This window comes from Schistocerca americana, chromosome 8 (genome assembly GCF_021461395.2).
Source record: "Schistocerca americana isolate TAMUIC-IGC-003095 chromosome 8, iqSchAmer2.1, whole genome shotgun sequence".
NCBI classification, from domain to species: domain Eukaryota; kingdom Metazoa; phylum Arthropoda; class Insecta; order Orthoptera; family Acrididae; genus Schistocerca; species Schistocerca americana.
The window spans coordinates 456,741,908-456,886,086 of record NC_060126.1 but is presented as its reverse complement, the minus strand read 5'-3'; positions in this window follow the sequence as shown (position 1 = coordinate 456,886,086).

The window sequence follows — 144,179 nt, the reverse complement described above, 5'->3', positions numbered from 1 at the left end:
TTTTAAAAGCAATATTGAGAAAGTGGACAGTATTTTTTTTCCGGCCTATTCATGAAACAGGTTATCTAGTTCTCCTGTAAACAGCCATGACCACGCTCTTCAAAAGAAAATAACGTATTGGTTTTCCAAGCATGCAAGCTTATCAAAAACTGCGTAATATTTGTCACATTCAAGTACCACACTATTTTCCTAAACCAGTTTTTGACGCACTAGGAACACGAAAAAAATTTGCTGCAGTTTTGTTGTGCCGCGCAGTTGATATTACCATCCAACTTCCCCAAATCCAAACATTTTTAGCTACCAGAAATATTGAATTATGTTTTTTTATACATTTTTTAGCCTCGATTGGCCGGGAAAAGGAAACAAAAATGTTTCATCTGCAACATTTAACTACGGCTTCCAACTACATAGTCGACTCTCGGACTTGGACATTTGTCGTAGCCTGTTATTAACTTTCCAAGGTCCTCGTCAAAGAAGACAGCCGCCCGTACTTTCCGCTGATTCCCTAAGGTGGTATGCAGCTCACTGTACAAAAATTCTGTCCTCATTGCCAGTGGGTCATGTGAGAGAAGATGTGAAAATCAGAGGGAGCCAAGTCCGGGCTGTAAGGTGCGTGATGAAACAGTTCCCGTTGGAAAACGCTACAGGAGCGTCTTTGTTGCACGTGAAGGGTGCGCGACCCAGTATTGACATATTACCACGAAGAAGGAAGGCACCTTCGGTTTTTATATTGGTAACGCTACGTAGCGCTCTGTATGAAAATCACTGACTTTGCTGTGTGCAGTCTGTGGCTGGTTGGCACTGTAGTGTTGGGCATTTGGATGTTAACGGCGCGTAGCGTTGCGCAGTTGGAGGTGAGCCGCCAGCAGTGGTGGATGTGGGGAGAGAGATGGCGGAGTTTTGAAAGCGGACGATCTGGACGTTTGTCCATCAGAAAGAGTAAATTTGTAATACTGGATATCATGAACTGATATATATATATATATATATATATATATAGACTTTTGAACATTATTAAGGTAAACACATTGTTTGTTCTCTATCAAAATCTTTCATTTGCTAACTATGCCTATCATTAGTTAGTGCCTTCAGTAGTTATAATCTTTTATTTAGCTGGCAGTATTGGCGCTAGCTGTATTGCACTAGTTCGAGAAACGAAGATTTTTGTGAGGTAAGTGATTAATGAAAGGTATAGGTTATTGTTAGTCAGGGCCATTCTTTTGTATGGATTATTGAAAGTCAGACTGCGTTGCGCTAAAAATATTGTGTGTCAGTTTAGTGATGATCAGAATAAGTAAAGATAGAAATGTCAGAGTACGTTCAGTTTTGCTCAGCTGTTTGAAAATCAAATAACGTAAGGGGTTTACCAGCACAGTAATTCATAATTTTCCAAAGGGTACGTGTCACATGAAATCAGGCGGAACCCAACACCAGGTACTTCACACTCGGCTGGAGACGCTATTGCTTCAAGTATCTCTGTGTGCTCACTGTGCGTTCATTACTGAAAAATGAGACGTGACGCTATCGGTGGGCGTACTAGAGACTCCGCGCAAGGCATCTGCACAAAGCTTCATCGCATAAGCGACCGATCGAAGGTTTAAGAAAAATATCCTTTCTACTTTACAAAATCCCTCCAAGGTCGCCGTGACTGCCACACTTCACCCCTCAAAAACAAGAAAAACAAAAAGCAAGTTCAAATGGATCGAAGCACTATGGCACTTAACATCTGAGGTCATCAGTCCCCTAGACTTACAACTACCGGGTGATCAAAAAGGCAGTATAAATTTGAAAACTGAATAAATGACGGAATAAGGTAGGTAGAGAGGTACAAATTGACACAAATGATTGGAATGGCATTGGGTTTTATTCGAACAAAAAAAATACAAACATTCAAAAAATGTCCGACAGATAGCGCTTCATCTGATGAGAATAGCAATAATTAGCATAACAAAGTAAGACAAAGCAAATATGATGTTCTTTACGGGAAATGCTCAATATGTCCACCATCATTCCTCAGCAATAGCTGTAGTCGATGAATAATGTTGTGAACAGCATTGTAAAGCATGTTCGGAGTTATGGTGAGGCATTGGCGTCGGATGTTGTCTTCCGTCATCCCTAGAGATGTCGATCGATCACGATACACTTGCGACTTCAGGTAACCCCAAAGCCAATAATCGCACGGACTGAAGTCTGGGGACCTGGGAGGCCAAGCATGACGAAAGTGGCGGCTGAGCACTGTAAAGCTCATCACCAAAGGACGCGCGCAAGAGATCTTTCATGCGTCTAGCAACAGTTTTTTTTTTTTGTGATATAACATGTCATTCCAAGCATGCGTGTCAATTTTTACCTCTCTATCTACATTATTCCGTGGTTTATCAAGTTTTCAAATTTATACTGACTTTTTGATCACCCGGTTCAAAATGGTCCAAATGGCTCTGAGCACTGTGGGACTTAACTTCTGAGGTCATAAGTCACCTAGAACTTAGAACTACTTAAACCTAACTAACCTAAGGACATCACACACATCCATGCCCGAAGCAGGATTCGAACATGAGGCCGTAGCAGCAGCGTGGTTCCGGACTGAAGCGGCTGGAACCACTCGACCACAGCGGCCGCCTTCACTCCTCACAGAACATGCTGCCAACAGGTTTACTGTATCGTTTCGAGAACGGAAGCAGAGTGCCGACCAGTATGCCAGTTTATGACCTACAGTCTCCCTGCCAATCCTGTGAGAAACAAGCGATCTAACGCTTCGCGTTATTTTTAGTAGCAAACGGTCGAGTAGTTTTTCAGACTTGTGTATTGCAGTCGTTTGTCCTAAGCATTCAAGCTGCATTGCTTCTCCGAAGTACAATCTGGAATGGGAATGCCCTCCTATGCGAACACCTGACGCAGCTCGGCCCACTCGACTGGGTGGGCAGCAGCGGCCGGGCTCTGCTCGCAGAAGACTCCGGGAAGTGCCGACCTCCACAGGTAACGCGGCCTCTCGATAAAGCGGGCACCAGATTTATTGAGGCTGGCCGTTGGCGGACGAGACCAGCCCGCGGAATTAGCGCGGGGCGCGCGTCGCGCAGATAAAGCAGGTGCCGTGCGGGGCGCGTCCGGTCTGCAAGACGGACTGCGGCAGATAGCGGGACGCCCACGACTCCGCGCCAGCCGCCCAAGCCCGCCTCAGAGCTGTTGCTCTAGCCTGCCTGAGTCATCCCTCATGGCCAGAGGCACTGAGCGAACTTGCCATAAAGATAGACCTGCCAAACTTCTCCTTGGTGTAAGAAAGAATAAGGACTTTTCAGTGGATTGGATTGCTTTCTTGGAAAAGAGTTCAAATAAAAGAATGATCAAGCTCATTGATGTCAGAATCACCAGAGGTTGAAGCTTTTCTGTCCATTTTTCATTTCCTTACAAATAGAGTTCATTGCCATCAGTGGGCTGTTACACTACTTGCCATTAAAGTTGCTACACCAAGAAGAAATGCAGATGATAGACGAGTATTCACTGGACAAATATATTACACTAGAACTGACATGTTATTACGTTTTCACGCAATTTGGGTGCATAGATCCTGAGAAATCAGTACCCAGAACAACCACCTCTGACCGAAAAAATGGTTCAAATGGCTCTGAGCACTATGTGACTTAACAGCAATGGTCATCAGTCCCCTTGAACTTAGAACTACTTAAACCTAACTAACCTAAGGACATCACACAACACCCAGTCATCACGAGGCAGAGAAAATCCCTGACCCCGCCGGGAATCGAACCCGGGAACCCGGGCGCGGGAAGCGAGAACGCTACCGCACGACCACGAGCTGCGGACACCTCTGACCGAAATAACGGCCTTGCTACGCCTGGGCATTGAGTCAAACAGCCCTTGGATGGTGTGTACAGGTACAGCTGCCCATGGAGCTTCAACACGATACCATAGTTCATCAAGAGTAGTGACTGGCATCTTGTGACGAGCCAGTTGCTCGGCCACCATTGACCAGACGTTTTCAATTAGTGAGAGATCTCGAGAATGTGCTGGCCAGAGCGGCAGTCGAACATTTTCTGTATCCAGAAAGCCCTGTACAGGACCTGCAACATGCGGTCGTGCATTATCCTGCTGAAATGTAGGGTTTTGCAGGGATCGATTTAAGGGTAGAGCCACGATCTGAAATGTAACGTCCACTGTTCAATATGCCGTCAATGCGAACAAGAGGTGACCGAGACGTGTAACCAATGGCACCCCATACCATCAGGCCTGTTGATACGCCAGTATGGCGATGACGAATACACGCTTCCAATATGCGTTCACCGCGATGTCGCCAAACACGGATGCGACCATCATGACGCTGTAAACAAAACACTCATCCGAAAAAATGACGTTTTGCCATTCGCGCACTTAGGTTCGTCGTTGAGTACACCATCGCAGACGCTCCTGTCTGTGATGCAGCGTAAACGGTAACCGCAGCCATGGTCTCCGAGCTGATAGTCCATGCTGCGGCAAACGTCGTCGAACTGTTCGTGCAGATGGTTGTTGACTCAGGGATCGAGACGTGGCTGCGCGATCCGTTACAGCCATGCGGATAAGACGCTTGTCATCTCGACTGCTAGTGATACGAGGCCGTTGGGATCCAGCACGGCGTTCCATATTACCCTCCTGAACCCACCGATTCCATATTATGCTAACAGTCATTGGATCTCGACCAACGCGAGCAGCAATGTCGCGATAGGATAAAGCGCTATCGCGATAGGCTACAGTCCGACCTTTATCAAAGTCGGAAACGTGATGGTACGCATTTCTCCTCCTTACACGAGGCATCACAACAACGTTTCACCAGGCAAAGCCGGTCAACTGTTGTTTCTGTATGATTCGAGACTTTCCTCATGTCAGCACGTTGTAGGTGTCGCCACCGGCGCCAACCTTGCGTGAATGCTCTGAAAAGCTAATCGTTTGCATATCACAGCATCTTCTTCCTGTCGGCTAAATTTCGCGTCTGTAGCACGTCATCTTCGTGGTGTAGCAATTTTAATGGCCAGTAGTGTATTTCTTTACTGCGTAGGGCGTTTAATAAGTAATACGACTTTTTTTTTTCTAGCCCGGTTTGGGTTGAAAAAAATTGCAGAATTTGTTGGGGGGTATCGTGGAATATTGCTGCTTCAGCCTCTACAGTTCCATGAAGTTCTGATAGGTGGTGGCGCTATACGTAGCCTCCAAAATAGTGTCTGCAAATGAGGTGCGTTCCAAGCAGAGAGCTGTTGTTGAGTCTCTTTTGACGGATAACCAGAGCATAGTAGATATTTGTATGTGCTTTCAGAATGTCTAAGGAGATCTGCCACGGTGAGTCGTTGGACGTGGCGTCTGTCATCATCGCAACAAGTTCACTCAAACCCGGCCGCTTTCCAAGGCGCCGGCTGGCCACACAAAACCGTGACTCCTGCGACGCTGGAACGTGCGGACACTCTCATTCGAGATGATCGGCGCAACACAATCAGACACCTCCCTGCTCAACTGGACGTCTCTGTTGGTAGTGCTACACACACTTCCACCAGTTGGTGTACTCAAAGACAGGTGCCCGCTCGGTTACGTGCTGCCTAACGCAAGACCACAAATTACAACGAAGGACCATCTGTGTTGAATTGTTTGCCTATTAAGAGGCTGATCGTAACAACTTTTCGTCGAACATCGACACAGACGATGTAACATGGGTTCGTTACTTCGAAACAGAAACTCTACAGCCCGGATCTCTCACCTTACAACTTCCATCTGTTTGGCCTAATGAGGCATGAAGCAGTATGTGGGTGATGGGGGAGATTAGTCTTGTAGCAAGGCGTTGGCTCCGACGTCGACCGGTAGTCATGCGGGTACACAGACCCGCTCAGTAAGGTGGCGGAAGTCCGTTGCACTGAACGGAGTTCATCCTGAAAAATAGGATTTTGTAGCCAAAAAAATGGAGAATACCGTAGTGTATTCATATCGTGAATGAAACCAACCTGCTTTCAGAAAAGCATCCGTTGCATTACTTATTCATTGCTCGTCGTATTAAACAGAAAAAAATGTTCTTTACCAGTTCTACACATAAAAATTTGAGTTTTTAAGGCAGTGTTTACAAATTTGAAGAAAAGAATGAGTTTCGTATATATTTGAATTATTACGTGTGGTTTTCCTGTTTTTTATGTTTTTCATTACACTAGTTTTCTCTCACAGGTTGTCACCTGCAGCCACATAGGACTTAACGTAGATAACTTATTTACTTCGAAATTTTGCGACTGGTAATATTACTGTTAGGCTTAACAACTAATTGTACGTGGAAGATTATATATATATATATATATATATATATATATATATATATATATACTTTTGTTATGTGACAAAATGTCACAGGTGCACCGTACCGTTTTCCCTCTATGGATCGATGAAGATTTGACGCTATTGACGGTCAGAGACAGTGTTCAAACCACCCTGTGACTAGTATTGTGCTAGAGACGTTGCCGACCTATGAGTTTCATTCTGTGGGGAGGGGAGGGGGGAGGACGGGGATGAAACTTTTCACTCTCCAGGATAGCTGGCTGCCCGTTTGGCTGAAGCTGCAGTAGTCACTGGAGAAACACCTGGTTGTCTCGAGCGTGTCAGACAGCCGTTAACAATCAGATTCCAGCTATCGATTAATGTAAATGGACGACGTTTTGAGGAACATCTGTAATACAATATTCATCACACCGCAATTTGACCACTATCTCTGAATATCTGTAGTGTCAAAACTTTCATCGACCCCTAACGGCGAAAAGTGGCACCTGTGACTTATCTGCCACGAAGAACATCTACATCTACATCTACATTTATATTCCGCAAGCCACCCAACGGTGTGTGGCGGAGGGCACTTTACGTGCCACTGTCATTACCTCCCTTTCCTGTTCCAGTCGCGTATGGTTCGCGGGAAGAACGACTGTCTGAAAGCCTCCGTGCGCGCTCTAATCTCTCTAATTTTACATTCGTGATCTCCTCGGGAGGTGTAAGTAGGTGGAAGCAATATATTCGATACCTCATCCAGAAACGCACCCTCTCGAAACCTGGCGAGCAAGCTACACCGCGATGCAGAGCACCTCTCTTGCAGAGTCTGCCACTTGAGTTTATTAAACATCTCCGTAACGCTATCACGGTTACCAAATAACCCTGTGACGAAACGCGCCGCTCTTCTTTGGATCTTCTCTATCTCCTCCGTCAACACGATCTGGTACGGATCCCACACTGATGAGTAATACTCAAGTATAGGTCGAACGAGTGTTTTGTAAGCCACCTTCTTTCTATATGGACTACATTTTCTAAGGACTCTCCCAATGATCTCAACTTGGCACCCGCCTTACCAACAATTAATTTTATATGAGCATTCACTTCAAATCGTTCCGCGCGCATACTCCCAGATATTTTACAGAAGTAACTGCTACCAGTGTTTGTTCCGCTACCATATAATCATACAATAAAGGATCCTTCTTTCTATGTATTCGCAATACATTACATTTGTCTATGTTAATGGTCAGTTGCCACTCCCTGCACCAAGTGCCTATCCGCTGCAGATCTTCCTGCATTTCGCTACAATTTTCTAATGCTGCAACTTCTCTGTATACTACAGCATCATCCGCGAAAAGCCGCATGGAACTTCCGACACTATCTACCAGTGGTTTTCTTTATCTCCTCTATACATTCTAAAATTTTATACGTAGTTTTTTGTGTAGGAACTGATTAGCAGAAACCTTAGAATAGATGGGGAAATGACGGAGAGAAGAGTAAGAAAGGAAAAGGTTGAACGAGCGCGGAGGGAGTGCGGATCAACCTAGTACAATCGGGCAGTCGTACAGGAACCGCAAAGCTGTAAGCAGCTATTGGCAAAGTGAGGCATCACATGTGCTGAAAGATGTGGAAAATGCCTCAGATAACGAATGAATCCATGTCTTTGAAGATGGAAAAGGGAATAAAAACTCAATGGCAGTCTGGAACACTGAGAGGACTTGTGTATAAGCCGTTTAGATACTGGAACTATGCACACCGTGTGACCGACGACAACGAAGAACCTTGTCTTAGCATCATGGTCTCAGGTAAAGTATTGATTTAGTCCTGTAATGCATGGGCCTCTCTATGAAGACCTTTTTCGGATTCAATACAACGTGTAAACTTAATCAGGGTGTTAAGGGTATAAGTACAGATATTTCTACTAATGACTGAGGAAGTCTACTGAACAAAATTACTTAAGTATTTAATCCATTTTCAGGCTAGTAATTATAGCTATTATGAGTAGTAATTTTTTTTATTAGTTTGTACCTTCCAGTATGCGTGGCACAAACTAGCTATTAACGTTTCTTTTCCCCTGGTCAGCTGATCAGACATTCAAGTATCAATATGTATGTATTAAGTGATCAAAAGTCTCCGAACTCCCCCAAAAACATACGTTTTTCGTATGAGGTGCATTTTGGTGCCACCTTCTGCCAGGTACTCTACATTAGTCACCTCAGTAGTCATCAGATGTCGTGAGAGAGCAGAATGGGGCTCTCTGCGGAACTCACGGACTTCGAATGTGGTCAGGTGATTGGGTGTCACTTGTGTCATACGTCTGTACGCGACATTTCCACAAGCCTAAACATCCCTAGGTCCACTGTTTCCAATGTGATAGTGAACTGGAAACGAGAAAGGACACGTACAGCACAAAAGCATACAGGCCGACTTCGTCTGTTAACTGACAGAGACCTTCGACAGTTGAAGAAGATCGTTATGCGTAAGAGCCAGACATCTATTCAGACCATCACACAAGAATTCCCAATTGCATCAGGATCAAGTGCAAGTACTATGACAGTTAGGCGAGAGGTGAGAAAACTTGGATTTCATGGTCGAGCGGCTGCTGATAAGCCACGCATCACGCCAGCAAATGCCAAACCACGCCTCGCTTGGTGTAACGAGCGTAAACATTGGACGATTGAACAGTGAAAAAACATTGGGTGGAGTGACGAATCATGGTAAGCAATTTGGCGATCCGATGGTAAGGTGTGGGTATGACGAATGCCCGGTGAACGTCATCTGCCAGCGTGTGTAGTGCAAACACTAAAATTCGTAGGCGGTGGTGTTATTGTGTGGTCGTGTTTTTCATGGAGGTGGCTTGCGCCCCTTGTTGTTTTGCCTGGCACTATCACAGTACAGGCCTACATTGATGTTTTAAGCACCTTCTTGCTTCCCACTGTTGAAGAGCAATTTCTGGATGGCGATTGCATCTTTCAACACGCTCGAGCACCTGTTCATAATGCACGGCCTGTGGCGGAGTGCTTACAGGACAATAACATCCCTGTAATGGACTGGCCTGCACAGAGTCCTGGCGTGAATCCTAACAGAACGCCTTTGGATGTTTAGGAACGCCGACTATCTTGCCAGGCCTCACCTCTCCCAAGCGCAGCTCTCCGTGAAGAATGGGATGCCATTCAACAGGAAACCTTCCAGCACCTGATTGAACGTATGCCTGCGAGAGTGGAAGCTGTCATCAATGCTAAGAGTGAGCCTACACCATACTGAATTCCAGTATTACCAATGGAGGGCTCCACGAACTTGTAAGTCATTTTCAGCAAGGTGTCCGGATACTTTTGATCACAAAGTGTATGTATATTTATGAAGTGTAGATACGTGAACGCAAAACGGTTAGTCTATACTGAAAGGCAGAGCTACGGCCATGCAGGACACACGTGTTGTGTTTACGGGAAGACTGTTAGACACACAGAGAAAAACAACTAACACACTGAAATGGGTACATATTAAGATACTAATTAATTCTAAATTTTGCTCGCATAATTACAGTAATTATTCCATAATTTATCTTTGATTCGGGCAGTATCTGTTATTATGAGATGGTCAGAATTAAGTTTCTTTTCGTTGCTAAAACAGTGAAGTTCTAAGTCAGTATAACAAGGATTTTGTAACTGAAAATCTGCTGGAAGATTATATTAGGATTTGAACAACAGTTCGTTGATTCAAAGTTTGGGTTTTATGCAGTAATTATATTTTTAAAATAGTATATACGTATATTGGACTGCAACCGTAATTTTACTGACCATAGCTTGTTGCGCTGCTTCACATAAACATTGCAGACTCGTTGTCGTCGGTTATAATGTGTGCGTAGTTCCAGTAGCTATACGTTATTCTGTGCTTCGAACTGCAGTTCAAAACTGCTTCCCTGATGTCCACTTGCTTTAAACATCCAGTGTTATACTATCACGGCCAGATTCGTGTTTTCTGTGACAGTTATTTCATGAAAGTCACAACATTTAAGAAAGAGTAAATTTTGCAGTTATTTCCTCATATTAGCTTTTCTGCTCCATTGACGATGGCCTGTGGAAAGAATGATTGTTGGTAAACTTTCTGATTTTCTTGCTGTGGGAGAGAGTCATGGCCGAGTCTTCCCGTAACGTACTTTCTCTAAATTTCAGTAAGATATCTCTCCGTGGTGCAGAATTCTCCTCTTGTTTATTTATTTATTTATCTGTTTACGTGGGGCCATTGGAAGCAAAGCTAATATGGAACGAGTCAGTACACAGTTCATAGAATGTGGATTAGAAAATTCATAAACAAACATTTGAAGAATTAAGAAAAAACAAAAGAAAATAGTACAAGAACATGATATTACAGAGAACAGTTCTGAACTGCTGCGAGGTACTACTGTGTAGAGCAGCGGGAGTGTGCCACAAGGAAACCTATCGACTTTGATTTTAGTACTTGAGGTTTATCACTCATTAATTCAGTTCTGCTGAAAGCCTATTGGAAATGAAAACTGCTGAGTATTGCAAACCTTTCTCTATATAATTAAGGATGTGTTAGCAAAATATATATCGTTTCTCCGTCTATTGTTCACCCAATGAATGTTGGAGTTTCTTATGAATGAGTCAATATTACAACAACAAAAAAATCCATATTGGAATAAATGCGTGCAAACACAAATGTAGAATTTCCTGACATCTGAACAACGGCCTTCAAGAAGTTCGCCAACTGACAGAGCAGATCAGTCTGGCGGTCCGTTTCTGATCTAAGAATATTCTTGATGAATGGACACAGTTTCCCCACTGGACTTTGTTGAGTATATCCGTACTGTGGAACCGACTAAAGCAACTCGTGACGAAACGCGCCCCCTTTCGCCAGGTCTTGTCTATTCTGCTATTAATCCAACTTGTTAGAGGCCCATACCGATGAGCAGTATTGAAGAATAGCTTGAACAAGTGTTTTGCCTGCCAGTTCTTTCGTATGTGAATTGTTGTTGTTATTGTTGTGGTCTTCTGTCCAAAGACTGGTTCCATGCAGCCCTCCACCCGACTGTGTCCTGTGCAAGCCCCTTCGTCTCCGAGTAACTACTGCAACCTACATCCTTCTGAATCTGCTTAGTGTATTCATCTCTTGGTTTCCCTCCACAATTTTTACAATCCACGCTTTCCTCACATTTCCTTAACATTATTCCAACGAATTTCAGTCTGGCATTTGCTTTTAGCACAATTTTCTTTAAGTGGTCATTGCACCTGATGTCGCTCCAGATAGCTACACCTAAGAACCAGGCGGTTATAATTAAAGTGCATCTACCCACAGAGATCCAGTGTCAGCCATAATTATCATGTTTTTGTTGTTGTGGTCTTCAATTCTGAGACTGGTTTGATGCAGCTCTCCATGCTATTCTATCCTGTGCAAGCTGCTTCATCTCCCAGTATGTACTGCAGCCTACATCCTTCCGAATCTGCTTAGTGTATTCATCTCTTGGTCTGCCTCTACGATTTTTACCCTCCACGCTGCCCTCAAATACTAAATTGGCGATCCCTTGACGCCTCAGAATAGTTTGGGCAAGAAGAGAATAGAAACTTTCGAAATGTGGTGCTACAGAAGAATGCTGAAGATTAGATGGGTATATCACATAACTAATGAGAAGGTATTGAATGGAATTGGGGAGAAGAGGAGTTTGTGGCACAACTTTTAATTATCATTTGGTAGTGAAACTTGGTAGATGTTCTAATGCGTTAATGCGAAACGGATTTACGCTGGAAAAAATTAGTTTCAACTTCGGCCACCTGGTGCAAATTTGGCACTGTGAATGCAAGAATGACGTATAGAAATGTTTCCATAAGTGATGGATAAAGAACAGGAGGTGGGCAGAAAAGGTCAAACAAGTGAGAGAGGCATATTGGTAATTTTATAATTAACCACCGTGTACACAGTTCGTTCAATACAAGGAGCGGAGTCGTCGACGAGGTGCTGTACAGCCCGAGATTTGCACCTGATGGGCAAAATAGTAACTAACTTTTTCCAGTGTAATTCAGTTCCGTATTAACGCATTAGCATATCTAGCAAGTTTCTCAGCCCTACATGAGTAGCTGGACTTTAATTATAGCCATCCGGTATGTTATGGTGCTTTGTGTTTCCAGTGATTTGTCACCAAGAGTATAAGTGTACAGTGGTGGATGTCTTCATCCATGTATGCGCTGTTTCATGGCCACGAATCAGGCAGCATATGACAAGTAGTTCCTTAATAATGGGTGCAGTTTGGTTGCTGTCATCGTTTTAAAACTCCATACATTCCTGTAGGTTTTAGATTACTTAGTATTAGAGGCTGAACGAACGGAACATCTCTCCTCAATGTTGCCCAACAAAATTCCTTAAAACACTGTCCTGAGTTATTAAACTAGATCAGGGGTGCCCAAGAACGCGCTGTGTCATGGCACAAGCGTCATAGCGCTGTTTTTCTGCACATTTCTCCCCCCCCCCCTCTTCCCACCTTTCCGCTCACCCTTTCAACGGCTCGCTGTCTGAGCGTGAAGAGAGGGAAAGGGAGAAACGGCGAACGCTTCGAACTTAAATGGCAATGAAGTCGCACTGCTTACGACTTGGCTTTATATTTCACGTTTCCCTAAAACAGAGATCACAAACAAATCGAATTTTCAATATTATTGAATTACTTTTGGCACGATCAGGATGTAGACAATTTCACCGATTTTCGCAATCAGGATGTCACGTAATGGTGAGTTATGTTCTTTTATATGCGCAAAAATGTCTCCTACACACATATATTGTGCACAAATTTTGCAGCTTCATTATGGAGACGTGGAATTCTTAACTGTGGAAAACCATGTCGATCCTCTGGACAGTTTCCAGGTAAATAGATTTGTCTTCAAAATGAGAATTACACTGCAAATCACAGGGTTACATCTGCACATGCACAAGGGCGCTTTCAATTAAAACGGCAAACGGTCTCGAAATCAGTTGGAAGACTGTCAGTGACTTTAAAAACTTTAGAAGACTATTCTCCTAATTCTTTCAAAGCCATAATGAATTCTTCAAACGCCGGCCGGAGTGGCCGAGCGGTTCTAGGCGCTACAGTATGGAAACGCGCGACTGCTACGGTCGCAGGTTCGAATGTTGCCTCGGGCTTGGATGTGTGTGATGTCCTTAGGTTAGTTAGGTTTAATTAGTTCTAAGTTCTAGGGGACTGATGACCAAAGTACGAGGGCAGTTCAATAAGTAATGCATCACTTTTTTTTCTCGGCCAATTTTGGTTGAAAAAACCGGAAATTTCTTGTGGAATATTTGCAAACATTCCCGCTTCGTCTCGTATAGTTTCATTGACTTCCGACAGGTGGCAGCGCTGTACGGAGCTGTTAAAATGGCGTCTGTAACGGATGTGCGTTGCAAACAACGGGCAGTGATCGAGTTTCTTTTGGCGGAAAACCAGGGCATCTCAGATTTTCATAGGCGCTTGCAGAATGTCTACGGTGATCTGGCAGTGGACAAAAGCACGGTGAGTCGTTGGGCAAAGCGTGTGTCATCATCGCCACAAGGTCAAGCAAGACTGTCTGATCTCCCGCGTGCGGGCCGGCCGTGCACAGCTGTGACTCCTGCAATGGAGGAGCGTGCGAACACACTCGTTCGAGATGATCGACGGATCACCATCAAACAACTCAGTGCTCAACTTGACATCTCTGTTGGTAGTGCTGTCACAATTGTTCACCAGTTGGGATATTCAAAGGTTTGTTCCCGCTGGGTCCCTCGTTGTCTAACCGAACACCATAAAGAGCAAAGGAGAACCATCTGTGCGGAATTGCTTGCTCGTCATGTGGCTGAGGGTGACAATTTCTTGTCAAAGATTGTTACAGGCGATAAAACATGGGTTCATCACTTCGAACCTGAAACAAAACGGCAATCAATGGAGTGGCGCCACACCCACTCCCCTACCAAGAAAAAGTTTAAAGCCATACCCTCAGCCGGTAAAGTCATGGTTACAGTCTTCTGGGACGCTGAAGGGGTTATTCTGTTCGATGTCCTTCCCCATGGTCAAACGATCAACTCTGAAGTGTATTGTGCTACTCTTCAGAAATTGAAGAAACGACTTCAGCGTATTCGTAGGCACAAAAATCTGAACGAACTTCTCCTTCTTCATGACAACGCAAGACCTCACACAAGTCTTCGCACCCGAGAGGAGCTCACAAAACTTCAGTGGACTGTTCTTCCTCATGCACCCTACAGCCCCGATCTCGCACCGTCGGATTTCCATATGTTTGGCCCAATGAAGGACGCAATTCGTGGGAGGCACTACGCGGATTATGAAGAAGTTATTGATGCAGTACGACGTTGGCTCCGACATCGTCCAGTGGAATGGTACCGTGCATGCATACAGTCCCTCATTTCAAGGTGGCGTAAGGCCGTAGCATTGAATGGAGATTACGTTGAAAAATAGTGCTGTGTAGCTAAAAGATTGGGGAATAACCTGGTGTATTTCAATGCTGAATAAAACAACCCCTGTTTCAGAAAAAAAATGTGTTGCATTACCTATTGAACTGCCCTCGTAGTTAAGTCCCATAGTGCTCAGAGCCATTTGAACCATTTGAGCCAATTCTTCATACTCTGCGTTTATTTTGTACGTAACGCCAGTGAGTTTAGGGAAGTAGACTGTGTTTGTCAGAATTTGTCCCTTCTACAGTGCGAATTTCTTTTTGAATGTATCCCATCAGATCAGAAACAGATGTTTCTCACCTTTCAGTGTCTTACTTGGGAGAGTGTGCAATCAAGCCCACTTAAAATGCGAGGTCTACAATCCATTCCGGATGATCTTACTTTCAATACTGATCTCCTCTTTTCTTTAAGAATTAAACAATACAGGGTTTTAAATAAAAAAATTGCTTCTGACATGCACCTTGATTTAACCAAAGTACTTTGCAATAACATATAAAGTCTCACACTCTTCGTTCATTTCCATCGAAAACGGTTGCAACTGCCAGAATTAAGAAATTTTTCTATTCCTACCACCAGTTTATTCACGCGCTCCATGACTGAAAATTTAGCACTAAGTGCTTCCTCATGCAAAGAAAAATGAATTCTGTGTGTTAATCGTTGTAACTGTTTGCTCTTTAATTGTCAACTAGATCTTTTAATCCTTTCTCCATGGTTCTGTAATGTCAGTACCGGTCACTTATATGACTGCGTCATAGATGTTGAGCATTCTGATATCTCTCCTCGGTCATTCCCATTCACTTTTAAAGAACTGTGACGACAGATCGCTGTACTGCCTTTTCTTGTGCAAATAGTCGGTGGACCTGCTTTACGTCCTTCATTCGATGAAGAAATATCGAAGTGCAAACAGCGCTGACAGCACGATTTTACCAAATTCAAGAGAGTTATAGCGACCGAAAAATGCCACAGCGCGATAGTAAATCACATACGTTATTTCCTGAGTCAACGTACCTTTTTCTCAACATGTACTAATCGTACAGGTATGGATGCGGTATCATTAGAAAGGGTTTTTAATTGGCTTCTGACATTGTATACCATTTTTCGATAAAACTTACTATTTCTGGAAAATTTTAACGTAAATTAGTTTCAGCTATAATTGGCAAAAAAGAGCATCATGGATGCCCAGTCTCATACTTAAATTTTAAGAAGCTAATTTACTAATCGCAAATGAGATACTCCCTTTTCATATTATTTTATTACAAATAGCATTTTGTTTGAATCTGCCTGGTAGATTAAAACTGCGTGCCGGACCGAGACTCGAACTCGGGACTTTTGCATTGCGCGGGCAAGTACTCTCCCAGCTGAGCTACTTAAGTACAGCCTCATACTTAAATTTTAAGAAGCTAATTTATTAATCGGAAATAAGATACTCCCTTTTCATATTATTTTATTACAAATAGCATTTTGTTTGAATCTGCCTGGTAGATTAAAACTGCGTGCCGGACCGAGACTCGAATTCGGGACCTTTGCCTTGCGCGGGCAAGTGATCTCCCAGCTGAGCTATCCAAGTACGACTCAGGATCCGTCCTCACAGCTTTAATTTCACCAGTACCTCGTCTCCTACTTTCCAAACTTCACAGAAGCTCTCCTGCGAACCCCTGAAAGAAAGGATATTGCGGAGACATGGCTCAGCCACAGCCTGGGGGATTCTTCCAGAATGAAATTTTCGCTCTGTAACGGAGTGTGCACTGAAATCATATCAGCGAAGTTGACTTTTCTTACATTTTATACTTCCCGAAACGATAAACATGTTTGTCATGGTCGCCTTGAATTATGGTCTACCTATTGCTAATACGGCCTAACGAGCTTACTGTAATTGAATATTGATCTAAGTTATAAGAATGGAAATGTATATACAAGAATCTATCGTAACTACATGGTTATTGTTTCTAGTAGTTCGATTCATTTTTAAAGATGTTGTCTCTTAATTCCCATAACTGCGTTTAACCCAGAGACTACACTTGTTCAAAACACTATCATTATTTACTACTACAAAAGTATTTTACAGGTCCCGGGTGAAATTATACAGGGTGCTCGGAAATTCCCTTTACAATCTTCTACGACTTGTAGACAGGAGTGTGTACAGAATATGTTGAATGGGATATCATGTCCGGAAATGTACCGTTTCTATACTACAACCACTTGAAAACATGTTGATAAAGCGACCATTTTTCCTAGTATTTTAGTAAGTGTAACACCGTACATCACTTGTTTTACAATTTCACTTACTAATAACCAAACAAATTCCTCATGTACCCGTTGTCTGGTCCTCTTCAACGTGATGTAGTACTGCATCTTCCATTTCGGGTGTTCGGCGTCTCCTTGGAGCACAATAATCATGCCTGCTGCCAGTGAATGTATCCCTTTCTCCGAGCCGTGCGTAATTATGCTGAAAAGGGTGTGCAATGGAGTCATACGTTGTGATTAACGATATTGATAAAGGCGACGAGCAGCTATTCCATTACTGTGAGCTTCGCCATTCAGAAGAATCATGTCGATGTATTCTGCAAATTTGTACTCAGTTACGTTGCTCTAGCACTCACAGACATGTGAATGAAGCTCGAACCAGGTCACAGACGTCAAATGACATCAGCCAATCCGAGGTGAGCACCACCGTCCACGACTACTCAGTTGCAAACATACCTAGCAAATTTGTGTTCAAACGACTGTAGCACGAAAAAGGTACATTTTCGGACGTGGGCTCAAATTCGGTGTATTGTCTGTTGAGTTCCCTATACAAGTCCTATAAGTTTGTAACGGTAATTTGCGAACATCCTGTATTACGAGAAATCAGAACTTCAGCCGCCTACAAGCACTGAGATAAGTCAGTGGCAAAGGTTGAAAAGTCGTGCCAAAGATACTGAGCTTTTCTGGGAAAGATACCTTAACCGTCTCAGCCGTCTCGACACGCACCACGGCCAGTCCAAATTCCCGACCTCTCACTCACAAGTAGGTAAGCCCCGCAGCGAATCGGAAGATGTGGAGCATCGCAACGAACGTGCCTAGGACTGTCTTCGCTCTCTCTCTCTCTCTCTCTCTCTCTTTCTCATATCGATTATTCCCTTTTGACAGAGCGATTGAACTTGAGTAGTCATGATCTTCTTTGTTCGTTCTTCCCAAATTCTCTTCATACGTTCACTGTGTTCTCTCTTGCGTTCTTCTGACCATCTTTTTCCCGATCTGTTCTCCGTATGTTCTTGTTTAAGTGTGTATTTCTTTATGATGTTTCTAAACTGTTCTCTGTTGTTGTCTTGCGTGATCCCCAGTTCTTTATTGTTTTCTTCTGCTTTGTCATGTACTGCCTGATCTATTGGCTGATGTCATTTGACGTCTATGACCTGGTTCGAACGCTTCATTCCCGTGTCTGTGAGTGTTAGAGCAACGTAACTGAGTATATATATATATATATATATATATATATATAAAATTGAGTATATATATATATATATATATATATACTCAGCTACGGCCGGCCGGCGTGGCCGAGCGGTTCTAGGCGCTTGAGTCTGGAAACGCGCGACCGCTACGGTCGCAGGTTCGAATACTGCCTCGGGCACAGATGTGTGTGATGTCCTTAGGTTAGTTGGGTTTAAGTAGTTCTAAGTTCTAGGGGACTAATGACCTCAGATGTTAAGTCCCATAGTGTTCAGAGCCATTTTTGAGCTCAGCTACGTTGCTCAGTTACGTTGCTCTAACACTCACAGACACGTGAATGAAGCGTTCGAACCAGGTCATAGACTTCAAGTGACATAAGCCAACATATATATATATATATATATATATATATGTCAACAGATCAGGTAGTACTGTCCAGTCCAAAAAAATAAATAATAATGATTTTATTAAACAATACTTGTCAGATTAAATGAGCGGAGAACAATTGTCACTTCTTGAAGTTAGAAGCCTCCGAGTTTAAGCACTGAGAAACCCTAGTGGAGATATTTGTGAAGGGGAGAGAGATAAGTTGCATACGATCAAAACAAGCACTTTATGACATTAGTTGAACCGCAGTTGGACGACAACCGAAGTTTTCCGTATGTTACGTAAAGTAGAGATATCCAGTAACCCGTCAGATCATGGACTAAACTCGTGATGGAACTGTTTGAGACTGCGCCAAGGGATACAAGCCCTGACGTCAACAGAAACTTTCCAGTGTACGTAAATGGGAATATCGAGCGGAAACCTCTAGGAGAAATCAAATCGAGGGTCAGCCGCGACTTAAACGGTATACAAGCAAGAGATAAAATGACAAGAGTCAGTTCAAATGGTTCAAATGGCTCTGAGCAGTATGGGACTTAACTTCTGAGGTCATCAGTCCCCTAGAACTTAGAACTACTTAAACCTACTAACCTGCCCGAGGCAGGATTCGAACCTGTGACCGTAGCGGTCGCGCGGTTCCAGACTGTAGCGTCTAGAACCGCTCGGCCACAGAAGAATCAGTCTGATGGAGAATTCTGGTGGAGTAATCTGATGGAGGAGTCCGAAAGCAGTAGTACGCCAGTCCGCCGCGCAACATGAGTATGCAGAAGTAATGTTCGCAGCGAGAAGTCGGTGATCAGATCTGGAGACACACACAGCAACTGCAAGGTCAGTAATCATTATCCATTCTGGGGAATAGCTCTGAACAGAGACGATTTGTCTTTGTGTCAAGGAAGAGCTAGCATTTGTATTTTCATAATTAACAAGAACAATTTATGGAGTAGTAATTGTCTCTTGTAAGCTTAGGTGACCGGCCTGCTGATGAGAGTAAATTGAGTCTGACAAGTAGTACAGAAGGGGTTAGGAACTGGCACCTCTTTTATAAGTTATCAAAGAGAATAAAGATATTACTTAAATGAATACTGAATTATTCAGCATACCCAGCCTGCCAATAATCCTAAAAGATTACTGCTGTAACTAATAACCACCCAGTCTACCTCGGAGAGCTCTCTCCCTCTCATCTCTGACAATAAAGGTGGACACTGTAGCGACACTTTCTTCATCCCGACTTCCGTATCTTGCAATAAAGTAGGAATGTTAATTTATCTATACATTGACTGGTACTGAGGGGTTATGTTTTATCCCGGCTAGTTCTTAAATTAACCCCAGTGAGTCACTACACTTATTGTCTTCCCAGTTCTGAAGGAAAAAATCATAGGTAAATTAATACTAGTGTTTTCAATAGATTCTCGTTCACTTGTTTCAGTTACTAGTCTGCACCTCCCCCCATGAACCATTGACCTTGCCGTTGGTGGGGAGGCTTGCGTGCCTCAGCGATACAGATGGCCGTACCGTAGGTGCAACCACAACGGAGGGGTATCTGTTGAGAGGCCAGACAAACATGTGGTTCCTGAAGAGGGGCAGCAGCCTTTTCAGTAGTTGCAGGGGCAACAGTCTGGATGATTGACTGATCTGGCCTTGTAACATTAACCAAAACGGCCTTGCTGTGCTGGTACTGCGAACGGCTGAAAGCAAGGGGAAACTACAGCCGTAATTTTTCCCGAGGACATGCAGCTTTACTGTATGATTAAATGATGATGGCATCCTCTTGGGTAAAATATTCCGGAGGTAAAATAGTCCCCCATTCGGATCTCCGGGCGGGGACTACTCAAGAGGACGTCGTTATCAGGAGAAAGAAAACTGGCTTTCTACGGATCGGAGCGTGGAATGTCAGATCCTTTAATCGGGCAGGTAGGTTAGAAAATTTAAAAAGGGAAATGGATAGGTTAAAGTTAGATATAGTGGGAATTAGTGAAGTTCGGTGGCAGGAGGAACAAGACTTTTGGTCAGGTGATTACAGGGTTATAAATACAAAATCAAATAGGGGTAATGCAGGAGTAGGTTTAATAATAAATAAAAAAATAGGAGTGCGGGTTAGCTACTACAAACAGCATAGTGAACGCATTATTGTGGCCAAGATAGACACAAAGCCTATGCCTACTACAGTAGTACAAGTTTATATGCCAACTAGCTCTGCAGATGATGAAGAAATTGATGAAATGTATGACGAGATAAAAGAAATTATTCAAGTAGTGAAGGGAGACGAAAATTTAATAGTCATGGGTGACTGGAATTCGTCAGTAGGAAAAGAGAGAGAAGGAAACATAGTAGGTGAATATGGATTGGGGGGAAGAAATGAAAGCGGAAGCCGCCTTGTAGAATTTTGCACAGAGCATAACATAATCATAGCTAACACTTGGTTCAAGAATCATAAAAGAAGGTTGTATACCTGGAAGAATCCTGGAGATACTAAAAGGTATCAGATAGATTACATAATGGTAAGACAGAGATTTAGGAACCAGGTTTTAAATTGTAAGACATTTCCAGGGGCAGATGTGTATTCTGACCACAATCTATTGGTTATGAACTGCAAATTGAAACTGAAGAAACTGAAAAAAGGCGGGAATTTAAGGAGATAGGACCTGGATAAACTGAAAGAACCAGAAGTTGTAGAGAGTTTCAGGGAGAGCATAAGGGAACAATTGACAGGAATGGGGGAAAGAAATACAGTAGAAGAAGAATGGGTAGCTCTGAGGGATGAAGTAGTGAAGGCAGCAGAGGATCAAGTAGGTAAAAAGACGAGGGCTAATAGAAATCCTTGGGTAACAGAAGAAATATTGAATTTAATTGATGAAAGGAGAAAATATAAAAATGCAGTAAATGAAGCAGGCAAAAAGGAATACAAACGTCTCAAAAATGAGATCGACAGGAAGTGCAAAATGGCTAAGCAGGGATGGCTAGAGGACAAATGTAAGGATGTAGAGGCTTGTCTCACTAGGGGTAAGATAGATACTGCCTACAGGAAAATTAAAGAGACCTTTGGAGAGAAGAGAACCACTTGTATGAATATCAAGAGCTCAGATGGCAACCCAGTTCTACGCAAAGAAGGGAAGGCAGGAAGGTGGAAGGAGTATATAGAGGGTTTATACAAGGGCGATGTACTTGAGGACAATATTATGGAAATGGAAGAGGATGTAGATGAAGATGAAATGGGAGATAAGATACTGCGTGAAGAGTTTGACAGAGCGCTGAAAGACCTGAGTCGAAACAAGGCCCCGGGAGTAGACAACATTCCATTAGAACTACTGATGGCCTTGGGAGAGCCAGTCACGACAAAACTCTACCATCTGGTGAGCAAGATGTATGAGACAAGCGAAATACCCACAGACTTCAAGAAGAATATAATAATTCCAATCCCAAAGAAAGCAGGTGTTGACAGATGTGAAAATTACTGAACTATCAGTTTAATAAGTCACAGCTGCAAAATACTAACGCGAATTCTTTACAGACGAATGGAAAAACTGGTAGAAGCGGACCTCGGGGAAGATCAGTTTGGATTCCGTAGAAATGTTAGAACACGTGAGGCAGTACTAACCTTATGACTTATCTTAGAAGAAATATTAAGAAAAGGCAAACCTACGTTTCTAGCATTTGTAGACTTAGAGAAAGCTTTTGACAACGTTAACTGGAATTCTCTCTTTCAAATTCTGAAGGTTGCAGGGGTAAAATACAGGGAGCGAAAGGCTATTTACAATTTGTACAGAAACCAGATGGCAGTTACAAGAGTCGAGGGGCATGAAAGGGAAGCAGTGGTTGGGAAAGGAGTGAGACAGGGTTGTAGCCTCTCCCCGATGTTATTCAATCTGTATGTTGAGCAAGCAGTAAAGGAAACAAAAGAAAAATTCGGAGTAGGTATTAAAATTCATGGAGAAGAGGTAAAAACTTTGAGGTTCGCCGATGACATTGTAATTCTGCCAGAGACAGCAAAGGACTTGGAAGAGCAGTTGAACGGAATGGACAGTGTCTTGAAAGGATGATATAAGATGAACATCAACAAAAGCAAAACGAGGATAATGGAATGTAGTCAAATTAAATCGGGTGATGCTGAGGGGATTAGATTAGGAAATGAGACACTTAAAGTAGTAAAGGAGTTTTGCTGTTTGGGGAGCAAAATAAGTGATGATGGTCGAAGTAGAGAGGATATAAAATGTAGACTGTCAATGGCAAGGAAATCGTTTCTGAAGAAGAGAAATTTGATAACATCGAGTATAGATTTAAGTGTCAGGAAGTCGTTTCTGAAAGTATTTTTATGGAATGTAGCCATGTATGGAAGTGAAACATGGACGATAACCATTTTGGACAAGAAGAGAATAGAAGCTTTTGAAATGTGGTGTTAGAGAAGAATGCTGAATACTGGATGGGTAGGTCACATAACTAATGAGGAAGTGTTGAATAGGATTGGGGAGAAGAGAAGTTTGTGGCACAGCTTGACTAGAAGAAGGGATCGGTTGGTAGGACATGTTCTGAGGCATCAAGGGATCACCAATTTAGTATTGGAGGGCAGCGTGGAGGGTAAAAATCGTAGGGGGAGACCAAGAGATGAATACACTAAGCAGATTCAGAAGGATGTAGGTTGCAGTAGGTACTGGGAGATGAAGAGGCTTGCACAGGATAGAGTAGCATGGAGAGCTGCATGAAACATGTCTCTGGACTGAAGACCACAACAACAACAATTTGTGGAGGGGCTTGGGACATTTTCTGAATTTATATTTCGAGGGCATGAGAGCTAATTTGGGAACTATTTTGGTTTATTAACACTACAAAACTGTGCTGGGACGAGACAGTACATATCAAAATATCAAAACTAGATGAAATGTACTGTAGCGGGTTCTTCCAAGACGAACCGAGCAAAGGCGAGACAAGCCCATCTCGGCCCTCGAACCTGTCTCGCGTAGTTTTGTTCGACACGCCGTGATCGGTCCTGCACTGGATGTTAGCCGTAATACGAGAACGACACAATAAGTCGGACGATTCTCGATACGACGATGACCACGATATCCGTTCGGCGTATCCAAGCGGTTCGTTCCAGCGCGGAGCTAGGCAGCCGCCTGGGGAATCGCGTTATGCGCGTTCGGAGCACGTGGCGAGGAATGCGAGAGCGACGGCCGGTGCCGCGGGCTGCTGCGGCCGGTCCGGTCCGGAGGTGGGCAGCCGCGGCGTCTCCAGTGTCCGCGGCGCGCGCCCACCTATCACCGGAACGACGCGGCATTTGTCGGCCGTCACGCGCTGTTCCGGCCTAATGGGTCTGGCCGCCCGCCTCGGGTTCCTTCCTCACCTCCACACGCTTATTCAGCCAGATAGCCGCCCGGGACCGCACACAGAGCGCTCCGCTGACCTCCAGACGCCGGGGCCGTCGCCGCCGCCTCACCGTGCTCTACCGACCCGGACGGCCTACATCCCCTTATCTAGGCCTCACCCTCACTCTGCAGTACAAAACTGTGAAACACTGCTCAACCCGGTGTGGCCGTGCGGTTCTAGGCGCTACAGTCTGGAATCGCGTGACCGCTACACCGGAACAAACACTGGTAGCAGTTACTTCTGTAAAATATCTGGGAGTATGCGTGCGGAACGATTTGAAGTGGAATGATCATATAAAATTAATTGTCGGTAAGGCGGGTACCAGGTTGAGATTCATTGGGAGAGTCCTTAGAAAATGTAGTCCATCAACAAAGGAGGTGGCTTACAAAACACCCGTTCGACGTATACTTGATTACTGCTCATCAGTGTGGGATCCGTACCAGGTCGGGTTGACGGAGGAGATAGAGAAGATCCAAAGAAGAGCGGCGCGTTTCGTCACAGGGTTATTTGGTAAGCGTGATAGCGTTACGGAGATGTCTAGCAAACTCAAGTGGCAGACTGTGCAAGAAAGGCGCTCTGTATCGTGGTGTAGCTTGCTGTCCAGGTTTTGAGAAGGTGCGTTTCTGGATGAGGTATCGAATATGTTGCTTCCCCCTACTTATACCTCCCGAGGAGATCACGAATGTAAAATCAGAGAGATTCGAGCGCGCACGGAGGTTTTCCGGCACTCGTTCTTCCCGCGAACCATACGCGACTGGAACAGGAAAGGAAGGTAATGACAGTGGCACGTAAAGTGCCCTCCGCCACACACCGTTGAGTGGCTTGCGGAGTATAAATGTAGACGTAGATGTAGATGTATGGTCGCAGGTTCGAATCCTGCCTCGGGCATGGATGTGTGTGATGTCCTTAGGTTCGTTAGGTTTAAGTAGTTTTAAGCTCTAGGGGACTGATGACCAGAGATGTTAAGTCCCATAGTGCTCAGAGCCATTTGAACCATTTTGAACCATTTTCTAATAACTGTCATTCACACCTGTTAAACGACTTCTTATTACTTCCTGTCATGCATACTTTGCAGAAGGTGTCCTGTCACGGTCGCCACGTTCATGAGAGGTCATCATAAAGTATAATTCAGACATCCAACCAATCGATGTGGTCGCCGTCACCTGACCAAGCTCTACCTAATGGGACAGCCTACATCCTTTTTGCCTAGACCACACTCTCAGACTCCCTGCGTCATTTGCTAATAGGCTGTTTGCTAATAACCTTAACTGACATCAGTTCCACCAATTTTACTGCTTCCTATCTAGTATACTTTGTACAAGATGCCCTGTCACAGTTGCAACATTTATAAGGAGGTAATCATAAAATTATAATTGACAACTCTAAAAAATTTGTCTGTGTCCACGAATGTTCCACTCTTTCTCAGCCAGATAGCCGCACGGGACCGCACACAGAGCACTCTGCTAACCTCCAGACATTCGGGCGTTCACTGCCACCTGACTCCACTCTTACAACCTGGACGATCTCCAACGCCTTATCTGAGGCTTACCCTCACTCTGCAGTACCAAACTGTGTTGCACTGTTGACATCAATTCTACCACATCTTATTGCTCTCCAGCAAGTATACTTTGTAAAAGATGTCCTGTCACGAGTGCCACATTTATGCACGGTCGCCATGAGGTTTTAATTAATACCTCGAGTAAATAGATCTGGGATCATGTAACCTCCACACTTATTCAATCAGACAGCTCCCTTGTACATCACACAGAGCGCTCTGCCCATCTCCAGTGTCGGGACTATTGCTGCCAGCTTACCCTATCTTGCCTACCTAGACTGCCTACACACGTTATCTGGGCCACACCCCTATTCTGCAGTACCAAACTGTGTTATACTGCACACGCCATTTGCTAATAACTTTAACTGATTTCACTTCCACCATTCCATGTTGCTTCCTAAGAAGTATACTCCATACAAGATGTCCTGTCACGGTTGTCACATTTATGAGAGACTTCCATAAAGTTTTAATTAACACTTCGAAATAATATAACTGTGATCATGAAACCTGGTGACAGTGTAAGTCGTCATCTACAAATCCAGCCTGTAAAGTGACGCATGTTACAAATGGACGGAAGACTGTGCAGAGACCACGGTTGAAGAATTCTGTCCTTCGGATGATCAGGAAACACTCCACAATGAAAATCGTTCATTATGAAAATGGTTCCCATGTAATGGTATATTCATCACTGGGTGTCATGTCACAATACGGCATGACCCCCGGTGAATGAGCCGGGGCGTTGTCTTCGAGGAAAAATGACCACTTTGACAGCTTATTGCTACGTTTCGTCTTGACCGTCTCTTGTACCCTCGCCATTAAATTTCTGTAGTACTCTTCTATGCCCGTTTGCGTTATATGTTAGCATGACACTGTAGCAGTGCCAAAAACACTGAGCGTCTCCATGTCGTAGAGTATTCCCCACAACGACGCCGATTCACCAAGCCTAATATAACTTTGTATCCTGTGCATTCTCTCCAACGTCCGCATTTATATGATTTTCAGACACTACTTAAATTTAACACACAAGACTTATAAATAATACATCTCAAAATATGCCTATTTTTCAGCTCACCTTCTGACTTTTCAAATGTACATAATAATACACGATATTTGGACGAGCAAGAAAAATCTAAATTTCGCGACCACAATACAAACATCGAATCAAATAAAGTTTTTGCAACTTTCATGGCCAATTGGACCTGTGCGTCATGTCATCACATTTCTTCTGAGTGGCGCCAGATTTGAACTATAACGCAATTTCATTATTGACCAAATAACATTGTTAGTTTACAGCAACAATTTGTATATTAGGAGCAGGTCGTTATATATTTGTTTCCATAATATGTTTCCACCTCTCTGTATCTGTCTTGGTCAATTGATTCCGTATTAAATATAATGGCCTTCAGTCCGAAACTAGACATGGTACAAATTCCCGAACTCTACGAAGCTGCAATGAATTCGCGTTACTAACACTAAGATTTTATGGTCTTATTTTTAATGTAGGTCGTAGGGAACGTGTAAATCAGTTCTATAGCCAACATTCTGCAGCTGACACAGGCAGTTAGCGGGGGTCGAAGTAACCAGTAGCTAACCGCACCGCCTTCCAACCGACTGAACCTCGCGAGGGCGTTGCAATATCGATGTAACCATAGCTTTCATCTCTTCGTAATTACTCACAGTTACATCCTTTACAGTCAAGCCTTAGTCTATGTTTCCGTCTACTAATTCTTGCTCCACACAGCTCCCTTCATTACCAAACTGACGATTCTTTAGTTCTTCAAAATCCGCCCTATTAGATGAAGTCTTCTTCAGTAAAGTTATTCCAAAAACTTCTTTGCTCCACAGTGCTGTTCAGTTTCTCCTCATTAGTTACATGACTTACCCATCTAGTTCTTCTGTAGCATTACATTTTAAAATATTATATTATTTCTTATCTCAGCTTTTTTATCATCTGTGTTTCACTTCTGTATAGGCATTCGTAACTTATTGGCATCGTAAGTTTCCCTGAGGAAGGCCTTCCAGGATAATATTACTGACGCTATAATTGAAAGTATAAGTGTTTGTAAAGGTATCTTTTTCAGGTCAAAAGGGAATAGCTTTTTATATTTTTGCAGGGTATGGAGAGATAATGACGCCTTCTTGCACACAATAGTTGATTGCTGAGTCAGACTTAGATTTTCTTCTATTATTTCTTCTACACTCATAGCTGAAGAAGAGAAGCTGATACTTGTCCCATTTATAGTTAAAGACGGTAGGGAGTCCCCATACTTCGGGCTAATGAGCCTGGAATGACAAATCAGTACCGCATGGGTTTTGGATGACTACCAGAACACGAAACGTATTTATAGAGACCATACAGGTTGAAAGGAGGCTGTTTTATTCGCCATGACGATTTTCAGGAAGTTTTGCTTGTAAATGTAAGTGGAGTTGTGAATTTAATAAATGTACTCGACCTCTGCAGTATCAATGCAACCATAGTCTTTGTGAGTCTGTTCTTGAGACCACAGATGTTAGCCAGAGAGGTTACTTATTTGAAGAGAGCAGCAGTGAGTTAGTGTGTGTTGGACAGTCTGGCAATGTACTTGCTCTGAGAAGGGTGGACGCTGGCCTGACGTGTAGTGAAGGCAACATTATTTAAAAAGAATTTTGTAATAAAGTGTTGTGAAGAAATATTTTGTGGAAATGAGATTATATGAATGCAGGACCGTCAAAAGGTAAATTTTTGAGGCAATTAAGTTTTTTATATTTTTTAAGTGTATAGCCCCTTATTGTCAGAACATTGCGTATGGCTGAAGTTTGTAGTAGAAATTTTATAATGCCACCTATGGTTGTGTTTCACAGTTGAAAGCAGTGTCAAGGAAAGTAAATGTACACAGCAAAATTATTAAGAAATATTTTGCTAACTCGTCTACGTGTGTGAGCTTTAAGAAAATGTGTATTGTTGCCATGGGTTAATGAAGCATAATTATACTTGGATTCTTTGTTCTCATTTATCGGTCGTGGAATTTAGTTCCTCGTTTTTAATTCTTTCCTTTCATGACAGTGTTTGTATGCTCGCAATGCACATTGCGAGTTGTGTACTGAGAAGAAATTTTACGAAAATTGGCAGTCTACCGTCTTACATTGAACATCGCAAGTATGACAAATGAAATTTGGTGTTTGAGGTTCAAATTAATATTCTTAATAATGATCGGTTGTAGAGCATACGAGCATTCCATGTCCACAGGTATGCCAATAAATTTAATTACCATCAAAGTTCATGTCCATTGTAAGGCACAGTAAGCGTCAGGGAGTGTTAACTGTGAAAATAATGTACCGGTTGAGAGGTTTAATACCAGTAGAAGAGCGCAACAAAGTGCTATCTTGTGAGCTGTCAGTCAGTTTTACCAGAGAGTAAGATGCGTTAATTTTTATCTTCATTTGTAGCGTAATTACAAAACGGCTCTGAGCTCTATGCGACTTAACTTCTGAGGTCATCAGTCGCCTAGAACTTAGAACTATTTAAACGTAACTAACCTAAGGACATCACACACATCCATGCCCAAGGCAGGATTCGAACCTGGGACCGTAGCAGTCGCGCTGTTCCGGACTGAAGCCTAGAACCGCTCGGCCACTCCGGCCGGCTATGCATTAGACAGCGATGTTTTGAACGAGGTCTTAAGAGATGGGAAAGACCCACCGTGGCTCAATAGCGGTGTTAGAAAATTGATAAGCAAACGAAGAGAGAATCATCACAGATTCAAGAGAAGTAAAAACCTAATTGACAAACGAAAACTAAACAAGGAAAATGAGCGCAAGGACAGAAATGTGAGAAGCGTTCAATGACTCTGAAAGTAAAACTCGGTCAACTGATCTGCGAGAAACCCTAAGAGGTTTCGTTCATACGTAAAATCAGTAAGTGTTTCGAAATCCTCTGTTCACTCGCTCACTGACCATACCGACACCGAAACGGAAGACAACAGAGAGAAGGCCGAAATACTGAATTCGATCTTCCGAAATTGTTTCAGCGCGGTAGATCGTAACGCGGTCTTTCCTTTCAATCATCGTAGAATCGCTCGGTCACCCCGGCCGGCTACGTGTTTCTATATCAAAATAAGTTTTGCAGATTTTTCTGATGTGAACTTGACAGTTACAAACACGAGTTTAAGTATCAATAAGGAACTTTCAAGGTCTAAGTTTGTTTGCCTCCTTGATGTCTTCCTGAAACCTTACCTAGCGCAGGACTTACTACCTTACTTTTTGAGCCACCCTCACACCAGTTAGTGGAACGCTTCCTGTCGCTGTGTTCTGCACACGTGGCACCCACGTTCTGGACAAAGCCAGCGGCCTCTACCGCCGTGCGCTGCCTGCTTCCTGCCGAGCAGACACAAATCTCCTCCACTTATCTCGCTCCGGGACTGATTTGGCATTCGCGACGTTTCGCCGATATTCCATCTCCGACCGGGCCGGCATTCTGACGTGTGTTTGCCCGCGCGTCTCCCGTAAGCGAACAGGCTCGTGTTTGTGCGCGTGCGCAAGCGTGTTCGTGCGTGAGCGAGCGCCGTTTCGTCTCCGGCGGCCACTCCGTCAGGGGTCGCCCGGCGCGCCGTCGAAGGCCTCGGGGAATCCCCGTCCCGCCGCCGGCCGCCCCTTCGGATTACGCATTGACGCACTGCGGCCCGCGGTGGCGCGCGCGCGGCAAGATAAAGTATCGGGAGAAGAAAGTGACAAAAGAAATAAAATACAGGTTTATACGGGCGGCGGGGGCATAATCTTTCGACCGCTATTATTTATCAGTATTTTGACTGCCGAGCAGTCGCGGAGGCCGCTTCTGCTACGGCCGTGGGAGGGACGGAGGGAGGCGGAGCGAGAGGAATGCACAAGGGAAAAGTGCTCCTCCGCGAGCCGAAAGGAACAAGATGAGGGGGAATGGCGGAGAGCGAAAGGCACTGGAGAAGACGTGGGCGCTGCGAGACACACACACACACACGCAGAGAGAGAAAGAGAACTGTCTGAAAAGCTGGTCATGTTCGCACATAAATTCCGAGATTTCGTGCGAAGAGGTACTGTGGGGAGTGGAAGGGAATTGGAGGTTGGTTGGGTGATGCCCAGAGGCAGAGATGGTCGGAAAGATGGGCGGAGGGGGGTGGGGGGTGGGGGGGGGAGGAATGCCTTAGCAGCTCACCTCAGTTCGATGTATCCCTGTTACACAATCCAGATAAATTGGTGCCATCACCTATGCAGTCCGTTACTGAGGACAGTCCCTTAGATTCGAAGGCTTATACACCCCCACTCGCTCACTTATAGTAACAACGCCCCCCGCCTCCCCCCCCCCCCCCCGTGCACCCACCACCCCTCCACACACACACACGGCGTAAACCACATCCGTTTCCTGGATTACTCACGAGTTGTATAAGCGCATAGATGTGCAGGGTAGAATTGGTCATTATGGTAGGGGCAGCCGATTTTAAATAAAAATGCGCACTTAATTTTACTGTGTATAGTTTTTTTGGGATAATACATTTATTCCAACAATTTTCCAAGTCTGACATGCACTTCTGCAAGGTCTCTCCGATACCATCTATGGCTCCCATAAACTCTACATTGAAGAGTAAAGGTTTTACGGACTCCGATTCGTTTGTACCTGGGAACAGGTGAAATTCAAAGCGGCATTGTCGGTAGATGCAGTGTCCTGATTACTTTGTGATTTTTTTTTCATTTGATTCTCATCTCATTTAAATTGGTCCAAGAGGCGTGCATACTATTCTTCAGTTAGTCTGTACGCTGCAGGTATCCCATCTGAACACCTACAGAGTAAAAATGGCTCAGATGGCTCTGAGCACTATGGGAATTAACATCTGAGGTCATCAGTCCCCTAGAACTTAGAACTACTTAAACCTAACTAACCTAAGGACATCACATACATCCATGCCCGAGGCAGGATTCGAACCTGCGACTGTAGCAGTCGCGCGGTTCCAGACTGAAGGGCGTAGAACCGCTCGGCCACAACGGCCAGCCTACAGAGTAAGGATACCTTTTTGTTCTTTTGATGTTCATCAGTTGTGACGCGTCAGTATTAATAATATTTCCGTATTTACATGACATGAAATGAGATGTAAATAATATACGAACTCTAACACTTTCATAAAGGTGCCGAAACCGGTACCAATAATAAAGGGTATACGTCGCAGGTGTTGGCAATCGCATGCAAAAATGGTTATAAATGTCTGGTTATTTTTCTTCACTCTGTCTTCTATGCTAAAATCTGTTGTTACGCTGTAGCCGCGACCTTTGAAATTGATGATATAATGGATATACTTTGCCGGTGTTGGCAGTCGCCTACAAAAATATTTATGGACTTTTGTACCTTCTTTCACTCAATTTATAAGTGAAGAGATGCTGTTACTATGCAGCCACTATTTTTTAAACTGGTGGTTCTTTAATATTCACTCCTGCCTTCCTTTCGGATTGGGATTACTACATTCCTTTTCAAATCTCAGGGCATTGTACCAAAATTTTCTCTTTGTCCCCGTATCTAGGTAGGCTACAGTCAGTTCCGTAGGCTATAGTCGGTTCGTAGTAACGGAAGAACTATTGGTATAAGCAGTAATGTAGTCGTTCATTAATGTTAGAACTCACCTCGAGCATGCATACTTCACGTTTCTTTGTGGTTTTCCAATGAAGTCCATTCTGCATTTGGTGTACATTATCTATAATCACTGACAAAAATGTGTAGTATTTTCTGGTTTATTTTTCTGTACTACAGTCATACGTTTTACTTATACAAGCGAGGCTTCAACTCCTGTCTACAGCCATCTTCAGATTCAATGTTGTAGCAAAAGAAACCTCGTAAGATGGACGCAATTTCATTATCAAATTGAAACACATGTACGTCATTATACGAACTTGAGACTTCTCGTGTTCAATACTTGATCTAAAGATGGCTATTTCTATAACTGAAACCTATGACTATCGTCCGATTAAACAAAATCAGACTAATACTATTTATTGACTCCACTATTCCACACATAAACTCGCGTTAGGCCCAGTCAGATGAATCGTCCAAAAAGAAAATGAAAATAGCTGCAATAACTCACCTCAGACGAAGGTTTACGGGATATTTTCTTTGATTCTAAGGTAAATACTGCATCTGGAAGCTCTCTATCGCATATCCCCACTTCCAGTTCCCTGAGACCAGGTTGAAAAGATCGGGGATTTCCAACAGCCCGCTTTGTCCGTTAGGATAGGGGAATGAAGACGAGCATAAAAATACTTCTAGCATAGAAACAGTTGGTAATAATTACATTGGCTTTAGTTCCAAATCATTAACATTTTCGTAGATTTACATTAAGGTGACACAAGATAGCGAAATGCACATACAGATGGCAGTAGTGTGGCGTACACAAGATATGAAATCGGATATGCGTAGCTGTTATTTATATTCAGGTGATTCATTGAAACCTTTTACGACGTGAATATGACCCCACGACGGCAATTAACAGACTTTCAGCGCGGAATGGTATTGACGCTAGATTGGTGGGACACTCCATTTCGGAAATCGTTAGGTATTTCAGTATTCCGAGATCCACAGTGTCAAGTGTGTGCCGAGAATACCGGATTTCAGGAATCACCTCTCACCACGCACAACGCTATGGTCGATGGCCTTCGCTTAACCACCGAGAGCAGCAACGTTTGCGTAGAGTTACCAGTGCTAACACACAAGCAACAATAAGTGAAATAACCGCATAAATCGATGTGGAACATACAAAGAAAGTATCCGTTACGACCGTGCGGCGAAATTCGGCGTTAATGGGCTATGGTAGTCGACGACCAAGGCGAGTGCCTTTGCTAACAGCACGACATCGCCTGTGGCGCCTCTTCTGCAGTCGTGGCTACATCGGTTGCATCCTAGACGACTGGCATACCGTGCCCATGGACTGGGTCCTCTGGTCCTACTGAACCGATCATTAACTGAAGTGGTTATTTTAGGCAACTTGGAGACCATATGGAGCCATTCATACAGGGTGTTTCAAAAATGACCGGTATATTTGAAACGGCAATAAAAACTAAACGAGCAGCGATAGAAATACACCGTTTGTTGCAATATGCTTGGGACAACAGTACATTTTCAGGCGGACAAACTTTCGAAATGACAGTAGTTACAATTTTCAACAACAGATGGTGCTGCAAGTGATGTGAAAGATATAGAAGACAACGCAGTCTGTGGGTGCGCCATTCTGTACGTCGTCTTTCTGCTGTAAGCGTGTGCTGTTCACAACGTGCAAGTGTGCTGTAGACAACATGGTTTATTCCTTAGAACAGGATTTTTCTGGTGTTGGAATTCCACCGCCTAGGACACAGTGTTGTTGCAACAAGACGAAGTTTTCAACGGAGGTTTAATGTAACCAAAGGACCGAAAAGCGATACAATAAAGGATCTGTTTGAAAAATTTCAACGGACTGGGAACGTGACGGATGAACGTGCTGGAAAGGTAGGGCGATCGCGTACGGCAACCACAGAGGGCAACGCGCAGCTAGTGCAGCAGGTGATCCAACAGCGGCCTCGGGTTTCCGTTCGCCGTGTTGCAGCTGGGGTCCAAATGACGCCAACGTCCACGTATCGTCTCATGCGCCAGAGTTTACACCTCTATCCATACAAAATTCAAACGCGGCAACCCCTCAGCGCCGCTACCATTGCTGCACGAGAGACATTCGCTAACGATATAGTGCACAGGATTGATGAAGGCGATATGCATGTGGGCAGCATTTGGTTTACTGACGAAGCTTATTTTTACCTGGACGGCTTCGTCAATAAACAGAACTGGCGCATATGGGGAACCGAAAAGCCCCATGTTGCAGTCCCATCGTCCCTGCATCCTCAAAAAGTACTGGTCTGGGCCGCCATTTCTTCCAAAGGAATCATTGGCCCATTTTTCAGATCCGAAACGATTACTGCATCACGCTATCTGGACCTTCTTCGTGAATTTGTGGCGGTACAAACTGCCTTAGACGACACTGCGAACACCTCGTGGTTTATGCAAGATGGTGCCCGGCCACATCGCACGGCCGACGTCTTTAATTTCCTGAATGAATATTTCGATGATCGTGTGATTGCTTTGGGCTATCCGAAACATACAGGAGGCGGCATGGATTGGCCTCCCTATTCGCCAGACATGAACCCCTGTGACTTCTTTCTGTGGGGACACTTGAAAGACCAGGTGTACCGCCAGAATCCAGAATCAATTGAACAGCTGAAGCAGTACATCTCATCTGCATGTGAAGCCATTCCGCCAGACACGTTGTCAAAGGTTTCGGGTAATTTCATTCAGAGACTACGCCATATTATTGCTACGCATGGTGGATATGTGGAAAATATCGTACTATAGAGTTTCCCAGACCGCAGCGCCATCTGTTGTTGAAAATTGTAACTACTGTAATTTCGAAAGTTTGTCTGCCTGAAAATGTACTGTTGTCCCAAGCATATTGCAACAAACGGTGTATTTCTATCGCTGCTCGTTTAGTTTTTATTGCCGTTTCAAATATACCGGTCATTTTTGAAACACCCTATAAATGGAGTTCTTATGGATGGCAATGCGCCATGTCACAGGACCACTGCTGTTATCGACTGGTTTGTGGAACATTCTGGACAATTCTATAGAATGAAATAGCCACCCAGATCACCCAACATGAATTCCATCGAAAGTTTAATGGACGTGATCGAGAGGTCACTTCACGCACAAAATCCTGCACATTTTCTTAATTATGGACGGCTACAGAGGCAGCCTGACTCTGTATTTCTGCAGGGGAAATCGAACGACTTGTTGAGTTCATGCCACTTAGGGTTACTGCAGTACGTTGGGCAAAGGGAGGTCTCCTATGACTTTTGTGTGAAAGTTTAGTATCACACTGATGTTGATCAATGTTGCTGTGAAGCGTATGTGATTTTTGGGAGAGTTTACATTCTACCAAAACGTATTATGTTCAGTGAAACGAGTTGCTTTTCACTACGAATCGTTGGTGTGGAATCTGGTTTATAATTTTCCGACCATGGGTCGTCCCATCACAACCAAAACTTCACCTGGTACAATTTCACTGTATGTCGTTAATTACATGAATGTTTGCAGGTTCTCCCCATTTGGAGAGGAATATGATAAAGAAAGGAAAATTCCTTTTTATACACACACTTTCAGTAATTGTAATATTTAGTTATTCACTCACTTTCTCAATCGCCCTATCAGCGATGCTTTCTAAACAGGCCCTCAACAAAATCTGTTAATCTTGGGTTTCTGTATTAGCAGTTGTACTTAAAATTATTATTTTCCAACATTAACAGACCACAGCATTATTCATCACATAATCAGTCTGTGTGCTTTTTATCAATACACAGTTGGAAAGATCTTTACGCTCCTTGAAATATCAAATATTCTTTTGTAAATATACGCCATCGAAGTATTATATAACCAGCGATAGACTTCTGGCTCTTAGTATTTCTGAAGATCCGATAACTTTTTTATATGCATCCAGCCAGTTGATTAAACTTTTCATAGTGGACACAACTAAAGTTATCTTCTTATTGCACACACACACACACACACACACACACACACACACACACACATATATATATATATATATATATATATATATATATATATATATATATATATATATTGCAATGCTGGCCCACATTTAATTTTGATTCTTGGAGGGAATGCATAGGAAATATTATTTAACTTGTAATGAACCTTTTCTTTAAAAAGGTTACTTTGTAGAAAAATTATTATTGGGGCAATTCTTGAACAAATTAATTACAATTAACATATGTTATTAGCTGAGCGCAATGCTGCTTCATTACCTTCGATAACAATATACCTCGTCCAGAACTGTGACCAGAGACCCATGTCGACGCCCGCTCAGTACAACCGTCCATTCGATACTGCTACTGCAGACTCCTCACACACAACTACTGTTCCTGCCGACTCGCTACACGCAACTGAACTCTTGCGTAGTCAACCGCAGACTAGCAACGATAAATAACTCTCTGGTCAGAGATTCTGTCATGCCTCGCCATCGCTGGTACTGTTTCAATATATATACATATATATATATATATACACTCCTGGAAATGGAAAAAAGAACACATTGACACCGGTGTGTCAGACCCACCATACTTGCTCCGGACACTGCGAGAGGGCTGTACAAGCAATGATCACACGCACGGCACAGCGGACACACCAGGAACCGCGGTGTTGGCCGTCGAATGGCGCTAGCTGCGCAGCATTTGTGCACCGCCGCCGTCAGTGTCAGCCAGTTTGCCGTGGCATACGGAGCTCCATCGCAGTCTTTAACACTGGTAGCACGCCGCGACAGCGTGGACGTGAACCGTATGTGCAGTTGACGGACTTTGAGCGAGGGCGTATAGTGGGCATGCGGGAGGCCGGGTGGACGTACCGCCGAATTGCTCAACACGTGGGGCGTGAGGTCTCCACAGTACTTCGATGTTGTCGCCAGTGGTCGGCGGAAGGTGCACGTGCCCGTCGACCTGGGACCGGACCGCAGCGACGCACGGATGCACGCCAAGACCGTAGGATCCTACGCAGTGCCGTAGGGGACCGCACCGCCACTTCCCAGCAAATTAGGGACACTGTTGCTCCTGGGGTATCGGCGAGGACCATTCGCAACCGTCTCTATGAAGCTGGGCTACGGTCCCGCACACCGTTAGGCCGTCTTCCGCTCACGCCCCAACATCGTGCAGCCCGCCTCCAGTGGTGTCGCGACAGGCGTGAATGGAGGGACGAATGGAGACGTGTCGTCTTCAGCGATGAGAGTCGCTTCTGCCTTGGTGCCAATGATGGTCGTATGCGTGTTTGGCGCCGTGCAGGTGAGCGCCTCAGTCAGGACTGCATACGACCGAGGCACACAGGGCCAACACCCGGCATCATGGTGTGGGGAGCGATCTCCTACACTGGCCATACACCACTGGTGATCGTCGAGGGGACACTGAATAGTGCACGGTACATCCAAATCGTCAACTACCCTGGCCAGCAAGATCTCCGGATCTGTCCCACATTGAGCATGTTTGGGACTGGATGAAGCGTCGTCTCACGCGGTCTGCACGTCCAGCACGAACGCTGGTCCAACTGAGGCGCCAGGTGGAAATGGCATGGCAAGCCGTTCCACAGGACTACATCCAGCATCTGTACGATCGTCTCCATGGGAGAATAGCAGCGTGCATTGCTGCGAAAGGTGGATATACACTGTACTAGTGCCGACATTGTGCATGCTCTGTTGCCTGTGTCTATGTGCCTGTGGTTCTGTCAGTGTGATCATGTGATGTATCTGACCCCAGGAATGTGTCAATAAAGTTTCCCCTTCCTGGGACAATGAATTCACGGTGTTCTTATTTCAATTTCCAGGAGTATATATATATATATATATATATATATATATATATATAATGGTATGGTCATTCACTGAATATTAGTTACTTTTCATAAATCATTTTTACGTGGTCTGTTTTCGCCAATGACATGGAAAGGTAAGCCATGTAATAATAGGGGTTCACTGATTCCATAAAAATGAGCTTGATCATAGAATGACCAAGAGCGGAGTGAATACATTTCTACAGACATACATTATTTTGAACATACATTCTTTCATTTCACTATTAGACCATAAACCATAATCACTCCAGGAGATTTGGTACAGCTTCATGGTTGCTGTTGCTGTGAACGAGCGTGGACCACATTGGTGTTGTGTACAGAACGTGACAGATGAGCACTGGCCAAATCTCCGCGAAGTAAATGTAACAACTACAAACAAACAAAACAGTTTGTAGTGTATACTATACAAAAATTATAATATTATACAGTGTGATTCATCTGCCTCCATCTATAGGTTTTATGTTACCTACAACGCCTTCAGAAACCACACTTAAGATTTTCATTTTCCCTCGGTCGCTAAGTGCAAACTGTTAAGTCAGAAACCAACTAATATGACCTCTCTGCAGGAAAATTCAGGTAGTTAAATTTTGTACGCGGATACGCTTTCGAATTATTCAACAAAATTGTTTGAAGGTCCCTTTTGTAAGCTTTTCCTGAATAATTCGAGAAATTTTGCCTCTAGTGAGAATGTGTCCTAATACAAATTTTTACTACATTATATTTCTTACCAAAAGGTACTGTTTATTTTTTCTATGGGGCTAATAGTTCCCGTGTAGCGAGCTAGAGAATACGAAAACATTGTGTGTGGTATTTGAACGCAGCACAGGATGCATGAAACCCATACGTAGGGAGGGTCACATCGTGTAAGCAGCAAACTCGTCTCTGCGATACTGGACAACTTCCGTCTCTCTACGTCTGTAGCATACATCTGTGTTACTCCGAATATTACACGTATAGCCGGAGGAGCACTCTTTCAGGATTCCCGCTAAGATTCGAGACATTCACACACAGTATGGCATCGGAAACTATACAGCACTGACCATTTCAGCTCATCACTCAAATACTGACGACAAAAGTTTCTTACTCAGCCTGAACTTTGCGTGTCGCGATCGAGTGAAAAAGACTGGCATTCTCTATCAGCACAAAGAGGAGACAGGGGAAAGAAAGTGAGTTTTAAGTGAAGGATGGGCCGGTGAGGAGGGTGAGGGAGGGAGGAATGTGGCCGGGGGAAAGTCTTCCAATACGAGCACGCATTCATGCATGCAGATACGAATAGCCTCTTGGTCCCAAGTATGTACACACACACACACACACACACAAACAGAGGAAGAATCATGTGTGCTAGTATATCGTATGCGGGCAGCGGAACATGCATCAGCCTTAGTGCTTATTTATTACGCGCTCTTTGTCACTTTCGATTGGTTGTATAGGATAAGGAATTAACTGTCACTTTGCAGATAAACATTCCTCCCGTTTCTCCAGACGTCGCTCTGTCCTGCCCACTCCAAGCGCCCCCTCCCCTCCCCCCTCAATACACACACACACACACACACACACACACACACACACACACACACACATATGCACGCACACGCAAATACCGCAGCAATCCTCAGCGATCTCCAGTCTCTTTCTCTTTCTTTTTGTTTCTCTCTTCGCCGGCAGCGCAATGTAAAGAATCGTTCGGGACGCGAGAGACAGCGGAAACGAATTACTTGTCTCCAGTTGGAGGAATAAAGGCGTGGCATGGCGGATGCCGAACGCGTTTTGCTTTCGAGCTGTCGCTCTGCGTCCCTTTGTTTGTATGCTGATTGTGAAACGTGTGTGTGAGTGTGTGTCCACCAACACGCGCTACTCGGAAGCGGTAATCCTTATTTATCGACCATTTATTCCGACCGGAACGAGCGCCAACAGAACACGATTCTAAATGTTAGGAAACATTGAGACAAGGGGCATTTACCAACCGAACATCTGTCTTCGACGTCCTGTCAAAGGAGCTGACAGTTTACGGAGTGTCTTTAGCGTAATAAGATTAGTGCCCTCAGTGAGGAATAACTCCGTGTAATTATATTAAAAGGCAGTACAGAAATATCGGGTGCTTTAACGGCCGACGACTCTCTTCTTTTGTTAATAAATTTGTAATTTTCGAGCACTAGCATTGTGCTCTTTCTTTCAGAAATATCTAACGACACTTTCTAAAATGAGGTACTACTGCACACACAAGTACAAAATTAATCTGAAACGCCTCGGTGCCTTTAGCAATCACCGCAGCCTAAGCATATTTTCATTGGTAATACATAAATAACTTATTTCACTGAACTAGGGTGAGTGAGCCATATAAATTCTATATCGTGAACGATACACTCATAGAAAAACAAAAATAACTGCTTGAAATGTTGAGCAAAAGTGGAAAATTTACACTGCAGATGCACGACACAGAGAATTCTAGAGCAACAGGTGTGTAAGTACGTCGCTAAAAATTAATGCTGACGTGCTGACACCGTACGTCAATGCGACGTGCAGTTGGTCATTTGCTTGTGCACATGTACTGCGTGTAGTTGAATCACTTCAGCTATGCTTTTCGTTATTGTTTTACTATGGTATTTGGTGGTTTTGTGTATCATGACGTTAGGCGTAGAGCTAAATACTGCTGAAAAATTTTGTAACGTGTGCCGAAGAAATCCACAAATTCGCAGGCATTTTTCATCTGACAGCGTTAGAAGAACGCAGCCGGTAGCGAAAATCATAGCATTTCTCAACAACAGGTGAGTTGGAGACTTACTTACGCCTTAAAGTATTTTACTGATACCTGTCTGTTAATCTGTTTTGTTATATTGAATAACTTAAGAGACAAGTACGCCAAATGTTGCAACTGGAAACAAGTGACGTCACTTTCTTGCCCAAGGGATCACTTGCGGATTCAGTAGAGAGAAACTTTCTGTGCATTCTTTAGCTAATTCGAAGAAGAATAATTTAACGTCCACACACTTTTTTTTCTAACAACATGGTGACCGAAAGACCTGCTGCAACTTAATATATACAAATTCACTGTTGTGACACTGGCAGAGACATGTTCCAGAAAGGCGATTATGTACGAAAATCATCGAGGAAAACCATAATATCCTATTCATAAAGGTAGACTTAGCTAGGATACATAGAAAACGCTTTTTTTTAAATCCTTAACAGCGTTTCTTGAAAAATCGAGATTATGATATATTGGAAAGTTAAAGTTTTCTCATTCCAGCTGATAGTGCTTTCTTCTGTAGTGTCTGCGTTCATCTGAGCATATGTGTAAATGATTTTTTGTCGTACAGCTGTGGCAAGTGGCGATAATAGGTCCTTTCTTGTTGTTTTAAATACTGTGTCAGCATCGTACCTCCCCTTCATCCGGTTCTAGGCGCGCAGTCCGGAACCGCGCGACTGCTACGGTCGCAGGTTCGAATCCTGCCTCGGGCATGGATGTGTGTGCTGTCCTTAGGTTAGTTAGGTTTAAGTAGTTCTAAGTTATAGGGGACTGATGACCACAGTAGTTAAGTCCCATAGTGCTCAGAGCCATTTGAACCATCCCCTTTGTAACGCCGGAAATGCATATCCTCCTATTTCCATCTATTGTACTATTCTTTTTTTCCTTGTTTTGTTACCTCAAGATATGACATTTCTGTCTCTTTATATATTGTAATTGTTTTACTGTTTGTATATATATATTTATGCACTTATGTCGATGTATAATTGGTTTGTTGTGTAAAGATTATTTGTATTTTTACGCTGGGTCTTGCCTAGAGAAAACTGCTATCGAACGATTACGTCGATAGGTCGTGTGACGAATCAAAGTGTGTAGGATCTTTGGTAGTGTTAACTCTGCCGCGTGGAGCGCGGGCAGAACAGTGGGGGTCTGGCGGGAGTAGCGAGTGGAGCAAGTGTTGTGTGACGCTCCCGCGAGTTGCCGCGCTTTCGGGGTTTGGCAGCATGTAATTGCGCTCGACTCGCGATGATAGTTTCTGACATGGTGTCGCGGACGGGAAGCATTAGCTGGCGCACATCAAGAGCCCGTTTCGCCTGGTGACCGTGTCGAGAAGAAGGCGCGCCAACGTCCAGCTTCTGCAACAGCGACGGCCGACAATGAGTGACTGTCGCCACCTCCTCGATCGACGGCTTCAAACCTTCAATCAACCAACAAGGAAGACTAAAAGCACGTAAAGTTTCAGAACTGTATGGCAGACCTCAGCTTTTCAAATTGTTCCATTTGCCTCGCAAAATTACAGCAACTTAGCATGAACCTTTGTTGCTCATTGTCCCAATTGCATTGCCAAGCAGGGTCCCTTCCTTTTCCGAAATGAACCCGAGTGTCGTTGAAATTCAAACGCCAGCATTAAAATAATATAATTAGATTTCACTGCTTTAATTTCAAAGTTCAGTAGCTGGCTACAATATTTAGGTTACACGAGCACAAATTTAGAGTGCGAGTTTTGTTAGCATATTTTAGCTTACCTGTGACTGCAGCTCAGCTTGGTACGTACTAAATTTTACTATTGTTAATAGTTCAGAATCATTTAATTCAAGTTCAAAGTTAAATCTCTTGTTTCTAAATTGCGTAGAGTCAAGTTGCTTTTGAAATGATTGTTGAGGTAGTCCAAGACTAACCGTATTTTACTGGATTTCGATGTGCTTCAGAAAGAAAGCTCACTATTAACTTCAGTCACTAAATTAACTTTCGATTTTCCGGTTTTATTAATTCTTTTGCTAAATTAAGTCAGAGTGTAGCGAAATTTATTACTTCTGACAAACTTTCAGTTTTCACACTACACGTGTCAACCTTCAGTTGCCACGCTTCTAGTGTTAATTATATGTGTAATAACCTTTCTTTTTCAGTTACTATAGTAATTGTCCTTAGGACTGGCGACCGTGATTTCCCCCAAATCTCAAATATCTAATTACCGCTAGTTAATTGTTAACGTAACGGCCGCACATTTACTTTCTTTATTATCTTTACCCCTTTTCAAAATTAATTTCCACCAGTTTCATTTGCATTTTTCCTTTCATTTAGATGTAACCCTTTCCTCCCTCTTTACCGATAGATTAACTTCGGTGACGATTGCTTTTCCCAAATTTCCATTAGGTACACGCGGTTTAATTTTTCACTGTCTTTAAGATGTTGAAGTGAGGGGGGAGGTTACACGTGGCGACCTGGTGACAGGACAATCTTCAAATTTGAGGTTGTTCTGGACACGAATTTTGCATTGTGCAAATCTCGTAACAAAGTACTGGTTACGAAACAGGTCGTTACGTCAGCGAGATTAAGTAGTGGGAGGAATCCTAATTAGAGTTGAGATTTTGCATTTATATTGAAAATTATTAAAATGAGTGAAGGCAACAATTACCAAAATTTGGTAGACTTAGATACGGAACAATCGGTTGAACAGTGGGAAACGCGCACCGCGGTACCCATTGTTCAGGGACAGGCGGCTAGCATGAAAGACGCGACCGCCGAAACGCAACAAAGAGCAGAAATGGAATTCCAAACTTTAGAAAATGTTTCGGAATCAGAAGTGAAAATCAAATCTGAATCCCTTGATGACGAATACGGGGGGACAATTAAAGAGGAAGCCGCTACGGAAGTAAAACCGGTAGTTTCCGGGAATTTAACTGATTTATTGAACGTTTTGATTAACGAAATCAAGAGTCAATCGGTCAAGCAAGAAGCTCAGTCTGAAAAATTTGAACGGATGCTAGACAATCAGAACAAAGCTATTAACGTTGTTAACAACAATGTTGGAGTTGTTAACACAAAAGTTGATAAAATCAAAGAAGATATTGTTGTAATTAATACCGAAATCGGTAATCTTAAACAGGAAATGATAGGCGTTCAGGCGGAAATTGCGAGCATAAATACTCGTTTTAATTCTGAAATTAGCAGAATCGAGAAAAGTGTAGGAGAATCAGTTGCTCCGATCATCGAGAATAAGGTGACGGAACAAATTCAATTAGTGAAAAAAGAGGATCAAAAGAAGGTGGAAACTTTAAAGGCTTTAGTATCCGAAGTAGATACCAAAGTGACGAAGCAGGCTAATACCTGCGAAGAGAAAAAGAGGGAAGTGGAAACGCTTGCGACAACCACTTGCCAAGTGATTACGAGGGTGTCGGAATTAGAAAGGAAACTTGACGAAAAACAGAGCTATGTGCCAATCTGTGCACATAGTTCGGAGTTGTTGACGAAAGAGGAGCGGTTCGACCCCTTGAAAAAAGGCGGTATACACCCGACGGATTTCATTAAAAATTGTGAAAGAGTTTTACCCAGATCATGGACTAATGAGAGAAAAATTAATGCGGTAATTGATGTGTTGGCTGGTGATGCCAAGCGTTGGGGCCTAAACCTCAACATTACGAACCTGACTTTTGACGAATTTAAAAATTTGTTTCTGGCTGAATACTGGTCAGAGCAAAAACAGCAAAGTGTCTGGCGCGAATTTATCGTATCGAGGCCTTTCGATGCGAATTCGCGCGGTTCGATGAAGGAGTTTTGTGAGGGCTGGATCCGCAAGTTGGAATATTTGCGTGACCGCCGCTCGGAATCCGAAATAGTCTGGGAACTCTACAAGAAGCTTCCAGATGATACAAAACGATACGTAGGAAGCAATTACAGGACAATCAATGATTTCCTGGAAAGAGTGGAGGACGAGGACAATTGGCGCAATAATCGCGACAGTGGCAGAGGCCGTGGTAACAACAACGGGTACCACAGCAACCACAACAACGATAACCATGGGAATAATGCATACCGCAACCATGGCAGCAATAACAATAATGGTTCGGACAGTAATAACAATCGGTACAATGCAAATAATAACAGAAATGACGGAAACCAGTATCATACTAACGGGATACGGGCTTCACAGAATAGTAATAACGCCAGAGGGTGTAATCAGCCGCCTCAGCAGCATCCGGGGAGCGTATCTGCTGTGACGAGACAGGGAAACCATTAGCCGCGCCGGTGAGGGGCCGACCAGGCGTGGAGAAATTTTGGCGGCCCAATAACAGGAGAAAACCCAGGTGTCGTCGTTATGAAAATGCCGTATGGAATAATCAACGGCGGGAGAGTGTGCCAGTATTAGGAGAAAGGAGTGCGCCCACAAGTAGTAGATCAGCTGTAGACACGGCAGTAGAAAATACATTCACTGTCAGGGAGAACAATTTAAGTAGTGTTCCGGAAATCGATTATAAAGGGGCAGCAGTAATACCCACAGCGGAACTGGAGATTGAGTTTAAGAATGATTCGCAAGTGTTGAAAGAAGATCAGATGTCGGATAAAACGTCCGTCATCGAGCGAGGGGATGCAGAGAGGGATGAGGTCTGGTTAAGACAGTTCGGTCGCTTATACGATGAACTAAGAGATTATAGGGGCCTGTACGGGAGAAGTGTTTATGGGGAGCGCGGGCAGGATTTGCCGCGTCTCGTCCCGCAGGAAGATAGTGATTGTGAAGTGATGGAAAGTTCTGGCCCTAACCGGCAGACTTTACTAGAAATAGTTGATGTTAAGGGGGAGCACGAGCAAGATGCGTCGTGTTTCGTCCCGCAGGAGTTGAATGTTGAAGTAGTAACGGAAAGTTCTGGCCCTAACCGGCAGACTTTACCGAAAGTTGTAGTGGGAGAAGTAGCCGACCCATCCGACGCGAACATCCAGTTTAAACAATGCGAGAGTATTAAGGAGAAAGATTATGAAAATTTTAGTGATAGCCGGACACGATTGGTACAAAAGCACGCAGATTACAGAGTGTATGAGGTTAGAGCTGACGTTATACGGTCAGACGATAACAGTGTGGGTTGCGCAGATCTAGAGGAAGTAATTGCAGATACTACTGGGCACATTCCTCCAGGTAGATTGGCAGATGAGATCAATCTGACTAAAGAGGAATCAACGAAGGTGACAATTAGTGAATTGATAGCAAAGCAACACTCACTAGTTGACGAGTTACAGGAAAAGGTTTCGGTATTGGAGGCGACGCTACAGACTAAGCCTCAGGACAAACGTGTTGAAATTAAAACTGTATGTGAAAAGAGGCTGAAAAAGCCGCCAGATAAACCGGATTTAGGATCTAAGCCGGATGGTTTTTTGTGGAATGACCTGGATATAGACGAGGATTTACTGTGGGAAAATAAAGAAACAGTCGAGGGCAAGTGTAGACAGGTAGTAGTGTCTGTTAATATGCACGACCTACAACTAAACGTGTTGATTGACACCGGTGCAGAATTGAGTGCTGTATCTGGGAAAATATTTGAGTTACTGAAAGACAGACCTGGCATCGTAGTTATGCCAGTAACAGGAGTGAAAATTATCGGTGCTACTGGGAATGCCAGTAAACCGGTCACAAAACAGATTTTTGTCAACTTCGAGATATGTGGGGCACGATTTGAACAAGAGTTTGTCGTCGTGCCAGACTTAACTACGGAAGTAATTATCGGGTTAGATTGGCTGTTAAAGTACCGTGCAGTGATTAACTGCGAAAGGAAAACTTTGACATGTATGTCACTAGATAAAACAATGGTAGTTGGTTTTGACGAGGCAGGAGACGGTGTGCATAGGCAATACCAGCCTATGCACATTGTTAACTGGCCGGATGACATTGACGTAGGAATGAGTTTGAACTGCCGTAACATGAGGAATTTCGGCATTGACAAAAGTGTAGAAAGTGAATTGGAAGAGATAATCAAATTCCCTCCACGGATTAACATTAGTATTGGTGTGAAAAAGGATCGTTTGCGAGAAGTAATGAAGCTAAAAGCCGATGCTCGCATACGTCGTCATGACGCTAAAGCGCGTTTTGCTAAGTTTGCAATCGGAGACTTACTACTTGTAAAAGCTCATGAGAAATCGAGCGAGATAGACCATGAAATCTCTAAATTTAAGTTTGTTTATAATGGACCATATAAAGTCATTGGTATACCTCACACAAATGCTTACGGAATATTGTAGACTTGAAATTGTACCAACCTAGGATCGATTAATACCACACAATGGGTAATTTATACAGTATGTAAAATAGAGTGTAAGATTTAACGATTTGCTAGATTGCCATGCTTTTGGCTGACCAAGGTCATTAAAGCAGTTGTAATTAATAAGTAATTAATTTTGATTAATCAATTTAATTTTAATCAATTTAATCATGATCTAATCAACTGAAAAATCCAAGCTGCTAGTTTAAGTTTTCAGCTGAGTCACAGTAGATTAAGGAATGTAAATATGATTTTGTAAATAGCTGTAAGATTTCATGAATATGTGTTTTACTAGTCATTGCCGATGTACTTAGACGCTGTTTTAAGTTTCAGGCTAGTACATGCGTGTGATGATGGACAGTGTTGAGTTATCCACTGTGATAGTATTAAGGGACTCCTTGAGATTACTCGGGAGTGAGTTTTTCCTAAAGAATTCAGTGAAACGGACGTTCTGGAAACGCCGTCACAAGGGCGAGTGAGATCAAGCGTGCCGCACACGCGGGCGCAACAATACTGGCGAGGCGAGCCGCTGTCGGCTCTTGTGCCGCAGTTGGCTCTTGTGCCGCTGTCGGCATTCTTTGTACTTGCGAGTACGAAAGGCGGAATAGTTTTTCTTCCCGGACAGCTGATGTGAAAGAATTCTGCTGTCAATATTTATGTTTTTTTCGATCTACTGAATATTATTTTCTTGTTTAGCGTTAAGTGGAATCTCATGACGAGATATTAATTATGAAAAGGTTATGTAAAAATGTGTATTCTATGTAATTAATTATTAATTTGCGTATTTTGATCTACCTGTTTTTATGACCATGTACTCTGATTAATTTTGCAAATAGTATTCCATTTCTCATAGTGTTACGAATTTTAATGATTTTGGAATAGCTAAACCATTTTCTATATTTTCTATGAATTTTAATATGTTGTCAACCTGTTTTATTTTGATCAAGATGACAGAGTGGAATAAGATTAGGAGTGTCTCCACTCAATTATTATGGTCTAAAAAATTGATTTATGGTTAATTAGACGAATGCTAAATTTTGTTGATGTTTTGAGCATATGCATTTCCGCTGTTTCTTTTTTGGGACATTTTCTGAGTCTGTTTACGTTACACGAACATCCTCAGACAATGTGGGGCACGTGTAACGCCGGAAATGCATATCCTCCTATTTCCATCAATTGTACTATTCTTTTTTTCCTTGTTTTGTTACCTCAAGATATGACATTTCTGTCTCTTTATATATTGTAATTGTTTTACTGTTTGTATATATATATTTATGCACTTATGTCGATGTATAATTGGTTTGTTGTGTAAAGATTATTTGTATTTTTACGCTGGGTCTTGCCTAGGGAAAACTGCTATCGAACGATTACGTCGATAGGTCGTGTGACGAATCAAAGTGTGTAGGATCTTTGGTAGTGTTAACTCTGCCGCGTGGAGCGCGGGCAGAACAGTGGGGGTCTGGCGGGAGTAGCGAGTGGAGCAAGTGTTGTGTGACGCTCCCGCGAGTTGCCGCGCTTTCGGGGTTTGGCAGCATGTAATTGCGCTCGACTCGCGATGATAGTTTCTGACATGGTGTCGCGGACGGGAAGCATTAGCTGGCGCACATCAAGAGCCCGTTTCGCCTGGTGACCGTGTCGAGAAGAAGGCGCGCCAACGTCCAGCTTCTGCAACAGCGACGGCCGACAATGAGTGACTGTCGCCACCTCCTCGATCGACGGCTTCAAACCTTCAATCAACCAACAAGGAAGACTAAAAGCACGTAAAGTTTCAGAACTGTATGGCAGACCTCAGCTTTTCAAATTGTTCCATTTGCCTCGCAAAATTACAGCAACTTAGCATGAACCTTTGTTGCTCATTGTCCCAATTGCATTGCCAAGCAGGGTCCCTTCCTTTTCCGAAATGAACCCGAGTGTCGTTGAAATTCAAACGCCAGCATTAAAATAATATAATTAGATTTCACTGCTTTAATTTCAAAGTTCAGTAGCTGGCTACAATATTTAGGTTACACGAGCACAAATTTAGAGTGCGAGTTTTGTTAGCATATTTTAGCTTACCTGTGACTGCAGCTCAGCTTGGTACGTACTAAATTTTACTATTGTTAATAGTTCAGAATCATTTAATTCAAGTTCAAAGTTAAATCTCTTGTTTCTAAATTGCGTAGAGTCAAGTTGCTTTTGAAATGATTGTTGAGGTAGTCCAAGACTAACCGTATTTTACTGGATTTCGATGTGCTTCAGAAAGAAAGCTCACTATTAACTTCAGTCACTAAATTAACTTTCGATTTTCCGGTTTTATTAATTCTTTTGCTAAATTAAGTCAGAGTGTAGCGAAATTTATTACTTCTGACAAACTTTCAGTTTTCACACTACACGTGTCAACCTTCAGTTGCCACGCTTCTAGTGTTAATTATATGTGTAATAACCTTTCTTTTTCAGTTACTATAGTAATTGTCCTTAGGACTGGCGACCGTGATTTCCCCCAAATCTCAAATATCTAATTACCGCTAGTTAATTGTTAACGTAACGGCCGCACATTTACTTTCTTTATTATCTTTACCCCTTTTCAAAATTAATTTCCACCAGTTTCATTTGCATTTTTCCTTTCATTTAGATGTAACCCTTTCCTCCCTCTTTACCGATAGATTAACTTCGGTGACGATTGCTTTTCCCAAATTTCCATTAGGTACACGCGGTTTAATTTTTCACTGTCTTTAAGATGTTGAAGTGAGGGGGGAGGTTACACCTTCATCGCACATAGTGAACTGCACACTTGCAGCAGTGGAATTGTTTCTCAATCAGCTGCAAATGGCGGTTCTCCAAATTTTCTCGACAGTGTTTCGCGAAAAGAACGTTGCCTTCCCAACAGGGATTCACATTTAATTCCACAGAGCATTTACGTAATATTTGCTTGCTGCGCGACCCTAGCTGTAACAAGTCTAGAAGCGCGCCTCAGAATACCTTCGATGTTTTCCTTGAATGTAACCTCGTGGGGATCCCAGACACTCGAGTAGTATTGAAGAATGGGTTGCACAAATAATACCTACACTATCTCCTTTTTGCAGATGAGCTACACTTCCCCAGAATGCTCCCAGTAAACTGAAGTCGACTATCCGACCTTACATACGCGTTCCATTTCAGATCGCTTTGCAACATTACGTCTAGTATTTAACTGACTTGACGGGTGTGAAGTATCACATGACAATACAGCATTCGAATATTAGATAGCTAGTTTTCCTAATCATCTCCACTAAACTATTTTTTGACACTTACATCACGCTGGCATTCACCACAGGAAATAAAAGGTATCGTGTCTACGTTATCCTGTACCCTCTGACAGTCACTGAACGGCGCACCGCGCGGGATTAGCCGAGCGGTCTCAGGCTCTGCAGTCATGGACTGTGCGGCTGGTCACAGCGGAGTTTCGAGTCCTCCCTCGCGCATGGGTGTGTGTGTGTTTATCCTTAGGATAGTTTAGATTAAGTAGTGTGTAAGTTTAGGGACTCATGGCCTTAGCAGTGAAGTCCCATAAGATTTCACACACATTTGAACATTTTTGAAGAAACTCCACTTACAGAGTAAAAATGGCTCAAATGGCTCTAAGCACTATGGGACTTAACATCTGAGGTCATCAGTACCCTAGAACTTAGAACTACTTAAACCTAACTAACCTAAGGACATCACACACATCCATGCCCGAGGCAGGATACGAACCTGCGACCATAGAAGTCGCGCGGTTCCGGACTGAAGCGCCTAGAACCGCTCGGCCACAGCGGCCTGCCTACAGAGTAAGGATACTTTTTTGTTCTTTTGATGTTCATCAGTTGTGATGCGTCAGTATTAATAATATTTCCGTATTGATATGACATGAAATGAGATGTAAATAATATACCAACACTCTCATAGCGGTAGCTAACCGAAACCGGTACCAAAAATAAAGGGTATACATCGCAGGCGTTGGCAATCGCATGCGAAAATGTTTATAAATGTTTATTTTTCTTCACTCTGCCTTCTAAGTTAAGATCTGTTGTTACACTGTAGCCGCGACCTTTGAAATTGATGATATAAAGGATATACTGTAACTAACCTGTTTCTACGGGTTGTTACGTTATTATTGAGAATGGAAATACTTACTGCTTGTGGAATTAACATGAGAAGATTAGGGTCGCCACCGAACAAACCACACAACTAATCAAAGGTTTGGCCGAGTCGGAAAATAAATTAATTTGATCACAGACCAAAAACTCATAAAAATGCATACGTTGTGATGTCACTCATATGGGATGCAATGAATTAATAGTATTGCCCGTGCACTGTTCACGAGAATCAAACATTTAAAGTAAAATAGAAAATGCATGAACGCTGCATAAGATCAGCTCCCAGCAACGCACCTGAAAATAAGACTTAATCTTCTCACTTACATTGGTCCAAGAGGCATGCGTACTATGCTTCAGTTAGTCTGTACGCTGCAGGTATCCCTTCTGAAACTCCACCTGCCGCGCCGGATTAGCCGAGCGGTCTCAGCGCTGCAGTCATGGACTGTGTGGCTGGTCCCGGCGGAGGTTCGAGTCCTCCCTCGGGCATGGGTGTGTGTGTTTGTCCTTAGGATAATTTAGGTTAAGTAGTGTGTAAGCTTAGGGACTGACGACCTTAGCAGTTAAGTCCCATAAGATTTCACACACATTTAACATTTTTGAACTAAACGGCGACTCTTTGCCGTACACTACACCGTCTTCAGCAAACAGCCGCAGACAGCGACTCACGCTATCCGTAAGATTGTTTACGTATAGAGAGAACAAGATTCCCTGTGGCACTCCTGATGACACCCTGTGTTTGATGCACACCTCCATCGAGGACAACATACTGGTTTGTATTACGTTAGAAGCCTTTGAGCCACTTACACATCCGGAAACCTGTTTGGCACGCTCGGGCCTCCGCTAACAGTCTTCAGGGGACACCATGTGAAACGCTTTCTGGAAATCAAGCAGTATGAAACCTCTCTGTGCACTTTGGCATTGGTTCGCAGGGTATAGTGTCAGAAAAAAGCAAGCAGAGTTTCGCAAAGGCTGGTGTCTAAATTCTTGCTGATTTGTGGGCGCAAATTTATGTGTGTCTAGCAAATTTATTACATTCTAACTTAGAATGTGCTCAAGAATTCTGAAGCGAACCGATGTTAAGGATATTGGCCAGTAAATTTTCGGATCCCTTCTTTTTTTCCTTTTTACAGACCGGAGTCAGCTGCACTTTTTTCCAGTCGCTCACGGTTTTGGTCTTGGCGAGAGATTCACGGTAAAAGAAATCCAGATAACGGACCAATATCGAACAGCCGTCTCTGTAAAACCGGATTGGAATTACATTCGAAGGTCGCTAGTTAATTGTTTTCAAGTCTTTCAAAAATGGCACTGAGCACTATGGGACTTAACATCTATGGTCATCAGTCCCCTAGAACTTAGAACTACTTAAACCTAACTAACCTAAGGACGTCACACAACACCCAGTCATCACGAGGCAGAGAAAATCCCAGACTCCGCCGGGAATCGAACCCGGGTACCCGGGCGCCGGAAGCGAGAACGCTACCGCACGACCACGAGCTGCGGACTTCAAGTTTTTCAGTTACTTCTCGACGCCAGGGGTGCCTATTTCTCTTTTCCTGCATATGTGAGTCTTTCTGACGTTCAAACGATGATATGCCTTTACGACCCTCCTGTGTGAATGACTTTCTAATGTCGAAATTTAAAACGTCATCGTTCTCTTTGCTGTCTTCTATTTCCACACCAGACTGGTCGACGAGGAAATGAATAGAATCCTATCACCCCCATAGTTATTTTAGATAGGACCAGGATATTCTCGGGTTCTTGGAAAGGTCTTTCGCTAACGTATGACAGCCACAGTAGTACATTTCGCGCTTTCATCTTTTTGTAGGCGCAAAGATTCCTACGAACTTTTGCTGTCGTTCTTTTTTGAACCGTAGTTCTACTATCTCTGTTTCCTCAGCATTTTTCTGGATTTTGTTATTAAATCATGGTATTTAGGACCATGGCATAATGTCTATGAAACAAATACATGCGACAGTGTAACTACGTTTGTCTCTTCTTGCAGTTTTTGTTTCTATGATAATAAAGAGTTAAAAGACTCAAATTCTTTCTGATGTACTAATCAGATTTAAAATAACGTTAGGATGTTGTAGGTGCAACCAATTTAAGTAACCTACTGCTACTACAGACGGTTCAGTTTTAATAAACAAAGCTTATTGTTAATAAAACAAAAGAAAATCTGTATGCTGGTGGTGAACTCCGCTACGTAAGTACGTGAAATGAAAACATCTCGAGCCCCATATATATAAAAATACGAGGACTTGCTAAAAAGTAATGCATCCGAATTTTTTGTTCTGTTCTCAATATCGGTTGAAATATCACATGTCATCCATATTACTCTGTCGACCTTTTCGCTTTGCTCACTCAAGTTGCAACCACTTGCCGCTAGAGAGCTCCGAATCGCACTGTGTAACTTGACGAGGTGAAACGTAACTACGTCGGTGCGTGAGAAACAGCGTGCTGCAATTGAGTTTACAACCACAGAAAACGTTCCTATAATTGAAATACATACAGGAATGAAACCTGTGTACTCTGATGTTTGTATTGACACCAATATAGCGCGATGTTCGATTGTTCATACTCATAATGAAGGAAACGCTAATCCCAAAGGCATCAATAGAGTTTCGCCACAAAAGATCACCAACGGCAAAACAGTACAAGACCATGCCTTTAGCAGGCAAAGTCATGCACGCGGTGCTCTGAGATGTACAAGGTGTTGTGCATTTGTAATTCATGCCTATAGATCTAAAGATACCATCACAAACTCTGCAAGGTGGTGCAAGTCCCTCAGAAAACTGTAAGCACGAATTCGAAAAGTTCGTGACACACATGGAGCACACGATCCTTCAGAGTGACAGTACTGGACCACACATGAGCGCTGTGATACCTGCAACAATCCGACGCCTTGGATTCACTGTCATTCAGCGTCCTTCGTACAGTCCCAATTTGGTACAATCCAAATTTCATCTGTTTTCAGAGCTTAAAGAACATCTCCGAAGACTTTGCTTTCATAGTTATGAGTACTGATGCAAGCAGAAGTGAGGCTGTGGCCCCGTCAACAAAGTCAGATACTTACAGTGACAGTGTCAACAAACTGGTCTCTCGTTGGGAGGAATGTGTTCGTCGGAACGGTGACAGTATCGAGAAATACATATGTAGACATGAACAATAAGGATGTAGAATGTTAATAACATTTTATCTAAAAAACTTTAAGGCTTTTTGCATAAAAAACTCTGAGGCATTACTTTTGAGAGCGTCATCGTAAACTAGCCCACATCTAAGTTGTTGGAAGTTAATTCCGCTCTAACACAAAAAATTGAAGTCTGGTCGACATTCGATTAGTAATCATAAGTGCCAATCAGTGATGAACGTAAATCAAAGTCATAACTAACAAACTCAGTTGAAGTCAGATTCACTGCAGACTGCAGTCCCCACTGCCTACTCGCGAAACATTTTAATGACCAGCGTCACTGAAAACCATCTACATACTAAACTGCACAGCTAAACCCCAACTCATACTGACATAGGTCTTGACTCTCCAGCTCCGTCCAGAACGGTGCAGACGAGCAATATGGCCACCGTCCTTTTATCCCCCGGAGGCGCCAATACCTGGAATATCCATGCCTGTACGTCACGTAATGACTTCAAGCTTTATTTAAAATGCAAAATATGAATGCATCGTTAGATTCACACTAAACTTCTAAGCAAATCTGATACGTCTTGCATGATTTTACATCCAGTACGTTTCCCCAAACTGATGGTAAAAAACATATAAATGTTCGTTCCAGTGTTCAAAATTAGCTCATGACATCTGTACATCTGTACCTTCCATTTGAGACTTTATAGACAGGTGTGGCATCTCTGTCTTGTAGGAATTGTCCTTCTCTTTCCACAGCTGTAATCAGAATTAATATAGCTTATATGATTCTTGAATTACAGTAAAACTAAGCAAATTAATAAAAAAAATTACAGGGTTACCGACGTCAGCTGCTAATGGGCGCTGAAATGATTCCGTGGCGACAGTTAAAAATAGTGCCACGCAGGGCCTCGAACACGGATTTCCTGCTTTAAGTGAGTGGTCACCTTAACCACTCCGTCTACCTGAGAACACTTTCTGTCCGAACCAAATTCTCAGCTCATTGCACACTGCGAAGTAGTGTCCCTGCCCATGTACCTGATTTTTCGCGCAGTGTTTCCCGTATTCCCGCAAGAGGGATGGACCCTGTTGTGCAACCACTCTGAGAACATAATATCATTCAAGCTTACACATATACGAGTACTACATACGTGTAGTGTCTGCTGCGTCGGACAAGTACAAAAATTACTTTTTTGTTCACATTGGAAGCCATTAGTTAGAAACCTCAAACTGAACACAGGAGGAGACGGGCGGGGCAGTAGAACAGACACCACACATATATACACTAGTGGCCATTAAAACTGCTACACCAAGAAGAAATGCAGATGATAAACGGGTATTTATTGGACAAACATATTATACTAGAACTGACACGTGATCAAATTTTCACGCAATTTGGGTGCAGAGATCCTGAGAAATCAGTACCCAGAACAACGACCTCTGGCCGCAATAACGGCCTTGATACACCTGGGCATTGAGTGAAACAGAGCTTGGATGGCGTGTACAGGTACAGCTGCCCATGCAGCTTCAACAAGATACCACAGTTTATCAAGAGTAGTGACTGGCGTATTGTGGCGAATCAGTTGCTCGGCCACCATTGACCAGACATTTTCAGCTGGTGAGAGATCTGGAGAATATGCTGGCCTGGGCAGCAGTCGAACTTTTTCTGTATCCAGAAAGGCCCGTACAGGACCTGCAACATGCGGTCGTGCATTATCCTGCTCAAATGTAGAGTTTTGCAGGGATAGAATGAAGGGTAGAGCCACGGGTCGTAAAACATCTGAAATGTAACGTCCACTGTTCAAAGTGCCGTCAATGCGAACAAGAGGTGACCGAGACGTGTAACCAATTGCACCCCATACCATCACGCCGGGTGATACGCCAGTATGGCGATGACGAATACACGCTTCCAATGTGCGTTCACCGCGATGTCGCCAAACACGGATGCGACCATCATGACGCTGTAAACAAAACACTCATCCGAAAAAATGACGTTTTGCCATTCGCGCACTTAGGTTCGTCGTTGAGTACACCATCGCAGACGCTCCTGTCTGTGAAGCAGCGTAAAGGGTAACCGCAGCCATGGTCTCCGAGCTGATAGTCAATGCTGCTGCAAACGTCATCGATCTGTTCGTGCAGATGGTTGTTCTCTTGCAAACGTCCCCATCTGTTGACTCAGGTATCGAGAAGTGGCTGCACGATCCGTTACAGCCATACGGATAAAATACCTGTCATTAGACTGCTAGTGATACGAGGCCGTTGGAATCCAGCACGGCGTTCCGTATTACCCTTCTCAACTCACCGATTCCATATTCTGCTAACAGTCATTCGATCTCGACCAACGCGAGCAGCAATGTCGCGATACGATAAACCGCAATCGCGATAGGCTACAATCCGACCTTTATCAAAGTCGTAAACGTGATGGTACGCATTTCTCTTCCTTACACGAGGCATCACAACAACGTTTCACCAGGCAACGCCGGTCAACTGTTGTTTTTGTATGAGAAATCGGTTGGAAACTTTCCTCATGTCACCACGTTGTAGGTGTCGCCACCGGTGCCAACCTTGTGTGAATGCTCTGTAAAGCTAATCATTTGCATATCACAGCATCTTGTTCCAGTCGGTTAAATTTCGCGTATGTAGCACGTCATCTTCGTGGTGTATTATATCTCCATACAGCTTACAGGAATACAGGAAACGCTGTGAGAAAAATGAGGTAATTGTGTAGTATCACAAATCGATACTGTGCTACTGGTGTTCCACAGTTGGTAACATTTGGTAGCCACACCTCCAGTGGCTCTGTACCAGGAGCTTTCTCTGCCGCCGCAATACAGGGCGACCGGTGGAGCGACACAGACTACTCGCGCTTAGAGACACTTCACAATGACATCATAATTCGTCATTTTTTTCAGAGAGTCTCGTCTTGGTTGACAGTGTGCGAATTGGACTCTGTTTCTTGCTGCATTATTTGTATTGGGTCTATATTTTCTTGGAGTAATGTAAGTGATGTAAATCTTCTGCTTGCTGCGTTACTGTGTTCACTTACCATTTCTGCTCCTGACCAACTTTTCTAGACGATAGTTGGTGCACAAATTCATAGCCCACCACTCCTTACCATTGTGTAAAAGGTCGTACACAACAAGGTGCAAAGGGACGCTACTCTTAAGTGAGAGATATGGTGAGAATTCGGGTAGAACAGGAAGTGTGATCGGACAGCCAAAACAGTTAAGCTGACGGCTCATGTAAACAAGGATAACTGAGTTGGAGTCTCGGTGTGGCACAAATTTTCACCTTGTGCCACTCAATCATTTCAGTGCCAAATTACGGCTGACATCGGTACCTTCCTCGAAATATTGATATTTATGGTCACTGTATCAGGAATAGTGGTTTCTCTGCCGTTGTACATGTCCGAAGAACAGAACACCACATACCTAAAGCAGAAAAAAGAAATAATTGAAAAATAATGAAAAAATAAATTTAATGAACTAAATGTTGTAAGTGGTGCGTACTCGTATCAGCCAATCACAGAACATGCCGATTTTAGTCAAAGTTCAATTAAAATGTCTGTCACAGGCTAATTAATGAAGTAGTGAAACCTGTGGATAGCTCAGTCGATGAATGTCACCCAGCGCTACAGACTGATAGGGTGATTTCTGTTGTGGAATGAAAACTGTACTGCTTATAAGTTATTTTGCATTTGTACACAAAAGTGGATATAAGATGAACATCAACAAAAGCAAAACGAGCATAATGGACTGTAGTCGAATTAAATCGTGTGATTCTGCAGGAATTAGATTAGGAAATGAGACACTTGAAGTAGTAAATGAGTTTTGCTATTTGGGGAGCTAAATAACTGATGATGGTCGAAGTAGAGAGGATATAAAATGTAGACTGGCAATGACAAGGAAAGCGTTTCTGAAGAAGAGAAATTTGTTAACATCGAGTGTCAGGAAGTCGTTTCTGAAAGTGTTTGTATGGAGTGTAGCCATGTATGGATCTGAAAGGTGGACGATAAATAGTTTAGACAAGAAGAGAATAGAAGCTTTCGAAATGTGGTGCTACAGAAGAATGCTGAAGATTAGATGGGTGTATCACATAACTAATGAGGAGGTATTGAATAGAATTGGAGAGAAGCGAAATTTGTGGCGCATCTTAGCTAGAAGAAGGGATCGGTTGGTAGGGCATATTCTGAGGCATCAAGGGATTACCAATTTAGTATTGGAGGGCAGCATGGAGGGTAAAAATCGTAGAGGGAGACCAAGAGATGAATACACTAAACAGATTCAGAAGGATGTAGGTTGCAGTAGGTACTGGGAGATGAAGAAGCTTGCACAGAATAGAGTGGAATGGAGAGCTACATCAAACCAATCTCTGGACTGAAGACCACAACAACAACAACACTAAATAAATGTACTCGGTGCTGTAATTAGCTACAGTCATCATCTCCAAAGCGTATCCACATATCCACAGATTCGTTTTCTACTCCTCCTCAAAACGACATATCGATGTGGCATTGCACATGCACAAATGAGTGAAGTACAGTCTATCCCTTTGTGCTGACCGCTGGATAGATCTGATGTCAAGTGTGGATAGCTACCATATAAAGTCACGTGTAAGGCAGACGCCAGACTGAGATTCATTTGCAGAATCCTCAGCAAATGTAGTCCACCAATAAAGGAAGTAGCTTACAAAAGCCCGCATCTCGTGGTCGTGCGGTAGCGTTCTCGCTTCCTACGCCCGGGTTCCCGGGTTCGATTCCCGGCGGGGTCAGGGAATTTCTCTGCCTCGTGATGGCTGGGTGTTGTGTTATGTCCTTAGGTTAGTTAGGTTTAAGGAGTTCTAAGTTCTAGGGGACTGATGACCATAGATGTTCAGTCCCATAGCGCTCAGAGCCATTTGAACCATTTGAGCTTACAAAACACTCATCCTACCAACACTGGAATATTGCTCGTTACGATTCCAGATAGCAATGATAGAGTTAGTAGATGAGATCCAAAGAAGAGCAGCACGTTTCGTCACAGGTTGATTTAGTAAACTTGAAAGCGTCACAGAGATGGTCAGCCAACCCGAGTGGCAGACGCTGAAAGAGATACATTCTGCATCACGTTATGAACCACTCTTAGTGTGGCGGTTTTTGCGTAACATCAACATGGACAAATGCAATGAATATGATGAATATGGATGATACGATACTCTATGGTATTTTGCGATTTGAATTCATTCTGTTTTTTTTTTTTTTTTTTTTTTTTTAGCAGTTCCATTGATTTGATTTTGTAAATGACACTGACAATATTATACACATGTATAATACATTATTCATACTACAACTTCTCCCGGATAATTATTTTGTTCAAATTGCACAAGAATTCCATCTGACGTAGTGTAATGCCGGCCGCTGTGGCTAAGCGGTTCTAGGCGCTTCAGTCCGGAACCGCGCGACTGCTACGGTCGCAGGTTCGAATCCTGCCTCGGGCATGGATGTGTGTGCTGTCCACAGGTTAGTTAGGTTTAAGTAGTTCTAACTTCTAGGGGACTGATGACCTCAGATGTTAAGTCCCATAGTGCACAGAGCCATTTGAACCATTTTTTTGATTTTCGTAGTGTAATAATGTTGACTGTAAGCTGTGTTCATATCACTAAAATTACAGATCGTACATCAGACCTTTTATAAATTTTGTCTTCGATGGATTTAATTATTCTTAGCAAATTGATCATGAAAAGAAACCACAGAGTACCACCCGCACACAACACTGACGTGTGCCACCAGATATATTTTTCTCCGTGATTCGTGCGTAGTTTCTAATTTTGGCCTCATACATCAGCAATGAGATCTTGTTCAACAATAAATACCATCAGCACTGTTCTTGGAAAATGCATTCTGATTCGATTAATTTTTTCTTTTAGAAATAGAGTTCAGTACGACCGGTGCACATTTATTTCTTACACATCGGAATATTGTTTGCAGTTTCAAGTAATTTAAATTTGCCGCTATGATAAAAGTTAAGATGGCGGACAGCAAAAGATAGAGGATTTCTTTTTAATTACAATTTTCCTTTGCTCAATAAATAATTAATCATTTAAATTGATGCTACCAACAAAAATTATTAAATTGATTTGCAAATTAGTTTAACAAAAACCCATTCTATTTTCAACTAGAAGTACAGACCAAGTTGCTATATAATCGCGACTAACAATGGCTGCGCTTCTTGCAGCTATGATAAAACAATTAACACAAAATTATAATTAAAAGAGAAAGTGAATTGTCAATAATTAATCATAAATAGTTTTAACGCATTTGGCTCTATTTGTTTTTACCAGCAAATGAACATAAAAGTACAATAATTTTACATTAAATGTTTTTCATTCAACAGACCTCAAATCGATTCGCGTCTTGGGTCGGCGACGTACATCAGAAGAAGACGACAAAAGGGTACAAAACATAAGAAAAGAATGACATAGATTAACAAAGAATGTGAGACAAATATTCTCTCTGTTTTACATAATTATCATCTGTTTAAGAAATAATTACATAATTGAATGAATATTATCCACACGTTCATATTCCACTCGTAATATATATATATATATATATATATATATATATATATATATATATATATTGCTTACTCCTACGCATATCTCGTGAAAAGACCATGAAGATTAAGTTAGAAGGATTCAAGACCACATTGAGGCTTACCAGCAATCGTAAGCGATTGGAACAGCAAGAGGAGGAGATGCGAAAGTACTCTCTGCCACACACCGTAAGGTAGCTTCCGGGGTATAAATGTGAGCTGCCACGCCTACCATACACCCTTCAGAAGCACGGTCATTTGGCCTGCTTGCCAGTTTGCCAGGGTGAACGCAAATCAAACGCCACGTCCGACCATAATCTAACATAAATATTCTGATATTTAGCACGTCGTGTCAAAATCACTACGTATGAAAATGGCAGACGTGGAAACCTGCTTTGTACGATTCTGTCTAGAGTATTCGAGTTTATAATGGTTGGAGCTCAAATGGATGGAGTGCGGAGGAAAGAGGTTACAGGGAGTAGTGACGAGTAGCGAGACAAGTGCAAAGTAAATTTTCCGACAGGAGAATGAGGAAGTGAAGTAGCGGCGCCCCAGCCAGCTGGGTCCGCCCACATGGCAGCCGGTCGATGCAACTCAATTGCTTATTAACCTGTCATGGCCCCGTTCCTATTATAACATTTTCCTTCCTCCCCACCCTCACACAGTTGCTGCGCTTCTGCGGCGGGCGCACGGCGCGCTCTTTTATTGATTTATGCGTCTATTTGTCATGTTACATCGATAAGCTGTCGGAATAAACTGTTTAGAATCGTCCCAACTGATACAAATTGCCCCCAGTAAATCAAATCAGTCCGGGGAATTGCGCCTAATGCGCGCTCGGCGCCCGATTAAGGAGCTCCGACATGCCGCCTGTTTGTTCGGCCGGCCGGCCCAGTAAATATCGGCCACAAAAGACCGCTCCGTGACGGCTCGCCGCCTGTCACAGATAAATCAGCGAGGGACCTCCTCGTCCGTTTCTATAAATCCGATTCACGTTGCGGGACGAGGGCCCCCTATCGATCACCGCATCGGGATAAACGTATTCCCTGCCTCTCAAAAGCCAGCGGCACGGGGGAGTCGGAGAGAAAAAAGGAGGGGAAAACCGGAATCCGTTCACTTTGCTTATTTATTTACATGTCGACCGAAATAAGCCGGACGTCGAGGTAAACTGCCCGTCCCTGAACAGGGAACGCTCCGCCTGTCGTTCGCTTTGACGTATTGCCAATATTATTCAGATGCCTGCGCCTTCATCATTCGCTCCAGCGGATTGCAGAAATTTATCTCCGCACATTTTTATTCGACTAACGGAGCTTCGGTTACCTTGCAGACTTTCGAGGGAAATTTCATTTTTTTTGTAATTTCTCTCCACTAAAAAGTGAGGATCTCATTACACGAAGATCGGCAATATTATACCCTTCCAAAAAGATATCGCTAAAACTTCTTTAACGAATAGTAACCTGCGGAAACAATGCTCCTATCGGTGCTCAAAAAATGGAAATTCGTTCTTGTTTATTTAAAAGAGTCTGAAAACTGGGAACCAGCTGCCTCATTCTACATTGCTCGGAACCTTCAAAACATTTTTCAAACTTTTTGAGATGCAAACATACTCGCGCTTTCTTTAAAATACAGCTCCCCCCAAACTCCCACAAGTTCCTCTAACTGTAACTCACTCACACCCATTAGCCTTTCGATGTAACTCTCTCTACCCGTCCACTCACGCAGCCTAACTAACTGACATTATCTCTTTGTCTCTATCTGTCTCCTGTGTCACAGTCACAGTCCCCTTCGTTCTGTCCTACTACTACTGTCTTCTCTCACTGTCACTGTTTCCTTCTTGCTCTCTCTTACTCCTAAACTTTATTCATTCCTTCCTACAGCTGCTGTCTCTTCTCAGTGTTACTATTTGCCTCTTCCTCGTTGTTATTGTCATGTACTCTGTCTCTCATGATCAATGGCTCTCAACGACTTCAACTTTCTTCTTCACTTCATTCCTCTTTCACTATAACTGTCTCCTTCACTTTTTTCGTAGCACTATTCTGTCACTGTCATTTATGTTCCACTGCACTGTGTCCTCTTTCTCGCACACTGTCATTATATCCTTCGCTCTTTCTGTAACACAACCACTATCTACTGTAGTCCAATATTTATTACATTTCCGTCTCTTTGTCACTGCCACTGTCTTTTTCTCTCTCACAATAAAAAACTGCGAATGTGTTCGTATGCCAAAATTGTTGACAAAATTTTGAAGGTGCTGTGGGAGGTAAAATGAGGCAGCTTGTGCCCCACTTTGCAGTCAGTCTTTTAAGCAAACAGGAATATATTTGTATTTTTAATGCTCCGGTAGGAGCATTATTCGCTGACTCCATTCTTTTCCATGCTGCACACACACACACACACACACACACACACACGAGAGTTGTCGAGAAAGTAAATTCCGATCGGTCGCTAAATGGAAACCACAGTGAAAATCAGAAACATTTTATTTGCAAGAGTTAGCTACACTTTCCAGACATTTCTCTACATAGTCGCCGCTCCGACTTAGACATTTGTCGAAGTGTTATATCAAATTTCCATCGTCATAGAAGGCAGCCCCCTGGGTTTTCCGATAATTCTCTACCCTGGTCTATAGCGCGTAGTCTGTGCCCAAGTGTTGTCTTCGTATCCAGCGTTTCATGTGAACAGAGATGATACTCAGGACGAACCAATTAGGACTGTGTTGTGGGTGATCAAACACTTCCCATCGAAAAGACTGCAGGAGCGTTTTCAATGTCCCAGCAGACTGCGACTGAGAATTGCCATGGAGAAGGAAGTGCGTGCCAGTTGTGTTAGGTGGGCTGCATTCATTAAGGCGATGCCTCTCAGAAGGCCCTCCCACTTGGCGGAAGACATCGTTGTTCTAGGCAGCTTTACTAGCTCACAGTGCGCTCACAACTGAAAAGAGCGTCTTGATGCGATCGACGGTCGTACTAGAGACACTGCCCGACACATCTGTGCAAAGCTTCATCGGATTTTACTGTGGTGTCCATTTAGTGTCCGATCGAAACTTACTTTCTGGACAACCCTCGTATATATATATATATATATATATATATATATATATATATATATATATATGAGTGTGTGTGTGTGTGTGTGTGTGTGTGTGTGTGTGTGTGTGTGTGTGTGCGTGTGTGTGTGGGTGGGTGGGTGGGCGTGGGTGGGTGGGCGTGTGTGGGTGTCCACTGTCCACGTTAAAATGAAGTTAGTCTTTCCCCAGCAGCACTATTCAAGTGGAGTGGGGACTTCCAAGTTGCTGACATGGCGTCCAAATGCGAGACCTACACCAGGCTATTGAGTAATACATAATAAATGCTTTTCTTATACTGGAAACGTAATTTTTTTTACTTCAGTACATTCTGTTACATTCAAGATATTTATTACTCAAGGATTTAGGAATTTACTACAATTTTACATCTGACGATTTTCATGTTTCTGGAGTTGCAATCGTGAGAATGTTAACATATTCGTTCCTTGACACTTGAGCAACTTCCCTGGAGTGAAGCACCGTGAAAGGGAAATAGCTGCAAATTAAGAACCATGTAAGTTATCGATTTCAGCAAGAAAACCTGAAACATCACAATGTTACGTTTCGTTGGATTTTGCAGCGACTAATAGCTCCCCATTACCTACGGAAACTTTTGGGTGGACGGAGTATCTCACATTCTCTTCACGACACTTTAAAGAGGGATTATAGGCGTGGGTGAGGGGATCCTCAGTTGGGAGGGATTGGAGCCCATCTAGAGAAGGAAGCAGCTGACAAAAAAATCGAGTGTCTGTTAGATAATAAGTGCTCAACGTAACTGGGGAGAAACTAACATACGTGACTTGCAGGAGCAGATCTGAGGCTCGGATCTTGGAGGGGGGGGGGGGGTTACTGTTTGTTACTAGCTCCCCACCGCAATTTTAACTTCCAGTATCCCCCAGTTTTAACATGTCACAGATGTCTATGGCTTTAATTATAAGAACAATAAATTATATAGAATGTTTTAATACAACAATTTGTCGAGATCAGTACCGAGTAATTTGTTTAGCAAAACATGTACGGAACTGCAACTCAAAGGAGTACGTAGTTATAAAAGCGTCGGTCCGAGAAATATAAGTTTAAGTACGCTATTTGATCAAAAATCATGCTTACAGTTTTGAATGGACATTAATGTGGGATGTGTTCACATCTCACGTTTATGGCAGCTTCAACCCTGTTGGAGACCCTTTCAGTGAGATGTGTGAATGTATGTCGAGGAATGGCAGCTCACTATTATTCAAGTCCAGAAACCAGAGAAGATAGTGATGCTGAAAGCTGGGATCTGAAGCGAAGTAGACGTTCTAACTCATCACAAAGTGTTCCACTGGATGTAGGTGAGGGTTCTGTTCGGGCAAGTGCATTTCAGGAATCATATTGTCCACAAACCATCGTCTCACAGATGCTACATTATCACAGGGCGCATTGCGGTGCTGTTACAACCATCGTCCCCGAACTGTTCCTCTGCTGTGCACAGAAAGCAATGTTGTGAAATGTGTTCGTATCCTCCCGCATTTGGCGTTTGCTTAAACGTAATGCGGGAAGTACAACATAATCACGAAAAAATCCCCCCTATCGTGAAACCATCTCCTCTGAAATTCACAGTTGGCACGACACCTGATGGTAATGAGCATTGTCCAGTCATTCGTCCAGAGGGTTGTGTAGCGCAATTCATCAGTCTATATCACTCGTTTCCAGTCATCCACTGGCCAGTGGCGTCTCTCTTTACACAACCGAATGCGTCGCTCAGGAGTGAATACTGAAATGTGTGGCTTATGTGGAACACCTCCACCATTATAGTCCACTCTATTTAACTCCCTATGCACGGAAACTGTGCAAGCTGGACTGCTGGTAGCACTTTGGAACCCACGAGTGATTCTTTGATTTCACGGATTGCATGCGGTTTCTAGAACCACCCTCTGCACTGTTCGACGGTCCGTGTCCGTCATTACACGAGGTCTGCCTTATCTAGGTTGGGCTGTCGATTGGGCGCTCTATAAGGGTCGAAATGTCCGTCATGGATCCATAACTCAGGTGAAATCCCGTGACTCGCCCACGTTCGAAATCCCTGAGCTGTCCTGATCGACCCATTCTCTTGCTACTTCTTCTAAGTGACAAAAAACAATATCCGCTGCAGTTCGCATGAAGATACTGTGAGAGGAAGCGGCCATTTGGATGCACTTTAATAACTTCCCTTATGTCTTGACCACACTTTTTTTATTTTCAAAGACACCTTACCCGTTTCGGCTTTCCGTCATTTTCAAAGACCGTGTTACGATCAAATTAAACTGTTCTCTGGATACTTTGCATCACGTCGACATTCTCAAACACGAGACAAGTGCAGCATCCCCCACTTCCTCTTGCACAACTTAAAATCAAATTTACTTTGGGGGTGGGTCATGAACCCCCAAGGCGCTGCATCCTTTGGCTCCGGGCCTGGTCACTTCTGAATAACAGCACTCTGAGCGAACTACTTTGCTTCCAACCAACCAACCTAGTACTGTGACGCAGACCAAAGGAGCGTCTGCTCAGAAGATGTCCAAATATACGATGGGAACAGAACCTGCGAGGTGATAGAGTGGCACACTTGTATGCGGAACTTTGTGACAGAAATAAAAATAAAATCCGAAGAGTGGGAGAAACATGTAACAACTGTTACCAGTACACTTTCGATGTGGATGCTGCAGATACCGATACGTGCCCAACATAATGTGGAGGGAGAAACGTTTACCTCCCGAAAACAAAACGCCTGACAGGATCCGGGACGGCGCGCCAGTCACTCGCTGCCGTCTCGGCCACTGCCTTGTGGACGCGCCGCACGTCTGCATGTGTATACCTGAGCCGGTCGGCGGCGCCGCGCGCGCCCAGAATGTTGAAGCGGCCAACAGTCCGACCGCCGGCGCGTCCCACTGCGACCGGGGCAGCCTGCGGTTCACCGCTGTGGTTCGCCCTTCGTCCAAACTAAAGCGGATACTAACTCCGTAGCTCCGAGAAAACGGTGCCCTGTACATTGCGCCCACTGAAACTTCAAAAATGCTCAAATGTGTGTGAATACCTAAGGGACCAAACTGCCGAGGTCATCGGTCCGTTTAGGGACAATAAACAGACTTACACACTACTTAAACTAACTTATGCTAGCACCAACACACACACTCATGTCCCAGGGAGGACTGGAACCTCCAGCGGGAGGGGCCGGGCAATCCGTGACATGGCACCTCAAACCGCACGGCCACTCCGCACGGTCATTGAAATTTGCGTCTCGAAAAATTCGAGGGTAGGTCCACCAACCCTCCAGCAAATCCGCGACTTGCGCGGTAGGTAGAAGAGTCGAGGACTCGTACGTCAAGTTTTACATTATAACAACTGCTTACAAAGAGATGCTCGAACAAGAACTGCAGTGCCAAAATTTTTACAGTCGTAACTGGTACGTAATGTCTTGTGCACTCTTCTTCGCCTGATTCAAAGCCTCATGTACTACTGAGTGAGTGCCAGATAAAGCTCCTTGTTGATGACTGTTTGATCTAAGCATTTCCAATCTTCGGTCTTAAGCATTCCTCGGCTGTATGATGTCTTCGATTCTCTTCGTGACATAGTGGCCACTTGGACTACCTCAAATGGTCACTGACGTTTCCATATGGAACCTAAAAGCGCATAAACCACAAAGGAGCATGAACTGAACACTACCAAGTTTACAGTCGTAGCATCGTAGTGAAGGTGAGTCTGCAAGTGACGATTTGGTCGGGTGAACGAGGACATTCGGAGTGCACGAGACCAGTCACTCAATGGGACCGTCCCCAGTAAATGGTTCAAATGGCTCTGAGCACTATGGGACTTAACATCTTAGGTCATCAGTCCCCTAGAACTTAGAACTACTTAAACCTAACTAACCTAAGGACATCACACACATCCATGCCCGAGGTAGGATTCGAACCTGCGGCCGTAGTAGCAGCGCGGTTCCGGATTGAAGCGCCTAGAACCGCTCGGTCACAACGGCCGGCCGTCCCCAGCAGATGATGGCCCTCAGGGTTCAGTTAGCCCTGCGACGTCGCGTTTATTTTTTGTTCACCCCACAGGAAACAGTTCCACTCACCTTTCAGTGATTTCTTCTTCTGAAGTCCTGTCCACACTCCTTTCTCGTTGGAAAAATGTTCGTCGGCTAGAAAGAGCTGTATCGGAAACTAGCCACACTACACATGTCTACAGGACGCATCAAAATGTTTTTCAGTATCAGGGTAGCTGAGCAATTAACTGATACGTCGTTTGCAGCTACAAACTTCAATTGTATTGTGACATGTTTGATACAAAACACCACCTAACCTGTGCTAATCTTAAGTCACAGTTTCGTCATTCACACGCTGTCACACTCACTCCTAATAGCTCATGGTAATTAACGAAACCCGTTACCAGAAGGATTAACAAACGCATTGTCTATGACAGAATGCTCGCTCAACTAGTATACAATTTGACTACTACGAATTTTCAGTACGCAGTCGCGCCTCGTGTAACACGCCACACAAATTTTGTTTATTCAAAAGTCGCTGTTTGCATACCAAATTCGGAATTTCACGTTCGCATCCACTTTGTGTCACTCCAAGGTCAGATTTCAGTCATTATTCCGTAAAATTTTCACATCTGTTCGGAGCTCCTTGTATCCACGTTCGAACATGATAACGTCTGCGATCAAGACTAACTTAGGCTTCACAAAGCAATTCCCTTAGCCCACAAAATACGCTCGGACGTACTATTCTCTGATTGGCAGGTATACAACGTAACCAGTCCAATGTTAGTATTAGGTCTACAACTTTGCTTCCACCGTTTTGCAATAGACGGCAGTAGCGGCAAGTAGGGTTCGGGTAGTAGGTCATAAGTGTAACACGATATGCCTAGGTATCTGTAAACATAGTGCCATAAAAATATTAGTCGATTGGTGATTGCGTCATAAAGTTATTCTCGCTTAAGTACGTTAACTTACGTACCCATTCCTAGTGGTTTGCAGAAAGTTTTAATTTTCTGCTTTAACATGAAGAAATCTGTGGCTGTGGCTCTTCAAATGCTGGGTAATACTAATGGTGAGGGAACTATTAGTGGAAGAAAGTGCAGAAAATGCTTTCAACGCTTTAGGAACGGTGATTTTGATGTCGAAGACCGGCATAGCGGTAGCTACTGAAACAGACGAAGACAGTCATAGTACAACCAATTGATGCGTTCGAGCCCAGCACTGAAACACAGACGGCCACAATAAAGCGATAGACACGTAAAGGTAATTTTGCAGCAGGTCAGTGCTCGACCCTGTCTCAAAACCCGTCAAAATATACATGGAAACGTTGAAATGAGAAGTCCAATCCCTCCCGCCGTATTCTCCATACGTTGCTCTCTCTGACTACCACCTTTTTCGATCAGTGGAATACAGTCAGGCTGACCAGCACTTCTGATCATATGAACAAGTGCAAAATTGAATCGATTCATGGATCCCCACAAAAGACGCCCAGTTCTTCCGCCATAGGATTCGTATCCTATCCGAAATATGGGAGAATGTAGTGGCCAGCGATGGGAAATACTATGAATCATAATTTTTTTGTAACTTTTTCACTATAAAGCCCCGAACTTCGAGAAAAAACGGCAGAACCAAAGTCGTAGACCTAGTATTAAACTGAGCAATCCTGCGTCTTTTACTTTTGATCAGTCACAATTTATGAGCTTTTATGAACAATTTATCGAAAAAACAAGTTTATAAAATCCACAAATATGGTAATAATACCCTCTTCAAATAACAAAATTATCTCATCCTCATAAACTGGCTATTTGCACTTTACAATATCCCCTGAATATGAATCACTCTCTCAGCATGCAGTTCGCACGTATCCGTATACTCAGTTAACAATCCTAACAATATTCATTTATTAAATACTTCGCATTCACATCATCATTCACACTACTAATTTAACAAATCAGTAATAATTTGTGTAAGTTGTAATAAAAATATAGAGTTTTAAATGCTTGATAATTTTACAATCCGTAAGATGCTGACACCTTTCGGCCACAACCGGAACTATGTACAGCTAGCTACAGGCTTCGAGCGCATCTGTCATGCTGTAACCATCACTCACCGTATCCTCCTACTTACATGGGTGTGATACAATGCGGTACGCCTCAGGCTGTGACTTAGTGATGAGAAATATCAGGCGCAAATTTTTGTAAGGGCACACATTACGCATATCTCATATATACCGAGAAAACATCACATTTTCAAACAATAAAAATTAGTCATTAGCTGAACATTCCTTTTAATTTTTAATTTTACCTTTGCGGTTTCATCAAATTAATCCGTCATGCCCCAAACTTTGTTGCAGATTGAAATCATAGGTAAGCCGACGTAAAATACGGATCAAAAGATAAATACAACCATCGTTAAAGAAGAATAAACTGTGTGACATCTCAAAAAGTAAGTAACATGTGCGATGAACAGCAACTAAGAGGCTTTTTGCGATGTGACACAGTTTATTGTTCTTTAGAAAAAGACGACTTTATTGTTTGGTACATATTTGACGACAAAATAATTATGATTTCTGCACAAAACTATGAAGATGAAAGATTAATCTGCTGAAATATTAAAAAATATTCAGTTGACGACTCATTTATATTTTGGTGAAAAGAATACACACCGCAGCTGCTGAACAGCAGCTACGAAGAAAATCAGTCATCGGATTCACAAGGCAATGAAGCCTCAGTTAATTCCTCTGATCTTGTGTACCCGGAGTGCAATGTTACTACAAGTCCAAAAGCTTTCAGGCAACCATCCCCCCCCCCCCCCCCCCCCTTGAACGCGTAAAGCTTGACGTCGACTCTGACCCAACACTATCACAGTACGAATGCAAACCCGCATCATGCAGGAGATATAGTGGTTAACCATTTCTAACAAATTCATCTGTGCAGATAGATTAATTTTCTTTTAACATAATAACAAATGGCCTCCCACTGTATCGTGTGTAGTTGTATAAATTTTTATTTTAGTAGTCATACATATTTCGTCAATTTCAAAAGCAAATACAAAAGTGTCATTTTGTGCCAGTACCGGGGAAAGATTTCAACTAAGAGGCAAGATGATAATATTAATACAAGTTATGTTATTGGTAAGCGTATGTTACTTAATTAAACATTGCTGTGTATTTGTTATCGAACAGTATTTCATTAAAAGTTTACTGTGTTAAAACTAATATAGCTTTAGATTAGTGTTTTTCAACAACCAAAAAAAAACCAGGCACGCGTTTTTTCCTTCAAAGTTCGAGCTATCTGCAGCTGTAGCCTGAACTGGAGCATTTTCAGTTTCGTCACAACCCGTGACAAGAACACGATCTGCGGTTTTCATCGCAGCCGTATGACGCTCATTAAACAGAAGGGGACAATTAAGGCAGATCTCACAGTCATTGGCCATTAACTGCATTACCGTCTGTAGCAGCTTTGAAATAAGCTTTGCTCGATAGTTACTGAGGTCATCAACTTGCTCCAGTCAGTTTGCTCCAATCGATATTAAAAGCGTTTGATTTTTGGAGTAGGATTATCAACAAAAATGGCGGTTGAGAAACACATTTTGTCATTTTATTCAATTACAACAAAGAAAAAGCAAATGTCTCATCAGATACCCCATAAGAGGTTACGTTGAATGTCTTGAAGAAGTCATCTTTATCACACTGATCTGGCAGCAGCGTTTAAGCTGTTCGAGGTTTGTGTCTCACCTTTTGAAACGACGGCGGTGTCCATATGATAATGTTACCTCGAAGTAGCTTTAGCAAGGATAACGGCACCAGAGTACGTTTACGGTTTCATCGGGTTTCTTCAACGCCAGTTTAAGCTGACTGTTAAAACTGCGAGAAATAACCAGTTTCTGAAGTAATATGTTTTCTGTTTTTATTCTTATGTCTTCCTGTAATAAACCTAGAAATCGAAAGAAGATTGGAAAATTTTTGATTCTCTCAGTTTCATAGAACATAGAATCAAATAGGCAAATAAAATAAAACTTAGTCTGTCCATCATTCGCTGCTTTGCTCAAAGACTGATAAATGGTAGAATTCCACAAAAAAAATCACCATTATTCTCCTACTGAATCTAATTTTTTGAAATTCTACTCAGAAATCATGTTGTAATCGGGGATCAAACCACTATTTCGGCGTTACGAACAGTCAATTCTTAAGAGTGAAAACTGAGCTTAAGGAACTGTTTATCGTATTAATTTGTTCGTTTTCAAGAGCTACAGTCAGGAAAAGGCAGATCTTGTAAATACAGGCAGCAGATCAGCTCCTTCCTATTTTTATGGTATACTGCGAATGAATTGTTGTTAAGTTTTTAATTTATTACTGTTACCACAATTTCCTTTCTCTCCCACTGTTTAACGGAAACAGCAGACACATATTTAATAATATAAAGCAAATGAAGCACTGTACTTCGTTGCTAGGTCACTTTGTAAAAACATTTCCTGACTAGAGTTGGTACTATTCTATAATATATCAGACGTACAACGACGACAGCGAGACACTACTGTATAGACCAGGTGAGCAAGTCTTGTACACTGCACATACTCGTGTACCATAAGCCACCACACGCAGCGGCAGGTACATTATTGTCTCAGCAGCGTTACACCAATTCTTACGCCGTGTGTTTGTTGCTCGTTTTTGACGTCATTGTTATTAAAATAACACTGATCACTTTTCCCATTCACTGTAACAACGCAATATTTCAAACAAATACACATTCTTTGAACACAGATTATACTTTTTTTAAAAAAAGATTTATTTAAAAACGAAAAATTTTGGCACTGCTGCTATGCCTAATTATTTTGGTTTTTTATTCGGTTACCAGGAAAAAATAAAAAATGCTTGTTATAAATGAGACCAAAAAATTATTTATTTTTTTCCAGAACTAAAATACCGGTGTAAGTTTTAACTCGTCGGTTTTTCCCACCCCTACACCATACAGGCAGTTCTCACTTTTCGCTTGATAATAGAAGTAAAGCTGAAGAAAAATGAAAATGAGCTCATAAGATTTGTCGACCTATAAAATGAGTTAGACAACGTACAACCGTGCAAGATGTTCGAAAATCTGAGAAAAATAGGAATAAGCTATAGGGAAAGATTATCATACTCAATACGTACAGGAAGGATAGGGAAAAATACGACTGGCATACATGGAACGACGTGTTCGGGTTAGAAAGGGTATACGACAGGAGTGCAGTCTACCTTACAATCTATACATCAAAGAAGCAGTGACGGAAGTAATCGAAAGGCTCAAGAGTGGAATTAAAATTCATGCTGAAAGGATATACACTCCTGGAAATTGAAATAAGAACACCGTGAATTCATTGTCCCAGGAAGGGGAAACTTTATTGACACATTCCTGGGGTCAGATACATCACATGATCACACTGACAGAACCACAGGCACATTGACACAGGCAAGAGAGCATGCACAATGTCGGCACTAGTACAGTGTATATCCACCTTTCGCAGCAATGCAGGCTGCTATTCTTCCATGGAGACGATCGTAGAGATGCTGGATGTAGTCCTGTGGAACGGCTTGCCATGCCATTTCCACCTGGCGCCTCAGTTGGACTAGCGTTCGTGCTGGACGTGCAGACCGCGTGAGACGACGCTTCATCCAGTCCCAAACATGCTCAACGGGAGACAGATCCGGAGATCTTGCTGGCCAGGGTAGTTGACTTACACCTTCTAGAGCACGTTGGGTGGCACGGGATACATGCGGACGTGCATTGTCCTGTTGGAACAGCAAGTCCCCTTGTCGGTCTACGAATGGTAGAACGATGGGTTCGATGACGGTTTGGATGTACCGTGCACTATTCAGTGTCCCCTCGACGATCACCAGTGGTGTACGGCCAGTGTAGGAGATCGCTCCCCACACCATGATGCCGGGTGTTGGCCCTGTGTGCCTCGGTCGTATGCAGTCCTGATTGTGGCGCTCACCTGCACGGCGCCAAACACGCATACGACCATCATTGGAACCAAGGCAGAAGCGACACTCATCGCTGAAGACGACACGTCTCCATTCGTCCTTCCATTCACGCCTGTCGCGACACCACTGGAGGCGGGCTGCACGATGTTGGGGCGTGAGCGGAAGACGGCCTAACGGTGTGCGGGACCGTAGCCCAGCTTCATGGAGACGGTTGCGAATGGTCCTCGCCGATACCCCAGGAGCAACAGTGTCCCTAATTTGCTGGGAAGTGGCGGTGCGGTCCCCTACGGCACTGCGTAGGATCCTACGGTCTTGGCGTGCATCCGTGCGTCGCTGCGGTCCGGTCCCAGGTCGACGGGCACGTGCACCTTCCGCCGACCACTGGCGACAACATCGATGTACTGTGGAGACCTCACGCCCCACGTGTTGAGCAATTCGGCGGTACGTCCACCCGGCCTCCCGCATGCCCACTATACGCCCTCGCTCAAAGTCCGTCAACTGCGCATACGGTTCACGTCTACGCTGTCGCGGCATGCTACCAGTGTTAAAGACTGCGATGGAGCTCCGTATGCCACGGCAAACTGGCTGACACTGACGGCGGCGGCGCACAAATGCTGTGCAGCTAGCGCCATTCGACGGCCAACACCGCGGTTCCTGGTGTGTCCGCTGTGCCGTGCGTGTGATCATTGCTTGTACAGCCCTCTCGCAGTGTCCGGAGCAAGTATGGTGGGTCTGACACACCGGTGTCAATGTGTTCTTTTTTCCATTTCCAGGAGTGTAAATGGTAAGATTCGCTGATGTTGTTGATATCCTCAGCGAAAATGATAAACAATTACAGGGTCTGTTGGAGAGTACGAAGTATAATAAGTCCAGAATGTGGACGGTTAGTAAACAGAAAAAAGTCTAAGGTAATGGAATATAGCTGAAAGAAGAAGAATGGAAAACTTAACACCAAAATTGGTGATCATGAAGTACACAAGGTTAAAGTGTTGTGATACCTTGGAAGCGAAATAACCCACAACGGACGAAACAAGGACATAAAAACAGGACTTGCGAAGAGGGCATTCCTTGCGATGAGAATCCTACTAGTATCAACCATAGGAATTAATTTCAGGAAGAATTTTCTGAGAGGGTACATTTGGAGTACAAAATTGTATGACAGTGAGACGTCGATTGTGACCAAACCAGAACAGAAGCGCTTGAGATGTGGTGCTGCAGAAGAATGTTGAAAATCGGGTGGACTGATAAGATAAAGAATGAGAAAGCTCTCTTCAGAATCGGTGAAGAAAGGAACATATGAAAAATAGTCAACGGCGACTATGATGTCTGTTAAGAAATATGAAACATACTGACTAAAAGAAGCAGCAGTAGGATAGGGCAGAGATTATAATACATCCAAGAAATAACTGATGTCATAGGGTCCAAATGGTACTCTGATATGAAGGGGTTTTCCGACGCAAGGAGCAAACTAGTGACGTATAACAGGAACGCAATTATTGAAGCTCAAATATTTGGGCATTTAGTCACTTTCTTTTCAGTAGACTAATTTTTCTAATATTTTAATTGTCAATATTTGCTGTTACTTTGTATAGGTAACTGTCTACAGGTGTCAAATATTCGAAGAAAAGCATTTTTATTGCCACCAGCTGTACAACTACAGCTTTATTCTTTTTGAAAATATTTGTCACACATGCTGAATTAATTTATAAGTCGTTATACCAAATAAGACTCCTTTTAATACGAAAGACTAAATAAAGCCTTACCAACATACAAAAACACTTTTCTATTACTACAATTCATAGATAATGTGGTAATATTGTAAAATCTGTTAATTTGTTATCGGCTTTCATGGAAACTGGGGAAAGGTGTGAATGTGCGATTTGATATGAGATTTGAATATAGTCTTTCATAAATTGCTCAAATGGACGAAAGCAAAATACTTGTAAAATCTAAGTAATTTGAACACTTTTCCTTAAATTGTTTATATTAAAAATAATAACTTTTGGAAAGTATTCTCTTAGTAGGGATCGATGATTGATAAGAGCGTTCTTTAAATTATTGACACATACAGACTATTCATGTGAATTAGAGGACGACATTGCAATATTGGTTATCTTTCTATTTCTGGCGTACTTTATATTAGATTCTGTGTTCATTTTGTCTGTTTTTCAAAATCTTGATAAGTTTGTATTAATTTTTAGGATTTATCGTTTTCTTCCAAAAAATCGTTGTTTCTACTGGATTTTGGGAACAATTTGTAGCGGGTTATAAGGATACAGATATCGATTGTACACATACAGATTCTGTACCTGACATGTCGAATCGAACGTAACATATCTTTGCTGTGGTAGAATCGATATCAACTGACATGTTGGTACCCCGCACTACAAGAAGCGCGCGGTTTCGCGCCTGCCTATCTTAGGCACGAATTTGTTATTCAGTCGAGTTCAGCAAACTTCTTTCGGGGATGCTTCCACCGTTAACAAGAAAGCCAGTGATCATGCCCTTCTGGCGTCAGATAAATCGCTCCATTTTTGCATTACGACAACGACAGCAGCGGGGAAGGGTGCGTGTGTGTGTGTGTGTGTGTGTGTGTGTGCTGTCCTTAGCTTAAATAGTGTGTAAGCCTAGGGACCGATGACCTCAGCAGTTTGGTCTCTTAGAAACTTGCCACAATGACGCACTGATTTCCCCTCACCCCTCCCCATCCGCCCTCCCCCCTCCGCACCAACCCGGACACGCTTTTTATGCCTTCCACCGCTACTGCTGCCACCTGCCGTCACTGAGTGATTATTGTACGTTGACGTTGAACATAGGCGGACAGTGTATAAATTTACTTCATCTATGACCAGAAAGCAAGTACGTTCGGAGCTACTCACCATTAACGCGAACGTCAATCTAACAAATATAGGAAACTAAAGAAAGGGTTCGAGTCTCGGCGTGGCACACAGTTTTAATCTGCCAGGAAGTTTCATATCAGCGCACACTCCGCTGCAGAGTGAAAATCTCATTCTGGAAACATCCCTCCAGGCTGTGGCTAACCCATGTCTCCACACTATCCTTTCTTTCAGGAGTGGTAGTTCTGCAAGGTTCGCAGGAGAGCTTCTGTAACGTTTGGAAGTTAGGAGACGAGGTACTGGCAGAAGTAAAGCTGTGAGGACGGGGCGTGAGTCGTGCTTGGGTAGCTCAGTTGGTAGAGCACTTGCCGGGAAAGGCAAAGGTCCCGAGTTCGAGTCTCAGCCCGGCACCCAGTTTTAATCTGCCTGGAAGTTTCAGGAATTATACTGTTGAATATTTTCTCGGGGGGGAAGCGACGCCACGGGCAAACCCGAGCGCTCGCATCTCTGCACAGAGATCGCCCTGCCCGCGGGACTTCCCCGGACGACCGAGTGTGTGTCCCGTGGCTGCCTCTGCCTTAGTCCCGTAGCCACAGAGGCGGCATTTATGCTGGCCGGTGGTCGGTGGCGGTCGGTGCCTCCTCTCTTGTGTATTCCGCCGCCGATGTCTGCCGGAGCACATGCCCTGCATTTGGAGCCCCCCCCCACTCCCCCCGTCCCCCTCTCCCCACCACCCAACAGCCACCCGTTTTTCCACGCCCAGAGGCCGCCGTTCTGGAATTTGCCCCTTTACTTCCAACTCTCTCACCTGCCAGGCCTGACTGAATATCAGTACCATCGTATTGGTCAGTTTTCCGACAGTGAGAATCGTTTTTAGTTAGGTCATCCCGCAGTGTTAATACCGTAGTTACGGCCGGTATTACACTATCAAATTTCTTTGTCAAATATCTTTGTCCAATATCTTTGTCAAACATATTTGATGGTATAATAGGGAACTTTGTCAAATGTCGTCCAATATTTGATCAAATCTAGGGTCTCACTGTAGATTTGATCAAAGAAGTCGCTTGTCTTCTGTTCACTGCAATGTGACATGTTACCACATGGAGCGCTAGCATCGCTGCATTCTGTCGTCTGTAGTGTTTTTATAAACATTGCGGGTAAATGCAATTGGTGCCGATGACTACAAAATTAATAGAGATGTATGAACCTGATGATGCTCTTTACAACATGAGGCACGCTGAATACGAAAATAGATTACGAAGGTTGGAGACCTGACCTAACCTAACCTCTCCTGTAGCAAGGAATCGGAGTGTTACAGTGAGCCTGTCTTCTGCAGAGGTAGCAGTTCTTAAGTGAATATTGTGCTTTGTGATATGAGGATACACTTCACTGAACACATACAGAAACATATGCTCATCCATTCTCAAGTAATTGATGTACGACTTGACGTCCTCCACTATAAGCTCACGTAACAAGTTTTGTTGAATGCTTTTATCGTGTCGTCGTCACAACCACGGCTTCACCCACGTTTGTTAATTTTTTTTCCCCCGCTTCTCTTCCTCATATGTACACAGTGCAATTGTGGTACATGCAACTGCTGCGGTTAATTATAAGTTGTTGTTGTCAGCCATCTTGAACTTGACGAAAAATATGATGACAGTGTAATACCCCTTCTAGCGCTACGTCAAAGATCTTTGTCAAATATATTTGACGGAATATTTGATCACATCTTTGATCAAATCTTTGACAAAGAAATTTGGTAGTGTAATACCGGCCTAAGCGCTATCGGGGTTGGCTTGCACTCGGATGGGTGACCATCCGGGTCTTCCGTGCTCTGTCGACAAGTGAGATGCATTGAGTCCTTGTGAGGTCAATTTACGAGCTATTTGACTGAGAAGTAGCGGCTCCGTCCACGGAAAGTGACAAGGGCGCTATGATGACCGTATGCCACCCCCCCCCCCCCCTACCCTCGACCCCCTATCTGCATTCAGCGACGCCAACGGGCTGAGGATGACATGGGGGTCACTCGGAACCGTTGAGTCTTCTGAGGCCTGTTCGGACGGAGTTTAGCTACTACTTTAGATTACAAAATACAAGCCGCCATTAGCAAATTCTCAAACACAATTTCTGTTAAACTTTCAAAACGTTGTAGGAATAACACCACTGGTCAGAGTGACGTCAAATTGAAACGGAATATTATCGGAGAAGGGAGAAAACATGGCAAAAGAAAAAAAATTAGTGAAAATTGACCAATAGATGGCCCTGTATGTGTCAGAATACGTAAATGTAAACACCTGTCACAGTCACGACCCATTGAAGTTGGTATGAAAACTCCGGTTTGCACCGGTTTTCCTCCTTTCGCGTCTGCGACGTTCGCCATGACTGTCTCAATGCAGGATCGCGCTCTGCTTATAAAGCTGTATTACAGGCATGATGACTGTGCACAAGGCGCTCTGCGGAAGTTCCGGACACTGAAGGTTTTGAAAAAAGGCGTTGGTCCGATGACTGCCGAGGGTCTGGAGAAAATGATTCGGTAATTCGAAAAGACGGGTTCTCTTAGTGTGCAACCTGGTAGAGGGAGGAAAAATATTGATTCGACGTCAGTGGAAGCAGTGGCCACGGCAGTGCAGGAGGAGAGGAGTGGTGGTGTGCAAACGTGTAGTGCACGGAGAGTTGCTAGGACATTTTACATACACGTGAGCGCGGTGCGTAAAATCCTACGAAATAGTCTTCTTTGCTATCCATTCAAAATTACCCCTGCGCACGAGTTGTTTCCTGTTGACCTGCCAGCAAGAGAGACCTTTGCTTTAGAATTTATTGCTCGCATGGAAGTGGACAATGATTTGCCTTGGAAGATTTTGTGGACAGACGAAGCCGACTTCCATCTGACAGGATATGTCAGTACACAGAATTGTCGAATATGGGCAACGGAAAATCCACACGCAAATCAACCAGTACTACATCATCCTGAAAAGGTCACTGTGTGGTGCGGGTTTATGACATCATTTATCATAGAGCCATATATTTTAGAAGAGACAGGTGCTTCCGCTCCTGTTACCTGTATCGTCACTGGTAAGCGTGTAACCTCCCCACAAAATTTATAAATTGAAATTAAAAATAATTATTATGGATAGCGATTCTCATTTTTGTGTGACCTCAGAACAAAATTGGTTCCCATTTATAATCTCCGTGCACAAATGCATTTACATTTAATGTACCCACAAGATTCTTTTCTCATTTAATGTAAGCTCGAAACAGAAAAATTCCTAAACCTCATAATAAAAATAAATTCAGTAACCTGGTAAAATTTGGACGACAGCAGTGCTGCGTCGTGGCCCTGTAAGATCATTCTGAATAAAAAGCAAAAATTCTTACCTCAATAAAAACGGCGAATATATCTGCTCTTACTTAACATTTTTCCGGTACAGGTCCGTGCAATGCTGGCCTATACATTTGTGATTTGTGAAAGGAAGCAACTGATTTTCTTTTGAAATGAATGATTTTTTTAAAAAAATTACTTTATATTGCCAAAATTATTATTAGGACATTTTTTAAAACATTTGGATGACAGTTCAGATACATTACTAGATATGCGCGACGCTGCTTCCTTACCTTATACAAAAATACTCCATCTCCAGATTCCCGACCAGAGCAGACTGCAGACAAGCGCAGACAACCTCAGACAAGCGACTAGCAACAACTAACTGCTACAGTTACACAGTTCGCACTGCAGTCATCATTTTCTCTGGTCAGCGGTTCTCATATCGCAGACAGCGCATACCTCTTACAAGCGCTATGAGTGTCTTTTGCGCAACCACGTTATTCCAGCTCTCCAGCAGCGTGGAAGTGTGGATGGGATAATTTTTATGAAACATGGCGCATTTCCGCACATTCCAAATCCAGTTAAGCAGCTGCTGAAGCGCCATTTAGGAAATGGTAGAATTATCAGGCGCCATATGATCACCTGATCATAATGTGTGACTTCTGGCTGTGGGGCTGTCTGAAAGATGTTGGGTTCAGTGTTCCGACTGCCAACTTAGCAGCATTGAAGACACGCATTGCGCAACACATTCTGAATGTGACCCGGAAACACTTCAATCATTTGCGGGGCATGCTGTTTCTCTATTTCAACTTGTTACATAAACGGTGAACAGTATATTGAATATGTTTTGCGCCAGTCACACGGAAACTAATAATCCGATTTGATTTTGATTGATGCTTTTTATGCGATTTTTGGATTCAGAATAATTAAAAACCTATTTTTCCCATCCGATGTGATATGACCTTGGCTTGGCGGATGGATAGGCTTGGGTAACTATCACACCTGTACACCCATGCACGCTGAGTAATACAGTTTGTTTAGCGTTAGGCGTTTTTGTATGTCTCATTTGTCATTTGTAGTCGACCAGTATTAATTAATGATGCTTACAGCGCTATCTATTGCTGCATTTTGTAGCTATTTGTCTTTCTTCTGCTATACGTTTTCCTCTTTCTCCTATAATATTGCGCTGCAATTTGACGTCGTTCTGAGCAGTGGTGTTACTTCTACAGCGGTTTGAAAGTTAAACTTTAATTCTAATCATTGTGTACTCACCTTTTGATCGTTGGTTAGGCATATCCAGGGCTCTTGATCGATACTTTCATTACGTGTATAACATCATTAAAGCAATAAATAAACACTTCGAGGAATTTTTGTCTATTGTTATTTGTTCACTATAGAAAAACGTAACAAGACTAAGACGCATAGAAATGTCTCGCTGCCTCAGTGTTGTCACCTTTCGCCTTATGCAAGAACATCACAACGCCATATCTGCACATCGGTAGTTGTCAAAGTGTTTGCAGCTTCTCCCATCGATATCGTCTCAAGACCGTCACCACAACTGCCCATATCCAGCTGTGGCTACTACTTGTGTTAAAATCTCTGTGGCGTGAAATAAGGCCTATGAATCACATTAAGTTTAATGTAATTTTAATCTATAATATATTAGAGAATTATAACGCGAACCGGTAGCCGCGCGTGTTAAGGCTCAGCTTTCGGGGCATGGAGGTGGCCGGTCCCTGGTCGAATGTACCCGCCAGATCAGTTTCGAGGATCAGCGTGCGGAACAGACTGGAAGTGGCTTTTAGGCAGTTTGCCGCGTCCCGGTAGGTCAATGGCTCCCAGCATTTCTGAGATCGTTACCCCACCACCACCAACACAGCTTGTAACAAAACTTTAGAATGAAAAACAGTTTTCTTTGAAGACTTTAATTTCTAAAACGATGAAAGATAAATGACATTTTATTGTTGTAGGAGTCGTATTAAATCACTGACTGATACGCTGATGACGCAGTGGTAATTTTTGATAATCATTTCTTACACAATGATGAAGCAATTTTCAGTGTATATTATGTACTAACTAGAACTACTTCTCAGAAAAGAAACTCCACTATAGATACTGAGTGTAGACACTTGTTACAAAACATGCCAAACCTGCACCACTTCTCTTCATAGTGATACTCACCTGACACATTTCCTGCACCCCTGTCTAAAATCAACCAAATTACTTTGTGTACTGCTTGTAGATCACTTGACTGCTGCATTTCTTGTTTGTGAAGTGGCAATAATTAGAATACTTCAGACTGCCAGTGCTGTGAATCTTACCACTGGCCCTACAGTAGAGTAGGACCCACAATATTCTGCAACCATTACATAGTTATTGTTAGGTTGTGCTGTCATTTGTTATATTTATTGTTGTGAAATGAATAATGAGGCAATTCTAGTCTCTTTCGGGGGCTATCTACAACTCGGAGGAGTCATTTTCAAGAGATATTTAAGTATATGTGATGTATGTGTCTTAATTTTACTGTCATACATGCATGGTACAAGGTGCAAAGTATGTGTAGTTGGTGGCCAGTGTGAGGAAGATAGGTGATAATAGAAATGATCTTTCATATATGATTTATTTTCGCGACCGAAACGCAGTTGAATCCTTTCGTTTTTACCTCTCAGAGGACTGCATTTTACCACTCCGGAGGTAATGAGCCACATGTTTGGAAGTAACTAGCCCAATGTTCGGAAGCAGTCAGCTGGTTCCCGATTACTACCTCAGTTGCACGATTCGAAAACATTTAGAAAACTTTGGCTCACTTTCACACGAATAACACTACAAGCACACAGTCGGGGTGCCCGTATTACATCCCCGGGGGGCAATGGCGTAGCAACAGGAAGGCCATCCGGGCACCGTATAAATTAACTACGTCAAATCCATATCATAGCCATACCGACCCGGCGCCGATGCGAGACAAAGGCACAAGAAAAAGAACAGAAAATAAGGAGACTCGAGGCCAATTACACAGATAATTCAGTGCGTCCAAATGTCACTGCGATTCTGTTGAAACTGCCTGATGTTTCCGCACACACATCGTGTTTATAGTACACTGATGGAACCGAGTTGACAGCGGATGGAAAAGGATAAAGCCACACAAAAAACAACAATTACTAGACAAAAATCAAATATAGAATCAAACACAATGTTATAATGTTGTATATCTGATGCTGTTGGTATTGATTATGGGTTTAAGGGGACTAAACATCTAAGGTATTCAGTATCTTATTTAGCCCTTATGACAGAATCAGGCCGCGCGGGATTAGCCGAGCGGTCTAAGGTGCTGCAGTCATGGACTTTACGACTGGTGCCTGCGAAGGTTCGAATCCTCCCTCGTGCATGGGTGTGTGTGTTTGTCCTTAGGATAATTTAGGTTAAGTAGTGTGTAAGCGTAGGGACTGATGACCTTAGAAGTTAAGTCCCATAAGATTTCACACACATTTGAACATTTTTTTGTTGTTGATAGAATCAGTGTGCTCCATCCGCCTGCGTCTAGAGTAAGTTCTTTGTGCAAGAGTAGCGTTTACCTGAGACTGGATATGGGAACCGGCCCAGTATTCAGTTAGTGGGTTGTGGGTAACCGCCTGAAATCAGATCCACGCAGGCCGGCACACCAGCCCCTATCGCTAATGCGCTGGGAGTATTTCAACCGGGGCTGGTGCGCCTCCAGGTGTCCCAGAAGGCGCGCTTTGATGCGTACAGTTGTTGGCGCTGGTGAGATGTATGTCAGACTACTCCGTTTGGTCAGAGAACTACGAAACTGAAACTGGATTTTACGTAGGTAAAGCAGTACAAGAGATACTGATGTACCGTTATGTGTTCCAGTTAATGTATGACAAATAAATCATCATTTCAGTGAAACTAGCTAACAGAATCGAGGTTTTTTGACCTATTGCTTCGACCGAAATACATCAGTTTATTTCAAAGGCTTTGCGTAAAAAGAGCGTCAAAATTAAGACGATCAGTCTTGTCACATCACGATTTGCAGGATTAGTTGATAGAAGCCATTCCCTAAGAAACTTCTTAGGTGACTGTAAATGAGAAGAGGTTGCGAGTACAGTATACGTTAGTGCATAGGGCCGAGTGGAGACACCTACACATGAAATCAGTACAGCTGTTAGGATCCTGTGAAGCGTCTCGTCTGATGCTCATTCAGCCGTGAGCTAGATTCTAGCTGACGTTCATTGAGTCAGTTCAATGTCTACACGTGCGGGAGAAGATGTTATAAACCCTGAACCCTCGGCGGGTTGCTGGCTGTCAGACGCGGCCATTGCACAGCATGAAATGATGATCACACTGGCTGCTGGAGTGCCCTCGGTGCCACTTTGAATCCTACGATGACCCTTTATGACCCATCCACGGTATTCTTAGTTTCTGTAGTCGTGTGTTCGCTTATTCTCATCCCTATCTCTGGGAGGTTTCAGCACATGGCGGTGTCTGAGTGTTGAACAGGAATGTGGATTCAAAAAGGCCCTTTCTCTTTGCTTCCACACTCAAGTTCTGTGCTGGCAGCACTCTGTGATGTGGAGTTGTCGGAAGACAGTCAGCTTCTCCATCAGCAGTCGGCAGAAGGCGAGCAGCACTGAGTCTTTCAGGTGAAAGCTTTCATCTTGAGTACATCTTCGGCTAGTTCTTACACTCTCTGGAGCGTCTAGGACATAGCCTCACTACAGTATCATAATCTTGGAATCATTTGCTATTACTCTGAAGGCGATCGATTCTCATAATCAACTCGCGACGAGAGCTAGTTTAAAGGGAGCTGGCACGAGCCTATAATGTAAGGCTCAGTTCGTAACGACTGTATGTGTCCTCTTTATTCTACTATATTTACTTAAAGTACTGTTAACTACTGTGTCAGTTCCTCACTATGTGCTGTTTTGAAAGAGATATTGTTCCTTGCAATATGTATTACGAGCTAACGAATATGCTTGTCTCACTTCCTCTCGTTTTCTGTCACAGTGTCCTTTCTGCAGAATGCGTACCCGCACTCGGCAGACTTCCGCTTCCTGCTTATACCTCTGTCTCTGGTATGAACTGAGTTTTCACTGAGGCGGTGTGAATGAGTTTGTAACGCCGGAAATGCATATCCTCCTATTTCCATCTATTGCACTGCAAATTTTTTTCCTTATTTTGTTACCTGAAGATATAATATTTCTGTGTCTTTGTATATTGTAATTGTTTTACTATTTGTATATATTTATGCATTTATGTCGATGTGTAATTGGTTTGTCTTGTAAATATTATTTGTATTTTTACGCTGGGTCTGGCCTAGTGAAAACTATGTTATCGAACGAATACATCGATAGGTCGTGTGGAGAACCAAAGTGTTTAGGATCTTTGGTAGTGTTAACTCTGCCGCGTGGAGCGCGGGCAGAGCAGAGAGGGTCTGGCTGGGGTGGTGCGGTGGAGCAGGTGTGTTGTGTGAAGCTCCCGCGAGTTGCCGCGCTTTCGGAATTTTGGCAGCATGTAATTGCGCTCGACTTGCGATGATAGTTTCTGACATGGTGTCGCGGACGAGAAGCATTAGCTGGCGCACATCAAGAGCCCGTTTCGTCTGGTGACCGTGTCGAGAAGAAGGCGCGCCAACATCCAGCTTCTGCAACAGCGACGGCCGACGATGAGTGACTGTCGACACCTCCTCGATCGACGGCTTCGAACCTTCAATCAACCAACAAGGAAGACTGGAAGCACGTAAAGTTTTAGAACTGTATGGCAGACCTCAGCTTTTCAAACTTATAAAGTTGTTGCATCACAAAATTACAGCAACTTAGCATGAACGTTTGTTGCTCATTGTCCCAATAGCATTACCAAGCAGGGTTCCTTCCTTTTCCGGAATGAGCCCGAGTGTCGTTGAAACTCGAACGCCAGCATCATTCGATTTCACTGCTTTAATTTCAAAGTTCAGGTAAGGTATTCATAGCTGGCTACAGTATTTAGGTTGCACAAGCGCAAATTAAGAGTCCGAGTTTTGTTACCGTATTTTAGCTTTCCTGTTACTGCAGCTCAGCTTGGTGCGTACTAAATTTTACTATTGTTAATTGTTCAGAATCATTTAATTCAATTGAATCTCTTATTTCTAAATTGCGTAGATTCAAGTAGCTTTTGAAATGATTGTTAAGGTAGTCCAAGACTAACCGTATTTTACTGAATTTCGATGTGCTTCAGAAAGAAAGCTCACTATTAACTTCAGTCACTAAATTAACTTTCGATTTTCCGGTTTTATTAATTCTTTTACTAAATTAAGTCAGAGCGTAGCGAAATTTATTACTTCTGACAAACTTTCAGTTTTCACACTACACGTGTCAACCTTCAGTTGCCACGCTTCTAGTGCTAATTATGTGTGTAATAACCTTTCTTTTTCAGTTACTATAGTAATTGTCCTTAGGACTGGCGACCGTAATTTCCCCCAAATCTCAAATATCTAATTACCGCTAGTTAATTGTTAACGTAACGACCGCACATTTACTTTCTTTATTAACTTTACCCCTTTTCAAAATTAATTTCCACCAGTTTCATTTGCATTTTTCCTTTCATTTAGATGTAACACTTTCCTCCCTCTTTACCGACGAGTTGACTTCGGTGACGATTGCTTTTCCCAAATTTCCATTAGGTACACGCGGTTTAATTTTTCACTGTCATTAAGGTCGATAAGTGAGGGGGAGGTTACAAGTTTCAGTAAAATTTTCGAATTTCTGCCTTTTAGTATTCTTTGCCACAACACTAATAAAGCTGGAGACAATTTCTAAAAGACAAACCAAAAACGAAAACCTGAAGCACATCAATAAACCTTACAAAGAAACATAAGTAAAGAGACCCAAATAGAAAAGGACAGATAATTACAAGCAATTTTAGGTAGTTCTCGAACAAGCATGTTACGTTACACCAGGACCAAAATTTACTACTTAAAGTTTTTGGTTACAGCTTCAAAAAACGGTTTCCATCTGAAGAATACGATTAGGAATAAATCGATTAGTCACAGCCGACGTCAGATTTATGAAAAAAGTGGCAGAGTCATATCACAATGGGATCTGTTTGTTACACCAGACATTCAATAGTTAAGCAAAGCTGGACCCATCTTTTATCATTTTATGAGACCACTCTTTACTAGCTGACATTTCTTCCGACGTAATTACGTCCTCTTCGGGGCGCGGCCAGGTATCCAGAATTATTTTACCCAAAACAGCATGATACTTCCTTGTCATTTTCTAGGTGTTGAGAACGGTGATCGTAGACTGAAATTAATTATCTGTTGCATTAAGTTGTAGTATGTAGGTGGAATAAGGACATAATGTCAGTAATGTAGCCGACACGTAAAATTGTTTCTTACCAACATTTATTTTCGTTGTAGCGATTCGATATTTATAACACAACAATACGACACGTATAATCAGACATTACAGAAAAAGTGTCTGCTTCCTGCGAGAGTAGTATAGATACATACTACTTGATCCAATTTGATTACACTGGAGACCTTGGGGCACTGAGGTCATTGACCTTCCCACGTCATCATCATTAAAATTAAAGATTCTATTACAGTGTAGCACCATCTTATCTATGCTCAAAAATATCCGAAATTTTTATCAAAAATACGTCATAGTATGTAAATTGCGTAAAAAATGACTAAATATATTTGAATTATTGATTTCCGAAAAATCGTTTATGAACTGGCTCACCAGTATCATCAGTAAATTTCATTCAAAGTTATGTATTATTCATTACGGAATATAGGATTGAATGTATTACATCTTCTTTACAACTAATTGAAAACCAGCATTTTTCAGAAAATGTAATTAACGAATTTGTAATACATAGTTGTTGAATGTGAGTTTTACCTTAAATACTATTCTGCAAACTTTTAAAAACAAGAAATGAAATCAACTGCTGTTTTACTGCCCAGCTGCTTACTGTCACCAACACATTGCTGACGTCTTAAAATCGTTCAGTGTTTGCTCTTCGTACTAAGAGTTGCTCACTGTCATCAATAGACGTCTGCATTAGTAAAAAGTCAAATGTCCGTTCTTCGTACAACGCTTGGTTAAGACAAAACAGTGACTTAAATAATTGTTTTCGACATCTGCTATGCTTCTCAAATGTCACAGTATTTTTTTTAATGTAAAATGGCTGAAAAAATACGCCCTCAACGAAAACAAAGTGCAATATTTACATCAAGTACCATAGCTCATAACACCAATTTCCACATACACACATAATTGTGAAATTAGACCTAAAACTTGATTTTCGATTCTAAAGCAAGTACTTCAATGCTGTTTCCATGCCAGAAGCCTAGAAGTAATAGTTGACCATTTTCCACATCTATGATGCTTCTCAAGTGTCATGATATTCTAAAATGTCTACAAAAATACGTCTGCAATGTGAAAAAAGTGCAAATGTCAGCCAGGGGTAATAATGTTAATTTCCAAATACACCCTAGTCGTCAAATGATTGTCAACTCCGTTGTGGTTCCATACCTAAATACTTATAAATAACAGTTGATATTAGAAGTTAGCTTAAAGGGTGTCGGTATATTTATAGTAACTTTACCTGGCTTATAACTGCAGAAATTACCAATATTTAAAATACTACGTTAAGCTCACAGGCACAAAAGCATTTTGACAGCCTGAAAGTAATTGATTGGGCTTATTCTTGATGTAAGGCAAATAAACCGTCAAATTATATGTTTCGACATCTGAATTGCCTCATGAACCATTTTAGGATGACATTTATTGCTATTATTACAAATGACACAGGTCTACTGGAGGTTATGTGCAATAAAAACTTTCGACAAAATTTGCATTCAAAATTATTGTGCCAAGGCTCGCTAAAAGTTTGTAGACAGTATACCCTATAATCAATTATTAAATCACAGCATCATTTAATAAAAAGTATGCGATGTGAAAACACAAATTTAATGTTGCCAAAAGACAAATAAACACCACATTAGGAAGGAAGGTATATTGAGGTCGATTTTAGGAAGGAACAAAGTGCGTTGTTAAATACACCACGTAACTGCAGGGCGACCTGCTTTGTTTATACATGCTCACAAGTCAACAAAATGCCTATGCATAAGGCATAACGCACAATTCCTAATACATAATTCCCAATGCATAACGCTTGCTGCCTAATGCCTAACGCCTGATGGATGGTGCTGCAAATTTCTCTTTAGAAAGAAAGTAGCTAAACATCGTTCACATACACCAATTGAATGCTGATGAGCATTATTATAGTAGTATGTACCACTCTCGAAAGCTGACAGGGATTATCAGCTATTGCATGGACATAAACTGAATTTCTTTTGTAATATACTGTAATGTTGTTGGTGGCAGGCAATATGCATTATGTGTTAATTATTAGCCAGTAAGTGTTACTGGCTCTTAAATAATATTCTAACACCAGATGAACTTCAGCGTGTATGAATTAGAGAGATGATGATGAGGAGGCAGATGTAGGGAAATCTTTGGAAAACTTTGGAAACTGTCTTCACACATAAGCCGCATAAAGTTACTCCCCTAAACTGTATCAAATTACCCCAAAAGTATATCAAACTACCCCAAAAGCGTTTCTAACTACAATTCAAAACGTATCAAAATCAACCACAGACTGAATGTAGGTAACCCAAAACTTTTTCAGATTAGCCCAAAACGACATGAGGTGCTCAGCATTAAACGTTAAGGATTATGCTATAGGTGTTAGGTGTTACTGAGTCTTAAGTAATATTCTAATTACGGATGGCCGTTACTGGAGGGAAAACTATATTCTCTCTGTAATATATTATGACGTTGTTGCCTGTTAGCCCTTAGGTGTTATTGGTTGGAAACCTAAGGGAAATGGTAGACACTTGGAAGGGGAATGGTGGACGTCCTGTAAAAAACTGTGTTGTGACTAAGGGGTTAAGTATTGGGTATTACTGGATCTTACATAGTATTCTAGCCCAGATGTCACCCACTGGAGGGGAAGAACCTATATATTGATGTTGCCCGAATGTGTTATGAATAAGGTGTTAGGTGCAGCCATTAGCCATTGTCAGTTAGTCATTAGCCATTAGGTATTCGACACTACGCTTTATGCAATATGTGTTAGCCACTAAACAATAACCATCAGGTGTTCTGTGTCAAGTGTTAGGAATGAGGCATTATCTGCAAGGAATTATGCGTTATTCATTGTGCATTAGGCATTAGGTGTTAGCCAACAGTGCAGTATGACAGTTTTATTTCATTTTCTTGGAGAGCAGCATTCGTTTTCCGGGTCCATCTACTATCCGTTCTTCTGGTCATATATCCGATTCATTTCTCTCATTACAGCCACAAATATTTCAACTCTAGTCTGTTCATCAGTCCATTTGGTTTCCTCTCTCCTAGCAATTCCCATAATGCATCTGTCCTTTGGCCACTGATAATCGCTCAATGTTGAGTGATCATAGAAATAAAATTCTTTTTTACATCGCAAGCATTGTGTGGAAAATTCTATATTCTTTACCAAATGCATGCCTGTCTATTATTACTCTGTTTATTTCTTTTGCTGCTTCGCGCAGTCTTAGTAGACACACTTGTTATCAGTACCAAAAATTCTGCTATCGACTGCTTTCTAGATTTGGAAAGTCGACGATTAATTGTCCGGGTACTAAGTCCAAGCTACAAACAAACTGACATTTTCTTACCAAAAATATGTCAGTAAGACGGCTGCACCATACCCATGCTTGTACGAGTAATTATTCGGCGATCCGATACTTGTCACTACACATACAGTACACGCAGCGGTCTTGTGGACACTTTTCCGAATCTCTCTCTGTTTCACTCTCTCTCTCTCTCTCTCTCTCTCTCTCTATCTGTCTGTCTGTTGTCTCATTTACACACACTACGAACATTCCACTACACTGTCCTCATCCTTCTCTCATTTACTAACACCTTGTATTGCCTCAAAGCATTTTAATATTTCGTTATCTATGCTTCATCGCCTGAAGTGCGTTTCCTGTTCGAGTTTGCAATTGTGGCAGATACACAGTCTAGTTCAGCATATGGAACAAGCGCACCGCTCTTGGGACACTGTGTATTCGATTCAGTTTTGTAGTGACTACAATCGTAAAATGTAATACTTTTCCGCAATATTATACGGTGTTTATCATATTGTAAAATTAAACTGTTGATCTTAATGAGAATGGAGTGTTGGCTTAAAGATGTTGCAACAGTGTCTTTCATCGAAAGTTCAAAGGTGGTTCACCTGGAAGATGTGACGCCAGTTTCAACGTTAACTACTAATATGTAGAGACATTAAGAAACCAAACACCTTGATTGCAAAGACAGAAATGATCAAATTTTATACCAAAGAATAAACACTTTGATTGCAAAGACAGAAATGATCAAATTTTATACCAGAGAATAAACACCTTGATTGCAAAGACAGAAATGATCAAATTTTATACCAAAGAATAAACACCTTGATTGCAAAGACAGAAATTATCAAATTTTATACCAAAGAATAAACACCTTGATTTCAAAGACAGAAATGATCAAATTTTATACCAAAGAATAAACACCTTGATTGCAAAGACAGAAATGATCAAATTTTATACTAAAGAATAAACACCTTGATTGCAAAGACAGAAATGATCAAATTTTATACCAAATAATTATTATAAACTTGAAAACTATGAAGTATGCGAAACAAACTGTGACTGGAAAAGCCATGGAGGTATCGTATTTGGTCAGCTATCATACTGCACAAACGGGCAAAAAGCACACTGGCACAATGTTGATTAGAAGGTATTAAATCCATGTGTGTCAGGCATAACACAATGTATGCTCGATGAAAATCTGCAAAGCATTTTTCTGTAGTGACTCTTTCAAACGACATTGTTTCGCGTCAAATCGACAATCTTCGCAGGCTGCATCAGATAAAAATTCATTGGCCGCCTTCAACACAACAAATTCGTCTTGCAAATGGAGGAGTCGACTGATGTTGCTGGATAGGCCATCTGGCTAATAACTGTACTATATCTATATAAACACTCATTCGAAGAAGATTTACTTATGTGTGCATCGCTGCCAATTGACAATGCTGGAAAAGAATTTCTTTTAAGTAAACCATCTCGACTGGAATGATTCCGTCGATATTTGTACAGATGGAACCAAGGCATTGCCTAGTAAAGTAGCAGGAGCGGTATCAATAATAAAAAGCAGAAAGTCAAACTTTGGTTCCAGCCATTATATACCGCATTGTCAAGCACTTGTGATAAGATTATGTCACAGAATCTGAAATTAGTTCTTGATGAAGCTTTAAAAACTATCAGTTACGTTAAATCACACCCTCTTCAGTGGCAATTGTTTTCATTATTGTGTAAGGATTATGGCAGCAGACATAAAACACTGTTGCTTCAAGATTATACGAAGTAAGAGCTGAAGTACAAGCTTTTGTGACTGACATTTTGTTTAAATTAAAAGATCGTTTGAGCGATGTGACTTGGTTGTTCAGATTATCTTTTTTGGTGGATATATTCGGAAAAATTAATTAATTAAACCTATCTTTACAAGGCAAACAGACATATTTTTCAATACTAACAACAAAATGACCACCTTCCAAAAATATTTGATGATGCGATGGTTTGCGTTAAGCAGGAGAGAAGTAGACAGCTTTTTAATACAGAATGCGTTCGTCGATGAGACAGCAGGATTACCAAATGAAGTATTTGGAGGATTGTCTTCATTATGTGTGCGCATATTTTGAGATGTATTCGACTGAAGAACAGAACACAAAAATGACAGTTAATTCATGGCTTCAGAATCTTTGTGCACCGAATTTGTAGAAGTCACATGGCATGTCAAACGAAACCTATGAAACTTTTTTACAAATGACATCAGATTCGAGAGCAGAATCGTTATTCAAAACAGTTTCATTTTATGATTTTTGTTGCAGGATTCTTGATGAATGGCCCTTCAGGATGATTGTTGTTTTCCCGTTACAAGCAACACACTAGCGTAAAATGGGATTCTCAGCACATGCAACTACAAAGAAGAAATAACGCAACAGACTGAACGCTGAACCTTTAGCTCTCACCTTTGAAGCCTGACATTAATCAGTTGGTAGTAAATAAAAATCAGCTTCATACCTCCCATAAAATGAAAACAATTTTATCAGTAAACAATGAATCACAACAGTGTTATTTTTTGTATTGCATTATTGTTTTGTTTTATGTATTGTTGTACAGGTGAGTAGTGTATAATATAATTATTTTTGTATGATTTTCATTAAATGACTTTAATAAAAGAATGAATATAAAACCAGGTTTGCTTCCTCAAGGGGTCTGTGAAATACACTGCTGGCCACCGTAAATGCAACACCAAGAAAGACAAGAGGTAGTCCAACAAGATTTATTTTATAGATAACATGTTGACCAAGTATCAAATGATTACGTTTACAGACGTCTGTGACATGTGATTCCTGCCAGAATAAGTAGCCAGAGTAGCCGCCATTGTTGGAGATCACCGCTGCCACACGTCTCGGCATTGAATCAAAGAGACGTTGGATGTGTTCCTTGGGTACAGCAGCCCAAGCAGCTTCCACACGTTGCCAAAGATCATCTGGTGTGGCAGCTGGAGATGTAATCTGGGTCACTCGTTGAACAACCATGGACCACATGTTTTCTATCGGCAAAAGATCCAGAGAGCGATCCGGCCAGGGAAGCAATTCAATCTGGTTATTGACGAAGAACATTTGGACAATGCGTGCCACGTGTGGTCGCGCATTATCCTGTTGAAATATGGCTGTGGCCGAGCCCTGAAGGTAAGGAAGGACAACTGGCTCCAGCACCTCGGATATGTAGCGCCGGCTATATAAAGTACCGACAATGCGTACTAGAGGCGTGCGAGAGTAATATCCAATACCGCCCCATACCATAATACCCGGTGCAAGACCAGTGTGGCGGTGCATAATGCAGCTGTCCAGTATCCTCTCTCCACGGTGTCTCCACACTCGAATGCGACCATCGTGGTACTGCAGACAGAAGCGTGCCTCGTCGGTAAAGACAACGTCATTCCATTCTGGCGTCCACATCCGTCTGTCATCACACCATTGGCGACGGAGACGTCTGTGGTTCTGCGTCAATGGTAGACAAAGCAATGGACGTCTTGCGGACAGACCACTCTGCCGTAAACGGCGTCGAATGGTACGCGCAGACACTGGATGATGCGTTACAGACGCAATGTGCTGTGCTATGGTTCGGGATGTAACTGAGCGATCCGTCACTGCCATGCGCACAATTTGCCTATTAGCACGTGCAGTGGTGCACCGAGCTGAATGCGATCGACCACGTCGGTCCGTCGTACCCTCCTGCATCCAACGGTCACATATCCGCATTACAGTTGTTTGGTTTCGTCCAACACGACTAGTGATTTCTCTGTAAGATAATCCACAATCTCGGTAAGCCACTATCCTTCCTCTGTCGAACTCGGATACTTGGTCAAAAGATGTTCGCTTTTGTCTACGAGGCGTAACTGATCGTCTTGTGAAACAACCACAAGGTAAACACACGTGCCGAACGTACACTCGTCGAAATCGCCAAACCTTAAATGGCGTTATGAGGTGGCGCCACAGGCGCGTGTGATGTGCGTCTGCGCTTAAATTCTAATCAGTTGCATATCTCATCGCTGCAAACCCGTGGTGTAAATTTCACTTGATTCGGATGCTTCCTTCAGGGTGTTGCATTTACGGTGGCCAGCAGTGTATATAGTATTTCAAAAGGTTTCCGTCTGCCAGAAAAGTTTGAATACCCTTGCTGTAAGCACTGTGCACACTTTGTGAAAATACACTTGTCTGCACAGGTGGTAGCAACTGGAGGGGTCGCTTGTTGCATGGCCGCTTATCCACATTGTTTCAAATGCGGTACGGTGGCCTCAGTGCGCACACTGCATGAACTACAAATGCGCGCGACACAACGCAATTTGTTGACAGGTGTCCAGATGTAAAGTACCTTGCTGCCTCTCTACTCACAATGACACTCACAAAATTCCGATATTACCATTACTATATTCTGGAGGAGAGGTGTACAGCTCTAATTGGAATGTCCTCAGAGTAAGGATCCTCAACTCGAACCAACAGTGATTACAAGTTGCCGAACTCCTGTTGCCCCGTCTGTTTTCTTCTCATTGTTCGTATTCTGGACTCCATTATTTATTTATTTCTCTTTTACTGTAGGACGTGAGAAAAACGCATGTTTCTTCAAATGGGTAACACTATTTCAACCTCAAAACTTACATGTTTGACCAAATATAATACAATGTGCCACAGTGTAGTTAATATTATTATTAATTTGAAACAGTAAGGTTAAGTTTATTCAGTACCACTTTCAAACTCATGTGTTTGACAAACTGTAATACAATGTGCCATAATGAAGTTAATATTTTTCTTAATATGAAACAATAATTTTTCCACAGCATTATAGTTAATTGTTGGCCAACAGGATCAATGAAAAATACTGCAGTTCCGAAATATGAACCCCAATGGGCCATGTTATCGATATAAACTCACTGCCTTTTTTCTGTACTGACCGGTAACACTTTTCGCAGGTCATTTTCTACGGCTGTCAAATATTTTGAAAAAAGCATATGTGCCGTCAGTGGTGCAACTGTACGTTTATTCGAATGAGAACTCTATCAGGAGTTGCGTGCACACCGAACACCACACCAGTATTAACAAAATGAAGAACTAGCCCAGCTGCATTTGTACGTGCGGTCTGACAAGTACTTTTGATTGACATGTGCAGCTATTGCAATTTTATGACATGTATTTATGAGTTCTCAGTGTTTTAACACAGGCACTGATGATGGTCACGCAGTGAGTGTAATCTATTTGCAACAGAAATGAAGATTTCTACTTCAACAACCGACGCTGACCCCCTTTTTTTATATTAAGTATGTTTATTCTCTACCGGTTTAGTTATTGCAATCATCTTCTGCTGCGAAGACGGCAGTAATAACTGAAACCCGTAGTGAATAAACATACAATTCTACAGCTGATGGCACAAATATGCTTTTTTCAAAGTATATTGACAGGATTAAAATTGTAAATGAATAATATTTATTAAAAAAAACTAAAAAAAAAGAACGACAAAAGTCGTGTGAGCATAAAATTCCTACAGACATTATCTACAATTTCTGAACTTACAAGGGGAGGCCACCAATTGTGAAATTCAGATTCGATTCATACTGCGCATAATAAAAGCTCATGGCCAGAGGTGTAATGTGGCAAAGCACCAAGATGCACTTCTCAGCCGTTGTCGAGAAAATCGACAGTTAAAAGAAACCGTTGCCGTGAAATACTCTCTACGATTTATGGTTTTTCTACAGCGTCATAGCGCAGCGGTAAGCGCTGGGGTTCGTAATCCGAAGGTCGCCGGATCGAATCTCGCGCCATGCAATTTTTTTATTATTAGTTTTTTGCAATTCAAATATATATATATATATATATATATATATATATATATATATATATATATATATATATATATATATAAACTATTAATGAATTGCTTATGCATGTTGGTGAAGGCGGATCGCTCTACAATTGTACCGCCTCCATTTTTCCGTTTGTTTAACAGGGTGTGCCAAAGCTGCCCCGTCCGCACTGATTTTCGACGATGTTATAAGTTGCGCTAGGGACCGCATCTACCTTCTTTCGAAGTTAGCAGGCAACTACGCTGTTATGGGGCGGCTCGTTTCGGCCCATTCAACATCTGTCCTTCAAGTGTAACGAGCGAGTAACGGAGTTTATATTTCATACCTGCCACAGCAAGTTTGTGTTCGTGGCGTCTCTATTCTAATTCGAACGTTTGACTTACGCTATACGTATTCGTTTCTACGTCTTCCGTTAACTGTACGTGGATAACATTATGAAGACAATTAATAACATTTCTGAAATACAACTTTGTTTTTGGAAAACATAATGATGTTCGAAGTCGCCAGTTTTTCCACGACAAACAACTTTCAACAACTTATTATATGCATAATTGTTGCAACTGATTGCCGGGAATCACAAAAAACAAATACTAAAAAAAAAGTCGCATGAAGCGAGATTATTTCCGGCGACCTTGGGATTACGAACCCGAGCGCTTGCCGCTGCACCACCACGCTGTAGAAAAGTACTAATCGTAGAGAGTATTTCACCGCAACGGTTTATTTTAACTGTCGATTTTCTCGACAACGGCTGAGAAGTGCATCTTGGTGCTTTGCCACATTACACCTCTGGCCATGAGCTTTTATTATGCGCGGTATGAATCGAATCTGAATTTCACAATTGGCGGCCTCCCCTTGTTAGAAGCTATATTCGAAAGTATACGTTTCTGACACTGATGTGAATGGTTAGAAATTATAAACAGTCACGTAAATAACAAATGGAAAGAAATCGAAGATCGACGTCAATGTTTTCCAATCACTCAGAATCCGTTTGATGTGCTTCTTCCAGAGATCTGGCGAAAGCGCGTTACGAGGCGGTCCTGAGCGATACACATAGTCGTTGGACGTGCATGCCATGTTTATTTCACGTCAGTATCCAAGGCAGACCGAACCATGTTTGTTTGTGCATTGTGATCTGTCTTGTATAAGGTAGTGTAAGGATACATTCTGTAGTCTAAACGAACATGACTTCAAGCAGCACACAGAGGAAGCTGGTCGTTCCCTGACAGAAGAAATTTTACATTTCGTCTGCAGCTCGTTTAGAAAGCGCGTTATGCTCTGCATTCAGGAAAATGCGAAGCCATTTTAGCGCCTGGCTTAAATGAACTGCCCGCCACCACAACACCCATCTGAACACAGCCAGTTAAGTTTCAGCATTTTGCATCCGCCCCTAAAAATCTGAATGTTTCTAACTCTCTTATTAAAACTGATAGAAATTTTATTTAAATTGATTTCCAAACAGACCGGTTAAATATATCAGCTACACAATAGTAAAAATAATATTCTGTTTAAGAAATATTCTCGTTGCTGTAACACTCTGGAAAATGACTAAATGCATTGCGTTCATTACTGCACAGAGAGAATAAGGTTTCTCACGTTTACTATGTAAATAACCGTTCCTATCGTTTATTACTTTGTGCAGTATAAAGACAAACACCTTGCTTGGAATAAACCTGTAATATGTTCGGTCATACAGCACATTTTGCAAAGTTTTATCCCTCTGACATATGGTAGAACGAGGAAGCTTGTATTTACATTGGCTGCCCCATTTACTCGTAGTTGTGTGTGGTTCGTTAATCTGGTAAATTGATTTATTGGTCGTTCCTGCGCTAAATTCGTTTAAAAAGACAATTCTGCGTTAAACATGTGGTGAGACAACATGGCTTAACACAGCCAGTGCCTTGGAAGAGACTGTACCACAATTTAGTTGTATCACAGTACTGAGTTTCTAACTTGAGATGTCTCCATGCCTACTCTCCCGTCGATTACTATAAAACTGAGTACCGTAGGATTACCGCTATACATACTAAGGTACTCTTATTAAACGAATTATTCTTGCAGACGCTCTCTTTATATGCGTCGTTTCGGAGATGAAGTAACTACTAACTATTTGGGGTACTACTGTCGTCCAGTTGACGATTTCCCATTCTTAAAATTTATTCGTTTTAGCCATTATGTTAGTTTACAGTTAATAAAAGCGAACTCTTCGGATCTAATTCCCTTGGGTTCTATTTTTGTGCTTGATTTCCTCTGTGAAATGTAGAGCTTGGATCTCTTGAGTTTACAGTGTATTTCTAAAATAATAAACTGATTTTAGCGATTTGTGTTTATTGGTAGCCAATGATATAACATATGGATAAACTGATAAGTACTTGAAGAAATTAGTCTTATACCATGTTACTGGAATTGCTCTACGACCCGATTATAAAATATAAATTACGACAAAATGAGTATTTCGCGAAGAAAATGAGCGTCCGTAGAAACCGAATCGCCTACAGATTTTGAGGAACGTCTATAGGTACCAGTGTATGCATTGATCGTGTTTGTAACCCCACTCACTCCGTAGGAGGACAGTCTTACCTCGACGGAAGGCTTTTTGTGTCCTCCAGATGACCAAATGTTAATTATTCATTGCGCTTACTTTGAGTTTTCTGTATCTGCATCCACATGGATGTAAACCACCGTGAAGGGCATGTCAGAGGAAACTTTCTATTGTAATACATAAGATATGTGGCTCAACAAGGCCATACTACGGCTTGCAATTATAAATATTTCATACTACAACGTGGATTTCAGTTTATGTGCATAAAACATTACTATTTTATTCAACCTAAAGTGACTTACGGAGGGATGATGTAATTTTGATGTAATATGAGCTATAATTCGGCGCAATGGGCTGATTAGAGACAAGGTGCCCCAAATACGGTCACATCATGTTACTCAAATAATCAGTTATACCTAATGATTTGGAGGTTGTTTAACTCATTTAATACTACACGATAACTACACGATGTATTGGCGTAATACTTATAAGATATTGAAAAGCACATTTATGTGGTTATGTCAAATTCCAATTCGAAAATTAATTAATTTCCACACTTTGGACAAATGAAGGAGTCTGAATCGTTTTTCGTGAGTCCAACACACTCTTCATGAACATAACTTGCACTGAACACAAAACCTCATATCAGCTACACGATCCTCTTCACAAAAAATGCTGTACCTGCTCACAGATGAATTTTACAGACCGTCACATGATTGATGAAGATAATAGGCTATACTCTGTTTCTTGCTCACCATCGACTTCATTATAGACATACTATCCACCAACATCTTTTTTGCGCTTTTTATTTGTGAATGTTGACTTCATAACTACTAGCCCCCTGGAATCAAAGGCTTGATGTCTGCATGTCTTTTGCTGCTTCATTTTAGGTGCGGTTACGACTGAACTGAAAGAACGTTGGAAAGCATTCGAAGTAGAAGAATATGAAGAATGGGGAGTCTCCACATTAGCATTCGGCAACTGATGTGTCTGTGCAACAACTGTGGATGCGAAGGTTCATTCTCAGGAATGTTCGGCAATGTTTCAAACAAAGCTGAAGGAGAGAATGCAACTTCCGGAGTGAAGTCTCGATTAAATGGATATACCCCCGCTGCTTTGAATCCATATACCAAGTCACAGCAGTTATGGATCTATCTCAAACGCTAGAAAGTACTTTCCCAAAAGCAGCTTTGTTTATTTTACTTTCTGGGTGATACACCGAGCACTTCCGTACTTCATTCTCCCAATACGGCTCGAAGGATTTAAAGACTGATTTATGTAGCGGTTGTAATTCGCGGGCGGAATTACTCCGGAGACAAAACAGTACTATTTGACCTTTCCGCTACAGAAACAATACAGGCAGCAAGGTGAGAAGAAGCCCTATCAAAAGTAAGTAATGTTTTAGTTAAATTTCTTCTTGTACAGGGGATATGGTCGTTCAACTGCGAAAAAATTCCAGCGGGCATGCTCCTCTTCGTCGTAATCACAAATTTTGTTGTCAGGAGGAACACTCTCTTCTCACTCATATTTTAGTCTCTTCTCCTCGAACAAAGTGTTTCCATACGTAATATATGTTGTATTTTCAGCGTGTATTGGGGCTACCGAGTGAACTCGTTTAGCTCCTTTTCGTCTAGGCACTTGGTGGTGCAACGCAATTCTGCAGCTTTGCCATATGAGGTTTATCAGCTACACTTACTTGTTTTACTTCGATAAAGTAATCGAGCAGATTTGGGAGGCCTTCCGGGATTTAGGTTTTGCGTTCTGCTTCGTGGTATTTCTGGGTGGAATTTTAGAAACAGTTCCTTATAACAGCGTCCTGCTTTATTTGTATTTTCATTGAAAGGGTTAGGAATTTTGTTCTCTACACAGAGAGTGTATACAGTACGTCTGAGAATGTTGCTTGTGACAAGCAGTCCTACATCTGCCACACAAAAATTTCTACGAAATATTTCTTCCTTCTGCTCTGTCCGAAATCCCTTTCAGCTATTCCGGAAATAATGTGCGGAGTGTCCTTTCCGGAATAAGAGACGTTCTTGACGCTTCCATCACCGGGATGTCATAGTGACTAGCAGCTGAAGGTAACTCCATCTGCTCCCTTTTCCACAAGGCTTGCTTTGAAGCGCTCCTGCTTCTGTCTCTAAATAGTGAGACGATTTACTAATTTTGTTTCTTAGAAGGTCGCGGTATAGAAAGGCTATGATTGCTAAAAGGTCAGTATAACTTGAACACCGTGACGATGAACAGAAAAATTAGTCTTTCTGATACTATGCTAGTGGTTTTGAAATCACAAATAAACAATATAAATAAACCAACCATTACCAGTGCTTTATACAGAAATCATTGCCACACAAACTACAATAAAATGTTTGCCAAACAGCACGTCAGCAAATGAAAGGAACAACCTCTCATCACACGGCCTGATTTACTTCATAATAAAGTAGGTGCTGCCCTCTTGACGTTCCCCTACATAATGTTTCCACAGATGGCCACTGGACTTCTTATGTACCTGGTCTTATTTATACCACAGACCTTGTTAGAGTTTCTTCTCGTCCCAGACGAGTGTGGAGAAGCATACCTCTGTGTGTGCTACAATTAGTCGAAAGTGATGTTTGGTCTACAAACCATACCGACAATTAGTGTAAACTTTTCGTCCTGGTGACAAAAGGAAACATGTCGACATCGGCAATGCTGTCCTAGAAAACGTGCAAGACAGCGGATTCCTATCGCGGTTAATTTTCAGTGTGGAGTCAACATTGCTTGTTAGTAGGAAATTTAACCAGCATAATGAGCGTCTTTATGGATTCCAGAAGCCTCAGATATTAGTTGATTAACGAAGATGTTTTGTGCCGTTTCTTGTGGAAACATTTGTGGTGGATTATTTTTTTGGGACAAATCAGTACCAGGAGTAGCTATTTGAAATGCTCTAAAAGCGTTTTTTTACCTCAGTTTCTCGAGAACTTCGGTAATTTGATATAACAACATGATGTACCCCCCATCACACAGACACAAGAACGTACGACAATTTCTCAACAACACACTGCCTCAACAATAATCCCGAGACACAAACCAACATCCTTGGCTTGCAGGACAGGGTGACATACGGCGGACACCTGATTTTTTTCTGTTGCCGCTTTCGCTCATGGCATAATTGAGCCGAGAAACAGAATAACTCACGATGGAGACATTTTGCATGAAGTGTATGGTGAATTTAGCTACCATCTTTTGTCTGTGAGGTTAGTGGTGGACATATAAAGCAGCTGTGTTACCACACAAAGAGCTTTCGAGTGTCTGGGTATTTCGCATTTTGTTGCCACTTTGCTGTATGTTTCCGTTAACATACATTTTAAAATATCAGATCATTATTTTTGAAACGTCGTATAAAGGTTTGGGTTTTGTGGGTAATTTGCAGTTTGTCCTAGTTTTGCAGATGTTTCTATCAGTAAATAAAGAGTTGTTAAAATTAGGGTACTTCTTTTTGAAACACTGTATAAATATTTTGTTTCTTTTCGGGTATTTTTCAACTTGTCGGAGTTTCGTTGCATGTTGCATCAATTAGCTTAAATTGCTAAAATAATGTCATTCTTTTTGAAACAATATGTAAAACATTTACGTTTTGGGGGTATTTTGCAATGTGTTTCCATCGATAAATACAAATTCGTTAAAATTAGCACATTTTTTTCTAAGTACCCTGAAAAACATTTTAGTTTTGTAGGTATTTTGCAATATGCCGTTTTACAGTATTTTCTCATTAATAGCTTTGAATTTAATAAAATCAATTCATTGTTAAACACTATGCAAAATATTTGAGTTTTGTGGATATCTACCAATTTGTCCGTGTTTTTTTATGTGTTTCTATCAATAATAATTATGACTTTAGGAAAACCAGGTTAATATTTTACAGACACCCACTTAAAGTTAAGATTCTTGTGGGTAGTTGGCAATTTTCCACCGATTCTTACTTTGTTACCATCGAAAAAGAAATTTTCAAAATTTGATCAGTCTTGTTTCAACTTCTAATGAAACTTGTGGGTTTTATACGTATTTTATGATGTGCCTCGGTTTTGTTGCGTGGTTTCAATAACATGAACAAATTATTAATATCAGGTTATGAGCAACTAGATAATTAAGATAACTGTCATTTCTTGTTCCATCTTACAAGGTGTACAACTTTGCTTCCGCCGTTTGCCGATAGGTGGCGACAACGGCAAGTAGCAGTCGAAAAAAAAACAGATCGCAGACGTCAGGCAGTTAGCTTGGGCCTCGGTCAACATAACCTCATTCAAACATTAAGCCATTTGTGTCTGCGTCATAAAGTTGTTCCCGATTGAAAATGTCAGTTTACGAGCGTAATTCTCCTCATTTTCGCGAGGTGTTACTGTTTTGTTTCAATATGAAGGAAACAGCGTCTGAGTCTCATCGAATGCTGTCAGGTACGTATGGTAAGGACGCTGTTAGTGAAAGAACGTGTCGTGAGTGGTTTCAACGCTTCAAGAACAGTGATTTTAACGTCGTAGGCCGGCATAGTGGTAGAAGAGAGAATGTTTTCGAAGATGCAGAATTGGAGACATTTCTGAGTGAAGACTCGCGTCACACTCAAGAAGAAATGGCAGGATTAGTGGGAGTGACACAGCAAGTCACTTAAAAACGTCTCAAGGCTATGGGCATGATTCAGAAAGAAGGAACTTAGGTCTCGTGTGAGCTGAAACAAAGAGACATTGAACGGCGTTTGTGTGTTTGTGAACAGTTGCTTCAGAGGCAAAAACGGAAGGTATTTCTTCATCGCATTGTGACCGGGGACGAAAAACGGGTTCATTACGATAACCCTAAGAGCAAAAAATGATGGAGATGTTGCGTCCATGCTTCCACGTCGACAGCCAAACAGAATATTCACGGCTCCACGATCATGCTCTGCATTTGGTGGGACCAGCTCAGTGTCGCGTACTATGAGGTGTTAAAACCAAGTGAAACAATCACGGGTGCTCGTTATCGAACGCAATTAATTGCGTCTGAGCAGAGCATTAAAAGACAAACATCCGCAATACAGCGAGAGGCACGATAAAGTGATTTTGCAGCTCGAGAACGCTCGACCCCATGTTGCAAAAAGAGGTCAGAACGTACTTGGAAACGTTAAAATGAGAAGTCCTTCCCCATCCGCCGTATTCTCCAGACGTTTCTCCCTCTGACTATCACCTGTTTAGGTTAATGGCGCATCACAAATTGGATCTATTCGTGGGTCGCTTCAAAAGATGAACAATTTTTTCGATAGTTTCGTTCACTGCCCGAAAGATGGGAGAAAGTAGTGGCCAGCGATGGAAAATACTTTGAATGGTTCATGTATAACTAATTTGTTTCATTGAAGCCTCCAATGTTGAGGAAAACCGGAGGAAGCGAAGTTGTACACCTTGTAGTTGTATATCTTTAATCAGATTACGTTTTTCTATCACTCTGGATCACCTTCAGATCCAGAACAAAGTAAAACTAAGTATGTACCATAAGTACAATAAGCAGAGAAGACAAGGGCTGTACATAAACGTTGAATTTACCTAATCAGACCCTTTCTTGTGAAACTCATATCATCCCTGCCTCTATCCCCCCACCCCCTTGCCTTCTTTGGTCTCTCTCAAATGTTCAAATGTGTGTGACTTGCTAAAGAGCCAAACTGCTGAGGTCATCGGTCGCTACGCTTACACACTTCTTAAACCAACTTATGCTAAGAACTACACACACACACCCATGCCCGAACTCGAACCTCCGGCAGGAGGCGCCGCGTAATCCGTGACAAGGCGCCTCTAACCGCGCGGCCACTCCGCGTGGCTGGTCTCTCGCAGTCCCCCTTCACTCCACTTTATAATTTCGCTATTTTACATACCAATTTGTCTATTCTATTAGTGTTTCACCGAACATTTTTACATAATTATGCTTTCTATAATTTTAGTACGACCTCTCTTGTTAGTGGCGCAGTGGTTAGCACACTGGACTCGCATTCGGGAGGGCGACGGTTCAATCCCGTCTCCGGCCATCCTGATTTAGGTTTTCCGTGATTTCCCTAAATCGTTTCAGGCAAATGCCGGGATGGTTCCTTTGAAAGGGCACGGCCGATTTCCTTCCCAGTCCTTCCCTAACCCGAGCTTGCGCTCCGTCTCTAATGACCTCGTTGTCGACGGGACGGTAAACACACTAACCACCACCAACTCTCTTGTTAATCTCATGACATCCCCACAATCCGTTACCTGCTTGCTTTCCCCTCCCAATCAGCCTCACTCCATTGCCCCCGCACCCTACCATCAATATATATCTATTTAAAGCAACTGCAAAACACAGAACTCTGATACGTGTTTCTGAGTAGACAAGATGGGTTGCTGACCAACTACTTAGGTAAATCCTATGATTATGCAAAAACCATGTCTTTTCTACTTTTTGTAAAATTTTAGATGCTGCATATTTATTTCTATTTTTTCTAGATCTGAAGACGACCCAGTGTGATCGGAACAAGTAATCTAATTAAAAATGCGCAACTGAGATGGAATAATAAATGAGAATTGTCTGGGTTTGTAGTATATTCGCCGCGCGTGACTAGCCGAGCGGTCTCAGGCGCTGCAGTCATGGACTGTGCGGCTTGTCCCGGCGGAGGTTCAAATCCTCCCTCGGGCATGGGCGTGTGTGTTTGTCCTTTGGATAATTTAGGTTCAGCAGTGTGTAAGCTTACGGACTGATGACCTTAGCAGTTAAGTCCCATAAGATTTCACACATATTTGACCATTTTTTTGTAGTATATTTCCATCAATAAACAGGCAATTCTAAAATGAGGTGTATTTTTTAAACATTATGAACAACTTTTGAGTTTCTTGAAAATTTTCAGTTTGTACCAGTTTTATATAATGTTCACATTGACATAATTTATTAAAATAAGCCGTCTTTTCGAGACAGCGCTATTGCCAGAGGACGAAGAACTCACCCGTGAGGTAATACCCAGAAGATGAGTTACTATAGTTGAGTAATGTAGCAGGAATACAGAGTTACTGTAGAGCCTACAGGTACGTTACTATCCACGTAAATTTGTAGAAGGTTCATAGTTGGGTTCTTCCAGAAAGATTTTTAAGGCGTAGAAAACATTTATCTCTCCCTGTAAGGTCGCTTCCGGTGTACGTATATTTGCGTGCGACTCCTGCGTGCTCTTTGTCCAGCAAGCCGGGCGCAACGCTGCACACGCACTCTCCAGAGGCCACCTAGCGGCAGGTTATTTGTTAGCTCCGCCGCAACCCGAGGAGAGACTGGCCGTCGTATAAATTCGCGGACGACGACGATGGATGCCGCAGTGGAAGACGCGTCCATCAGGCGGCTGCGTTTCAAACGCCGCCCGCCCGTGATATCGCACCGGGCCGACGACCCCGCCTCACCCACCAGCCGGCCGACGTCCATCCGCCGCCGGCACTATTTTCCCAACTCCTAGTGCTGCCGCTCCTCCCCGCGAGCGTGTTTTTGTTTTTTTCCGTATTTTTCCTCCCGCGGCGGCCCTGTATCTCTCTCTCGCTCTCTCTCTCTCTCTCCCGTCCCCTCTGATTTGAATGCAAGATGCGCGGCGGCGGGACAAGGCTAAAAACTAACAAGCTTATGTTATTTCGTGGTAACACATCTCTTTGATGTGGGCGACGTGAGGTGCAGTGGGAACGACTCCATTAGGCGCGCGCGTCGTGTGTGCTCGCCGCCCACAAAGGGTCGGCCAGCACTGGTGACGGCGGCGGCTGGATGCGCGACAGCGGCCAGCAGCCGGCTGTTGCAGAAGAGGCGGCGGGCTGTCTGCAAGCCACAAAGCGCCGTGTCCGCCGCACCGCCCAAACACGCAGCCGTGCGGGCGCGGACCCAGTGTCACCCAGCCGCGTCCGCGCCAGCTGCCGCCGACCTCCCTAGCAGAGCGCGCACGCCCTCCTGAGGATGCCGGCGCCGAGCTCCACCGAAACTCAGCCAGCCGAAACGTCGCCCCCGAGCAGTCGTCGCCTCACTGTCTAAGGAGCGCGACAGGTTGAACCGGTAGGACACTTCTGGACACACACAGGGAATCTCACTCCTCGAAGGGAAAAATTATACAGACCTTAGAGCAGTGGTTCCCAAGCTGAGGGTGTGGCGGTTTTTGTGTATCATCAACATCGACAAGTGCAATGAATATGGACGATACGATACTCTATGGTATTCTGAGGTTTGAATTCACTCTTTTTTTTCTTTTTTAACAAGTTGCATTGATTTCATTTTGTAAATGACACTGACAATATTATACACATGTATAATGCATTGTTCAAACTACAACTTCTCCCGGATAATTATTTTGTTCATATTACACAAGAATTCCACCTGACGTAGTGTAATAATGTTGACTGTAAGCGGTGTTCGTATCACTAAAATTACAGATCGTACATCAGAGCGTTTATAATTTTTTTGTCTTCGATGGATTTAATTATTCTTAATTATTCATGAAAAGGAACCACAGAATACCAACCGCACACAACACTGACGTATGCTACCAAAAAAATATTTTTCTCTGTGGTTCGTCCGTAGTTTAATTTTGGCCTCATACATCAGTAATGAAAACCTGTTTAACAATAAATACTATCAGCACTGTTCTTAGAAAACCCACTCTGATTCGATTAATTTTTTTTCTTTTATAAATACAATTCAGTACCACCGGTGCACATTTATTTCTTACACATCGTAATATTGTTTGCAGTTTCAAGTAATTTAAATTTACCGCTGTAATAGAAGTTAAGATGGCGGCCAACAAAAGATAGAGGATTTATTTTTTAATTAAGATTTTCCTTTTCGCAATAAATAGTTAAACATTTAAATTGATGCCACCAATAAAAATAAATATTAAATTTTTTTGCAAATTAGTTTAACACAAACCCATGCTATTTTCAACTAGAAGCACAGACGAAGTTGCTATATAATCGCAACTAACAATGGCTGCGCTTCTTGTGGCTATGATAAAACAATTAATACAAAATTATAATTAAAAGAGGAAGTGAATTTTCAATAAATAAACATAAATAGTTTTAACGCATTTGGCTCTATTTGTTTTTATCAGCAAATGAACATAAAAGCACAATAATTTTACATTAAATGTTTTCATTTAACAGACCTCAAATCGATTCGCGTCTTGCGTCGGCGATGTACATCAGAAGAAGACGACAAAAGGGTACAAAACAAAAAAGAATGACATAGATTAACAAAGAGTGTGAGACAAATATTGTCTCTGTTTTACATAATTATCATCTGTTTAAGAAATAATTACATAATTGAATGAATATTATCCACACGTTCATATTCCACTCGTAATAAAAAAATACATATATCATGGATGTTATAAGAGATAAAATGAAATTTTCTGAGGGGTAAAAACTACATGATTCGATTCTGTTCCAGTCACGAAACTGAATTATTTTCAAAAGATCATTAGCATTATCACAATTTTGTAAGACTCATTTCTTCATTATGTAAGTGGTCAGATCCGTGCGGTCTAACGCACGGTTTTCCGGGCTGGAAGGAGCGTCTGGTCCCCGGCACGAATCCGCCAGGCGGATTTGTGTCGAGATCCGGTGAAGCAGCCAGTCTGTGGATGGTTTTTAGGCGGTTTTCCTTCTGCCTCGGCGAATGCGGGCTGGTTCCCCACATTCCGCCTCAGTTACACTATGTCGGCGATTGCTGTGCAAACAAGTTCTCCACGTACGCGTACACTACCATTACTATACCACGCAAACACTCGTCTGGTGTGAGACGTTCCCTGGGGGGCCACCGGGGGCCGAACCGCACAATAACCCTGGGTTCGGTGTGGGGCTGTGGAGGGGTGAAGTGGACTGCGGTAGTCGTAGTGGGGTTGTGGACCACTGCGGTTGCGGCGGGGACGGAACCTCTCCGTCGTTTCTAGGTCCCCGGTTAACATACAATACAATACAATTGGTCAGATAAATTTTCTCAGTTAGTAGCATTAATGCAGTGGAGGATACAGGTTCCTCACACAGTTCACTCATTACAACGTATATTGTACTTTGTCTTGCACATCGCTGATGATAAAAGTGAGACATATATGTAACAAATGCTCAATACCTCAAGAAAATGGTTCAAATGGCTCTGAGTACTATGGCACTTAACTTCTGAGTTCATCAGTCCCCTAGAACTTAGAACTACTTAAACCTAACTAACCTAAGGACATCACACACATCCATGCCCGAGGCAGGATTCGAGCCTGCGACCGTAGCGGTCGCGTGGTTCCAGAACTGCGCGCCTAGAACCGCTCGGCCACCCAGGACGCAAGTAAATGTCTCCAAGCTGTATATAGTACCTGAAGTAGTTCATAAATCCCTTCGTTAATCGCTTCGAAACAGATAAATGAACTGACAGCACGACACAGTAGAAACTACATAATGGCTACTATAGCGCTGTACACAATTTTATTATTATTATTATGAAAGTGTTTAGATACAAAGCATTAACAGCCTGAAGTCGTCCAATTTCTGCCAGTTGAGAAATAAGGAGTGCAACAACCAGATATTTACAAACAGTAAGTGCAGTGCACACGTCTGATACTGTTTGATTTGTAACAGAGTCGTAGTGTGTAGATCAAACAAGTGCCGCAGTGGAGAGGAGTAACGCTGGTGAAGCATATTCTGTAACATGTGCGCCCTCACGGTGGATAGTTAGCTTTCTTTTCTGAGTGGCAGTTGTAATGCACCACGAATTCCTTCTTCAATCATTCTAACACACATACGCCCCTCAGAGACAAGAAAAAAAACCTAAATATGATTCATCTTTCATCATTTTAAAAATAAAATTGTTCCAAGAAAAGTGTTTCATTCCACAGTTTACTTAGGTGTTGAGGTTAGTGATAATGTGGTGGTAGGGGGAACAAAAGATGGCGATGGGATGTGGGGGGGGGGGGGGGAGAGGGATGTACTAGCTGATGTCTGATTGCATTCAGGGATAATGTCCTAAGCGAGGTTGGGAACTACTGCTCTAGAGGATGCTCAACTTACTACATGAATTGAAGATCCATTCAGGTATTACAAGGTCTTCCTTTACTGTTGAATCCATCCTTTGCTTCCCACAACATTAAGTGTGAGGCAGCCACCTACATGCACATGTGGGGAAGAAGGTTCTCCAGAACACAATCATCTCCTGTGGGCAATATGCAAACAGACATACACTACACTTAGACCACGCAGAAACAGACGTAGTATACACACAACAATATGAGCCGAGGAATAATGGACACAACTAATACATGATCAAACAGTATTTAAAGAAGATCACATGAAGAATGTCTGTGGACACGAACTAACGGACACGCCTGTATTCAACAAACAACAACCTCCAGAGGGTGGAAAGCGACACCCATAGTGACAGCGAAAACAGAGAGACTGAAGACAGAGGAGGAGGAGGAAGATGACATGTAACAGTAAATAAGATACTTTGAATTATGACTCAGATATAACATGCTAGAAAGCACTGACAAACTGTGCATATGACCCAAATAATTGTTAAGGATGGAGAATACTAGAGTAAATGTACTCCAGGGTGCTGGAAATCTAGCCAAGCAACCACCCAGTGTTGTACACGGATGAGAACATAATATTAATGCACTGGATTAGCAAAACCATTTCTCTGCCGCAAACTATAACCTACTTTGTTATGACTGGTGGTCAATAGCTTGAAGAAACCATTCCGAGATACTCACCACCAGTCACAGTCGGTGATGGCTCTATCTCTCCGATGTACTATCATGATTTTACATTCTTCTTAAAACAACAAAATTTTGTTTATATTTGAACCTCAAATTATTGTTCTGCTTTGTCAGACGTTGCACCTAGAAATCAGAACCAAAGAAAACTACAAAAAAGATGTTGTTGTTGTTGTTTTTGTGATCTTCAGTCCTGAGACTGGTTTGATGCAGCTCTCCATGCTATTCTACCCTGCAAGCTTCTTCATCTCCTAGTACTTACTGCAACCTACATCCTTCTGAATCTGTTTAGTGTATTCATCTCTTGGTCTCCCTCTACGATTTTTACCCTCCACGCTGCCCTTCAATACCAAATTGGTGATCTCTTGATGCCTCAGAACATGTCCTACCAACCGATCCCTTCTTCTGGTCAAGTTGTGTCACAAACTTCTCTTCTCCCCAATCCTATTCAACACTTCCTCATTAGTTATGTGATTTACCCATCTAATCTTCAGCATTCTTCCGTAGCACCACATTTCAAAAGCTTTTATTCTCTTCTTGTCCAAACTAATTATCGTCCATGTTTCACTTCCATACATCGCTACACTCCATACAAATACTTTCAGAAATGACTTTCTGACACTTAAATCTATATTCGATGTTAACAAATTTCTCTTCTTCAGAATCGCTATCCTTGCCATTGCCAGTCTACATTTTATATCCTCTCTACTTCGACCATCATCAGTTATTTTGGTCCCCAAGTAGCAAAACTACTTTACTACTTTAAGTGTCTCATTTCCTAATCTAATTCCCTCAGCATCACTCGACTTAATTCGACTACATTCCATGATCCTCGTTTTGCTTTTGTTGATGTTCATCTTATATCCTCCTTTCAATACACTGTCCATTCCGTTCAACTGCTCTTCCAAGTCCTTTGCCGTCTCTAAAAGAATTACAATGTCATACGCGAACCTCAAAGTTTTTATTTCTTCTCCACGGACTTTAATACCTACTCCGAATTTTTCTTTTGTTTCCTTCACTGCTTGCTCAATATGCAGATTGAATAACATCGGGGAGAGACAACCACCTTGTATCACTTCCTTCCCAACCACTGCTTCCCTTTCATGTCCCATGACTCTTATAACTGCCATCTGGTTTCTGTACAAATTGTAAATAGCCTTTCGCTCCCTGTATTTTACCCCTGCCACCTTCAGAATTTGAAAGAGAGTATTCCAGTCAACATTGTCAAAAGTTCTCTCTAAGTCTACAAATGCTAGAAACGTACGTTTGCCCTTCCTTGATCTAGCTTCTAAGATAAGTCGTAGGGTCAGTATTGCCTCACGTGTTCCAACATTTCTGCGGAATCTAAACTGATCTTCCCCGAGACCGGCTTCTAGCAGTTTTTCCATTCGTCTGTAAAGAATTCGCGTTAGTATTTTGCAGCTGTGACTTGTTAAACTGATAGTTCGGTAATTTTCACATCTGTCAACACCTGCTTTCTTCTGGTTTGGAATTCTTATAATCGTCTTGATGTCTGAGGGTATTTCGCCTGTTTCATACATCTTGCTCACCAGATGGTAGAGTTTTGTCAGGACTGGCTCTCCCAAGGCCGTCAGTAGTTCCAATGGAATGTTGTCTACTCCGGGGGCCTTATTTCGACTCAGGTCTTTCAGTTCCCTGTCAAACTCTTCACGCAGTATCGTACCTCCCATTTCATCTTCATCTACATCCTCTTCCATTTCCATAATATTGTCCTCAAGTACATCGTCGTTGTATAGACCCTCTATATACTCCTTCCACCTTCCTGCTTTCCCTTCTTTGCTTAGAACTGGATTTCCATCTGAGCTCTTGACATTCATACAAGTGGCTCTCTTTTCTCCAAAGGTGTCTTAATTTTCCTGTAGGCAGTATCTACCTTACCCCTAGTGAGATAAGCCTCTACATCCTTACATTTGTCCTCTAGCCATCCCTGCTTAGCCATTTTGCACTTCCTGTCGATCTCATTTTTGAGACGTTTGTATTCCCTTTTGCCTGCTTCATTTACTGCGTTTCTATATTTTCTCCTTTCATCAATTAAATTCAATATTTCTTCTGTTACCCAAGGATTTCTACTAGCCCTCGTCTATTTACCTACTTGATCCTCTGCTGCCTTCACTACTTCATCCCTCAGAGCTACTGGCAGGACGTTGCAAAGACGACATTGAAGCTTTTCAGGGACTCTTACAAGAATTGGAAATCGACACTGACATTTGCGGGACGCGAAAACAGGAACACAACAATTACAGGTCACATCCGTCACAATACCGCGATGGAAGAAATAATAACTGGACACGACAAGGCTATCCTTACAACTCAAATCGTGAACAAAATAGTCACCACCCATATGACAACCACTGGCAGAGTAATAGTTACAGAGGAAGTTCGCATTTTCGTAGTAATGAATATGACAGAGACAATCATAGAAACAGAGAATATGGCAACCAGAACTATTATTATCACGGGAGACAGAATGACTTCAGACGCAACGGTCCACAGCGCAGTTACGATTCAGGAAGAAATTCTCCACCACGTAACCGACAAGAAAGAAACTACAGGATCTACCGACATGACGACAGACGATATAATCATAACGACAGACCCGAATTTCATCAGAACTGGTGGGATTCAAACAGGGCAGGGCCTTCTCGTCAAGGCGAATTTGTAGAAGTTAGGTCTCCTCATCCTGAGAACGACGCGCGCCAACAAAGAGACAGACAATGACTTGGATCGCAGGCAGCCACGTGCGCCGGCTGGCTCAGAGAAAAATTACATAGAAGCTAACCTTGAGAAAAATTTTAGCATTCCTTACCGACGTATACAGCATGATAATTGCATTCAAGTTCAATCTCTGAGTACGTGTAAAACCATTTATTGAGAGATAATCTGCTTTTTAATTTAGTCTCTGCCATAAAATTTTTCACTTCACGCTACTAGTACGCGTTGTCACACTTAGAAACTGTTATCATGCAACATTGTTTTGAAGTTAACTATTCAGTCTAGAACCTACGGAACATATTTAGCCAGTAATTACCGCTTCATTGTGATAGTGAACAGAGGACACAATGTTACTGTGTGTGTACATTCTTGCTTCTTAATTGCACGATTACGTAACGACTAAAAGGCGCACATACTTAGAACATAGACATTCTTTATTTGTACACATTATTTATTTGAAGTACTTTCTGTGAGATTAAAGATGACTTAGTATTTGGTTCCTTTGACAGCTACACGATTATGTCACGACGCTACTAACGTGTGACACAATTTACATTGTTGCTTTTGCGGTGTGTCTGTTTTATATCTGCACAGTTTTTATCTATTATTCTGGAAAGTAAAACACGTCTTAGTTGTAACTTTTGTGGTATAGCTACAATTTATTCGTAGCGCAAAAATACGTTACGGTATAGTACTTTCTTCATTACGGTAATGTACGTAATAACTACGATATCTATAAGCATAGCATTTCACTTTTGTTTATCATGAGGTAAGTACATTGACTTCTGCAGAACTTAACTTTCGGAGGACGATAACTATGACACTTTCACAGAATTACCTTATAGCAAGACGCACATTTAGCGCTAAAGGACACGTATTTGAGTGATTAATTTTGTACTTAAAACATTTATTTTTAAAGATTTTTGAATTACAATGATACAAAGGTTTTCCGTGATACATTTCATTCCATTGCTGTAGTCTGTAACCCCTGAGGTTATAATTACATTAATCCTCAGGGGGTACACGCCTACCTTGTGTACCATGTGTCTGTCAAGCGCAAGGAGCCCTAGCTAATATGGTATTTGCTTATACAACTTTACACTTCGGTACCATATTTCTCTAACACATAAATTACACAGTTGTCTGATCATTTAACTGAGAGATAAACATGTTTTTACTACATCAGTGAGACATGTTTACAAAATTACACAGTTGGATAACTTCACACTTATGAAACTGTATTTTGTCTGTACTGTGTGAACTGTTCATATTTTTTCGGATCCATTGTGATACCATGAGAGCTTTGAATGATGTATTTGGTATGGGATCATGATTTTTAAAGTACGTTTGAGGTAGTGAAATGAATAGAGAATTTTCTTTAGGTTTTGAAATTATTGCAGAAAGCTACGACGTTTTTGAGATTTTGCTGAGTTTTTATGATGTTATTATTACGACGACGATGTGTATTATGCTGTTGAGGTATGTTTATGATCAACAAGCTGATGCTATATGAGGAATTTGATTATGCTACGTATTTATTATGATGAAATATTGAAGACGTGTCGATGAATATGTATATGTGTAATAAGGTAAGGAATAATGAGCAGTGGACTCTGACTTGTGAAAAATGTTGTTGGAATCCAAGAATCGTACTTTAAGAGTTATGAAATGTATGTACATGCGTGAATGTATCACAATGCTGACAAAACTTTTTGGACACTATTATATATGGGATTTTGTTTCTACACATTCCATCTGTAATTTCTCGAATGTGAAATTTCATTTGTATCAAACTGTCACTGTAGCGGAAACTTCTGTTGTAAATTTCGGTAAGAAAGGTAAGTGACCATGACGTAATGTGTTGTAGGCACCAAGCTATGAGACAGTCACCTGGAAAAAAGCCATTAGTTTGTGCCTTTCAGAGGCACAAGTAGAGAAAAAAGGAGGCCATTAACCTCGATATTGACAGTTCTTTGTAGAAAGCATCGCAAATACGGCACGCTCAAACTTGAAAACATGATTACACTGTAGAGTTCTTAATTTATGATATTTACTGAAATGAAATGATGAGAAACATTTCACATCTATTGCCTTGCTAGTTGTAAGATTGTTTACTGCATTATGAAATGCCATATGGCTAGTGAATGACGTTTCATGTCTTGCTTTGCCTATTTTGTTTAATATCTAGTTTCTAGCTGCACTGCAGCATTGGTTAAAATAAAATTTTATAGATGTACTAATATAAATATTTTATGCCTACAGATCCAGTAAATAATAACTTTATAATCTACTTAAAAAAAAAAGAAGGAGCGCAAAAAGACATTTCCCTTCACAGGAATTGCATACAGAATTTTCTTTTCAACTACTTGGTAATATTTTTCGTAGAATAAGTTGTGGTGCACCACTTTAATTACATAGACATTAAGATGTGAATAGACATTTCCCTTATCTGTATTGTTGTCTTTAGTGTACTATTTTTTCTGCTTGAGCTATGTCATATTTAGGTATAATTTATTGCATTTGCTGCTGCTGTTTGCCAGGCATAGTGCTACTCAATTTCATTTTATATTACTCTGTTAAGCCAGTTTTACTGCTGATTTATTTTTCTTTTTGCTGCACATTGGCTCATATTAGTGATAATGTTGCATTTCCTCGACTAATTTAGATATACTGCTGTTTGCTTTGCTACTTTGCGTTTTTTTGTCATTGCTGTTTGTGTTAACTGTTTTGTGCTGCTGCATTCCCTCGTCCCTTAGTATATATATCTGAGCTCAGTAGATTTAAGTTAGCTTAAGAGGGGGTAGACTATATAAGAAACTGACTATGGAGAATAGGGAAAGAATTCATTGAGAAGTTATATGAAAAAGATTTGGGCTAAAATGAGTATTGAACAATGAGAAGTAATTATTTTGAAAGAAATATGAATAGAAGACAGAAAGGAGGTATAAATAGGACTTTTTGGGAATAATGATGAATGAAGGGAGATCTCCAAGAAGTAAAGAAAGTTTTGTTTGCAAAATACTGCAGTAAAACAAACCCTTTCTTTCCTTTTGTATCATTCCGCTATGTGTTTGTATACTCTTGTGTATTTGAGTTTTTCCTGTCTTGATGTGTTTAGCTAATACGATTTATGTTGTAGAATTTTTCTAGTACTAAGCTACATTCACTATGAGGAGGAATACTGTTATCCTCAAATATAATTTGCATTAATAATATGTTATTTTCTTTGTAAAGATGTTTAGACATTATTTATTCTGTTTTGTTTTAATGCTCATGTGTGAAATCAATGTTTCGAAAACTATTTTGATTATTTTATATATTTACTTTTGTCATAATTCCTGTAACACTGATGTATCTGTTTATTTCTATTCTTTTGTAAAACCTGTACTATACAAATGTTATCTGTATTGTTATGTTCTTTAATGATGTATTTTGTACCTTTGTTATTGTATTCTCATGTTATAAAATTGTAATCGACACCAGTTCATCAAATTAAGTAACTTGTAACCATTCATTTCACTGGTCACGTTTCTGTTGGTCATAATATATGCAAAGTATATGACATGTTGGGACTGTTGGTGTTTGTACGTGTGTTAATAATTCAGCAAGGGACTGGTTAACAGCATTGCTGGTTCTAAGGACATTCCCAAAAGTATTGTGAGTGTACAAGTGTTGCTTAATGGACTTGCTATATCGTCCGCAAGACTCTTCGATTGTGATTGTGCACCTGGCTGCTGGCCATCTCTACAAGGACTACACTGGGTCTGCATCTTTGATGGCCCACCAATACCATTATTTGTACAAGGACTGCAGTGGTTCTGCACCTCTGGTAGCCCACCAATATCGTAATCTCCACCAGGACTACAGTGGGTCTACTCTGTGATGACCTACCTACCAATATTCTTCAAAACTTCGACTGACTCTGCAGTGGGTTTGCTTTGTTGTAGCCCATTACCTGTCTGCATGTCAAGAGTCAGCACTGTCTTTCCGTTGGAAGGACCAACACTACTTCTTCAACACTGCATGGAAATCCACTACTTCCGCGTGCATTTTCTTTTACTGCTCAGACTTTGAGAAAAACACAGCTATTTTACTGTGATGAACCATCAGGACTGTCTTTATGGACTGCGACCGGAAAAAAGATCTTGCAAGGACGCCACCAACGACAACTGAAGAGAACTTGACAAACTGCTCCAGATTTCAGTGCTGGGTCTTCAACAAGTGTCAGCGTGCGAATCATTCAACGAAACGTAATCGACATGCGCTTTCGGAGTCGAAGGGCCACTCGTGTGCCCTTGATGCCTGCATGACACAAAGCCTTACGCGTCGCCTGGACCCGTCAACACCGACATTGAGCTGTTTATGAGTCGAAACGTGTTGCCTGGTCGGACGAGTCTCGTTTCAAATTGTATCGAGCGGATGGATGTTTACAATATGAAGACAACCTCATGAATCTATGGACACTGAATGTCAACAGGGGACTGTTCAAGCTGGTGGAGGCTCTGTAATGGTGTGGAGCGTGTGTAATTGGAGTAATATGGGACCCCTGATACGTCTAGATATAACTCTGACAGGTGACACATTTAAGCATCCTGTCTGACCGCCTGCATCCATTCTTGTCCATTGTGCATCCGACGGACTTGGGCAATTCCGCATTGTTAGAGGCGCCCTGTCACGATTTGCACGGCCCCTCCCGCCGGAGGTTCGAGTCCTCCCTCCGGCATGGGTGTGTGTTGTCCTTAGCGTATGTTAGTTTAGGTTAGTTTAAGTAGTGTGTAAGTCTAGGTACCGATGACCTTAGCAAATTGGTCCCTTAGGAATTCACACACATTGAACATTGAACACTAGGCAATTCCAGCAGTACAATGCGACTACCCAAATGTCCAGAATAACTACAGAGTAGCCCCAAGAACACTCTTCTGGGCTCACGAACTTCCGCCGGCCAGCAAACTTCCCAGGCATGAACATTATGGAACATATCTAGGACGATAAATGAGAAGCACCAGTTTGTTATTGTTCTACAATATTACTTTTATAGTTAACTGGTTTTCGGTTTACAAGGCCATCTTCAGACATTTACTGACTATTATGACCAAAGAAGTTAAATGTTAGCAGACAACATTAGAAGAAAGTAACAAGTCTAGTCTGAAAGTAGAAACATACAGTAAAAACTGAACAGTACATAAAAAACAATGGAGTTGGCAGGAAAACTTTTAGCACAAAATAGGAATAGCATGCCTACATAACAGTTTCTATTAATAAACAAAACTAATAAAAATAAAATAAAATTAGTACTAGACAAGACTGCATCAGGAGGTATGAAACATGGAGAGTGATACACAACCAATTAAAAAAGAAGAGACAGTTGTCAATGTAAATACAGAATACATAAGGAACTTAAGCAATATCAATAAGATAAACAGAAATTAATAAATGCAGGAAAATGGAGGTGTTTGAGGGAACCTACAGTTTCAGAGTGTGGTGGTACTGCATTTTAACATTAACATTGTAATCAAAGCAGTGGCTGTGAACCAGTTTTCACTAAATAAATGAGCAAAGTAAAATATGAACAGTATTTGATGAGACAACTACACTCCTGGAAATGGAAAAAAGAACACATTGACACCGGTGTGTCAGACCCACCATACTTGCTCCGGACACTGCGAGAGGGCTGTACAAGCAATGATCACACGCACGGCACAGCGGACACACCAGGAACCGCGGTGTTGGCCGTCGAATGGCGCTAGCTGCGCAGCATTTGTGCACTGCCGCCGTCAGTGTCAGCCAGTTTGCCGTGGCATACGGAGCTCCATCGCAGTCTTTAACACTGGTAGCATGCCGCGACAGCGTGGACGTGAACCGTATGTGCAGTTGACGGACTTTGAGCGAGGGCGTATAGTGGGCATGCGGGAGGCCGGGTGGACGTACCGCCGAATTGCTCAACACGTGGGGCGTGAAGTCTCCACAGTACATCGATGTTGTCGCCAGTGGTCGGCGGAAGGTGCACGTGCCCGTCGACCTGGGACCGGACCGCAGCGACGCACGGATGCGCGCCAAGACCGTAGGATCCTACGCAGTGCCGTAGGGGACCGCACCGCCACTTCCCAGCAAATTAGGGACACTGTTGCTCCTGGGGTATCGGCGAGGACCATTCGCAACCGTCTCCATGAAGCTGGGCTACGGTCCCGCACACCGTTAGACCGTCTTCCGCTCACGCCCCAACATCGTGCAGCCCGCCTCCAGTGGTGTCGCGACAGGCGTGAATGGAGGGACGAATGGAGACGTGTCGTCTTCAGCGATGAGAGTCGCTTCTGCCTTGGTGCCAATGATGGTCGTATGCGTTTTTGGCGCCGTGCAGGTGAGCGCCACAATCAGGACTGCATACGACCGAGGCACACAGGGCCAACACCCGGCATCATGGTGTGGGGAGCGATCTCCTACACTGGCCGTACACCACTGGTGATCGTCGAGGGGACACTGAATAGTGCACGGTACATCCAAACCGTCATCGAACCCATCGTTCTACCATTCCTAGATCGGCAAGGGAACTTGCTGTTCCAACAGGACAATGCACGTCCGCATGTATCCCGTGCCACCCAACGTGCTCTAGAAGGTGTAAGTCAACTACCCCGGCCAGCAAGATCTCTGGATCTGTCCCCCATTGAGCATGTTTGGGACTGGATGAAGCGTCGTCTCACGCGGTCTGCACGTCCAGCACGAACGCTGGTCCAACTGAGGCGCCAGGTGGAAATGGCATGGCAAGCCGCTCCACAGGACTACATCCAGCATCTCTACGATCGTCTCCATGGAAGAATAGCAGCCTGCATTGCTGCGAAAGGTGGATATACACTGCACTAGTGCCGACATTGTGCATGCTCTGTTGCCTGTGTCTATGTGCCTGTGGTTCTGTCAGTGTGATCATGTGATGTATCTGACCCCAGGAATGTGTCAATAAAGTTTCCCCTTCCTGGGACAATGAATTCACGGTGTTCTTATTTCAATTTCCAGGAGTGTATAAGGGGAGTTAAACATGGACAATAATACAAGTACAAGTTAAAAGAAAGCCTTAACTATTGAAGCTACAGACTATGTGGAATACAGAGACAACTGCAACAAATAAAAGAACTTAATGAATACAGGAAAATGGGTTTCAATCTGAGCTCTTGATGTTCATGCAAGTGGTTCTCTTAACTCCAAAGGTCTCTTTAATCTTCCTGTAGGCAGTATCCATCTTACCCCTAGTGAGATAAGCCTCTACATCCTCGTTCTCTTACAGATTTATGGACAGGCCCGCAGGATTCATTGTGTCAATTCCCTCCAGCACTACTTCAGACTTCGAGTCCGTGCCACTTCGTTTTGCGGGACTTCTGCACCTTCACGGGGGCCTAAACGATATTAGGCAGGTGTACCAGTTTCTTTGGCTCTTCAGTGTATGTTTCGAGTTAGATTAAAATTCTTATGTATACAGCGCTCTTCATCTCGCCTTGAAGGTAAAGTGTGTAAAATTTCATCAAGAGCGGAATAAAACTGTAGATTTGAATGAATTAGTAACAAACCAACTAACAAATGGACATACACAGGTAAAAGATTATGGCATTCTCCAACAGGACAGCGTGCCGGAGTGGCCGTGCGGTTCTAGGCACTGCAGTCTGGAGCCGAGCGACCGCTACGGTCGCAGGTTCAAATCCTGCCTCGGGCATGGATATGTGTCGTATCCTTAGTTAGTTAGGTTTAATTAGTTCTAAGTTCTAGGCGACTGATGACCTCAGAAGTCGCATAGTTCTCAGAGCCATTTGAACCAACAGGACAGCTGTGTTGTATTTCAGAAAATACGCGATTATCAAGGTGAACACAGGTACTGCATCGTGGTGACAATCTCTTTATGCCTGTGCCGTTGGCTCTTCATACACGGCACGCCCCTACACCGGGTGGGGCTGGCCGGTCTCTCTGGCTGCTGGGAGGCAACCGGTTTGCTACGCGGCTTCCGACCGGCTCGCTGTCAGTGGATACAGCCGTCACGGCCGCTGACCACTGTGAAGACGGACCGGACGCCGACGCACGGAATCACGGCGATGAGCGAGGGAGCCGCGCAGGGAATTGAAATTCTATATTCCGGAGCCGCGCGCAGCGCACCTGGTCCGGCAGATAGCATCTAGATGCGGCCAGCCACCCCTTCCCCTATCCAACCCTCAACCACCGGCCTGTCTGTCCCCGTGACTTATTTCTGGCCGGCTATCTGCGCGCGGCCATCGCCTCGCAAATCACCCAAAAATGAAATACGCCTCCTCGCTCTCGCGCGCGAGGTATACTTCTCTCTGGCCTCTTCCTTCTCTCTTTGCTCCACCTTGTTCGCTCGAACAACAAGACTAACGCACCGAGGCAATTAAAATATCTGTTCGTCGCGCGGCGCAAACCGGAGGCCACACGAAGGAGGAATGTCGGGGAGAGAGAAGGACGTAAAAAAGAAGTAGAAAGGAGTTGAAGAGGTGAGGCAAGTCGAGTGAGAGAGGAACATGACCGTCTACAAGTAAACGTTGCCCGCAGAGGGCGCCGGACGAGTGGTAGTTTCGAGAACGAGAAATTTATCTCGGGCAGCTATCTATCACGTAGCCGGCGCAGTTAATATTTAAAACCACGCAGCCACCTCCACCGCCGCCGCCGAGCTGTTTGTAATTCTAAATAGGTAAAAAGCAAACAAGAACATTCGTCATCGAAGGCGGGCTTACGTGCCTGCAAGGGGGCCGGACGTCACACGGCCACTGCCGGCGAAATGAATTAACGCGCCGGAGGCGGCGAGCGCAGCCCAGCCTGGCCGGGGCGACAGCTTTGTCATCGCGTGGGTGTCAGGGGGGAAGAGCAGCCGGCACTGTGCGCTCTAGGCTAGAGGGAACACGTCTCGCTATAACTACTGTGCATGGCTTGGAATCCAGGATGTAGGGCTCTGTACAAACTGTTGTCTACAACGTATTCGTGGCACACAGTAACACGAATGCAGTGCAGTATTGTCAAAAAAGGTTTTACCACTTATAAGGGATTGACTCTTAATTTATTTTGTTATTTTTATTACGATTTCACTCTTCTTTTGTTTTATTATCGACATGCATGTCACAGAATGCGTACATAATATGTTTTAAAACGCGACTGCATAGAAACGGGAATTTCCAGCTCTCGTACTTCGGATTCTTTCTTTCTTTTGCTTACGTCATAGTCCAGCAGCGATCGCAGGGTCGGCGTGGTTAGAACGGATTTGGTTTAGGGGTGGCCGGATGCCCTTCCTGCTGCCACCCTGTGCCCCAAGGTATGGAATCAGTGTACCCCGGCTGTCTGCATCTAGTGTAAATCGTGAAAGAGTGCGAACGTGTGTCAAATGTCTGCGAGGCGTGTAACTGATGCGCAACGTGGGGACCAGCCCGGTACTCACCTAGCGGGATGTGGAAAACCGCCTAAAAGTCACATCCAGGCTGGCCTCGTCGTTAATTTGCCGGGCGGCTTCGATCCGGGGCCCGAGTCCAGAAAGCAGCGCGTTAGCGCTCTCGGCTACCTTGCCAGGTCTCTCGGAGATCGGATTCTATTGGTGATAAACAGGTAGGATCAAGTGCTTCGGATAGCCCTTGGACTAAGGAACATTTGTACACTCAATAGAAAGATCGTCCTAGGGCCACTTTGCTAAAGCACAGGGTCAGATTACAAATATTTTCCTCCTGGTAAGTGAAGCAGATCGGTTCGATCTTCTTACATTTGGTGTGGTCTATGGTGAGCTTGATGGGACTTACGGAGGCACCATGGGTGGTTTCTAGGAAAACACCACAAAAATGAAGAGTTTGTTTGCGTGGCCATCGTTCGCAGCGAGCACAGAAATATTTTTTTCTGTAAATAAAAAAGCCGTCTCTTGCTGCACTGTATTTTATTTTCCCAGACGCGTTTCGCCTCTCTCCGCTTCAAGGCATCATCACTGGGATTTACAATGATACAGTTATGATACACTGTTGTTTTGACACGTATTATTCGGAGATTATTAAACAGTTCACCTCTCGCTTTTTATATAAATAAGTGATTACTTGCGGTTCTTCCTGTTTTCAGTTGGTATCGCTGTTTCCTCTCTTCTGGTCACATGGAGGTTGCATTACTGCTCTATTTACGAAACATAAGCACGTTTTTGTTTTTCTTAAACTGAAAAGTGGGAATCAAAATGTTCCAAACACAAAAACATGCTTATATTTCGTAAATAGAGCGGTAGTGCTACCTCCATGCGAACAGATGAGAGAAAGCACCGTTGCCAACTAAAAACAGGAAGAACTGTAATTAATCACTTATTTACATAAAAAGCGATAAGTGGTCTTATAATCTACGCATAATGCGTATAAAAACAAAAGTGTATCGTAACTGTATCATTATAGATCCTACTGATACCGGCTTGAAGTGAAAAAAGGCGAATCATGTCTGGGAAAATAAAATACGTGCAGCAACAGTAGATGTTTTTATCTACAAACCAAATACCACAAAATGGTTTTTTTAGCATATTTTTGCCATCGCCAGGGAACCAAACCACAGCCGAGGATTCCAAGGCGGCTAAGCACAACAAATGGCTGAAATTATTACGATATATTCTTACGATGTCTATCTCGAACAACACTGGAAATTTCTTCGATACCTTTATCCATTTTCAAAGTGCAGAGGTTCAGAGTTACCCTATTTCTAAACGTGGAATATGGTATGATGCGACATCCAAATAAAAAATAACCGCAGCAAATTGCTCGAGTTTAATGGTAAATTCTCTAGGCATTTTTATCTAGAAAAACCATATCCCCGTTTTTAGAAGTCTTTATCCGTTATCGAGAAACACCGCAAAAGTTTTTATTTTTTTGGGGGGGGGGGGGGCACCAAAATGCAGTCTCCGATTCCGAAACAACCATGTACAGCAAATGGGTGTAATCTTTGCAATATATTTGCAAGATCCTTATCTCGAAGAACCTTGAAAATTTTCTTCCTATCTTTATCCGTTTCTGAGATACAGAGCTTCACATAAAATCCAGTGTGAGGCTAAAACGCAGTTAATAAAGTGACGTAGCACGGAAAAATATGTTGTAAAGTGTTTTCGTTATCATCTGGGAACTCCATATAATACCATGTTGTAGAACTGAAGCACATGCAAATTTATTTTTGCTTGTAAAATCCGGTCCGAGATGTAAAATTAGTTTTGCGTTAACAAAGGTGTGTCATAAAGGCACTCAGGAGGGAGGCGACCATGGTGAGTAATTTGTGTAGATTGGAGTTTGGTGAACTGGTCGTAGCTCAAGGAATTATAATGCAGAGAAAAGTAGAAACCAATATTCCTTCATTTATTAGTTAATTCTTACGCGTTTCTGCGTTAACCATTATCAGAATCCTGGTTCAGATGAAAACCGGAGAATTACACAGTTACATGGTTAACTTGCAGTCCGCTCATGTTCTTTGCAAGTCAACCACATTGTGATCCTCCAGTTTTTATCTGAAATAGGGTTCTGATGATGGCTAAGGTCGAAACGCTTAAAAAGTAGTTTAATAAGTAAAGGAATACTGGCCTCTAGTTTTCTCTGCATTACAGTTCCCTCATTCGCGACTATTTCAACAAACTAGCAACAGACTAAGCAAATTAGTTTTGCGTTATTTCAGTTCTATCTAACTATCTGAGGCTTGCTGACCAATACATTTCTTTTCATGTGAGTAATATTCACTGCTGCAGCAGAGAAAAGAAGGGAAGCCGAAGAAAAATGCTCCCATCGGGACACAAAACATGTAATTATGTCCGTGTTTATTTAAAAGGCTCTGACTGAAAAGTGGGAGTGTTTTAAGTAAACTGGAACATATTCACATTTTGTATGCTCAGATAGCAGTATTTTTCCGCTGGTATTATTCTTACTATATTTTATTTGTTTTAATACAAAACATACGCTATGTATACAGGTCCAAATGGAGTTAGTGCAGTTCTCCGAGCTGCATTCATTGGTTCTCAGTTTTGGTGCAATGTCTTGACACCTTACAGGTCACAAATCTTTCACACATTTCGGTAGGTATAAAGCGGATAACTTGTGTTAGGTGTTCTTTAAGGTCATTAATGTCAGTAGGCCTTAGAGCATACATACATTCTTTCATTCACCATAACCAGAAATCACGAGCAGTCAAATCAGTTGACTTTGGTGACCACGGTACAGGTGGGCTTCTTCCAAACCAGAGTCCACCAAATGTTTCATCCAGGTAATGTCGAACCTTTTAAGGAACAATGGAGTGGTGCTCCATCTTGCTGGAAGCAACCTGACGTTACGATACGGTGGGGAAGATCATCAACAATAAAATTCTGCGGTATATCTAGGTATGAATCTCCCGTTATAGTCTGATTATTAAGGAAATATGAACCAAGTACTCCAAACTTCAAAATACCGCAGAATACGTTAATTTTCGGAGAGGATCGAGTGTGCTTCCTTAGTTCATGGGGCTTGTCTGTACTACAAAAGACGTGATTGTGCTTATTCATTTTAACGCTGATATGAAATAAGGCTTCATCCGAAATAAACAACATAGCATTCGGGTCGAACTGCGTCATTTACAAAAACACTACTGTAGCTAGTACACGAGTAGTTTTATCAGCGTCAGTGAGGGCCCGGCATCATTTTAATGCGGTACGACTTCAATCCCTAACGAGGTGAAGAATTGCTAACACACTTGTCCTCGCGATTCAAGTTTCAAGTGCTATTCTCGTACTTGATTTTCCTGAGCTCCTAATTATTATGCCCTGAACGTTTATGATGTTATCTTGCGTTCGCCTGGGCTTCCTGAATGTCTACTGCTTCCTTTACAGTCATTGGTCACAGACATGGTGCCCACAAATTTCGCATGCAGTCGATGGATAGTTAAACGGCTTGGAGGATTCGTATGAAACCATTGCGGAAATTTTACATGCAACCTGCTAATTTCCTTGTCTCTTCAAAAGGAAGTCGGGTGGCCATCTCTAGTCTGCAACAAAAGAAAATTGAAAATTATGTAGTACCATACGAATGGTACAATCCTTTTTCACAATCTTATATAATGGAGTATTTGAATGCGGATACAACAGATAATATGTTTATCGAAGTGGTCAGTAAGTTATGATAGATAATTCTAAGGGGCTTCAAACTAAAGTATCTGAAGCACGTGAGAACATAGAAGAACAAGTCTTAACACCTGAAGAGAAGGATGAAGTAAGTGCAAAATAGAAGTGACAGAATCCGGGGATCTTTCTTCCTTCTTTCTTTCTCTAGCATTTATCCTGTCTACTAAAAGGTTCTTTTTTTAGGATTTGGCAATTTTTTTTATTTAATAACTACGTTGCCGCCGTGTTGTTCTTAACACCAGTCGTCAAGATAAGCTCCAAGGGAAGCCGTGTGCGCCATCTGTCTGCCAGTGTTGTAAAGTGTGTTCTGTATGTGAACGTTTTGTCGTATTCTCTGAGGCGGAGTTTCGGGACGAGTGCGTCATTTGCCTCAACGAGAATGGGAAACCGCCTAAAAACCACAGACACCCTGGCCGCTGTGCCAGCCCATTGCATATTCGCTCCGGGTCTAAAGCATTTCCACATCTTGCAAGCTAGCACGTTGAGCGTAAGGTAACACCAATAAATCAGATGACAGGTTTGGGAGACGTGCTGCGAAAATGATACACAGGAAGACAGCAGGAAGCGACAACATGAACACCGAATTAATCGAGTACGTTCTTCCTGTCATTAAACCTAGTTTCCTTCCCTTCATCACAAAAACTGGGCAGGTAGAGAGATTCCGAATAGCTGAAAATTAGTCAAGTAACACTTATACTTAAGGAAGGACATAGGAGACACATTGGAAACTGTAGGAGCATTTTTCTTAAAATAAACAGACGGAAAAAATCGCAACATGAAAAAATAATTAATGTAGAGTAATGAAATTTTGGGACTACATTTTCCTAGCTAACGTCTTTAAGTGATTAACACTGCAAGCTCACTGGTTAATATAAGAGCGAGATAAGCCTCTGCAAATGTGCAACGCTGGTACATTAATAACCGATGTAACTACCACACTGTTGATGCATTGTGTTGTACAGGAGCCGGTTGCCAGTCTGTGGCATAGATTTCCATGTATTTTGCACTCTGTCGGTAAATACAGGGACGGTTAATGCTGTATGTGCATGACGCTGGAGTTTCCGTCCGATGACGTCGCACATGTGCTCCATTGGAGACAGATCTGGTTATCGGCAAGGCCAAGACAACATGAAGACACTCTGTAGAGTGTATTGGGTTACAACAGAGATATGCGGACGAACGTTACCCTGTTGGAAAAAACGCCCTGGAAAGCTGTTCATGAATGGCATCACAGCAGGTTGAGGGAGCAGACTGACGTACAGATTTTCAGTTAGGGTGGGTGGAATAACAACGGAAGTGCAGCAGCTGTCATACCAAATCGCACCACAGACCGTAGGTCTAGTGTGTCGGGCACGCAACAGTTTGGTTGCAGGCTCTCAAATGGCAGCCTTCTAACCAACACACGGCAATCACTGGCACGGAGGCAGAACCGGCTATCATCATAAAATGCAACAGACCACAGCCCTGCATTTCAATGAGCTCTCGCTTGACACTACTAGAGTCACAAATGGTGGTGGTTTAGGGTCAGTGGATTTCCCACTACAGGGCATCTGGCTCTGAGCTGTCCTTGAAGTACACAAACATCTACATCTACATTAATACTCCGCAAGCCACCCAACGGTGTGTCCCGCAGGGCACTTTACGTGCCACTGTCGTTACCTCCCTTTCCTGTTCCAGTCGCGTATAGTTCGCGGGAAGAACGACTGCCGGAAAGCCTCCTTGCGCGCTCGAATCTCTCTAATTTTACATTCGTGATCTCCTCAGGAGGTATAAGTAGGGGGAAGCAATATATTCGATACCTCATCCAGAAACGCAACCTCTCGAAACCTGGACATCAAGCTACACCGCGATGCAGAGCGCCTCTCTTCCAGAGTCTGCCATTTGAGTTTGTTAAACATCTCCGTAACGCTATCACGGTTACCAAATGACCCTGTGACGAAACGCGCCGCTCTTCTTCGGATCTTCTCTATCTCCTCTGTCAACCGCACCTGGTTCAAATGGTTCAAATGGCTCTGAGCACTATGGGACTTAACATCTACGGTCATCAGTCCCCTAGAACTTAGAACTACTTAAAACTAAGTAAGATAAGGACGTCACACAACACCCAGTCATCACGAGGCAGAGAAAATCCCTGACCCCGCCGGGAATGTAACCCGGGAACCCGGGCGTGGGAAGCGAGAACGCTACCGCACGACCACGAGCTACGGACAACAACCCGACCTGGTACGGATCCCACACTGATGAGCAATACTCAAGTAGGCTATAGGTCGAACGAGTGTTTTGTGAGCCACCTCCTTTGTTGATGGATTACATTTTCTAAGGACTCTCCCAATGAATCTCAACCTGGCATCTGCCTTGCCAACAATTAATTTTATATGATCATTCCACTTCAAATCGTTCCGTACCCATACTTACAGAAGTAACTGCTACCAGTGTTTGTTCCGCTATCATATAATCATACAATAAAGGATGCTTCTTTCTGTGTATTCGCAATACATTACATTTGTCTATGTTAAGCGTCAGTTGCCACTCCCTGCACCAAGTACCTATCCGCTGCAGATCTTCCTGCATGTCGCTTCAATTTTCTAATGCTGCACCTTCTCTGTATACTACAGCATCGTCCGCGAAAAGCCGCATGGAACTTCCGACAGTATCTACTAGGTCATTTATATATATTGTGAAAAGCAATGGACCCATAACACTCCCCTGTGTCACGCCAGAGGTTACTTTAACGTCTGTAGACGTCTCTCCATTGAGAACAACACGCTGTGTTCTCTTTGTTAAAAACTCTTCAAGCCAGCCACACAGCTGGTCTGATATTCAGTAGGCTCTTACTTTGTTTGTCAGGCGACAGTGCGGAAATGTATCGAACGCCTTCCGGAAGTCAAGGAAAATGGCGTATACCTGGGAGCCTATATCTAATATTTTCTGGGTCTCATGAACAAATAAAGCGAGTTGGGTCTCACACGATCGCTGTTTCCGGAATCCATGTTGATTCCTACAGCGCAGATTCTGGGTTTCCAGAAATGACATGATACGCGAGCAAAAAACATGTTCTAAAATTCTACAACAGATCGATGTTAGAGATATAGGCCTATAGTTCTGCGCATCTGATCGACGTCCCTTCTTGAAAACTGGAACTACCAAGTAACCGATGTGTAATAGTTTGTTGTGTCACCGTGGTGCCGACTGCTGCTCAGATTGCTGCTGCAGATGAAGTACGGTGCGCCAGAGCCATAATCCGAACGTGATGGTCTTCCCTCTCGCTAGGGCCACGTGCTCGTCCAGAGCCCGGTCTTCCAGCTACAGTACATTCTCGTGACCACCACTTTCAGCATTCATTTACAGTGGCTACGTTACTACCAACTTTTTCTCCAGCACCACAGAAGGAACATCCAACTTCTAGCCCTATTACAAAACCTAGTTCAAACTCAGTGAAGTGTCGAAATTGGCGTAATTGTCGTCTTAAAGGTATTGTTGACTAACGTCAACACACCACGTCCAATCTCAACGGTCACGACCGTTGCGGCTTGTATTTGAAGCAAAACTGATTTGCATACTCATAGTGGAGATACTAGCACCACTCTTATCTGACTTGCGCGAAATTTTAGAATATATCATCTTGCAGACGTAGAAAAACGCCTGCCAACTTTCGTTTATGTCGCACAGTTCCTTCCTGCTGTTGCGATCCTTTTTCCGTTAGCCAATATTCGAAGATAACAACACAATGACGTATAGAGGAGACTGTTGTGAAAAATAATGGACAGAAGAGTCATACCACGCCACTTGCTAAGAGTAATCAAACAAAGTAACAGGGCTCCAAAATTGCCATTACCGGAAAGTAGAATGTTGAATTAAAAAAAAATTTAGGCCGACGTCAAGGGTACATCTTGTCTCTCGTACTTTTCAATGTCTGCCTTGAAGATGTTGAAACAATAGCTAAAAGGAACAGTCTTACGACCATAATTTTAACCAACGAAATTGCCTAATGACAACTCTCGTTACTGGCGACCAACTTCTTGTAGCTGACGACAAGAACACTTTCAGAACCCATTTATAATTAAAATTACCATCCGAGAAATTTTAAGATCAATACCAAGTCCTAAGCAGTACTGTAATAAACGATCAGAAAGGGGTGATGCTGAATGAATTCATCTTCTTGGGAAATAATATTCTCTTCACCAACGAAAATGAAACATCGAAAAAAATAATGATTCAATTATGTTAATGAGATCATAAGCAGAATACTGAATAAAAAGGTGACGAAAGAAAGTGTAACAAAGTCATACAAAATAAGGTTAATAACAAGAACATCAAAGTGTTCATTGAATAATAACAGCTGGAAATGAACGAAGAATACAAGCTGCAGAAATGAGTTTCTTTCTGAAAACCGACTGACTGTAGGCTATATGATCCGATAAGGTGTACAACAATTAGACAATAAATGGGACTTAAAAGAATAATTGGACAGGCTAAGGAGTACAGAAACAAACTGAAAGATCTTGTCACAACAATGAATGTATTCGAACGCCTAAATTAATAATTAATTATCGACCACTAGCGAGAATTTCATAGGTAGCCCAAGATGTGGAGAGATTAAATATAAGCTATTAACAACAATGCAGGAACTGAACAAAGGGTATCAGAGCACGGCTACCCTCCTGCTTTGACCCATGACGTCATACTTCGAGTAAACACTATACTTAACACAAGTAACTCCTTGTTATTCTGAAGCTGGTGACCACAAAGTACACGATTACGATCGAAAACAAACAGATAAAACACTTTAAATATTTCAGTCTGCTACTGAAATAAAATTAACGGGACAACCACGGAAACTAGAGGGTTTTGAGCCGGTATAAACTAAAAAAACGACAGTAAAACTATGATCATTCCAAAGCAACCGAAAAATCATGCAGATCAATTTCTCCAGAAGAAACCAAACAAAAAGATACAAAAACACGTAACTGGAATCAAATGTTTTACTTGACCTTATAGCTCAAGCGAAGACAGCGAGACCAGCCCTCCACAACAAAAAAAAAAAAAGTGTTGGAAACGATTCATTTACGCAACCCAAATGAAGAGAGCGATACCCCCCCCCCCTCACACACACAGCTATAATAACAAGTATCGCAATTTTAACTAGACCTATACAGCTGAAATGCGATAAACACCTCCCCCTTCCAAAATAAAACTAACCAAATTTGCAAATCCTCATTTTGAAGAGACATCCCTTCCACAAACAAACTACAGTCTCGCTATAAATGAAAAGTCTAGTAAAAGCATCTTACGAATCACATACAACTCCAAGTTAATCAAGGCTGACCCGAAAACATTCGCGGCACACACACCACACACACACACACACACACACACACACACACACACACACACACACACACGCCCGCACCTTAGTGCTAACAACAAAATATGCAAGCACAACTCCAAACACAAACATTTAATCTAAAAAACCATCAAAGTAACAGCTCAAATATCAGAAACAAATAAATAACTAATAGCTAAACTCTACATATCCCGTTCAACTAAACAAGTACTACAAAGCACATCACAAACACAAGCATTCATCACCAAAGTGAGCCACCGCTAATAACTAGACGACCTCTGTAGAAACAAGCCATTTCAAATACGCCGCGCCTGCACGACATCGTATTCGAAAAAACAGCAAAATATTGGCATGAATCAATATTATAAATATGATGACTACTCAACCAAAAAAATTCTACAGGGTATGTGACCGTATTATGAATGTGTTAAACTTCCGACGTTTCAGTCACTATTGCAAATGCTTTCGTCAGTGCGTTTTTTGCTAGAGGTAGCAAAACCATTCTGAGGTAGGTCATTTGCAGTAGTGGCCAGAGCGTTGGATGTTTTTACACATTGACAATGCGGTCACATGCCCATAAGAATTTTATTGACTGCGACAATGGCTGCGCCGGCCGCGGTGGCCGTGCGGTTCTAGGCGCTCCAGTCCGGAGCCGCGCTGCTGCTACGGTCGCAGGTTCGAATCCTGCCTCGGGCATGGGTGTGTGTGATGTCCTTAGGTTAGTTAGGTTTAAGTAGTTCTAAGTTCTAGGGGACTGATGACCACAGCAGTTGAGTCCCATAGTGCTCAGAGCCATTTGAACCATTTGAACAATGGCGGCGGAAGTCTTCCCTTCCACAAGATCACTACTCGTTTCACTTGCTAACGTTTGTGCTATGCACTTGCCTCTCTACAGAAACAGGAAAATAACTAAAAACTTACTTTATAATCACAACCACTAATTCTTTTACTTGCAACAAATGGTGCTCTTAGGTTCCTGCCTAAACTTACCCTCGGAAATCGTGACAAATATGGAAAGAAACAACCAAACATCCTCGTAAATGTCCGCGGCTCGTGGTGTTGCGGTAGCGTTCTCGCTTCCCGCGCACGGGGTCCCGGGTTCGATTCCCGGCCGGGTCAGGGATTTTCTCTGCCTCGAGGTGACTGTGTGTTGTGTCTCTTTCATCATCATTTCATCCTCATTCAGTCGCAAGTCACCGTAGTGGCGTTAAAGAACTTGCAGAGCGGCGGCCGAACCGCACCGCGAGTGTTCTCCCGGCCACCAATGCCATACGCTCATTATTATCCTCGTAAATCATGACTCTGGAACCTGGCTGTGTGATCACATACAAAAATAGATGGCTTTGGTTGGAATGAGGGTAAATTACCATAGCAATGACGTACACCGTGTTACGGAACACTGCAGTTATTCGGCACCAAGTACTGCGCGTGTGTAAGAGCAAGATTCAAAGTACTCGAGATTCCACAGAATTATATAAAATAATGTTCAGAAATTATACTATAACATTTACAAAGCTACAGATCTAACCCCTTTTTATTACTCGTTCTGGCCATTACTATCGACAGATGTGAACGACTCTGGGTCTGACCAACGACCTCCGTTCGTCTCCATATGACTTTTTTAACTAATGTTCGAATATAGTCTCATAAACACAAGACAATATTGTCCCAGAAGTAAATTGGTGGTTGTAAGGCAAATGCTGGAACTAGTAAAACCCTTCCAGACGTTCCCAATAGGAAATTCCTGTGCGTCACTAACAATTCGCTTGGCATTTGGCAGAAAAGAATAGTGACTTTATGGTGTGCTGGATGCCAAACGAGGAGTTTTTAAATTACTGATATTGACAATATTAAACAGATTGTGGGGTATACCGTTCTCATTGTGAACACAAGTAGAGAGTTCTGTAATTTTGTAATTTACTTTCCAGTTATTCTTATATCCCTTTATTTATTTGTTTAATTATTTTGATGGATGACCTGATGATAAGTTGCTAAGAAGTCGAAACCGATTATAATACATTTTGTTTGACCTAAGGTTGAAAACTATATCAAAAATCTTCGTTTTTGGAATAGTAGCATGTTACATTCTGGTTGTTACAATAAACTAACATGACGAACACATGGGTCTCTACTTCTGAATAACTGCGTTGAATTGGGCAAAGCGTGTTATTTCACATTATCAGAACTAAATACTGAATCACCGCTGGGTGACTCAGGAAGCGGACTCTAACCGTGAACGAAACGTCGGTTGTTTTTTCAATGATAGTTGTATTACAATGGGACTCCCTACCGCACCCAGAAAAATTTCATGTTAAGTAGCAGATTATCTGCAGAAGTCAGCACCTGCAACGGCGGTCAGCTGTGAGATGTGCTTGCCGGTAGCTCGATCGATTGTAAAAATCTCGAACAGCGTTCTCTCCCTTCTTTTGAACAAGAGTAAGTGCGACTGCCACGTGGTTAGTTTCAGTATGTGTACGGCCGAAGTAGATTGTGGTCCAAATACATTATTTCAGTTTAACTATAAAGAAAATTTTTATTTATAAATCGTGATTTTTGCTTGCTAGATGAATGGGGCTGTAGCAGTGGTGACTGTGCGGTAAAAGCCTAAGACTCCGGCTCTGAAAGTCTCGGGTTCAATTCTGGATAGGGGCAGAGAATTTTCATCATTCTAATCCCTCGAGCATTTCCCTAGATCCACTCACCACGTGCCACAGTCTTAGCTTAATGTGGATGAAGCTAATAAGACTGAACTGTGAGGTGTAGTTTTAGCTTCCCGGTATTGGTCATTGAGTGGTTAAGATAATGGTTCAAAAATCAAGGCAAGTAGTGTATGCTAATACATAAACTAGTGGTTTTTGTTTAACTTCACGTGTTGTATGGAACTAAGAAATTACAATTAAAAAATCAGTACGTACTGCTGAATAATAACAGCGCCGCAATTCATCAGTGAGGTTGGTTCAGTGCAACCTTAAACCAGCTCTGTACGGAATATTCTTATCACAAGAACGGACAGGTTAGTGGTTAGTAAAACGTTACTACAGCATTCATGAATAGTTAAGCCGGCAGCGAAAGAAGTGACAGGAGTAGACAAAGGTTTGCATAAGCTAAACAGATTATAGAGCGTTGAGTGTATCAGTATCGTCGAGATGAAAAGATTATCACGTGATAGGCGAATACTTTTTAATTTTCCTTTATTTATTGATTAATTATCCAGTTCAGACGAGGGCCATGAGGGCCTTTCTTGAACCTAAACAGGCGTTATAAATATTTTTCATTATTTTCTCACAACGTTATTGACGCTAGAGAAAAAAAAATTAATATACATGGACTGCAGTACATGGAAGTAACTGTACCATAGTGCAACACATTGGAAAATATGGAAGAAGACAGCTGCTTTTATGTTAATTAATCGAAAGGCTGCTTACAGTTAAAAAAAAGCTCCCCAGTTCTGGCCACAGACGGATCCATAGGAACTGACTGACCGCCGTGTCATCATGAGTCAATCGAGCCATTTGGATGCCGTGTGGAACGATGGGGAGTTAGCACACCGCTCACCCAGCCTTCGACTGGTTTGGAGACTTTGGGGCTTCTGTTTCTCATTCAAGTGCCTCGTCAATCGACTTCACGAAGCTGGACCACGTTCCAGTCCTCCAGCGAATGAGGAACGCCAGACCTTACCAGGAACTGAACCCAGGTCCTCTGCAAGATAGCTACCTACACTGACTATTCAGCTATCGAGGCGAACCGAACGACATTAAGGTAATGGGAGCAATGGAAGGGAGGAAGAAGATTATATTTTAACGTCCCGCCGACATGGAGGTCATTGGAGACAGACCGCAGAGAAGGGAATGGGAGACGAACAGGAGCACGATAGAAGTACAAGTAATGAGTACACGGAGTAAGAAAGTGGAGTCACTGATAGAAAAGTAATGAGAAACAATGTTAACCGGCGAGGATGTGCGATGTTCATGAGGAATTACAAGTACATAAATGTTAATTTATGCTTCAGCTATTTCTCAGGTGCAAGAGGGCACGGAACTGTGCGCAGAGCATAGGGTGACTCGTTCCAGAGGCTAAAAGCAGCAACAGAGGAGGTATTTTCGAATGTTTTTGTCTTGCAGGTCGAAATAGCTAGGTTATTAGATCAGTGAGGATTTGTGTTCCGATTATGATGAGATGACAGGTAGTTGGTCCCTGACGAGAGGTACTAGAGTGCATGCAAACTGAGGAGCCGATGCAGTAGAGATACCATGTGTAGTCACGTAACCTGTCCCATGACGCTTGTTCAAGATCATCTTTGGTCCATTAACTCAGTTTTTTATTACAGACAACACTTAAACCTCTGACCGAACACGCTGAGCTACCGTGCCGGCGCCATTTCAGCTGGCCAAGCACGACTCACAACCCGTCCTCACAGCTTTACCTCAGCCAATACCTCGTCTCCTACCTTCCAAAATACACAGAAGCTCTCCTGCGAACCTTTCAGAACCAGCGCTCCTGGAAGAAAGGATATTGCGAAGACATGGCTTTACCACAGCCTGGGGGATGGTTCCAGAAAGAAATTTTCACTCTGCAGCGGAATGTACGCTGATATGAAATTATTCTTGTTACTTACCTCACTTGTACGTAGAGTAAAACTTATTTACCATACCAGAATCGAAACAACGCCTTTTAGCCTCCAAAAGTAGTTCCTTATTGTTTCTATCGTTTTGGTAGTTTATTCTGTGAACTGCTAATGCCTACACGGCGTCCGATCGGGGAAATTGGCCGCGGTACTCGTCGGGCAAAGTGATCAAGGTGCTTACTGAATAAGAATTAGTTAGTTCCATACACGACGCATAATAATACAGATCAGACTGAATTCGAAACCCTTTTGTACACAAAGGTCTTACCCGTTATTCTTTCCTGCAACTATTTTGCATTTAATCATGTTATTTAAAATCGTGTTTGTTCAGTAAAACTCCGTTTGAAAATAGTTTGCTCCAGTTGCTTGGTATTGTGTCAGATAGGAGGGCATCAAGACAGCTAATATCCGAAAATCAGAACAACAAACGTGGGATGCCGTTGCAATGGCACTGGCCCCTTGGTAAGGAAAAAGGACTACTGTATAAGCCTTTACAAAAATTCATATACACTCATGGCCATTAAAATTGCTACACCAAGAAGAAATGCAGATGATAAACGGGTATTCTTGGACAAATATATTATCCTAGAACTGACATGTGATTACATTTTCACGCTCTTTTGGGTGCATAGATCCTCAGACATCAGTACCCAGAACAACCACCTCTGGCCGTAATAACGGCCTTGATACACCTGGGCATTGACTCAAACAGAGTCTGGATGGCGTGTACAGGTACAGCTGCCCATGCAGCTTCAACACGATACCACAGTTCATCAAGAGTAGTGATTCGCGTATTGTGACGAGCCAGTTGCTCGGCCACCATTGACCAGACGTTTTCAATTGCAGAGAGATCTGGAGAATGTGCTGGCCAGAGCAGCAGTAGAACATTTTCTGTATCCAGAAAGGCCCGTACAGGACCTGCAACAAGCGGTCGTGCATTATCCTGCTGAAATGTAGGGTTTCGCAGGGATCGAATGAAGGGTAGAGGCACGGGTCGTAACACATCTGAAATGCAACGTCCACTGTTCAAAGTGCCGTCAATGCGAACAAGAGGTGGCCGAGACGTGTAACCATTGGCACCCCATACCATCACGCAAGGTGATACGCCAGTATGGCGATGACGAATACACGCTTCCTATGTGCTTTCACCGCGATGTCACCAAACACGGATGCGACCATCATGATGCTGTAAACAGAACCTGGATTCATCCGAAAAAACGACGTTTTGTCATTCGTGCACCCAGGTTCGTCGTTAAGTACACCATCTCAGGCCCTCCTGTCTGTGATGCAGCGTCAAGGGTAACCGCAGCCATGGTCACCGAGCTGATAGTCCATGCTGCTGCAAACGTCGTCGAACTGTTCGTGCAGATTGTTGTTGTGTTGCAAACGTCCCCATCTGTTGACTCAGGGATCGAGATGTGGCCGCACGATCCGTTACAGCCATGCGGATAAGATGCCTGTCATCTCGACTGCTAGTAATACGAGGCCGTTGGGATCCAGCACGGCGTTCCGTATTACCCTCCTGAACACACCGATTCCATATTCTGCCAACAGTCATTGGATCTCGACCAACGCGAGCAGCAATGTCGCGATAGGATAAAGCGCTATCGCGATAGGCTACAGTCCGACCTTTATCAAACTCGGATACGTGATGGTACGCATTTCTACTCCTTACACAAGGCAGTATATTGAGCAAGCAATAAAGGAAACAAAAGAAAAATTCCGAGTAGGTATTAAAATCCAAGGAGAAGAAACAAAAACTTTGAGGTTCGCCGATGACATTGTAATTCTGTCAGAGACAGCAAAGGACTTGGAAGAGCAGCTGAACGGAATGGACAGTGCCTTGAAAGGAGGGTATAAGACGAACATCAACAAAAGCAAAACGAGGATAATAGAATGCAGTCGAATTAAGTCGGGTGGTGCTGAGGGAATCAGATTAGGAAATGAGACACTTACGGTAGTAAAGAAATTTTGCTATTTGTGGAGCAAAATAACTGATGATGGTCGAATTAGAGAGGATATAAAATGTAGAATGGCAACGGCAAGGAAAGCGTTTCTGAAGAAGAGAAATTTGTTAACATCGAGTATAGATTTAAATGTCAGGAAGTCGTTTCTAAAGTATTTGTATGGAGTGTAGCCATGTGTGGAAGTGAAACGTGGACGATTGATAGTTTGGACAAGAAGAGAATAGAAGCTTTGGAAATGTGGTGCTACAGAAGAATGCTGAAGATTAGATAGGTAGATCGCATAACTAATGAGGAGGTATTGAATAGAATTCGGGAGAAGAGGAGCTCATGGCACAACTTGACAAGAAGAAGGGATCGGTTGGTAGGACATGTTCTGAGACATTGAGGGATCACCAATTTAGTATTGGAGGGCAGCGTGGACGGTAAAATCGTAAAGGGAGACCAAGAGATGAATACACTAAACAGATTCAGAAGGATGTAGGGTGCAGTAGGTACTGGGAGATGAAGAAGCTTGCACAGGATAGAGTATCATGGAGAGCTGTCTCAGGACTGAAGACAACAACAACAACAACAATATTTTGAGCAACAAAAACATATTTGCGACTGACGACAGCATTTCTTTCTGTAAAATGAATGAATACTGGTTTCTGGTTTTCATTGCTGTGTAATTCCTTCATCTGCGTCCAGTTCAGCAAACTGCAGACTACGCAAACCTCGAATGCAACAAATAATCTCAGGAGATTTGTGGCAGAGACTAGGAGACGTTGACGCAGCACCGCTGTAGCCAGCAAGAACAGAACGGGCCAGCAGAGGTGTAACTCAGGTCCGGCTGACCCGCGAGGTTAATTTGATTCCGTGCGAAACGCATCGCGAGAAGCGTCGCCGCGCGACGGCGCCCTCTGCGATCGGGAGGCGACCCGTACGCGAGCCGCCGCTGCGCATTTGAATAGCAAAGTGTCCTCCGCTGCCAGCTGCAGCGCGCGCGGGTCTGGCCGTGGCGGCGGTGTCGGCGCAGATCGCGCTGCCCCGAGGGCCCGAACCGCCGGCGCGGACTCGTTTTAGAAATTCCAATTGCAGCGGCCGCCGATAAGGAGGGACGCCGGAGGGACGGCATCTCAGCCAGCTGGTGCCGGGCGTGCGAGGAACGCGGCCATCGGCAGGGTTGGCTCCGGACCGCGGCGCGCCTGCGAGCTCTGCAGAAGGCGAGGCCCATCGATAGCGACTCGCGAAACAAATCGCACCGTGTCACCGGCACATAAAGAGCGCGCGCTATCGGGACAGCGCCACGGTCTCGCTCTCTCCCTCTCTCTCTCTCTCTCTCTCTCTCTCTCTCTTTCTCTCTGTACCGGGTCGTGCGCCGAGGTGGGAGCCGGCGAGCGCACGGAAGAAGGGAGAACAATAAAGAGCGAGAGGCGCAGCTAGGAGCCGTTCAGACAAACAAATCGCACGATCACTTGCAACCCGCCCGCTTCGCCCCTTTGTCCTTTTGTTATCCTCGGGAAACCGACACTCGAATAAACATGGTGGCAGAGATGGCCTGTGGGCGCGAGGGCGTACGCCGCAAGTGACCGCAACAGATAGCTTGACTTACGGTCGCGCGCGCACTCGCTATCGCCGCCGCATCTCGAACCCCGGACCGGCTGCCACGAGCATACCGCATCCTGCCGCGCCTCCGACGTCGCCACCCATCTTCGTAGCTACCGGGTCGTCCAGTCGAAATTGATCCCTTCTGCGAGATGAGAGACATACATGGTGAGGGGCGAGAGAAAAATGTCTTAATAATAAAGTCAGAGCAGGAGAGTTGGCATCTAATCGGGCAAAATTTTCCGGCTAACCAATGGTCGAAAATTCACCGTTGAGGATCTACGGCCGTGAAACGACAAGCCAATCATCAACGAGTGCACAGAACTTCGTCATGTAAGTGAACGACCACGCGGGATTAGCCGAGCGGTCTCAGGCGCTGCAATCATGGACTGTGCGGCTGGTCCCGGTGGAGGTTCGAGTCCTCCCTCGGGCATGGGTGTGTGTGTGTTTGTCCTTAGGATAATTTAGGTTAAGTAGTGTGTAAGCTTAGGGAATGATGACCTCAGCAGTTAAAGTCCAATAAGGTTTCACACACATTTGATCATTTTTGTAAGTGAACGTGTTTGCGTGCGTAGAGCTGTGCAGATTTACCCGACCAACAAGGAAAGTAAACGGGTGTCCAAAATTAAAGCAATAAACGGAAATGTTGAATGTTTGCGTTTATTTTGCTACGAAAGAGTATAAACAGGTGAAAGTGAAGTAGAAACAAGGTAAATGATAAAGAACATAAATGGTTCAAATGGCTCTGGGCACTATGGGACTTAACATCTGAGGTCATCAGTGCCCAAAAACTTAGAACTACTTAAACCTAACTAACCTAAGGACATCACACATATCCATGCCCGAGGCAGGATTCGAACCTGCGACCGTAGCAGTCGCGCGGTTCCGGACTGAAGCGCCTAGAACCGCTCGGCCACCGCGGCCGGCCACAGAACATAAATAGCGGCTGTATGCATAATGGCAGACAAAAATATTCTTTGGTTTTTCCAAGTTAACGGACTTACACATACATTTCGACAACTGGTTAATGTGATCAGTATGGGGTGTGGCCACCTCTGGCAGCAGTACAGGCTCGACAACGACATGGTATGCTGTGAATGATGTCATCAGTCTCATGTTGGGGCAATAACGCCTATTCTTCCTGCAGAACTGCTCTCGAGTCTTCGAGAGCGGTTGGTGGATGCTGACGTGAGGCAACCTGCCTCCGTAGTGCATCCCAGATATGCTCTATGGCATTCAAATCGGGAGAGTGATAGACCACGCCATGCGTGCAACATTTTCTGCATCCAAGAAAAAATCGACCACCCGTTCTCTATGAGGTCGAGCATTATCGTCCAACAGTACGAAGTCTGGGACCAGACCATCTCGCAACAACCGCACATGACGTTCTAAGATCTCGTCGCTATATCTGACAGAAGGATTCCGTAGAAATATCGGAACACGTGAGGCAATACTGACCCTACGACTTATCTTAGAAGCTAGATTAAGGAAAGGCAAACCTACGTTTCTAGCATTTGTAGACTTAGAGAGAACTTTTGACAATGTTGACTGGAATACTCCCTTTCAAATTCTGAAGGTGGCAGGGGTAAAATACAGGGAGCAAAAGGCTATTTACAACTTGCACAGAAACCAGATGGCAGTTATAAGGGTCGAGGGACATGAAAGGGAAGCAGTGTTTGGGAAAGGAGTGAGACAGGGTTGTAGCCTCTCCCCAATGTTATTCAATCTGTATATTGAGTAAGCAGTGAAGGAAACAAAAGAAAAATTCGAAGTAGGTATTAAAATCCATGGAGAAGAAATAAAAACTTTGAGGTTCGCCGATGACATGGTAATTCTGTCAGAGACAGCAAAGGACTTGGAAGAGCAGATGAACGGAATGGATAGTGTCTTCAACATCAACAAAAGCAAAACGAGGATAATGGAATGTAGTCGAATTAAGTCGGGTGATGCTGAGGGAATTAGATTAGGAAATGAGACACTTAAAGTAATAAAGGAGTTTTGCTATTTGGGGAGCAAAATAACTGACTATGGTCGAAGTAGGGAGGATATAAAATGTAGAGTAGCAATGGCAAGGAAAGCGTTTCTCAAGAAGAGAAATTTGTTAACATTGAGTGTAGATTTAAGTGTCAGGAAGTCGTTTCTAAAGTATTTGTATGGAGTGTAGCCATGTATGGAAGTGAAACATGGACGATAAATAGTTTGGACAAGAAGAGAATAGAAGCTTTCGAAATGTGGTGCTACAGAAGAATGCTAAATATTAGATGGGTGTATCACATAACTATTGAGGAGGTATTGAATAGGATTGGGGAGAAGAGAAGTTTGTGGCACAACTTGACTAGAAGAAGGGATCGGTTGGTAGGACATGTTCTGAGGCATCAAGGGATCACCAGTTTAGTACTGGAGGGCAGCGTGGAGGGTAAAAATCGTAGAGGGAGACCAAGAGATGAATTCACTAAGCAGATTCAGAAGGATGTAGGTTGCAGTAGGTACTGGGAGATGAAGAAGCTTGTACAGGATAGAGTAGCATGGAGAGCTGCATCAAACCAGTCTCAGGACTGAAGACCACAACAACAACAACAAATTGACAGCAGATAATACTTTCCGATTCGCGCTTATAATTTCATGAAGAGGTGTTCGAATGATCCACACAATCCCTATTCACACCATTAGGTATCTTCCTCGATATCGGTCTCTTTCCAGAAATCGTGTTCCACATTCTTTCCAGATGCGAAAGCTTGGAAAATCGCTCTGAAAACCAAATCGGGACTCTTCTGTGAAAAGAACATTGGGCCTCTGTTCGACGTCCAGGTGGCATGTTGACTACTTCACTCTAGACGTGCACTTCTGTGAAGAGGCATAAAAGATACACATACAGCAGGTCTACGACAATGAAGACCACTCTACCGAAGCCTTCTGTCACCGCTTGTCTCGATACGATACGTCCAGTGGATGCTGCGAGGTCAAATGCCAGTGTAGTACTAAGTTGGTACCGTCGTGCCCTTACAGCCAAATAACACTTCTCTCTCTGATATCAGACGTGGTCATCCCTTCCCTAGTCTTCTGGATATTGTTTCGGTCTCTATAAATTTGCCACATCCGAGAAACTACAGAATGATTCATATTAAGCCATCGGGCAACATCAGTTTGCAACTGTCCTGCTTCCATTCTTCTTATAATGGTTCAAATGGCTCTGAGCACTATGGGACTAAACATCTGTGGTCATCAGTCCCCTAGAACTTAGGACTACTTAAACCTAACTAACCTAAGGACATCACACACATCCATGCCCGAGGCAGGATTCGAACCTGCGACCGTAGCAGTCGCGCGGTTCCGGACTGAGCGCCTCGAACCGCTAGACCACCGCGGCCGGCCAATCTTCTTATAGCCCTCCACCGCAGAGAGTCTGGTAGCTGTCTTCTTTGTGCCATTCTGCCCCGTCTTTGACTGCATACACAGCGATTGTGGATATGGGACTACCCGGCACACACTATCGCGTTTGATAGGTGCACTAATGTCATCGTTGACGTAGTTGTCCATTGACCGAAATGCCACCTTTCGTGCAGAACACGACTGTACGGACATCTGTTAACTGTTTGTATGATTACATCGTGAGCTAGACACAAGACGGGGAAATAGCTGTTTGTTGCTTTAATTTTAGACACCAGTGTCTACGTGCGGATGCCATTGTAGAAGCTAAACGCAATGCAGATGTCTGAACTACAAATGCAAGTAAGAAATTTCAGTAAATTGCTAACAGCAATATGAGTGACTACAAAACGCACAGTGAAGAAAAGCAACTTGATCGAATGTCTCAACTGCATATTCTGTAGTATTAGTACTGAATGCCAAGTCAATAACATATTTTAAATCGTCCAGAGGTTCGCCAATACTGCACCCAGAGCTCTACCGCGCGTAACGTAACTTTCGCAGATAACTGATTGTAAATAACAGAACGCAATTTCGTGATAAAGAACTATGATGCAATTTTAATATAATAATTATCGACAGCCCTTATTTGGTTAGTGTATTATAAGGCATTTTGTGAAAGTCTTATATAATATATTTTTTATGTCTTGATTATATTGTACGTGTATTAATAAGGAATTTTCTAAAAATCAATTTTATTTCGAAGAAGTAAACTAAATCATTATATCGCTTGTCCTTTTTTATATCAAATTTTGTTAAAAATTGCTTTTTTTTACAAAAATAAATAGGGGGTGATGAA